Here is a 113,068-nt window from a genome sequence, read left to right as displayed (position 1 = left end):
GGGCAATTACCCCCAAACTCAATTCCAGCTTTCCCTTTGTGATATGGAACCTTGTAGTACAATTTAAGAAATATCCAGACACTTACACACAAGTAATTGTCATGAAACTAGAAAAATGCTTGTTTTTTGCCCCTTTTTTGGCCCCTAATTCCTAAAATTTTGAGGCAATTACCCCCAAAATCAATTACAGCCTTCCCTATGTGATATGGAACCTTGTGGTACAATGTCAGAGAGATCCATACACTTACACACAAGTTATTGTCTGGAAGTTACAAAAATGCTTATTTTTGGCCCCTTTTTGGCCCCTAATTCCTTAACTGTTGGTACCATAACCCCCAAAATCAATCCCAACCTTCCTTTCGTGGTATTGAACCTTATGGTAAAATTTCATGGAGATCCATTAACTTAAACTAAAGTTAGAGTGCGAAAACCAATGTGTCTTCGGACGACGCCGGACGACGCCGGACGACGACGACGACGACGACGACGACGACGACGACGCCAACGTCATACCAATATACGACCAAAAAATTTTTAATTTTTGCGGTCGTATAAAAACAACATACATAAAAACAAAAGACAAAAGCATCAAAATAAAAGTAATTGCAGTTATATTGAAAGATAGCTTAAAGGCAATTACAACAAATAAGTAAATTATGTTCTCCCACTCTGAAGTATCAATCTCTACACATCAAACATATTTAGTGTAAAGATGTACGAAACAGTATGAGAAACAGATGACCTTGTGCAATTCCAAAATATAAGTAAACAGTATCGACAGGATGTAGGATCATGAGTAATCATAACTGTACATAAAATAATACATATATAGCAATATGCATTTAGTTATCTTTTAGTTTTTGAAAAACAAAATCACTGTTAGTTCTGTTCAAATATTGTTTTATTCAGGAACTAATTAGTTTGATGTGTAATGTATTATTAACTTTTCGTTTCATGAATCATTTCATACATGACGGAAATAAGTAATTCCAGACATTTGCTGTATGAATTGGTTTCGCATTATGTAATTTGATTGACGTATTACATGTACAATATTAAAACCCCAGACACCAGGTATGCTACTGTTTGACTCTTTAACTGCTATATACGTGATTTTGTCGTCATTAGTTTTTATACACGTGCATAAATATCCCTTCAAGTAAAGTTTTGTATGATTGTATTTGAATTTAAGTCTCAAAAACATTAGAAAAACTAAAAAATAAATTAATAAAAATAAAATGCAGAGAAACAGAAAAAAAGTTGTCAAAACATGTGTCCAATCCCTTTTGCTACTTTTCCAAATAAAATTTGTTTAAACTAAAACAGAACAAATGTTGTAAACCTCCTAACTAGACCTCCAACATCTGGCGAAGGAGACTACGTATCAGCTACCAGGTTACATGGATGTTTCAATGGGTCCGGGAACACAGTTATCCTTCTTTGATTTTCGTTGTCCACGAATATAGTCACTAGTGTGGACAGTGTGTTACTTGCAATTTTTTTTATACCCTTTCCAAATTTATTTCTTCATGTTTTATGCCTCAAATAGCAAGTAGGGGGATGTAAATAGATATAAGAAGATGTGGTATGAGTGCCAATGTGTTAAAAATTAGTATTTCGGAAGCTGTCAAAAGAATTCAAGACCCCCTTAACATAAAATTGTCCATATTTTGAGTTAGAGCAGATAAAGTTTTCTATAATTTTGATATAATTTGTCCCAAAAGTAGTACACCACTGTAAAAATATTATTGAGAAAGCGCAGGTGGGATTATTTAATTTTCATTTATTGTCTAAAAGAAATGCACTAAGAAATAACTGTGTTCTCGGGCCAATGGGAGGGAACTATTTCTGATAGTTTGATATAACCAGAATAAAACATAGCAATCAAAATTTAATGTTAGTTTGTCAAGTATTTCAGGTAAATATTAAAACATATCCGTTAAAGCTTATAAAATAAATATTGAACTCTTGTAGCTTAGTCGCGAAATATTACGCGATAAAGTGAGATAAACTTGATAAAATATATTTCAAGTAAAGCAAAAACAAATATTCAGAAACATGACTGACGGACGAACATACAAGAAGGAATATAGAGTAACAAATCAAAGAAAATATACTGGAAATGACCTTAAACCGAAGAAATAGAGAATACTGGACCACACTTGGTGCTATCTATTTTTCCCCAATTTGCTTCAAAGATATCGCATGTACAGGTAATAAATGATTGAGTCTTCATGTGGCCATGATAATACGTGACAGTCTTATCTGTAGAAAGTTAATTGTTCATCGGTGTTCGTGTAGTCATTAATTAATCTCAGCAGACAAATGAAAGACGAGGTTATCATGATGTATACTAATTCAGTTATATTGGACAGAAGAAAATCTTTGATTGTGTTGCTCTTATATTACAAAGGGAATATAATAATTTCAATGTCTAATGGCATGTTAGTATGGTTACAATAATTATCCACTCCATTCCGTTGTAATTTAATACAAAACCTTAAGGAGAAATTCTTTTCAAATGTTTATACGACAGTACCCCAACGATGCATTTCAAGTCTTTATTTCATATATATAAAAAAGTTTTTGATACTGAACTTCAATCATGTCAGAGGCTATACTTTAATCTAAGCGTAGTTTGATTGTGTTACGAAACATTCAATATTTTTACGCTTTCAACTTTTAAATTCTTGCCTAAAAAAAAATTGTTCCCGGGAGAATCTTATGAAGGTTATTCCCAAAAACAAAATTCGGTTTCAGTCTTCAACAAATTAGACATGTTTTTATATAACATATTCAACTCTAAATCGTCAAGGTTTTTTTTTTTTAAAGTTATGAATACATATACCGGTCTTTCGAAGATCTGCCATCTACTTCAAGTTTTTAAGTTTTTCAAAATAATAATAAAAAACATCAAGATAAGACAAAAGACAACAACTCACAAGGACTTGGAATGGCGGTGGTTATGTTAGTCTTGTTAGCTTCAATCTCGATCATTGGATTAACACAGTGCAATAGGTTTCAAATGTGTATTAGTAGTTTCACTAAATGCGTGACATGCAAGGTGTAATATTTTGATTGCCTGGTGTAGATATGCTAACTGTAAATAATTACATTACATGTATGTTTCATAGAGTTCGTAATTTTGATTGGCTGTCAACAGTCGTGAGACACTCCAATATCATATTTTATTTACGTATAAAATACAACAGCTATGACTGCACGTGCTGTCTGTGACAATGTTAATATAATGTATTGAAAAAGACGAAACGCTTGATATAACTCTTAATTTCACGATTATACTATAAAAATGTATTTATAAGAATTGAATGCTTCTTTTTTATAATTTTTATAATTCGATACCATTCATAAAAGGAAGATCCGTTGTATATCGTAAATACGAACTACATTTAAGAATTGAATGCTTCTTTTACTGTCGTAAATTCATGGGAGGTGTCCGTTGTTATTCTGTTGTTTACGTAATAGTTATACACCGAGGGATAGGTGTGTCTGGATAAGAAACCCCGTCGGCCGGAGGCCGGAGGGGTTTCTTATCCAGACACGCCGTATCCCGAGGTGTATAACTAACTTACACCCCATTCTAAACCCATTATTTGTTAACATTGATTATTAAATGAAAAAAAAACCGATAGCATATTTATTGACAATATCAAACCATGATTTATAAGAACTTTTTTTTAATAACATGAAACCCCACTAGTAACCTTTCTTAGGGTATCTTTGTTCAAACTTTGACAAGTGAGTATATTTTACAAATGTCAAAGCTGTTTTGCATATTCCCGTTAACTCCATGTGCTAAAATGGATCAGCGGGTCAAGGTTGACAGTTTCGTGTATTCTTATTACAAACAAAAAATACATCATGCTCCTTGTATGCAGTTGTCAATATGGACGGGTATAAGACGGACGACATTTTGTGGCAAGCGTTGGATTTGGTAGAAGAGGCTTAAGGTTCATGTGGACCCTTCGTCTAAAATGGCTGCATTTTTACCTCAAAATTTACTCTGAGTACAGACAAACCTGTGCATCTAAAAAAGTTTTAAGGCATAGCATGCCCTAGATAAATAAAATTCAAATATATTTTATGTTTTAGAAAATTAAAAACTTAATGGGATTTTGCAGTGCACTTTTTTTCATTCCTCCAGAAGGTGCCAAAATAAACTAAGTTGGGAAAGAGGTTTGAGAACTTCCCCACAGGTAATAATTGAAGTGAACTGTATTGATTGACATGGACAATAGATGGACAATAGATACCTGACAATAATTGGTGATTTAAACTGTGTACCTGAGTGGACCATATCAAGTGAAACTCGACTGTTTGTTTATTTTATCATCTTCTGCAGGGACGAAAAAAAGTGCACTGCAAAATCCAGTCAAGTTTTAAATTTTCTAAAACATACAATGCATTAGAAGTTTATTTATCTAGGGCATGCTATGCCTTAAAATTTTTCCAGATGCGCAGGTTTGTCTGTACATAGAGTAAATTTTGAGGTGAAAATGCAGCAATTTTAGCCAATGGGTCCACATGAACCTTAAGATAAAGGCTATATTATAACCCAAAGTACTTACCTGTATCAGTGTAATAAAGGTAATCATAACTGTATTTTATATCTTACGGTTTTATAACAACCCCCCTCTTCTCAAAATAAACAAACATTCATATTCGGACATACTAAGGGATAGGTGTGACCCGACTATCAGACACGCTCAACATACAAAGATACAGATTTAATATTTAGGAACTCCCTTTTTGGGGGCAAACAGGGGCTGATCCAGCTTGGGGTTCCCAACTCAAGAGAAAAAGGGGGGGGGGGGGGTCCAACCATTCAAATGCATTGATCTTTTAAATAAAAGTCGGGTCCAAACCGCGGAACCCCCACCACCAGATCGGCCAATGGGTAACCGGGGGAGGGGGGGGTCCCGGGAGTTAGAATCCCCATTTTTTTTTAAAAGACCAATGCTTTAGAATAGAGACATATGACTGGGATAAAAAAGATTACCTTCAAGCAAAGAAGTATTTAAAGGATTATTTTTGTATTCAAAATAGATGCTTAATTTTTTTTCGCAATTGGAATTTCCTAAATTGTGTTTTTTGATATCTTGAAACAATTTGTAGTGAACACTATTAGTAGTTTCTTATGTTCATGCTATTTAAAAAAAATCAATTTCTATTGTTACGAATAACAATGGACTTTGTTTGCGGGATGTAGAAGCAGGGGTTTCCAGAAACCCCGCTCGTCACACCCTGTGGTCAAAATCCTTTGTTATTCGTAACAATAGATCTATTCAATTTAGACTTGTTTCAGAAATAGAAACTATGAAGTATAACAATAGAACTGGGGTGTAAATGTTGTAATGTACTATCATATTATTTATTTATGTATTTCTCTGTTCTGGGTGTTCTTTCGTTTATTTGTACTGTATTCCACTCACGTAATGTTGTCATTTTAGCGGTATTTTCAACATTGCCATATAAGCGGGTGGTTTGGCTAGCCATAAAATTAGGTTCAACCCACCATTTTTTCTTAAAATGTCCTGTACCAAGTAAGGAATATGGCAGTTGTTATCAAATAGTCCGTTTCTATGTATGTTGGCGTTTGTTTTTGTTGTAGTTCAGTGTTTCTGTTGGTCCGTTGTTTTCCTCTTATAGTTAATGTATTTCCCTCGGTTTTAGTTTGTAACCCTGACTTGTTTTCGCTTAATCGATTGATGACTATTGAACAGCGGTATACTACTGTTGCCTTTATTTATAATGTTATTGGGGTGTAAAGGCGTTGACCGAAGCACATTTTATTTTTCGATATTCATATTAATATTCGGAATATTTTGAATCCTAAGTCATTCTAATTGCAATTGAAATTTATGCACTAATACCGAAATATGTATCAAAATTGTAACACACTGATGTTCTTCAATTTCCATTCGTTTATAGCATTGTTAATTCGTTGTTGTCCGCTTTTTTACTACAAGACATTCAAAATGTGTTCTGTAATACTTATTCTAGAAGCGAACGTTTCATCATTCAAAGCAATATAACAAGTAAATGAGTGAATCTCAAATTAAAGAAGTTTCTTGTACACTTGATACGTTTATACGTTTTTTTTTAATTATCTTTAAAAGGTAAACAGTTTATACTTCGAAAAAAAATTTTAAGATGCTTTTTTTTCACATTATAATATTCTGAAATTCGTTTCTTGGAACATCGAGGAGTTCCTGCAACGATGAGTTCTTTAATAGACTCGGGTATAATTTAGTTAACCGATATAAAGGGAAAATCGACATTATCTATCAATTCCAAATAAAAGGGGGAAAAGACAGTTGTACGATTTTCTAAAATATCCTTATTATTGTGTGTAGATGCCATGGGTTTTTAAATAAGCCATTTCCTGTATTAAAGTGGTAGTTTACATAAATTTGTAATTTCAGATTCAAAATAATTGCAAACGTGCATATAGAAAACTAACACAGAATTGAGAACAAATGAGAACAGTTGAGCGCATTCAGGATAACTCTTGAATATCAAGGAAATAATCGATGAAGAAAGGACCAAAAGACTCTCAAAATTGCATTAGTGCAATATCACTTCAAAATGGTAACGTTAAAGATATTATACATTTGCAATTAAAATGATAAATCGATTTAATGTTTAATGTTTTGTGTTCGGTTTTTTGTAGTTAATGTTAAGGAGAGTATGTTATGTCAATAAATTTACAAAAAAAGTTTCATTATTTACGTTTATGTACAAAAAATACAGAAAACTTCAATGTCATTATTGACGTAATATAATCATTATTCTAATTTATAGCATTAAAATATATAAAGATACTGTATAATTGAGAAGCATTATCAATAGATGTTGACAGTCAACAATACTTATATTTTGCATCAGAATACAAGAGCTACATATATAAACTTTGGAAAGAAAAAAAAAAGTTTTTTATTTGAATTGGCTTGTTTGCTTATTCTTTTTAAAGTGTACCAAATTACTTTCAAGATTGAAATATGCATTTTATAACTTATTTATGATGCACAATATAAATAAGAACCTTAACCTCCGTAATATGATATAATCAAATTTGAGGTCCATTGTGAATTTTTTTTATTGCAATCACATGTTTACAACTTAGAAATGAAGCGATGAAAAGCAATCACCGAATCATTGTCTAAATAATAATATTTGTGATTTTTTTTTTAAGTCGAGTAAGAGAAGTTATGGGAATAATTAAGTAAAAAGAAAAAGAGAGACAACGTTATTATCATGATTTAAAAAGAAATATGTTATGCTGTGTTTGCATTGAGGTAAATGAGGTGGGAATAACTAAACCAAGTCAAGGCTTAAAACATTCTACCGTATTTCCGAGAATAGAACATTATATGCGAATTCTTTACAAGCTTCATGTCATTATAACGGAATAAGAACATCAAATCAAAAACCAACAAAACGCTCCATGCTTTACGTGTGTTTTGTATGTCGGATTTCTTTTTATACATCGATATAAATCATTTTTTCATGTTAAAAGAAAGTAATATTTATCATATATTCCATTTTCATTTATTAGCTTTTTCAAACCACTTTCGGGGGTATAATGGCATCAAATCTAAAACCGGTAAAACCGGGCCCGGTAAAACACACCGTTCATATGTTAACAAATTTTAATTCCGATAAACTTATAACTAGAAAATACAACCGGTCGCCTTATTGAGGGCATTGTAAAATTTTACATTTTCTGCGTAAAAAACACAGCTTGGACGTAGCGATCAATGTGCTAGTAAAAATATATGCAGATTCGACATTGTGTTTGTCATACACAAACAAAAGAAAGTATTTCGGCTGTTATTTCATTCCCATATTCACTTATCTAAGTATAAAGATGTTTATGTATATGCTCTTCGTTTGTGTCAACATTTTCTTAAGTTCCAAAGCACTCGTATCACCTATTACTTGTAGCACCAAGGTTATCCGTCTCAAATAATTTCAATACAGAAAACTTCTGATCAATATTTACATTTCATTATCTGAGCACCAATAAGTCTTTAATTGTCGAAAATTGATATACACGTCTTCTTTTTCTCTATTAATATACTGTTATTTTCTGATTAATACTGTGTTGAGACGTGCCCTTTCAAAATAAATGTTCAAATAAACATGTTTACGAATGACATTGAATAACGCTGATACGAAGGCCATGAGAAAAAAAAACACCTTTTCTTTTGATGGTGTTTGAGTGCATTTAGTGTACGAAACTGGATGGACAAGAAAAAAAAAGTGAAAGTGTGACGTTATCTTGACTTATATGTATGTTAAAGCGTGTCTTATCTAAACATTTTCTTTTTTTGAAATTTATAAAAGTCCTGTTTTCATTTTTTACAGCACTGGGTCGATACCACTACTGGTTGACTTGTCACTATCAGTCCCCGACGGTATCATCAGCTCGGTACCGATATGAATTATATCAAACCCTTTTCAATTGTCTGTTTAAAAATTAAGAAATTATTAAGAAACTAAGTTTTCAACTCACTCAGGCAAAGTTGTCCTTAGATGGACTTGGCTACATGTATTATTTTATAAGTCCTTTTTGATCATATAGCTCTTCAACTGTTTCGGTTCATATACATCCTTGGCTTTAAAATATTCGGCTTTGAGCGTTCCTGGTGAAGGTAAATCCAGAAAAACGCTTCAGATTTCATGAAATTTATAAAGTGTTGTTTTCATTTTCTCTAGAATTATCATCAGGGTCCACGAATTTAGCCTAATTCGTTGTGTTGATGCATTATTTGAATTTTCAAATGTTTAAACTGGTAATTAGGACAACTCCCCCAGTAAGAGAAACGAATATGGTATATTTTAGATTTTAGAAGTTGAATGTTTTTTTATTTGGTTTCACTTGTTTTTTATCGTATGCTGTAATAATGCTCAAAAACATCGCTTTTTAGAGAATAATTAATTGGTACCTTTAAAGATACCTTGATCAAAGTTCCACGTTAATTAGAGACTCTCATAAGACAGATGAACCCAAACCTATGACTTTTAAGAATGTCAACATTTAACTTACATGAAATATCAGATTCGTATATATATAAACAAGTCTAAATTGAAAACAACGTTCAAACCTATGATTGCGTTGGATAAAAACCGCAATTTCTATACGTGTGCAAACAAAACAAATTTCTTGATAGAGGGGTCTAAATACAGCACAAACAACATTTTCCAAAAGACCAAAAAAGTGAAAAAGTATATTTTAACAAAACGCATTTGACTAACAGGTCGAACAACAGATGTTCTTAAACCCTGCTGACTGCCATTGGCGATTGCCAAATAAACGGATCACAAGATGTTACAAAATAGATCTTTAAAAATTTATAAATATAATACCAAACAGAAAACAATAAACTTGCGGAAAAGATGGTATACCGCAAACAAAAGGTGCAAAAATTAGTACACCATATCCGGATTTCGACAATTAATGTCTCTTCAGTGATGTTAGGAATCGAAACGGTATTTGGAAGGCCATATAATTTACCTCATTTTAGAATAGACTCTTGAATATATATATATATATATATTAAAGACTACCAACACAGATTCATCACTGTATAATGCTGATGAAGTTGCTGTAGCAGTAAATTTATTTTAATTTTTTTTTTTAAATAAATTGTGGATTTAAAAAAACTCTGGATGCTCTGAATACATTACATGCTTTTTGATAGTCCGTTCAATTCGATTGACAGTTATTGCTGTTCGACTCTCTTCACTACACTTCCATGCAATATTATGAAACAGAAGTTTTCTTATTTAATCAAATGGTCCTTTAAAAAATCAGATTGCAGATTTATTTACTGCAACTCACATGAAACCTTCTTGTGTAATGAAAAAGGTAATAAGCTAGATACACTTACTGAGAATTGTGATGAGATGATTAAAGCTGTAAATTCTTCTTGAATCACATTTTATGGCCAAACTCAGTAAATATATGAACAAATTACATTTAATTGAAAATTTTAATAACACCTACCGTTACTTTGATGATATGTTTGATAAAGATAATAAAGAATTCTCTAAATATACCGCGGAAATGTATCCAAAAAAGTTACTTTAGATAAATCTAATATTAAAAGCAATATTTATCCTTTTGAAATTTAGATATTTCAGTTTCACACAAAAATTCAAAACAACAATATACGCCAAAAGAAACGATTTTTCGTTCCCTACTGTTAATTTCCTTTTTTGGACGGTTATTATCTTTTACATATCTTTTACACCCTACTTACGTAGTGTATATTTCCTAACTCGATTGATATGCCCGTGTCAATGTAAAACTGATAAGTTATTGATTTCGATACCACAAATTACTTAAAACCTTTTCTAATTTCTTTCGTTGATATAAAGATTTGGCTTGGAAGTTTGACTGTTCCTATAAAATTCTTTTCACAAACGGGATATCAAATGTACCCATGCTAAGGTCTAAATTTCTATTTATTTACAAACAAGATTATTATTTGGAATTTTATACATAGTTCCAAATATAATATAAATGTTTAATAAAAGGTTACAAAATTGTTGATGGGCAATAGTTAAAGAAATAAATCTGAACAAAAGTATATCGTCGTCATAGAACTAAAAGGTAGTATTTTCATTTTTGTTAAATTCCTTGTTTTCGAGATAATTAGAAAACCATTTTGTCATATCTGCCAGTTGCGATCTTTTTCATCTTCATTTTTTTAATGAATTCTCCATTTGTTAAGCAAATTACATGGTCGTAGTGGTCAATATGACATTCTGCGTCTATCCATTTGCTATGGAACTACTAGTGAGATTACAAGCATGAATGGCTGATTTTTAAGATGCAAAATATTTGTTTTTTGTCATATCGGATTCTAATGACGTTTTATAACTATGTCCACGATATGTAGGTATATAATGAAATAGCACCCTAAGCCACAAATAATCAACCAGTCTGGATTCCTCTGGATTCTTTTTTTTTTTTTTTATTTTTTGTAACTGATTACACCATAAAGTTGCACTAAAAATTGATTGCAGAATTGCCAAGTACATGCTGCTATAACAGTTTTCCATAGAATAGACAATTGTAGTCCTGAATGAAACGAAGACATTTGTTTTTTTAAGTCATACAAACTCGTCGCCAGAAAGATGTTCTTACCCACCCTGTCTCTGTTTGACAAAAGATAAGATTATCATCAGAGAAGTACATTTCCGTCTTGTTTTGTATACTTTACATACATTCATTACAAAGTTGTGTTACCCAAATCACTCAAAAGCTTATAATCACGCAATAAACAAAAGATAAAAAATCAATATGTAATGTATACTTTATTGTCAATATGTTTTACGTGCAAATAAGTATACATTCATTCCTGCTTAACAGTGTTTACCTATCAGTTAGTATAATACATTTAAAAGTACTTATAACTCGGTAATAAATATTTGTGACACTAGATCTGAAATATAACAACTTTACAAAACATGTAATTGTTACATCAGATACATCAAAATGTCGAGATTTGTTAACGAATCCTGCGGTTGCTAATGTATTTAAGGACACTCACCTTTGTGTCATATAAGTTTACCAAAGATCAGTGTCATACAAATGAAATGAAATCGTTATAATTTCACTGTTACTATTTATGATCACTGTTTGTGATTGATTGATTGATTGGTTATTATTTGCTTAACCTCCAGTGGCAATTATTTCACACATCTTAAGAACGATTGGTATAGGGTAAGTAGAAGAATAGTTTTTTCCCTAGAAAATAGGTCTGCTAAATCATTCGTTTGCAGCAAACTTTAAAAACTTATAAAACAAACTGTTGTGCATGCGATATATCGATTAATATGTGTACTGTCGATGTTTCCTATACATCTTATACTGATTCGTGCAAACATATGAGACTGTCGTTGCATATCAACTATGGAGCAATTGTACTCTATTACATTTTGGTTGATTGAATAAATGTGCATATTTAACAAGTTATTCTTCGAGAAGGAAGTCTTATCATTGAGTATATATTAGCAAAAGTGTCTGTTTTATACACTTAGTTCAAGAAAAATATCATTTAACGTTCGCAGTGACTACATACAGTGCTTTTACATTTAGGAGCAGATTGGAGCTTAACACAGACATCCCTATCACCGGTTAAATATCTCTGGCTTACAAAGATTTTGTTGAGTGAAATGAAGACATTTATTGGAATATTTTTGTTCGTACGGCAGTTTAAAAATAATTGTTCAAAACTCTTACCTGTATTCTTATTTTTTATAAGAAACTGAAAGCGATTTGAAGATCAATCAAACCACACGTGTTAGTGATTTCTATCATTTTCAGGAAACATTTGATCTAATGTATTTATTACATAAGCAATTGCAATCTGGCATAGAAATCTATAGAACAAGTTTGAAATCTCAATGTTTACTTAAACCAACTTGTTTTATAGGTTTGTTAATTTTTCTGACGAAGAGTTGTAAAAGATTTGATGAAATACTGTTGGCAACTCAAATCCGCATACTGTATTACTTTATTGTTATAACATGATAAAAGGAATACTTACCTTATTAAATTAGATTGTTGTCAGGATTCTATTTAGGTTTTCTATGAATAAAGAGAGATAATTCAGACAAAATTGTATTGCAACAGATTACTACAAATTAATCAAAAGAAAGGACAAGGTGTCAAAAGAAAAGATTGATGGATTGATTGTTGGTTTTTAACATCATTTTTAGCAAACTTGGCCAGTTTTTATAGCTGGCGGAAATCTAAGAGTACACGGAGAGATCCTCCGATCTTCAGCAGGAACACTGGCACTTTTAGTCAATTAATATATATATATAAATGTATATCCAATAAAGGAATAGTAAATAAGTTGATGTGATTCGGAAACATGGTTAACTTTTAACAAATAATGTCAACAGTATAGATATAATCTTTAATGTAGTATGCAGACATTTATTTCAATATGTAAAAATTTAGACATTGGAAAACTTAAAATCGTATTATACCGATTTTCGTACGACAGTGTCTCTGGAATAACCTGCACCAGTTATGCTAAAATCGTATTATACCGATTTTCGTACGACAGTGTCTCTGGAATAACCTGCACCAGTTATGCTAAAATCGTATTATACCGATTTTCGTATGACAGTGTCTCTGGAATAACCTGCACCAGTTATGCTAAAATCGTATTATACCGATTTTCGTACGACAGTGTCTCTGGAATAACCTGCACCAGTTATGCTAAAGGTCGAAACATTGGAAAGCAAACAATATAAATATTAATTTCGTGCTGCTCAGTCCTTAGTTTTCTATGTTTGTGTATTGTATACTGTTATTTACATGTTGGTCTTTTTCGTTTTTTGCCATAGCGTTGTCAGTTTATTTCGACTTATGCGTTTGAATGTCCCTTTGGTATATTTCGCCTCTCTTTTGGGAGTATTAACACCAAAAGGACATTAATAAAACATTACATAAATTATAAGCTGAAAAATTTTGTCACAATGCATCATTTTAATCTTGCCAGTACCAACCAAAAACACTGCATGGTGACGGCGTAGATAATAGTTCACAAGCAGCCACACCAAGTGTTTTAACCATATGACGTCGATTTGCGTTCGCCAAAAACAAAATAATAATAATAGGTAGTATAAACTTCATCGTAGAAAGAATCTCGATGATTGAGACATATCTTGAACACATGATTTATGCAAGTTATGTGTGGTATCAAGATTTGTATGAAGACTTGTAACAAACAGAGAGATTCTATGAACATTTGCCTATTCGGAAGCGGTTTTGTTCTAGATGAACTTTAGCTCGTTTTGAAACCAAGAAAAGCTAAGATCATAAGACATGCAGATACCTTGCAAGTTAAATTAATGAATGAAAAAGATAAACAATAGGATATAAACATTGTGACGTTGCGCACGATGTTGATACTAGTGAGCGTTATACACGACGTTCCTTATAATAGTACTAGGCGATTTTGACGACTTCAAAGAACGTTCAAGCGGTAAAGCTTATATTTGATGAGATCAATTAACTGTAATTAATTTGGTAACCAAACTTCGGTGTGTCGAAAAATTCATAGTTTTACAAATGAAACTCAAAATGGTCGTATATATATATTTTTTTAATGAATATTCATTTACAGGAGTTGTCAGTTTTTCAAGGCCATAATTTAAATTTTCCTTTTGCCAGCAGTTCGCATTAATGAATGCATACATTAATTTCCAAATTTACACAGATTTCTTTTTTAATATAAAGTAGATATTGAATTGTTATCTTACCTCCTATACATTTCTAGGAATATGATTGGTTAAAAGCAACCACGTGATGACCGTGTATATTCCATATTGGGTTAGTAGGCGGGGCTTATTTCAATACACAGTTAGTAGTGGTGTTACGTCTCTTTATAAAAACAACACGGTGTTGAGGAAAAATCTTAAAGGTTTAACAGACGAAAAAATTGATGATGAACGATTAAATAAATTCATAAAACACCTTTAAAGCTAACAAGTTGTTATTGTTGGCATTTATTTTTGTGTAGACCAATGGAAGTAGGTTCTTAATACTAACGGTATTGAAGACTTGATCACTTTGATAGGCCACTAGTCTAAATACCACATGTTAAGATAGTCGGTAAGATAAATTCATTACAAAGTGTGCTAGTGACCTAATACGATATATTGGGTCAGTAAATTCGAGTTTCGCTCTCACCCCATATGGAATTTACTGACCCCATACATATCGTTTTAGGTCACTAGCACACTATCTAACTAATAATATTCCCTACTTTTTTGCATATATATATTTATTGTTTTCTGTTTGGTATTAAATTAATAGTTAAGATCCATTTTGTTACATCTGGTGATCCGTTTATTTGGCAATCGCCAATGGCAGTCAGCAGGGTTCAAGAACATCCGTTGTTCGACCTGCTAGTCAAATGCGTTTTGTTAAAATATACTTTTTCACTTTTTTGGTCTTTTGGAAAATGTTGTTTGTGCTGTATTTAGACCCCTCTAACAAGAAATTTGTTTTGCATGCACACGTATAAAAATTGCGGTTTTTATCCAACGCAATCATAGGTTTGAACGTTGTTTTCAATTTAGACTTGTGTATATATATATATATATATATATATATATATATATACTCATTTCTTTCCGTTTCCTTTCCTTTCTATTTTTCCCGGTGCTTTCTTTGTAGCAAAAGATCTAGTCAATTAAACATTTGGGAGTCGTGTTTTTTTCTCATTTCCGTATTTTGTGGCATTATGCATGTCATTTGTTTGTTGTAATTGCCGGCAATGGTTTTTCTCTATTTTTATTTTTTTTTATTTATCTATTATTTTTTTTTATTAACGATAAGATTATACATATTTCTTTGGACGATTTGAAACCTGTAGATAGACAACGTTCCTAAAACAAATATGCTTAAAAACGATGATCCCGATATTTTTTTTATCAATCTCATTTGATCAACATTTGAACTTAAACTTAAACTTTTCCTTTCTCATACTTGGGTTATATTATAACTTATATTTCTTATTTTTATTCTAATTAAACTGGAAACAAATAATCATAATATAACATTGAAAACCCGAGCATGACATCAATTACGTTTTACGGACGTTGTGACAAAACGGCTATACTTTTTGAAACGATTTCAAAATCTTGTTGCCTAACGAAAAATGTAATACACTATTTTGTTTGAAAAACTTTTACCACCACTTTTTTAAGTCATTGCAATAGAAACTATACTCATGTCTCCGTCAAATAAATATCATGAACCAGGAGTAAAGTAAATAAACTTTTTAAATATCATTAAATATTTTTCCTCATCTTTTCCAATTTCATGATATAAATGGGTTATGCGCAAACCCGATATATACTTACCTTCATATGCTTGGACAATTTATCAGACCGTTTTTAAACATGACATTTTCCGGTTTACGGTTTCAGTGATATTGATTTTGATTTAACACGCAAATAACTATAACAATAGCAATACTCTTGTGAAGTTTTATGATGATCGGACAAAAAATACGATATGAAAGACACGGAACTCCGATCTTTTGCACACAAAATTTAAAGTTGGACATTACGTTTTTGCGTAAAATGAGATAATTAAGTGTTAAAAGTTTTGGTATTTTAAATTTCGGTTCCTATTTTTCTTTATTTTCAAGTCTATTGTAACCAATTCAACCAAACATCACTATATTTTTATCGAACTGACCAGTCTACGAATTTATTTTTATGATAATCTATGGCAAAATGGAATTCGTACCAACATCCTGCGCAACGTCTCAGTCATTGGGAAATGTTCGACAGGAACGCAAACATTAAGTCAAAGAGTTGATATCTTTGAGGTAGAAGAAGATACATAAAATGATAACTTAAATTATAATGAAAGCAGACGACACCAACCCAATCTGTTCTGTGCCTTTGTTGCTTTCGACGTAATATTTTCTTCCAAAAATACCTACTCGTGTCTCCACCAAAACAGATTATACTAAAAAATCTGCTCATATTCATGCTGATGATTCAAATTAAGTTATCTATAATTCCATGCATTGCATCTCAGCATGTTCAACTTGAGGGAGGCAAATATACCAGGAATTGATTGATTCACTAGAAAGTTTTCTATTGAAGGTGGTTATTAACTTTCGGTATTCCGGCTTCCTTCGTCAATAAAAAGTTCACTTTTACTTTGAGGTTTTTATTCACTATAAAACATATTTTGAAAGGTGCTAAATATATCCAATGTAGATTTTGAAAGTTGGCAGATATTACATGTAACACTTAAGTCTCCTTCGAAACTAAAATTTGAGCAACACTAACCCAACAATCAATCATCAACTGTTATAGATGTTATCATATTTTAAAGCGGTTCATTACTTGGAAAAACTTTAAATTTTCTGTCATTCCATCACAATACAGTCACGTCTCAGTCCTTTCAGCTGAAAGGACGTGCTGGATCAGCTTCTGATTATCCGTTAGCTACAACATGTTACGCTGCTCAGATGGTTCAACGACAAACTAGTTTATGAGGCTCCCGTACAGTAAACCCGCGTTAGCGACACTCTGAAACCCATTGTGGATGGGTGAGTGTCATATGCTGTCCAGACGTCCGAGGGCTAGCTGTATCGTAGTTTTAGTGCAATTTGCAGTCATCTACTACGGAGTAAATGATTCATCTACCAGCAACACATCGTCGTGGTTAGCGGGCTGCCCAGCTGATCAACCTGGCCCTGAAAGCAGCCGTAGTGGAGTCCATACTGCAAAGAAACATCAAAATAGTTAATAAACAGCTGCGCCATGAGTGCATGATACGCCCGTCGTCTTGTGTGAATTTTTATGCAATAATCATAAATAGTTTCTGACATACGGTGCGACATGCGAAAACCCCCCTTTTTTTTTACAAAAAACTCAATATCTCTAAAATAAAATTTTGAATCAAAACCAAAAAGTATAATATAACTAAGAAGTGTTTAAAGTTTTAAGCAATAATCATAAATTGTTTTTGAGATACGGCGCGACATGTGAAAAAAACACACCTGTTTTAGTTACTAAGTCCCGTAACTCAAAAAGTTTTAATCTTATTTTCACCAAAAAGTATACAGATCGTTTGACCATCATAAGAAACAACTATGTTAAGTTTCATGAAATTTGGATAAGTCGTTCTCAAGTTACGGTGCGACATGTTTACGCCGGACAGACAGACGGCAGACGACATTTGTATACCATAATATGTCCCGTCAAAATTTTGACGGGCGTATAAAAACCAAACCAAAACAACCCACGTAAACCAAGATGGCCGCCTACCAAAATGGCGCCTTCCACCTGTTCCTGACCAACTCAGCTACAGAAAATATTCAATGCTCAACAATCGCCTCCGGGCACCAGCCGACCGTGCGAGGGCTGTATAGCCAGTCAAGGTCGGTAAAAACTCCCATCATCATCAAATTTTCTGTATTTTCGGTTTTTAAAGCTCTTTAACTTCGTATTTGGTATGGCCTCATGAACTGATTTTTTTGTTTCTTATTTTGTCCCTTGTCAGTCATATTTTTTGTATCTATTATTTATAAACCAAAATTTAAAATACCATTTTATAAATGTGTTTTCTTTATTTACCTTCATCTGGAACGCTCATGCACAAAAAAAAATTAAAGCCAATGGAGAGTTCTTGAACAGAGTTTTGTCTTGTGGGATATCTGGATTGGCACTCAAATTTGTCAGTCTAAAATACATTTCCATCCCTCCAATCTTATAATTTTTTTTAATTCATTTTCTTGTGTCAGACAAAACAAACTGGCTTATAACTTTATTCACGACTAACTTCAAAATCCTATTTCAACTGCCAATTTCACTCAACCATTCTTTAAATCTTTTTCATATAACACATAATCCATTTCTTTACGCAAGATTGAACTTCGATAAGTAAGATGGAATATAAAATTTAACGCAAATAAAAAAGGAGATATTAAACATTAAAACATGATAATCTAGAACACTAGTGATATTAGTGATTATTTTTGTGGGTCTATCCGTAATCGGCCTATGAAAGTCCCCGCTCCCCTAAATTTCGCCACGAGAATTCAGGGGAAAACGTCTAACGAAACTCCGTTAATTTCAAATCGTTTGATCCTGTGCAGTATTTTCATTAAACACTCCGTTTTTCATCACCAAGTAGAAGTTGAAAATGCCTGTAAATGATTCTAGAACACACCACGAGTGTTAAAATAAGTCAAAATCACAACAACAACAAAAACAATTGGAAAAGTTGTGTTTGATATTAACAGGAAGTACAAACAGCACGTATTAATCGAAATAAATACGAAGCGAGTGTGCGGAAAATCATCACTAAAATACGACTTTGAAAATGAAAGAACCTTAGTGAGCGCGCTCACATACCCCACGTCCCCACATTGTCATTGGAGAAATAAAATAAGTGCAAGAAAAAAAAATTGTATCAGAAAAAAAATTGAATCATAATTTCCTGTCAATATGCACATCTACATAGTATGTCCTTATTATCTACACAGTTTCATGAAATTCTGTTGTGTGGTTTGAGAGGAGTTGCGATGACAAAAGGTTGCAGTAGTATATTGGGCAAATAAGTTCAAAGGGGCGTAACTCCTGGAAAAAATTGAATCGTAATTTCCTGTCGATATGCACATCTACGTAGTATGGCCTTATTATCTGAAAAGGTTTCATGAAATTCTGTTGTGTGGTTTGAGAGGAGTTGCGATGACAAAAGGTTGCAGTAGTATATTGGGCAAATAAGTTCAAAGGGGCGTAACTCCTGGAAAAAAAATTGAATCGTAATTTCCTGTCGATATGCACATCTACGTAGTATGTCCTTATTATCTGAAAAGGTTTCATGAAATTCTTTTGTGTGGTTTGAGAGGAGTTGCGATGACAAACTGTTGCAGTAGTACATTAAAGTAAATAAGTTCAAAGGGGCGTAACTCCTAGAAAAAGAATTGAATCGTAATTTCCTGTCGATATGCACGACTACATAGTATGTCCTTATTATCTAAAAAGGTTTCGTGAAATTCTGTTGTGTGGTTTGAGAGGAGTTGCGATGACAAGAAACAGGACTGACGGACTGACGGACGGACGGACAGACGGACGGACAGACGGGTCAAAAACATTATACCCTCCGCAACTCGTTGCGTGGGGTATAATAAAACAGTTCCGTCCTTTAGTAAAATACTGTTAAATATATCTATCACATGAATCTTTAGCTAAAACAACACATGCGTCAGTATTAAACACCAAAACGGAACGAATAACCGATTACGTTTTGTAGTTCCCGAAATGAGTTTCAGAAGGAATCAAATTTTGGGGTTCCCGAGATGAGTTACAGAAGGAATCAAATTTTGGGGTTCCTATTTTGGGGTTCCCGAGATGAGTTACAGAAGGAATCAAATTTTGGGGTTCCCGAGATGAGTTACAGAAGGAATCAAATTTTGGGGTTCCCCAGATGATTTACAGAAGTAATCAAATTTTGGGGTTTCCGAGATGAATTTCAGATGAAACAAATTGTTGGATTCCTTTTCCTTTTGATGGAAGAGAATATTCAATGAGCATAACGGTCCCTAGATCAATGATCAATAGTTATTCGTTATACATGTATATATCATATATACTCAGTTTTGAATAGGTGTTGGCAAAAACAGTGCTAAGACATCACGACAAATCTTATTGATAAAGTAGTATATCAATTATAGCGTTAAGTTAAAGTATGATATTTGACACAGAAAACTGACCTACCCATCGTCGGAAGTAACCCTTTTGTTGAGAGCATTAAGAAGTGATAAATAAATGTACAGCAGGAAATCTACTTTATAGTGTCATTTCCTTTCAAAATGTATTTTGACATATCACAGTATCCTTAGCTTTCATTAATAAATTTATTCACAATTTAAATATCCCATAAAAAATAAAGGAGATTAACTTGATATTTTAAGAACACCGTAAATTTCGGTGACAAATGGTAAAGTTAAACTGATAACAAATATATAGTATTGATTTTTTTGCAGTAATAACATGTTTATGTAATAGTATACAATATAACATCAGTTTGAATGGGACCAACATGGGTGAGGCTTCCTCTTTGTCTGAATTTTCAAGTTACCAGAATTTTTAGTTATCATCAAAGTGGAAGGGGATAATTGGACCTCGACGATCACGCTCTCAGAAACTAATAGACATGCAGCCAGAAAGTTCGGTGTGCAGATGAACTTTTGAGAGAATGAACATGTGCTAAAAAACGAAGTTCATGTTACTCATTTGACAGGGTTCAGCGGCTCTGATTAAGATTGAAAACTGTTAAACTCCATTGCCCTTATTAAGTTTTTATGTCCAAAGGAAGATTCAGATACTATGTGACATTCAATCAAATAATTTGGTGAGGTGAAACGGTAATACTGTAGTGTATAGAATACCATATCAACTATGCCACTCTAACGTACAGTATTGACATCTAAGTTCATATTTCAGATACTTACATACTAACAATAATACCATGGTCTAAGGATGAATATAGGGAGTAAAGTCGCCTCAAATACAACGTATGCCACTTTGACCTATATTTTACACTTCACTGATTCGAATCGCAACTTTCAAGCCTAAAATCATTCTCACAATCTTAGTGACCAAACTTGTTCTTTTACACCGGAGTTAAATATGTAGAATGTCAATTTGACAAATATCAAAATACCAAGCAAGCTTTATTACATCAATTGAGGCTATTAATGTAACTTGAACATTAATACCTATGTTTCTGAATGTAAATTCACTAAGATCGCATATATACAATTACAACAAATACAACTAATATCCCACACTTTTGACAGGATAGATGAAAAAAATAAAGAAATAGTTTTATTCTTTATAAAATATGCAAAAAATTAACAATTAGTAGAACATTTCTAAAAAACGTAATTTTTTAAAATTGGTTGAGAAACAAAATGGTTCAACAGCAAGCAAAATACCCTAATGTGACATAAACTGTATTTTTATTTTTTCAGTTGCAATATTCAAAAACACATTCTGCATTACTGCATGATAAATAATATAACTTCTTCATATTTTCTTGTTAAGATATCCATTATGTTATTCCTTATACAACTTGTCAAAGAGATAATTACGAGATATCATAAGACTTTGTGTCTACTAAATACCAAAAAGGTCATTAATGATTGATTCATTGTTGGTTGCTTAACGTCCAGTTGCAAATATTTCATGCATGTTCAGGACGATCAAGGATGATGATGTAGCTTTCAAAAAATGGTTCACAAACAATGGTTTATTGCATGAATATTTGTTATCTTCAAAACTTAAGTATAATATCAAAATTAAATAACATATTGCTGATTAAATTCCAATATATTTTCCTACTATGATCACGTTTTTTTTTTTCTTCTCTAGGAAACTATGATCAAACCAGGAAACTTTTATCACATGTAACTTACAATTTCAAGTAGTTTGTGCATTTAAAAAAAAAGAAAGATTTTTAATTATGGTGTGTAAATCAAACATTAGCTCGTGCAATTTAGCAGCAAAATTCATCAATATTAATGCAATAATCCATTATTATAAAATAAGTCCATTTCCGCGTTTACATTGTTTTTAAACCTCAAAAGTTTTAAAAAAATAATAGACTGGAAGTTGTGAAACTTCCTGTGTTATATTTAAAATATTTAATTATATTTTTGTAGTGTTCTGCTGCATTTTTACTTTCAACCATATTTTGTCATGTAACTTAAATATTCTGAGCACAATGTCAGTTAAACTTAATGCAAACTAAAACTGATTTCATTTATTAAAAAATATTCAAAACCTCTAAGAAAGATGCTGGTAATCTCTAATCTTAATATAATCCGTTATACAATTTTTTGTTTAGCAATAGATTTCATTTTGAATTTTTGTAACCATTTCAACTTTTTAAAAATCGTATTTTACAAGTAAAATATATATAAGGAAGAATGAAAAAGATAATCTGGCAAGTAAGGCCATATAAAACTATGACAAATACTAACTGATTGTTCTTTATCTGTCATCGGTCAACATACAACAGATTATACGTTTTGCTATCTGTGTGTCAAATACATTGCACAAGTTAACCCTACATTTCAGAATGTTGTAAAAAGATTAACACAACGTTCATCTTGATTGGGTAATAATAAATGCATTTGTTTTAAAACATTGCTGGTCTTTCGATTGTACTTTACCCATTCATATTTTGTTCACTGTAACTAAAGATAATTATATTCTTCTTATTTCATAACTTCAAAAAATGTTCATCAACATAAACATCATGATTTCTTATTCAGCTCATGAATCTACTTAAAATCATAAGAACTTGTGTCAGTCAAAGGAATACATGAAATATCTTATATCTGATAATACCAAATTTAGTAGTGAAAACATCAGCATTAAATGCTATTCAAATTGTTTATCATAAATGCAACAATTAAAAGATCTATAGAACCAGATCAAAATCAATTGTGAGGCTAACACTGAATTTCTGGGAAATATAGTTAAGATAACAACATTTAACCAATTCAGTGTTCTATAGCTGGAGGTACTTTACTACATAGATTTCTTCCAGTCTAGGTAAAGCATTGAAGTCAGTTTGCTACACGGATATCCTAAATTCTGAGCAAGAAATTGGCTGTGCGAAAGGATTGGGGTCAGTTTGCTACATGGTCACCTTAGATTCTGGGTAAGAATTGGGCTATGGCCTGTTGTAAGGCTCTATATCAAATCTTCTCGAAAAGCCCTCGTTTTCCTATGGCCGAGGAAAACTAGCCAACCCATTATCCAGATCATCCACTTTTCACATCCTACCATTTGATAGAGTTACAATGTTCTTGTGTTGAATAATATCGAAATATCAACAAATCAGCTGAAACTGAAATACTTTTACAATATACCCCAAGATAATAATATTCACATGAATAACGTGTAGAATCGTAAATATTGTTATACAACACTGTCAAAAGCACCGGTTTAATAAAAGATTTTATGTATTATGACAAATGTGTGTCAATATGATATCAGATCTAACTGTTACTTATCTGTCTTAGTTATATGCATAAAAGATCACATACCTAATTTCGTATGTTAAACCATCCTTCGCACAATTTGTCTTTCCTGTCAATGTTTTTTACGAAAAGCCATTAACAATGATTTGAATTTTTTTCACAAATCGAACCTTAAAATATAGGCATGCTCTTTAAAAAATCATATTCCAAATCTAAGTTTCTTTTGGTATCGATCATTTAGTAGTTCAAGTAGCAACAAAAGTAATACATATATGCAACGATGGCTAAATAATAGTTCTGACTAAATAAGTTAGAAATAAGTAAAAACTCTTTTGATTTCATCAAGAATGGAGATATAAGAAGGCACACACATGAAAGCTATAAAAATCAATAAAATTTCACATGATAGTATTTATAGGATGTATGTATGTTCAGTAACAAATATTATAAATATTTCTCTTGTAATATTTCTACTATTTATTACAACCCATTATGTTATCAGTTAATGTAATTTCATCCTTTTTCAAAAAAAAAAATCTGACTAAAGCTATTTCTGGTAAAAAGAAGTAAACATATCAGGTAGTGTCTAATGCAAAAACATGTGCAACCTCACATTTCCCCCAATCAACAAATGCTAGGTATTGTATTGCACAGACTAAATACATATAATAAAATGCTATGGCCTATAAACAAATACATTTAAATCATTTTCCAAGAACATATTTTCCAAGAACATTCACAGAATATAAATGTAAGTTTCACAACTGTAATGTAAATGTGAATTAAGTATATATATACCAAATTTAATCCGGAAAACGCACTTCGGACTTTTTACTTGAACTATAGCAGGCACTAATCTTCACTTAAACCCTGTGACACTTGAGTAAGGTGAATGAATTTAATTTGAAGTGATGAGTTAAATGAACTCAAGTTATAATATAACACATCTCACTTTTCTTCTTGCAGATTTCCTTTTTACTTTAGGGTCCAATACTGCTATAAGAGCCTCATCAAAAACGTCTTTTAGTCCTTGTCTTGTTAAAGATGAACATTCAACGTAACAGTCAGCGTTCACTCGTTTTGCTAATTTTTGTCCTTCTTCTAGGGTAACAGGTTTTTGCCTACGTTTTTGCAATTTTTGTTTAACTTTTTCGTCGTCTCTAAGGTCACACTGAGTCCCTACGATTAAATATGCTGAAGACGGTGACTGATGACGTACTTCCGGTATCCATTTAAGTTCCAAATTTTTCATTGATTCTGGCATTGTAATAGAAAATGCCATTAAGAAAACATGTGTACCGGGGTATGAAAGTAGCCTGAGACCTTGGTACTCTTCCTAAAATATAAGATAAAATAGTTTAACGAAACGAAAAAGGTAGGGCCAAATTCCGGATCCCCTCCATTTCTTTCACGCCAGTGCAATTTTCAAAAGGGGTCAAACTTTACTTAAATTCACAGTATCACAGATCCATGTGCGTACTTTCAGCTTCTATTATGGATCATATCTAAACACATGTAAATTTTATAAAAGCCTGAAGATAGCTCAAAACCTTAATTTTGACGGATTTTGGGATTTGTTTTTGTATTTATCCCCAAAAAGAATAGGATGGACATTTTTAACAAAACCAAAACTCTGTTGGAAGAAATAAATATTGTTTTTGGATACAAATCAATTCATTTTAGTTATAAACGTGGTTCGATGCAAAATTTTACAATTTAAACATGTAAAATTTGAAATTTTGTATCGGCCTCCAATAGCAACATGTAGCGTTGAATCAGTGCACATTTGAATTTTATGGAAATTTGAAAATTTGTTGAAAACTGTTTCAAGTAGATCACATAGACTCTTTTAATATTCAAATTCCTGAATAATTTGAAAACTTTCAAATTTCAACCCTTTGAATGAAACCAATACATAAATATATGGCTCTTTTCCTTCAATTAATTGGTATCGGTGATGTGTTCAGTAATTGTTTTTATAGCATGCGTTATTTTATACAGGAAATTTATTTTCTGGAAAGTGTATGATCACTTCATCTTTTAGATGAAAATCTTATATAAGTACGGAAACAATTTAAAATATATATAAAATAAATATAAAGTCATATGTTATAAGTATATCGTGGCATGTCCGTATAATTAACACAGACGAATCATCAGCAGTTCTGAAATGAATACAACCCCTAAACTATAACCATGTCGAAAAATTTAGGTCAAATTTGGTAATTGAATTGTAACTCTGGCATTTGAAACAGGAACATTAACACACATATATATAGTAGTGTTTATATTAATACTATGTTGAATTAATGTCACTTTGACGAAAATGTATGTCATCAAAAAGGGCATTTCAAAAGAGATTTTGAAACTTTCATTGGAACCCTCTATTTCCCCATAAAAACGCCGAAGTGGTTTTTAAAATACAAAAGCAGTCTGAACTAAAGCCAGCCCCCACTATCTACTTGCGTTTGCAGACTGATACAAAATAGTCTGGATACTATACTTTACAGATTTGTCAATCATTTAAAATATATTATAAAATCAAAATGTTATTCAGCGATACACATTGCACTCGAATTACGACAATGTTGACACAATATTTCAAAATTTTCACGTTTTGTCTCTCTCTAAAACTGTACATCCAAAGACATCTATAACGTTTATGAATTTATTTGTATATGAAAGTCTTTACTTCTTATAAAATTTAGGTTATGATCAAATGTTAGTCATATTCTTTTTGGCATAAAATACTAAAAATATACCAAAATATTTCAAAATTGTAGTCGTGATGTGAATAACAAAATTTCCTTTGAGTGTATCTGTATGCTTTTGAAAATTGGATACATGTTCAGAACCAAGAAATATGACATCGTGTTGTTGCAACTTCAATCCGCAATATTTCGATTTGATTTGATTTGATTTGAAAACAAAACCTAGGAGTAATTGGTCCTACCTCTTTGGCACTTTCATCTAGCTTTTTGGTTTCAAATATGAGGAAAATAGATGTGGGGTATACGATTATGAGACAGCAAACACATGCGACACAAAACCTTTTACCAAAACCTTTTCTTCCTATTTGAATTGCATCGCTGTTGAAAATTGGAACAGCCAGAGGTACTCTGACCGAAGATCACAAAATGATCCTCCCGTCCCTTGTATTCATCTTAATATACAAAGTATTGATCTTGACCATGAAGACCAACCTTGAGTAGTTCAGAGTTTGATACGACTTTGTATATGTGAATATGGGTGTGTAAAGCTGAACAGTGCACGTTTGTGGCATTGACTTTGCAGCAGTCATTCCAACCTTATTCGCCATCATATTTGTAGGGTTTTTTTTAGCAAAACAATCATAACAGTATAATACCAAGTATGATGAATAACCTCAAAGGCATCCTAAACTTGAATTGTAGAACAGACACATAACAGCCATTTACAACCTTGTATGTCATGTATCTAAACCAAAAATGTACGAGGATAGTCTTTGAATCTAGATACATTTATAAATCTTTATCCACAATCCCGAAAAATTTTCACGGTCTACTTTGAAAAATAACTTAAACTAAAAGGTCTTGAAGATTCAACAAGTTGTAAAGCAGGCATCAGAACAACTATAAAAAGACTACTATCCAAACAGGATTAAACAAAGGTGACCCAGTTCTCCAGCAAGCGCATGCTAAAAGGGCAACGTGACAACCAGTTATATACATATTGTAAATCTTTTAGGTTTTAAAGACGTACGTTTAAAACAGATGTGTTTTTGTTTATTCAAATTTCTGGAAGAATACTGGGGGTATGGCCTTTTGTGTATTTTAATTTTTGTATAAGGTTAAATACTTTACTCGTGCATACTTTCAAAATACTTCTTTTGTGAGTATCCAACATCCTTGAACATTTTTTATCAGGTGTCAAAAATACATTACATGATTCAAAATGATATTAAACCAGTCACGTAATATGCATGTTTACCTGGCCGGCTGTGTCAAACAATCCTAGTTGATATTGTTGTCCTTTAACAGTAACTGTCACTAGAAATAAAAATAATAATTGTCAATACAAACGGCTATTGGCTCTTTATTCTTAAATCGAAATTTAAGTATTTCAGTCATAAAAGTCGGGAACAACTACGATTTTATATCGGGTCGAATGAATGTTGTACTCGCACCATTATTCGTGTATTTTTCATGTTATATGCAATAGGAATCTTATTTCACTAATGAAGGTGCAAAGAAGACAAAATGCATATGCAGGTTACATTTTGTGTTAGGGAGCTACCATTTAATATTTATGGGGGAGGGGGGGGGCTAGGATGAAATTTGAAAAAAATAGGCAGGACAGGAGTTTTGAGTAAAAAAAAAGTCAGGATGAGATTATTTGTAAAAAAAAAAAAGGCAGGATGACAATTTATGTAAAAAAAAAAGTCAGGATAAACTTTTTAAAAAATGCAGGACCGAATAGAGTGAAAAATAAAAAGGCAGGACCGAATAGAGGGAAAAATAAATAGGCAGGACAAAATTTTTCATCCTAGCCCCCCATAAAAATCAAATGGTAGCTCCCTTATATACTAACTGTATTTTTCCTAGAGCCTCTTGAGAAATTGTCATGTCTTGCATTTTTACTTTCTTGTTTTAAATGAAGACATATGAAACTGTCTTGATGTCCAGCTATTCAGCAAAGACAATTCTATTCATGTACTGTCAAATTATTCTAGGATAATAAACACTAATTAATTTAAACTGACCAAAGTGTATGATATTTGTAGAGAAAACTATATAGTGTATAAAAGGCCTAAGTAAGGTAACATTAACATTTAAATGGATTTCATTATTGATAAATGTTATACATTAAAGCCTATAGCTAGTTTATGTAGGTCAAGTAAATAAATTGCTGGACTTACTGGTCAATTACTTATTTCTATTTAATTCATGATCACATTGTCAAAATATGTCGGTTTCAAAAAAAATATTGTACAACATTATTGTTTTGTGTCACTACTTCCTAGATTTAGTTTTTGCGTTTAAAGTTCACACATGAATGTAATCTGGTGACACTGGGATTTCCGCAGTATTAGTCATAGTTAGTCTGGGAAGAAAACATCTTTTGTATACACACATAATGTATTGACTTTAATAATGAAAAGTTTAAACAAGGTAGTCCATTATTAGACCGTTAATTATGACAGCAAACTCAGATGGGAACTGTGTTTATTGTTTGTGTGTGTGTTTTGTTCTTTTATATAATTTACAAATACAATTGCTTTCAACAGGAAGCCTTAAATGTATTTAATTCAGGTCGAATCTAAATGATGTCAAACGTCCAGTCACTACACTTTTTAAAGCTATCTACATTATATAATTTAGATTAAAGTGGATTTTCGATGTACAACAAATCAAAATTTAATATTTTCTGACAGTGTAACGAATATGAAATAAAACTTATGAATAATTCATTTAGTCAAATTAAATGACAACTAAAACAATAGAAGTGAATGATATGGATTAAAACACAATGTGATAAGTATGTGTATAGGTGAGTTGTTTACCTGCATAATTATCAAACACAGTTGGTACATAGTCCGTTGGGAACTTGTTCGTAGCATAACTCATTAACATACAAGTCTTTCCCACGGCTCCATCTCCAACCACTACACATTTAATAAACTTTGTATCGCTGTCTGCCATAATAAATTGTCAAAAACTATCAAGAAAATCCTATGAATAGCTAAATGTTGTTGACATTTTCTTCTTATTAACTTTTAAAATGAGAGAAGAATTCCGAGAATTCCGAAGGAAAGAAAACGTCATTAAGGTGCGACTACAGCCAATCAACACACAATATATAAATAAAGTTACAGAAATTATTTATATATAGTAGTATAGTATGTAATACGTTTGTTGTTGGGAAATATTTTGTAATAAACTTACACATATTTAACTCTTGCTTAAAAAACATAACAACTTTCAAAATTGTTTTAGGCAAAATAAAAAGTGGATAATATAACATAGAACTATAACATGTGTAATGTAACATTATTTACAGGCTATTATCAAGAAAGTAAACGCATTCGAATTTTTTACAAAAGTTTCCTGGTTGACTAAATAAATTGGCATGATAAAAAGTTTATCAGATAAGAGTTTCGTATCAATGTTTGTTTTAAGTTATTCTAAAACAAGAAAAATAGTACAACACTAAAGTATTGTTTATCTATAAGAAGATTTTTTACATATAGAACTTGGGGAGTGTCTGATTATTATTGTATGTTAAACGATGGAATTAAAGGGCATTCCCTTTTAATTAAACACAATTATAACAAACGCAACAAAATTGCAAAAAATCAGTTCAGTACGGAGCCCTGTTGTTCTCATACAGATAAAGAGTTGTGGTTTTTAACATGCAAATTCTAACGCTGTAGATTTTAAGACAAGCGCTGGAGATGCTGGAGATCTAAACTCAGCGCTGTCTAGGTCTAAAGACCAGCGCTATAGAAATAGATCTAGACTGTACGTCTACTGTGCTGGACTTTAGATCTAGAGTGCTGGACTTCAGAGTTACAGCGCTTGACTTTATATTTAAAGCGCTCGACTTAACATCTCCGGCGCTCCACTTTGAATCTACGGCGCCCGACATTATATCTACAGCGCTCGCCGTGACTTTACATCTCCAGCACTCTCATATATAACATTTCTACATCGTTAAACTTTACATCTTCAGCGCTGGACTTAATATCTACAGCGTTGGACGTTACGTCTCCAGCGCTTGACTTTAGTCTAGATCTACAGCGCTGGACTTAGCATCTCCAGAGATGAGATGTCCAGCGCTAAACTTGAGATGTCACGGCCAGCGCTTGACTTTAAATCTACAGCACTATACTTTACATTTTCAGCGCTTGACTTAATAACAACAACTCTTTATCTATATGAAACCAACAGAGCTCCGTAGTTCAGTTCTCGAGTATCTGAATCAGTTTATTACAAAAAATAGACTGTTGAGGTTTTAACATTACAATATAGAAGCTGATGTAATTATTTCTTATATAAAAAAACATAGTGACATGTAAAAGTACAATGATAGATATTCAAGTATTTGCTTCAGCTTAAGTGCTTTCTCGTATTGTTAGGCATTAATTAACAAATTTTGCAGTTTAATTTGATGCGTGCCTGATACGAAAAAATGACACCCCCCCCCCTAAAAAAAACCAACCTAAACCAAACAAAAAACACAAAAAACACAAAAAACCCATATTGATGCCAACGTAAATAATTCAATATAAATAGACATAAAAATATCAAATAGCATTGATTAAAAAATATATCCGCTAACCGAGTCCCTGTGTGACGAGTCGCATGTATAAAATTTCGGAGTGATGCAGAAGATCTTTCGTTATGTTTAATTAGGTTTTTTTTCTGCAGAAACATGTTTTCTATTTTGGATTCCCAAGATTTTGAGTCCTTCCAATAGACTATTTTCATATTACCGACTTTTGACTCCGGATTATATAATTTGTCGACTGGTTACTTTGGACATCAAGGTACTCGGTCAGGTAAGAGCAACCAAAATAAGTATAATCAAACATATAATCGGTGTAATTTGAGGAGAAAGTTTATTGTTTTCCGATGATTTTGTAGTGAAAAATAAATGTTAAGCAGGTAATTTTCCCCCAAAATTGTACCGATTGAACGCTTGGTTTTACTTCTTTAGCTTGCTCTTACCTGACTTGGTACCATGATGTCCAAGGTAACCAGTCGACAAATTATATAATCCGGAGTCAAAAGTCGGTAATATGAAAATAGTCTATTCCCCATTTTCATTTTCTTATCCACACGACCATGAGACTGGGACCCATCGTGTAATAGTCCCACCCGTGTGACAGGAAATGCTACTATCATTAATCACATGACACAGTCATTTTAAAGTAGTTACTTCAATTTCTTTGAATTTATATACCTCAGCACAAATCTTCCAATTATGAATTATTGGAGACATTTTGATGGGACAAAACAAATTTTACAACAGTTGTGCAAATGAAAAATAGCACGAAATGCACTTTATTTTTCAAATAATACTTTGAGTCATTTTTACAGTTGTGGTTATGTTTTTAAGAGTGGATTGTATCACACGTTGACTAATTTACAATAGTTTTGTTATAGTTATTAACATTCTCATTTCCAAAACCTTATATATATATATATATATACAAGTCTAAATTGAAAACAAAGTATATTTTAACAAAACGCATTTGACTAACAGGTCGAACAACAAATGTTCTTAAACCCTGCTGACTGCCATTGGCGATTGCCAAATAAACGGATCACCGATGTAATAAATGGATCTTAAATATAAATTTAATACTAAACAGAAAACAATAAACTTGCGGAAAAGATGTTATACATATATATTGAATTTGGTAGTTTCAAGTTAAATAAGTTTGGAACTATTAAGGCTACCTCAAGTTTAACTAAGTTTGTGGCCTCGTTTTTTGAATGAACAAAATTCTATATTCGTCCCAAATGTGAAAAAATTGACAGTTTTCGACAATTTTTCAAGGAATAAAGTTCCATAACTCCGCAATGTCATATCAGAAATTTGTTAAAAAAACAAAAAGGGGCCTATTTCAATAGATATAAACAAGCCACGAAAGTTTCATGAAAACTGCTCAAAGCGTTATTGAGTTATTGTTCAAAAACTGGAAAGCGTGCTCACGTCAAGTTTCATGAAAATTGGTGAAAGTGTTTTTGAGTTATTGTCCGAAATGTTGACGACGGACGGACGGAAAACGGTTTACCATAATACGTCCCTTAAAGGGGCGTATAAAAATAGGTAAAGTCCAATAACTTCTGTAAAAATAGTCAAATCAAAATAGCGCTACAATATGGTAAACTACAAATGATGACAAACAATCATACCAAGTATGATAGCTTTCAATAAAACGATACTAGAGAAATTACGTTCACTAGGTGTTTTTGTCACTATGGTCAAAGTCTCATAACTTCTTTTTTTTCCGAATTGTATCATACTTTTAATATTGATAATTTTGACATTTTGTTAGAAGGATACAAAAAATACCGATACCTTATCTCGGCCTCTATAAACATTAATAGTATTTAATGATTTGATTTGGTTAGTACTAATTTGTTATCTCAGTTCTAAAATATAACATAATGTACATTTCTAAACTATAATATATCCATATAGCTTCCATAGTATCTTTTAATAAAGAATGATCAATATATTTGAGAAAGACGAAGAAAAAAATTTAATAAATAAAAATAACAGAAAGTTGGATTTTTGGCAACATCAAAAATATGTTTTAATTACAGAATTCGTTAAAGCTCACAAGGATATTTTTTTTATATTGGTACCAGTAACTATGAAAACATGAATGTAGTTATAAACATAACCAAAACAACAAGCATAAAAAAAACATTACAATAGTAAATAGTATATAACATATATGGTGGGTGTCTTCAACCTATGCCAACATTTGATAAATTAATATTCAACCTATGCTTACATCCAAAATACAATAAGTGTTGTTATAACACTTATTAATTAATAACAGGTAAAATACAGTCAGTATATTTAATCTTTGAATATTAACTCTTTCAAAAATTAGAAACAAAAAGTATTTACAAGATTGTGTTGTAGTAAAAATGAATTTATTAAAAAAAAAAAAAACAAGTAACAAAATATACAAAAATACCATACTTAAACATCTTTTTTTAAATCAAATTAATTTTGCAATATGAAATTTAAAATAAATATCAAATAAAATGATGTTTTTTTCTTTATTTATTACACGGCGGCTTTCCAGTGGGACAGTGCGCCCTTTGATTATTTAGTTTTACTTTAGGAAAAAATACTCTGTGTGGCAAATACACAGTTAGATATTCAGTTTATCACCAATAGAGGATACCAATAGGGCATCGGTGGTCGGGTGGTCTAAGTAGTCAGAATTATTGTATAACTAGCCTGTCAACACTGAGGTTGTAAGACTCCATAACTTCCATGCTTTTGTCGATGGAGCCATCATATTGGTAAAACTACTGAAGAAACAGCAAGCAGCTACAGAGTTTAGAATAATCCAGAACTCAGCAGGTGGTAAACATCGTCAAAGAAAGTACGTTGAAAATGACAACAGGCTAGATGACCTAAACTGGAGACTCTAGAATGACAACATGACACCAGTTGAGTGTGCAGATGCATCATCATATCTTCTACATATACATTAGTGCCACCGAGGCCCTATTGGTATCCATTGTGGATTAGACTAATCTATTGGTGACAAACTGAATATCTAACTGTGCATTTGTCATACTGACTTGCGAATGATGGAAGTTGGCGACACAAAATGTAACCACAAATCTTACAGCTCAGTTTAATAAATAAAAACAAACACCGAGTACTTTTTCTAAAGTAAAAGAAAGTAAATAAAGGGCCCATTGTCCCACTGGAAAGCCGCCGTCTAACAAATGAAGAAACACAATCATTTTATTCAACATTCATTTTAAATTTCATATTGCAAAATTTCAAAGTTTTATATATATATATATATATATAAGTCTAGAGATTTGCACAACGATACTAATATAAGATGGTATTATATATATATATATAAGTCTATAAAAAGGACCAACCAGCAAATTTACTATGTACCGGATCGTCTAGAATAGACGATACTGTGCAGATAAGGAAAAAATTATATAAGTCTAGAGATTTGCACAACGATACTAATATAAGATAGAATTATATGAAGATGTTGTTATTAAATCGTGTTGACAAATATTTCGGCTTAACAAATAGCCTTCTTCAGTGTCAATAATTTTAACAATACTTTAATTTGCTGGTTGGTCCTTTTTATAGACTTCTATATATATATATATATATATATATATATATATATATATATATATGGTCCTTTTTATAGACTTCTATATATATATATATATATATATATATATAGAAGTCTATAAAAAGGACCAACCAGCAAATTTACTATGTACCGGATCGTCTAGAATAGACGATACTGTGCAGATAAGGAAACAATTATATAAGTCTAGAGATTTGCACAACGATACTAATATAAGATGGTATTATATGAAGATGTTGTTATTAAATCGTGTTGACAAATATTTCGGCTTAACAAATAGCCTTCTTCAGTGTCAATAATTTTAACACTACTGATTGTATGTATAAAAATAGCTCAGTAATACAGAATTTTAGAATTTTTGTCTATTTTTTTATTATAAATTTAGTATCTAATTCAACGCAATTTTGCTAGTATCAAGTGTTCTATTTGATACCTACATTACCTACATTTTCACTAGTATGTGTAAAAAATGGCATTGAGTACACTTTAACGCTAATTTTAAACTGGTTGTAAATTGATTAGACCTTAATCAATTTATGTTTTTATAACACTTAATCTGTAACAAATTATTCAACCTATGCCAACATTTTTTCATACAATTTTATACCTAAATTTCAAAATGTTGGCATAGGTTGAATGACAATATGTGGATAAGATTTAAAAATGCAAAGAGAGACTAAATTAGATAATACCTAGTTTTTCTTATAAAAAAATATTCTAGTATTGAAAGACAGGGATCCTAGCAGATAATGGCCATGTGAAGAGGGTTACTTTTAAAAATATATTCTTTTCTAGCATTAGAAATTCTCTGAAGTAGTTTTTTAGTACTGTAAAATTAACTTGATTTTCACAACGTTTTATTCTATTAATGTAGAATTTTAGCAAAAGTATTATTAATATATCCATATTTAATGGAAATATTATTTGTGTGTGGTTATAAATCCAATCACTGAGTTTATTCCATAAATCTAATATTTTATGGCATGTCCAAAATATGTGCTCAACATCTTCGATATTTTTATTGCAGAAAGTACTCTTATCTGTTTGTGTTATCTTAATTTTGAATAAAAATCGTTTGTGCCTAAGATTCTCTATATTATTTTATATTGCAACCAATGAAGTTTTGATCTTCACTTTCTTCCAATCAAAATTATTATTCAATCTTAGGACCATTTATATTCACAGTTAAGTCTAGTACTATTTTTATCTCACAACACATTTTTACATATCTTTCCAGCCTTTGTTTGATAAAAAAATATTCTTATATTATTTGAAAGGATTGGTCCTTGAATTTTACAAAGACTGTCTAAAGAAATATTCTTGGGATATTTTTTATATGACTTTATCGCTAATATTACTAGTATCCCATAACTCCTGTAAAAATATTCAACTCAAAATGGCTCTACAATATGGTCAACTACACATGATGGAAAACAATCATACCAAGTTTGATAGCTTTCTATAATTCGATCTAAGAGGACTTGCGTTTAAAAGGATAATGTATATCTATTTACTTTATTTCACAATTAATTCTAACGAACTGTAGAAGTTTTAAAAACTTTGACGAGAAGAATCTGTTTTAATGCTCTGCAAGGTATAAACTGGGATATTGATAAGTGTGTTGATGTTAAAACTGTAAATAGCGTTGTTCAGGTAGTAAACAAACACGCACCTATCAAAAAGGGGAAATTTTGCCAAGACAAATATCATACATGAATAAAGAACTAAAATCAGCAGTATATATAAAAAGAGAATGTTATATAATAGGTTACAAAAAGTCAGCACTAAAAAAAATTAGAAGCTTATAGAGCTCAAAGGAATTTTAATCCGAATTAAAAAAAAAATAATCTGTAAACATATATTTTATTGATATAAGTACCGGCGACCCGAAATCAAAGGTTTTCTGGCCTACAGTTAAACCATTTTTAACAAATAAAGGGTGCACCAATAACAACGACATCATCTTGCAAGAAAACATGGCTATAGAGATAAAACAGGAAAAAATAAGACCTTTAACATCTTCTTTGCAGATGTAGCCAAGAACACCGATATAACAACATTGTTATCTACGAAAAGCATCCAAGTGTTGATGCAATTATAAAAAAAATATCAAGAATTGTCATCATCAGAAAAACTGAATTTTCAACCAGCGAATGAAAATTGTGTCTTTAAAAGAATCAATAAGATAAATGTTAAAAAAGCTACAGGATGTAATTTCCGACCCCATAAAATGTTACACTATGCTTAAACCAATAACTGATCTTGTAATTTTGTCATTGTCTACTTCAGTTTTCCCAGACTCACTTAAAATTGCCCAGGTGGCAACGGTTCATAGAACAATGTTTTTGAAAAGAATAAATACAGACCCGAGAGTGTGCTCCCTTCGATTTCATTTTTTCTTGAGACAGCCAATGAGACTTTTGGATCATTTCAATTTTTTTTTAATCCATTTATCTCTGCATTTAGATCAGGTGCTGGCTGTCAGTCGACTTTATAACACATAATCGAAGACTGGGAGAAAGCCCTAGACAATAATAAATATCTGGCAGCAATCTTAATGGACTTGAGTAAAGCATTTAATTCAATAATTGCTTGCCTCATGACTTAATACTCATGAATCTGAAACACAATGGTTTTAGTGAAGCTGCTCTAAATGTATTCAATAGTTTCCTGACTCATAGAAAACAATGTGTCAAAATTGGGGAAACTTTTAAGTATTAGTAAAATGTTTGATATATACAAAGGTATTGTGAAAAACCATGGATGGTACCAGCGGGATACGAATCCTCAATCTCGAGATCTAAAGGCAGCGCTCTAACCAATTGAGCCAAAGAAGATCTTCCCCAACTCAACCAGCTAGACTACCTTTATATCTCCAGGTATACAACAAAGGTGTACCACATGGTTCTATGTTATGCCCGGTCTTATTAAATATGTTTATCTACGATAACTTTTCTTCGAAAAGCAAAGTGACTTGTATAATCAATGTGCTGATGATACTCTTTCAAAATCTCGCTCTTTTTTGGCCTCAGTAATACACCTTATCGCTATCTAGTCCATTCCGGAAAAAACAGTCATTAAGACAATTTCCTGTTTGGGTCAAATATCGCAAAAACAAAGGTCATCAGCATTGAGCATTGAGCTGAGTGAGGAAAAAGTTAAAAAAATTTATAGTTTATAAATCAATTTTGAAATGACAAATCAAAGTCATTAAAATGCTTTGTTTGATGTGTTTACGATGGTTTGAACATGTCTTTATGAAAAGTTTTATGCACAATATATTGTTTGAACATGGTCCCAGATAGCTTCAACTGGTTAGAAAAAGTTGGTGTAATTTTAGAACTTATCCGGATTGGCATAAATAGCGATAAGGTGTATTACATCCTTGAATTAATACAGGGGCTCTATAATTGCATGGTTTTCGTCAAGTAAAATGCAAACTAATCACTAAAAATTTCAAGCCATAGCAATTGGTAATAAAACACATAAAAACAACATTGTCTTCAACTTAAATTATCCCGTGACTGAGGATTAGAAATATGATCACTTAGTCTTCTTCCGACCGGCAGTAAAACCCTTGCCAAAGTGGGACGTCCGCATGGCTGTTCTGGATGTACAAGTCCACAGTATGTCACGTCCGGTCAGAATGGGGACGTTTAAACCCGATGCCTCGTCTAAAGAGGGTGTCACGCTGTCTGCACTACAATAACCCTTGCAACAACTCTTTGATGGGTCCGTAGGTGGCCTGTAACAAGGCTAAATTTCTGTCCCTATCCAATATACCTCATTTCCCAGTGGTTGTCCAAATTCCCCCGCCCTTCATTCCGGATGGCCTCTATTACAGGACCTACATGTTGCATCTATTGTTTATTTGTTCTCGTCCTGAACATGCATGCAATATTTGCCACTAGACGTTGAGCAATCAACAATCAAGCAATCAACTTAAATAAATAAACTATCACATGTGATGATGAAGTTAAGCTACTAGTTAGTACGTGGAGCGACCATTGATTTTAAGCTGGAATTTAACCAACATGTATCGAACATCTGTAAAAAAAAATAACACAGTCAGACAATTGAATGCTTTAAAAGGGATTGGACCAAACCTGAAATATCTGGCAAAATGACCATTTATCACTCATTTATTATGTCAAATCTAAGTTACTGTGCACTAACATGGCAGTTTTGTAGTGGGAACAACACCAACAAAATTAAAAAAAAACCTCAAGAACGAGCGCATGGATTCATTAACAATGGGTTTAACAACACATAAGAACAATTATTTGAACAATCTAAACTTCCAACACTCAAAATCAGACGGATGAGAACCATAGCGTTAGAAACTTGCAAATTTGTGACAAAATCCAGTCCAGAGTTCTTACATAATATTATTGATTTTTACTGATCATTTTTATAATTTATATATAGACTCACAGTTGATATACTACGAACAAAAACTACAAGACATGGCAAAAAGAGCTTTAGCTTTGAGGCAGCAAAGATGATGAACTCCCTGCCTAATCATGCACCGAGTCTCTCAACTTTATGACAGTTCAACCATTTTATTTCCACATGGTGTTTTCATATAACTGTTTCTGTAACTCATGTAGACAATAACTTTGCAGCCGTCAGTGATTTGATAATGGTTTGTTCCTATTTAGATTTCAAGCCAGAGTTTTGTCAAAGGGCGTCTAAAACAATTCTTTGGAAAGTACCGTACCAAGACCTAATAGATAAATATTCAGTGTCTACTCCACACAAATAATACACGATGGTCTCGAGTTATAGATTATATGTGTTAAAGTTATGTTTCTTTTTATTTACTCTACAGTTATCCTTTTATTTGTCTTTGTGCTATTATGTTTCTTTTTATTTACTCTACAGTTATCCTTTTATTTGTCTTTGTGCTATTATGTTCCTTTTGATAGTATAACTCTCGGCGTGACTCGGTATTTATGCATCCAGCTAACGGGTTTTTGGCTTTGGACGTTACTGCTGCAGGCGGGTCCAGAGAAGAGATTCGGACGCAAGAGGTTTTTAAAGTGTTGTTTCCATTTTGTTTACCCTTGTTCTTATATTTTACTTAATTTGTACATTAAAGATAAAGTGTTTATTATATACTGTCTGTACTATCGACTGCAAAAACTTTTTTGTAGGGGTCTTTTTTCAAATTTACTATGAACTACAAAAACATTTTTGTTGGCGTCTTTATTCGATTTATATGTATGCTTGTTTGAATATTTTAGTCAGTTGTGTTGTATGTATGTGATGTGTGTTTACACAGTTTTGGGCTACTTGGTCCCTATTATTGTAATATTAACCTATTATGTCTTTTTGTTTTGTTCACCCAATTTTGTCAAACGGAACTTTAAACAACTGTCATACAAGTGGGAGGTTTAGCTAGCGTTTGTTTGATCGAGTCAGGTTTTATGGACTTCACCCTTTTTGAATTTACCTTGGAATTTGGTATTTTTGTTATACTTTGTTGTCTCTTTGTCAGCTATTTCGTAAAATGTGATTTAAGTTTTCTCGCTTTGATATGTGTATGTGCTTGTCTATTATGTTATGCAGATGTTTTATCTATATGTGTGCTGTACTTTGTCTTGTGTGTTTATGATTGTTATTTGTATTTAAACATCAAGTAGATTTAAGAGCTCTACAGAGCTCATGTTACTCTGTTGAATTGTACATATCTTGTCCGACTCTAAATGAAATTTACTTACTTACTAACGAACGCGTCTTTTTGAAAGAAAAAATGCCGTTTTCAGCATTTAAATCAGAATTTATGTCTCTACTTTTCTTCCTCCTTTTCTATCACTTTTGAAATTATAATCGGTCATTTTGTTTAACATTGGGATTTTACCGCATTACACGGTCACAAGACACATAAGACGTCACATGTTATTCAAGAGATATACAGAGACAGGTAAACGGATATTTGTGACAGTAAAACTACCGATGGATGTCCGCAAAGCTTCAAATACAATACAGTTATCTCTATTCTAATGCAAAATAAACAAATAATTGAATTTTAGTCATTATTTCAGTGTAAAATTTTCATTAAACAAAAATTCCGCAAAAGGATGTTATCAAAGTCTGTACAATGATGAAACAGATATATCATGTGAAATTAATCGGGCGAAGTTTATTTATAACAGGGTGTACGATGGCTACCACTATGCCCCGGCCTGTTAGATGAATAAAATACTAAATAGTTTACTTAAGAATTCATTGGAGTATAAAGGACAATAATAGACAACCATGCAAGAAACATATAAAGCAGAACAGCAGACTACAAACAAGGCTATTGTCAAGGTTATTGTAAATTGTGTATAATAATGTGGTCAGGAATGTGGTCCGGTTTAACTTTTTTGTGATCTCTCGACCCTTTCCTAACCTGGGACAGTGGTGTAAAACAAACTACATTGTATACAAATCAGTTGGAAAACAAACATTTGAACTTCTTCATTTTATCTACGTATATACGAAGAAATTAATTTACACAGGATTCACTTGCATTCTAATTTCAGGTAAATTAATTAATCATTATTACATATAAATCACGTTTCTCCAACTAGAAATTATCAACCCGTATACAAAAATATCAAATGTTGGATAAAACGTGAACACACCAGAAATATCACACTCCTTGCTGTGGTAGAATTTATTTACTTCAAACATCACTGCACTTCAAACGGCTTGTCGACGTAACAATACCCGCTTTAATGTTTTTCTAAATGTAGTTATTTTTCTGGAAATAAAAAAACTGTGTGTTATGAAGCCGTGAACTTTGGGCAATATATTGGTTATATTTCTTGTTTTGAATATTAAAAATTTCAAAATACATCTATAATATTTCAAATTTTAAAATATATTTGTAACATCTATAACATTTAAAACTGGACAATCTAGTAATAACAAATTTGACATACTTTTGAAAAAAGATTTGATAATTATACAGTCGTGAACTATACTTGGGATTAGAAAAAGAGTGTAAGCAATTAGAAAAAGAGTGAAGCAATTAGACCTATTGTCAAAATTAAATCTATTAAAGAATACAATAGTCTATGACTCGTGTCAGAAGTGTTAGCTTGGTTGACAAGACAATATGGAAAGACTTCCCTTTGAACCCCTCTTTTTGACGGAACTTGAAAAGCATAGATACATATGAAAATGGGTTCAAAAGAAGTATTTCCAATCAAAACATTATAATATCATACTGGGAATAATATCCAACGATATTATTGCTATAAACGTTAGAACTTTAGATGTGTATTTGGTAGAATTTTGGTTTTTCTTTGGCAAAATGTTTGAAATGTGTTCCTTTACCTTTTTGTAACGACGAAATTCGCGAAGGCAAGACAAAGCGATCCTAACTTCTGTCGTCGGCGTCACCAACAGTTTGGTACTTTGTAAATTTCATTAATAATTGAACGTAATTGAATGATGTTCTGTCCAACTGAAAGTAGAAACCTGTTATTTAATGTAATCCAGTACGTTCAGCCTTATATTCAAGCGTATTTTTTTGTATAAATTAACTTTAATTTTTTCAAACTCTCATGGATTCTTACAAAACTTTTTACATAAGCTTCCCCGTGACCAAGAGATAGCACTTGGTGCAAAATTTTGATTTCTTTACTATATATATTTTACTGATAAATGCATTTTTTTTCGCAGTTAACGTAACATTTTTACAAAGACACAGCCGCAGGCGAGACACAGGGCTGCGCAGAACCCTGCATGACTTTTTTTTTTTAAATAATACTTAAAATAGGTTAAGGGACAAATTGGCAAATACCCTCTTTTTAATGTGTGTAGCGTTACCTTTAAAAAAAAGCGTTAAATGTATGACTGGAACCCCCGATTAAAGGCCTCATTTGTAACCAAATAGATACGCTACTCCATGCTGATATACATGTTATGGTAGACTTAATTACAAACTAATTATGCAATATGCTTAAAAATAGAATAAGCTTAGCTAGAAACAGGTATAAACCGTTTTGTACGGAAGCCGGTTAGGGCCACATTGGAAACATAATTTATGTCGTAATTACATAATAACGACAAGGCTACATCTAGGTAATTCTTATAAAGAGTTATTGCCCTTAGAGGAAGAACTACAAAAAAGAGAGAAACTGTAAACAGCAGTATTCAGCAATATATGATTTACAAAAATGTGAAGATACATGTAGATGATTGTGGATAAATATTTGTAGGACTAAATGTTCTGAATAACAATTGTTGACCAATATCAGACTACTAGTATTTTGCAATCATCTCAATAACTATCTGGTTTATGTTTTATCGGCTCTTCATCTTTTTGAATAGTTTAGAATTTTCAAATATTTTGGCCTCGATCATCACTGAAGAGACATTTATTGACGAAATGCGCATCTGGTGCAAAAAAAAATGATACCGTTAATATCATTACTTCCACTGGGTCGGGTCGACACCTCTGATGGTGGACTTTTAGTAACCGATGGTATCACCTGCCCAGTAGTCAGTACTTCGGTATTGGCATGAACATACGGATATTGTGTTCTTAAAATTTGGTGTTACGAAATTTTGGAAATTATTTTGAATTTAGGAATATATCTCCCTCATGCAAAGCTCTGATTCCGTGCCCGGCTTTGGCTATACTGTTTTTCTTTTTTGGATTGTAAGCTCTTCATCTTTTTAATAAGTTTTGGATTTTCAAATGTTTTGGCCTCGAGCATCACTGAAGAGACATTTATTGTCGAAATGCGGTGCAAAAAAAAATAATGATACCTTTAATATTATTACTACTACTGAGTCGATTCTTCTGCTGGTGGACTGTTTGTCCTTGAAGGTATCAGGCATGAACTTACGGATATAGTGTTATTCAAATTTGCTGTTACAAAATTTTATAAATTATTAATTAATCTTAATCAAACCGGGTCCTTTTCTTACGTATTGTGTAAAAGATGAATGCCACTTTTGCCTTTGATTTTAATGTTACATATATTGTGAGGGCCTCTAGTTTTGCGCAAAATGAAGTTATTTAACTTTCATCCTTTGTATACAACACTGTCTTTTAAGCTGAAAACGTTCATCAATCCACCTATCTGTTTAAATTTCGTAACAATCGTTATTGATTTTTTTAGGAAGATGACAAATCTAGGATTCTGAATTATCCACATGACATTTTTATATCAGAATAATGATTCCCAGCTTTGAAGCTGAATTATTAAGCTTATGTGTCGGAAGTAATTTTAATTTTGGCCATCGCTTAGCTTGGTGTCTGACATTGTCTACTAATATTACAGGTGTCATTTATTTTCTCTGTACAGAACTATATCAAAGCTTAGTAGATACGGTCGCTTATTATACCCTCACACAAACAAAGTTTTGAGGTATATAGGCATCAACCTGTCTGTCCGTTCGTTTGTCTGTCCGAATATATTTTTTTTATCCTTTGTTTGAATACTAAATACTTTGTAGAATAATTGATCCTGATATGCAAACATATCCCTGTTTACTATATCAAGAAATATGCCCATTTCACTTAGGAATTTTGACCCTTCTCAGAACCAACCTTGTCATCGCAACTCCTACTACATAATTTATAGTATATACATGAACTTTTAACATTCTTAGATTCTTATGGTAGGATGTTCCGGTCCATTGAGTTTTTCTTAAGTTATGTCCCTTTAGGAATGTTCGCAGAAATTACTGTCCACGCAACATCTCCTACGTGGTTTATCGTATATACATGAAACTTTGTACATTGTTAGATCTAAACAGTTGTTGTGCATGTGGGATGGATGTTCTGGTCTATTGAGTGTTTCCATAGTTATGCCCTTTTCATCTTAGAGATTATGGCAGAACTTACCTTGTCATCGGAACTCCTCCTAATGGTATATTGTATATACATGTACATTGTTAGATCCATATATGTAGACGTGCATGTGGGTAGAATGTTCTGTTTCATTGGATTTTCCCATAGTTATGATCATTTCAGCTTAGAGATTTGGAAGAACTGACTTTATCTTACCTTCAACCTACATGGTATATTGTATGTACATGTAGCTTTATACATTGTTAGATCCTTATATGTAAATTAACATATGGGTAGAATGTTCAGGCCAATTTAATTTTTTAGTTATGTCTCCTTTAACTTAGAGATTTGGAAGAACTGACCATGTCATTATAACTCTTCCTTCATGGTGTTGAAGTCATTCACAGACAATAACTCAAAATTAGGTCATTTTGACTTTTTGCATTACTTGATTTCCTTTTTTTTTTACCAGCCTACGATATGAGAGGGGCTTTATGATTTCTGGTCTGTATGTCCGTGTCCGTCTGTTCATCCGTTCGTCTGTTCGTTCGTCCTTGTAAGGTTGAAGTATTTGTTCAAGGTTGTACAAAAGTATTAACAACACAGTGGCGGATCCAGGGGGGAGGGGGGGGGGGGGGGTTCCGGGGGTTGGACCCCCCTTTTTTTTGACGATCAATGCATTTGAATGGGGACATATAGTTGGAACCCTCCCCCCCTTTTATCCTGGGTTGGGAACCCCCCCCCCCCCCCCCCCCTTTTGAAAATGGCTGGATCCGCCCCTGCAACATATTGCTCCCTTTTTATTATGCATATTATGCTGATTTTTTTTTAAAGATATTCAACATTTATAAACTGTAAAACACTAGAATATTCACGAAACAATTACATGTATTAACTACATATCATCATATATCATCAATACACAATAAAGGTAATTAAATTTTGAATGCAATAACACCTTCAGTCTCTGGAACAAGTATATTATTTTTTAAAACTAGTTTTTCAAAAACATTTCTCATACATCTTACACCGCACAAATATTTATAAAAAGTAAAATAACAAAAACACCGAACTCCAAGGGAAATTCAAAACGGAAAGTCCTTTATAAAATGGCAAAATCAAAAGCTCATACACATCAAACGAATGGAAAACAAATGTTATATTCCTGACTTGGTACATGCATTTCCTTATGTAGAAAATGGTGGATTAAACCTGGTTTTATAGCTAGCTAAACCTCTCACTTGTATGACGTTCGCATAGAATTCCATTATATTGACAACAATGTGTAAGCAAAACAAACACATAAAAGTAAGTTACATAATGTTTTATTTCTTCATACACTACTGTGTTCATTTTATCAGATTCGCCATTATCAAATAAGACCATGACCTTTTCTTGTAAAAAGTATGAAATTCATAATATAATAAAAATAAATGTGTGATGTTTTCTACTTCGTTTTCACATATTGTAATTAATATGTTTCATAGCCATAAGTTTACAAATTGTAAAACTACAATGCTATTTTGAAATCCAGATCCATTAATATAAATGGTTTCCAGAAAAAAATGACATTGTTCCACACTTTACAATCTAAAAAAAAACTTCCACCCACTTTTTATAGCAAACAAGATTCTGACAAAGTTTACTAGTAACTTTAACTGTTAACAGTTTCTGTCTTTTGAATTTAGATATTGATATGATTGCACAGTAGGCTGATATTGGTCAACAATTGGCATTTAGAATTTAATCCTACAAATATTTATTCACAAATTCATCTATCTTCGCCTTTTTGTAAATCATATATTAATTGATTTTTTTTTTTTTACAGTTCTCCCTTTTTTTTGTTCTTTTAATATAAAAGCGGAAAACGCAAAAATTCGTATTAATAGTCTTTTAAGGGCAACAACTCTTACAATAATTTACCTAGATGTGGCCTTGTCGTTATTAAGACAAAGTTGTGTAGTAATTACGACATTATACAATTATTGACTTTTGATGAGGTTGATACAATGATTTATCAACCCCAGAGATATGATATTTACTGAGGCCAACGGCCGAAGGTGAATGTCATATCTCTGGGGTTGATAAATCATTTCCCCTGTTTAAGCATATTGATAGTTTAATCAATATTTGATTGGTTGAGACTATCCCACGTGTCATTGAACAAATCTTCATATTCCATTCTGAGGATCATATTCCCCTCTGAAATGTCGGGATTACTTCGTGCGACGTTACGCGCGGTTAATGAACATAACGTTTTGAACTTTTTATTCTTCTTAAAATAGCGATAGCAAAAATCATTATCATGTTCAAATTTATTTCAGACGATAAAAAAAAGACTTATAATTAGATTTTGATCCTTACTGTTTATCAATGGGTATGTCGTGTTTAGTTTGACTTACAAAAACAAGCGGATAAGAAAAAAAATGTATGCAAAATAATATTTAATGTATTGATAGTAAACAAAGCATTCCCTTTGCCTCGGGAGATATGAAGATTTGCTCACCCTCGAAAAATCATATTTCCCTCGGGCAGAGCCCGTGTGAAATATGAATATTCTTGGGTGAACAAATCTTCATATTTCCCTCCGGCACGGGAAATAAATGTATAGTATCAATTGAAAACAAAAGTTTAAACATATTAACCTCTAGTGATTTTTTCCGCGGTGCATATAATGTTTTATCAAAGAGGATTCCCTATGCTTTCAGCCAATGAGAAAACAGAAAATTTATAGTCATATAATAAAAGATGCTGTTATTACGACTTAGGGTGTCGTTATTACGATATAGGATGTTGTTATTACGACAAAGTTATGTCGTTTTTGACATACTCTTTTTCTCAATGTGGCCCTAAACGGCTTCCGTATTACGGTTTTAGATTATACATAGTAATTTGATTTATAAGATCAGAGAATAATTAAATACCTTTTCATAATACAATGGCTGGTGTGAAAATTACGTTGGCATGAAAATCGATCATTGTAGGCATATATACAAACAGTTTTCCTGAAACAAAAAGATGTACAAGAACTTTCTTGAAACACAGAAAACTGCTCTGATTGTGTATGCTCATCCCGAGCCTAAATCGTTTAATGGAGCACTTCGTGACACAGCTGTTAAAACTCTTACAGCCCAGGGGTATAATGTGTTAGTGTCTGACCTTTACGCACAACATTTTCAACCAGTGCTTTCAAAAACAGATATTATTGGTGAGTACAGAGTAATTTCTCATTTCGCTTTTTAACAATATTAATCTCATTTTTGTATTCTTAGAAAACTGAGATGAAACAAGCCATTGTTTCCCTGATTAAATCTTTCTATTATTCAAAAATAAATTAACACGACAAACGTACATAAACTCATCATAGATACCAGGATTAACATTGTGTACGCCAGACGCGCTTTTCGTCTACATCAGACTCATCAGTGACGCTGTTATCAAAAAAGTTTGAAAGGCAAAATAAAGTACGAAGTTGAAGAGCATTGAGGACCCAAAATTCCTAAAGGTTTTGCCAAATTCAACTATGGTAATCTATCCAGGAGTAGAAAATCCTAAGTATTTCGAAAATTTCAAATTTTTGTTAACAGTTACTTTATAATAATGACCATATTAATGATAATTCATGTCAACACAAAAGTGGTGACTACTGAGCTGGTGATACATGGCTGATTCAGGGTTTGATCGACACAAGGGTACACTCCCTGATTGAGAGCCCGCCATTTCATGACAGTTTCATTTGTTTTGAATGATAGTATCACCAGTTCAGTGTTTTGGGCGTTTTATTCATCTTTGAACAATGAACGGTACTGAACAAAGGTATACGACAGAACGTATGTAATAAAAATCAGTACTGAATCAAAGAATTTTCATTTTTGAATTTGTTTTGATACAAAATATAAATTAGCGAATCAGTTTTCGTCCCAAAAAATATCAGATGTAATGATTGATCATCAAAAGTATCATTAAAACCCAGATTATGACCTTTATTAATAAGTGTTCGTTAGTTTTGGTCCTTTTCACATAAATTTCATTTCATATAATGTTAATGATTACAATAGTAAAACGTTGGAACTATTTCATTTAAGATGTTTCCAGGGATCAACGTTTAATCTTGATTTCTTTCGCAATAAAAAACATTTTAATCTGAAGTGTGTTTTTGGATCTATAAATGACTGTTACTAATGACAAAGACCATTTTTACAGTTTCATTTATCACATATGTATTGATTGAAGCACTCCAAACACTCTTTAATATCAGCTCTTCTCAATTAGCTGAAATATCGATGTTGCTTTACACATGTATTTTTCACACTTGTTACATACTAGTACAATGTATATATTTATATCATTTTACATATATTTATAGTGTTTCGTGTTTAAACATTTAATACAGTTTAATAATTGATAGTAATTATTTTATAAAGAACACTTAGAATATAGCAAAGTGCACTCGACCAATGAAATTGTAGGATTTGATGTTTCTGAATTGTGAAAAATGAATCATTTTCTTAGTAAGGGATTATCCGATTATTTAGGTCTACTTACTGTTCAAAACAAAGAGTTTCTATAAATGAGTTATAACTGCCCCTAAGCATATTTATCAGCTTGAAATAATTTGTGATTGAAACTGACTAAAAGTTGAATTTTGAAACAAACAGACAAATCAAAATAAGTTGAAGTTTACAGTTAATTGGTTCCGTTGAGGTTTTTATGAAAATATTAAAAACTTGAAATTACTAAAATATTAAACAGTATCAAAGCAATGCAAAAAAAAGAAAAAAAAGTTTTATAATAAAATATAACCGAAATCTTTCGCTAATACACTTACCAAAACTCAGATTACTGGATTCGCGGTTGGGAAGAATAGCAATTTCCAATATTCCGATAAAAAAAACAGGAATTTGATTTAACTTTTGAATATATTTAAAACTTTTAAAGGCACTGTATTTGAACATTTCCCTGACATAATGAAGTAGTATTTGATGTAAAGAGCCGGACGAAAATATTGGCTGTGAAATGAAATTTAGTTGTAACTCAAATTTTTAATTCATTGATTTTAAATGTAAATAAAAAAATATATTATTTGTTACATAGTGTGCTAGTGACCTAATACGATTAGGTCACTAGCACACTAGGTAACGAATTTATCTTACCGACTATCTTAACATGTTGTATTTAGACTAGTGGCCTATCAAAGTGATGAAGTCTTCAATACCGTTAGTATTAGGAACCTACTTCCATTGGTCTATACAAAAACAAATGCCAACAATAACAACTTGTTAGCTTTAAATGTGTTTTATGAATTTATTTCAATCGTTCGTCATCAATTTCTTCGTCTGTTGAAACCTTTAAGATTTTTCCTCAACACCGTGTTGTTTTTATAAAGGGACGTAACACCACTACTAACCGTATATTGAAATAAGCCCCGCCTACTAACCCAATATGGAACCCTACTAACCTAATATGAAACATACACGGTCTCAACGCGGTTGCTTTTAACCAATCATATTCCTAGAAATGTATAGGAGGTAAGATAAAGCCTAATTCTTCACTAGAATATCACATAATTTACATTCATACTCACAATCAGGAAACATATACAATTCCTACCATTTCATTCTACTGTGGTGTCATCTAATGTCTTAAACACAATTAATTATCATTTCCAAAATTATAAGAAAGTCATTACATCACTAAAACCAATTCATAAATGGAATGCCTAAAAAGGAAGTCATGCATTAATAATAAAAATTGCACAGACAATGAAACGAATTCTTGAATACAACCAATCAAGAGATCATTTGAGCATTGCGCACTTTACAATATTCTAAGTATATGTAAGAGAATGATTATCCCTTTCTTCATGATTAAGTACGAGCGTTAGCGAGTTGATAAATTCAAAATCAGAGTTACAACTAAATTGTATTCCACAGTCAATTTTATTCCAGCTCTTTACATCAAATACTATTCAACTAACTAAAATTTAAACCTTCAAAGAAAATGCTCTTTATAAAAAAATCAAAAGTTAATTCAATTTCCTGTTTGTACAGGTATATTGGAAAGGACATTTTTTTTTGAAGTTCTAAATATTCACATAAAAACAGAAATGGTATCAATTGTACTGCACCAGTAAACTTCAAACTTATTTTTTTAATTTTTTGTTTGATTCAAAACTCAACTTTCAATAAATAATCCTGTCAATCCGATAAATGTGCTTCGAGCAGTTGTAAGTCATTTATAGAAATTCTTTGTTTTGAACAGTAAATATGCATAAACAATAGGAAAATTCCTTACTAAGAACATGATTTACATTCATTCTTCATTCTAAGGAACACCAAATTCTGCACTTTTATTGGTCAAGAGCACTTTGCTATATTCTAAGTTTGTAAGAGAATGATAATCCCTTTTTTTCGTGATAAGTACTCGATTACGCTCGTACTTAATCACGAATAAAGGAATTATCATTTTCTCACATATACTTAGCTATTCATTTTGAATGAATTAATAATTGATTTTGTAAACCGTTGCTTGGGCAGTCTTACCCTGTATTTCAAACTGTAAACATGTACTATATATTGAAAACGGTCTTGCGTTTAAGCAGCCATAGTGTGAATTATAAACCAAACAGACTTTAATGTAGCTCACGAATTTACGGGGTTACATGTATAATATTAAGACCGTTATCAATATTAATACAGATTTATCTATTTGTCCCGTAAATATTACACTTCACATGGAAATTTGCCTTTCAATTTCTCTATACCACCTCTACCATGAACACAGACAGCTTCAATAATGAATATAAGAATAAAAGGCACCCAGGAAGTAAATTATGAAGATATGAAAGATGAAATAAATGCATCCAGATTATATAGCAAACTGAGTGCTGAAATTTAAATTGCGGTTTGTCTGTGCAATTTGCCATAGACATCCGGTTTGCAGAAACTTGGAATTGCAATAAGATTAGGACTTTGTATATTAAACACGAAGAAAAAATTATGTACAATCTCAAATTATTGATAAATACTAGTAGTCACGCCTTTAAAGATAAATTCAAATGGTAGCTGTATACACTTTTCTATTTACCACTAAAATCCAACAGTCCTTTTAATTGATTTGTGCAAGAATCTACACACAATAACATATTTGCAATTAAGGTGCTTTAACATCATCATTACCTTATTCTATTCACAATTAATTAATTCAAATCTGAAGTTAAAAAAATCTTAACAGCAACAAATTTTTAGTGACCAGTCAGCGGTCACGGGTTCACGTATTGCTTTTCTTTCTTTTTTCTAAAGATAGATTTCCCTAGAAATCATCTTTCAAATGTTCTGGTTTGGCTTTAAGTTTTTTCAATCCACTTGTCGAGGAGAATGTTAAAGATGGCTATTTTGGCCAAATAAGGTCATTTAGCCTTTACTTACTTACTTACTGCCCGATATGCCATTGGCATGTAGGGCAGCAACGTACGTTCCAGAATCCTATTGTGGTTTTTGCTTTAGCGCTCAGCACTTCATTCCTGCCAGCAGCTTCCTTGTGGCTTTCACCACTGGCGATCATACTTTTTCCTTGAATGCCTATTCGCACAGCGGTTGTGTTTGATTCCTTTGTTGCTGTTTCCGTAACTTTAATCTTTTCACAGGATAGAGTTGTTGGCCCTATGCCGAACCCCCTACTTGGAGGGCCAGGGATTTTCTGTCAAGGTTTCCTTCCTTTAGATAAGTTGCAAATCAAGGCTGACGAGCCATTATCTGCCGTTTTTATTTCAGAGTTTTCTTTCTCCTAGACAAATTACCGTCCAAGGTTAACGATCTTCATCTAACCGGCTATTTGCCCATAGTTGGGGCAAGGTTGATGCGAGTAATGGCGTGTCCACACACCGGTGGGCCTACACTCTGCATCTTTAGGGCCCTTGCTGCTCCAAGGACCCCTACAGTGAAGCCTGAGATACAAGTCTTGACAGTGTAGAGGCTATGTACTGGCAGGAGAGGCTTACTCACTCGGCTCTCTTCGCTTACATATGTAAGCTAGCCAGCGGTAGCTGCTTTCATAAAAACAACCACACTAGACGCATACCACTGCCCTGTGGAACAACCACCAGCGCACCATTTAGCCTTTGACATTTCATCAATCGAAAATGCAAAAGCGTAAAATAGTCGCATCCGGCCACCATAATGGCATCGGTGACAAACGTGAACGTACGCGGTTGATATCATGATCACTATATATCACCTCGTACTTACATACATGTTTGGTGTATATTTTTTGTTTTATTTCTATAATGGTACACTTTTGTATTCCTTATGTACCAATCCGCTTAAATAGCTATACGGTATGCTTTATACAAACAATTTGCAAAAAGGAGAAATTCCAATAAACAACACAGGGGAGTATTTTCCGACATTTTATTCTCTACTTCGAGGCAATTTCAAAGTACTGGAGCTATGATAGAAAGCTATGATAATATTACCGACGATTTGTTATTCCTCCATGTTCTACTGCTATGAGTCATTCGAAAAATTACCGGAAAAAATCTTAATACTGATAATGTATGTACTGTACTTTTTGTTTGATGCACAACTAATCAAATATGTCCTCTATCATCATCTTAGACATTATCAAACTTCTCAATATTAGACAGATTGAATGTATGCTTATTATCATTTATATATTGTTTATAAAAAAGTACCGTTTTATTTTGACTATTTAGTGATATTAATCAAAGGATACGAAAAACAAGATTTCAGGTTAAAATTCAATCATCATTTAAAGCTTCGATAAATGCCACATAAAATCAAATGCTGGTACCATTTTATCAGGTTATGCATCGCTTATCCATTTCAGGTGAACTCGAGAATCCAAAACATTTCATTTATCCAAATGAAATCGGAGCAGCCTATAAAAAAGACAGTTTGTGTTTTGATATCAAACAAGAAATAGACAAGTTACAAAGGGCTGACTTAGTTATTTTCCAATTTCCAATACAATGGGCATCAGTCCCAGCTATTCTTAAGGGTTGGTTTGAACGTGTTCTCATCAAAGATTTTGCATTCAGCTTTCCACAAATGTTAGATGAAGGACTTCTGAAGGTAATTGGTAAATATATCAGTGGGTATTTCTATTTCAGTATGATCATAATAGTTGGATAAAGAGAGACATTTGCCTATTTGAATATTTAAGTGAAAAAAACACTGCTCACCCTTCCGTGACAACTGATTTAAAAATAAAAAGATGGTATGATTGGCAATGAGACAACTATCCTACAGAGATAAAATTACGTAGATGTAAGTAACTATAAATCACCGTACAGCTATCAGCAATGAGCAAAATTTATATCGTATAGTATGAATATAAGCTCCCGGAATGAAAAAAAATGTAAAACAATTCAAACAAATTATGTACAAAACAATAAACGAAAAAGAAATATGATAGATAGCGACCAATTACCACTGAATTACAAGCTCCTGAATTGGAACAGGATGTGGAGGGGTTAAACATGCTAGTGAGCGCTCAATCATCCCCTAACCTGGGACAGTGGCGTATCAGCACAACATATGAACAAAGAAAAAGTCCGTGGAAAAGTTTTCACTCATCAGATCGACACCAACCACAGAAAACAACTAACAAAACACTAAAGACACAAGGTACCGATCTAAGAGTACCCGAAGTTACTAAAAGCTAGTTCAAAGCCAATTGCAACCAATAGATGGATCATGTTTCCCAGACTAAAACCAATCAGTACACAATCAATATTTTATGTGAAAAGACGCCATAAAAATTTTAAGAAAAAAACTCGATCTTGTGTAGTGCCAAAATACAAGTATCAACAGGATGTAGGCCCTATGTTTTCATAACTGTATAGGAATAAATGTTTAGTTATGTTTTCATTTTTTAACAACAAAATCAATGTTAGTACCGATAAAACAATATTCAAAGGCCTTATTACAGTATTAAATTGATAATCTTTTTAGAATATTTTTTTGGTCAAAGGATCTGTAAGATTAAATGTATCATATCTTAATTTATAAACATCACCGTAGAAGATGCGATTTCCCTTTTGAAATAAATGTTCTACGGGTGCAGACAAACTACAAAACCATATCTTTGTATTTATGAACAAAATAGTTAAGGTTTTAAGTAATTTGTGGTAACAAAATCCCTGACTTCATAATTTACCAGTTATTCATAGGTTATGTTCAATAAAAAATCTATAACGTAAATTTCTGTATGGAGTTTCTAGTGTGAAACTGAAATATCTTAAAATAGGAAAATACAGCTATACCTGTTTTTATTAAATTTTATAAAATTTCGGTAGTTTGATTAGAGAATTCTTGATTATTTAATGCAAAAATATCATCAAAGTGTTTTTGAATTTAACATTTAAATGGAATTTACACGGATCTTCACTGAGTTTGGCCATAAACTGTTATTCATAGCAATCCCAGAACACGTCTGCTATTAAAGAATCGACACAATTGATGCCCATAGGAATACATACAGCCTGTCTATAAACGTTCATAGATGTTGTCCTTGGCTTTTAAAGGGGTTCGCTAAATTTTCAGCTTTCTATGTAATATTTTGTTGAATTTTGTTTGTTTTTTCGTCTTTTTTTTTGTATCTAGATGTTGTTTATTCTTTTTCGTCTAATGATATTTATTTCCCTTCGAATTTGTGTTTACCAGTTTTCACCAAATCAGTCTTTTACCATCAAAAATATGTTTTATTCTTAAAAATTGAAAACTAATGAAAGTGGGTTTTTTTCAAAAAGCAAACACAAAAAAGATTTGTTTTCCCTTTTTTTCAAAGTAGTTAAAGTGTCCGCTTGGTATAGTGCTTTTTCGCGTGAATCGGTCCGTTTTTTCGACCAGGTTGTTTCGAGAAAATGTTAAATGTGATCAAATCTATTTATTCTTATTTTTAAGAGCTTATCCGTTATTTTCATGATCGTCCAAATTATTTTTCATGCATGTTTTGAGCACAATCGACGCACAATGTAACTGTTTTCACTGTAATAACATGACGGATAGTTGTATCAAAATATTTTTCATGATTTTCGTTCTGCAAATCAGCCTTAACGGTTCTGGTTACTTTTTGCCAAAAATACCTGTAAATCATATTAACTACATACTGGTTCCTATTTATGAATAGTGAACCAAACATTGTTGTATATGTATCCTATAACCCTTTTCAGGGGAAGAAAGCTGTTTTGTCATTTACAACAGGAAGTCCAGGTGGGATGTATACACCTAATGGTTTGCTTGGAGACTTAAATGTTATTCTATGGCCTATTCAGGTAATTATCTTCTACAATTAATTATAATAGATATACATGTATATTAAAATGTGGACTCAAACTCATCACTCAAGAGTAGCGCTCTGTAAGATTACTGAAAGGTATAAATTCTACTGAGAATTGGGAATAAAATGTAAAAACCAGAGAAGCAAAATGGGCATGCGTTTGTTCTAGGACAGAGAACGCTATGTAAACGTACTCTTGCAGATATTAGGAACTTTTCAAATTCCATTTCTGAATAACAAAATCCGTGGAATAGGAAAAAGTAAAACAACAAAAATACCGAACTCCAAGGAAAATCCAAAATAGGAATGGGAAGTTTCAGAGACACTCGAAAATGCAGATTTGGTTGATAGCTTCAATAAATGTACATAATACGAAATATATTTTATGAATCATCTAATCATTTGACAGATCCAATAATACAATTCTAAGCTATCAAAGGATATGCTTTTAACTTTAATATATGTGATTTGGATATCCAGTAGATAAGCAAATGTAGTTTTTCATCCTTCGTCGAATTTCTTAATGAAAATAAAGGGACTATCAATGATATTATAAGAGTTGTATCTGCAGAAGTATGAAGATTTTGGTATTTACGCGAAGGAAAGAGTAACTAGTGAAATATATAGTGATTTTTTAATATCATTTGAGAAAGAAGCGGAACTTTAAAGAAAAAGTTTCCATTATATGTAATTATATAATTAACTCGACCGATAGTTTAAAAATGTCTCATTGGATTGCAAATCAAATTATTTGTGATTGTTTCACAACTCCTTCAACAGTATTACAGATCGAAAACAGATATTTGGTGTACGACAAATTCTATAAAAATTATCTATGTCTAAGGTTTTGGGATTTTAATATTGAACTGATTTAGGTGTGAAAATGAATTTGATGTTGTCTTGTTTACAGTGAAATGTGGGAAGTATTTGAATAGGAATATGGAATTTATCATATCTGGATACATTAACTTGACAAAAAGGAATACCAAATTTAATCTGATCCTGGAGGACTAGATCCTAGAGTTGGGGGAGTTTTTAAAACTCTCATTTAATTGATTCGGAGCACCTTTAAAATTATTAATGCTCGAAATTTGATTAAGAAAATTTTCATTGCAGCAGGTTTTTGAATTTTGTAATTTTGTAATTTGATCGTGGAGGAAATTAGTGGTGGTGGTGGGGGTGGGTGGGGAGGGGAGATATATGTTTGGGTAGGTACTGAAATCTTGGTAATTTTTGGTGTAAAAATTAAAGTTAGAACTTAAAAATTGCTGTCCCTAATTAGATTGTTCGTGCTATATATAGCTTTGTTCTTGCAAATCGGCTTTTGAATTAATTGGGCTCGAAATAAATTTTTTTCTCTGTGTCTTCCTCATACATATTGAGATGAATTTGGTTTGTAATTGTATAATAAGCTCTTACAAATTGAATAGATATATAACAATGATTGTCCATCAGTTTTATTTTTATCATACTATAGATGTTTTGCTGAGTACAGAAAACCCCTGCTGAATTAGATTTTAATTGCACTTATTATTTTGGTGCAGAAAGGATGCAAAGAAATTTTAAATTGTTGATATCTAGATGTGGTTCCTATTGTGTATTCGAAAAGTAAAAACAAAACACCATTCAGTTTACATTCAGGCAAACATGCCAGGTGAAGAATACATGCAAGGCTCTTACTTTACTGATATACGTTAAAATTGTCATTTTATCTAATCCAATCTAATGCAGATCAGTCGTGACTCGCTCACTCGTCGACTTACTGTTATAAACATAGCGAAATAACAGAAGTTACCGATCGTATTTTGATTAGTTTGTATCAGAACCAGCCATTTCTATTTTATATTTTTCAGTACTGTACACTTCGATTTTGCGGATTTGATGTTCTGAAGCCACAGTGTTCATTTTCACCTACATATGCCGATGACAAACAGAGAGAACAAATGTTAAATGCCTGGGGAACACGTCTTAAGAATATTCTAACAGAAGAACCACTTATATTCCCATCGCTTTCTAACTTTGATGCACACAAATGGTTTGTGATGTCGGACAATTATCAGGAAGAGCAAAAGAATAAAGAAAACGGACCGTCTGTTGGACATCATATGGGTAAAAAAATGCCACTGTGAATACAGGTGTAGCGAAAGGTTCAAATATAATATTATCGCTACATATCTGTTGTGTCCATAAATGTTTTTGAAATAAAAGTTTTAAAATATATATGTATACTTGGTTTAAGTATGAATATAACCATACCTTGCATGACTACACTATCATATATGCATGTTTTCAATTACAAGGCCGAAAAGGTAACAGTTCATTTATCATTAGCCGATAGAGCAAATTTCACAAACATTGAAATTCAAAAACGTTGTAACATGACAAACAATTTCTACCCTTCCCTACAGGACATTAACATCACTGAAAATGATATAGAAAAATTACTATCAAATCTGAATCCATACAAAGCTGCTGATACAGACACCATTACACCAAGGGTGTTGAAAGAGCTTTCGATAGATATTGCTCCAATCTGAACAACTATCTTCAGGTGGTTCTATAAACGAGATGACTTACCAGACATATGAAAGAGGACACATGTAAATTCAATATTTAAGAAGGGAACACTCTAAACTACCACCCAGTTTCACTGATTTGCATTTTCTGCAAAATCATGCAACAAGCCTATAATAAAACGTGCTGAAAAACGCAATACACTTTATCCCCTACAACATGCATTCAGGAGAGGCCTATTCTGCGAAACACAACTGATTGAATTTATCAATGACATCACCATGCACATGGATGCAAAGAAACAAACTGTCTAATTATGGTTTTCCATAAAGTAATCACAGCCTACTGACTCTCAAACTGGATTTTTACATCTGAATCAGATGAAAAAATTCGTAAGGGTTCCGCGGAACCCAGTGTCTCGCCTACTTTTTCTGTTAACCGCAGGCTCAACAAAAATGAGGAAGTAAATCAATAAAAATATTCCTCTTGATACTATCTTTTGATTGTAGGAAGCTTCTGTCCAAGTTTGGTAAAAATCCAGGATAGTTTATGAATCTAATAAATGTTTAAAAACTTTAACTGCAGACTGAATGTAATGTTAACTAGAAGAAAACAAAATTTCCTTCTAGATACTAGAATGTGATCATAAACAAGCTTCTGTCCAAGTTTGGTACAAATCCAAAATAGTATAAGAAAGTTATTAAAATTTTAAAAACTTTAACCACAGAGTGAATGTGTTGTTTCCTGGCAGAAAATCTAAGTCCATTTAAAAGTAAAATATGGAAAAAATGGATTTATCTTTTACAAAATTTCCTTCTAGATACTAGCTTTTGATCATAAACAAGCTTCTGTCCAAGTTTGGTACAAATCCAAAATATTGTAAGAAAGTTATTAAAATTTTAAAAACTTTAACCACAGAGTGAATGTGTTGTTTCCTGGCAGAAAATCTAAGTCCATTTAAAAGTAAAATAAGGAAAAAATGGATTTTTTTTTTACAAAATTTACTTCTGGATACTATCTTATTATCATAAACAAGCTTCTGTCCAAGTTTGGTAGAAACCCAGGATAGTTTAAGAAAGTTATCAAAATTTTAAAAACTTTAACCACAGAGTGAATGTAATATTTTCCAGCAGAAAAACTAAGTCCATTTATAAGTAAAATACGGAAAAAAATGGAATTTTATTTTTACAAAATTTACTTCTGGATACTATCTTATGATCATAAACAAGCTTCTGTCAAAGTTTGGTAGAAATCCAGGATAGTTTAAGAAAGTTATTAAAATTTCAAAAACTTTAACCACAGAGTGAATATTTGTGGACGCCGCCGACGACGACGACGACGACGACGCCGACGCCGACGGAATGTAGGATCGCTATGTCTCGCTTTTTCGACTAAAGTCGAAGGCTCGTCAAAAACCAACAAATGGATCCATTTCCTTTCTGAAAGGAAACTAGCGGGAGAAGGGGAAACATCTGATACAATCAAATGTACTAACAATATCAAGAAACCGCAAACCTAGATTGAGAGAGTACACATTGCATGGCCGACCCTTCAGTTGGCATAGTACCTAGGCCGTACCATCAGTTCATATCTGAGAGTTGAACATATCGAAAACGTGTAATAAGGGAAACACGACCATAGGACTCCTTAAACGAAACCTGAATATAAACAATAAACAAAACTGCATACAAATCGCTGGTAAGACCAACGTTGGAGTTCGCATGGACAGTCTGGGACCCTTCTGACTGAAAACAAATATATTTTCATGAAATTTCAACAATTTAAAGACCTTACTGTGATTTAATGATAAATAACAGCAATAAAAACACTGTTCCTTTGCTTAAGGTGTTATATTAGTTTGGGATTTTGTGTCGGGAAGTTATATACCATATACCGTCTTGATAATGTACTAAGCTTAATTTTTACGGAATATCCCCCACGTCTTAGGGCTGTAATCAGCTAAAAAGTTGGTCAACTGGAATGAAACTTGTATAGTATGCATACATATTACACCGCATATATCTACTAAAATTGAGTTGAATATTTAGTGTCCTTAAATTAATTCACATTTGGTTTTGATTGGCCCTTGATATCAACCTTATTTTCTTACAGGAACTGACGTAAAAATTACTGTCATGGCTATTTTAGATATTTGTTTTGCTCTTGATAATGATGATCATATCATTGCTTTTCTAAGGCAAGTGGGGCCATTAATTCTTAAAGGAGATAAATTGTTTTCTCATACCTTGATACAATTTGGTTTACTTGCAGTATTTTTAAAAGTCTTTGTAAATGCTTAAAACAAAATATACTAGTACTCAGTTTGTGTTTGTTATCTTGATTTGTCTCTTCCTAATCGATTAACGAAATTTGAATATCGGTAAACAAGTGTTGCTTTAAATTCTAAAATAAATGGGGAATGTGTCCATGGGACACTGAGATGAGGCCCCCGCTTGCATATAACGTTATACAGGGCCATAACTCCAGAACTGTAAAAGGGACACTACCATAATTTGAACTTTATCTGAGTTTTGTGGTAATAAGCATTGTTTATAAGTTTCATAACATTTAGTTGACGTAAACTTAAATTAGAGAACAGAAACGAAAAATTCAGCAAGTTTTCCATTTTTAAAGGGGCATAACTCTAGAAAAGTAGAAGTGACGCCACCAAAATTCAATCTTAATCTTTGTTTTGTGGTAATTAGCATTGTGCATAAGTTTCATAACATTTGGTTGAGGCAAACTAAAGTTAGAGAACAGAAACAAATATTTCAGCAATTTTTCCATTTGTAAAAGGGCATAACTTTAGAACGGTGAAAGTGACACCACCAAAATTCGCACTTGATCTGTGTTTGTGGTAATAAACATTGTGGATAAGTTTCATAACATTTGGTTGAGGCAATCTCAAGTTAGAGTATGGAAACAAAAAAATAAGCATTTTTTTCATTTGTAAAGGGGCATAACTCTAGAACGGTAAAAGTGACGCCACCAAAATTCAAACTTGATTTGGGTTTTGTGGTAATAAACATTGTGGATAAGTTTCATAACATTTGGTTGAAGCAACCTAAAGTAAGAGAACAGAAACAAAAAAATCAGCAATTTTTCCATGTGTAAAGGGGCATAACTCTAGAACGGTAAAAGTGATGCCACCAAAATTCGCACTTGATCTGTGTTTGTGGTAATAAACATTGTGGATAAGTTTCATAACATTTGGTTGAGGCAATCTCAAGTTAGAGTAAGGAAACAAAAAAATCAGCAATTTTTTCATTTGTACAGGGGCATAACTCTAGAACGGTAAAAGTGACGCCACCAAAATTCAAATTTGATTTGTGTTTTGTGGTAATAAGCATTGTGGATAAGTTTCATAACATTTGGTTGAGGCAAACTAAAGTTAGAGAACGGAAACCAATTTTTGGACGTACAGACGGACGGACAGACGTATAGACGGACAAGGGTAAAACTTGATGTCCCCTCGGCTACCACGGGGGCATAAAAAAAGATTATACCCTCAAGAATGATGAGGACTAAATTATGTCTTGATATCCTTCCTTTTCCTTACAATGAAGGACAATTTTTCAAAAATTTGCATCAGAGAACAGTCGCCAGACCATTTTAACCAATTGAGAGAATTTCTTGCAAGATGAGTTAATAACGTCTATGTGATTTGGTCTTTGGTGGAGAGTTGTCTCATTGGCAATTATGCCACATCTTCTTATTCTTAAAATATTCAAATGAAACAACTAAGTAAAAGATAAAAATATGTTTGATTTTCCCCATCTTTAATCTCTTCTGGTAAATAATGATCAACCGCTTTTGAAAAAATAACATGATTTTACAACACATGAAAATGAGGGCATAAAACCTCAAATCGAAAAAAAGGCAGCATCAAATACTGAATCATCAGACTAATTGGTAATCTTCTTATCAATATGCAGGTATATATGTAAACAAATTCAACTTGAATTTACTAACATAATTAAAATATAAATTTCTTCTACTGATATGCACCACTGAACAGACATGTTAACACAGACCTCAATATATAAGAAATAGATCATTGATAAAAATCAGACAAAACAGAAAAAAATGTCAGTAGAGTTGTGACCCGAGTATTTGATACTTATTGCTTGTTTTGAAAACAGTTATCTCCTGGAATGTTTGCATATATAATATAAATGTAATACAAATGTAATACAAAAGTAAAACAAAAGAATGACAAATTGACAATGTCTTCTTTCCCCAAGAGACTTTATTCATGAATTTAAGTTTCAATAACACTTTACTCAAATAGAAAATGTCATAAATTTCAATCTATTTATTTTTTCCTGGATATCTAACCTGATGACCACAAAACCAGTCACATTAGTTATTTCCCTACCAGATTTGGTAAAGATCAAAATTGTTATTCAAAAGATATTTTCAGTAAAAATTAAGAAATAAGTTTATTTATATCTTGATCAATATCCCTTACTGATCTTAAAAGATAGAGAAAATTAAAGAAAGGTCTTTCTCTCCCCCAATTAGTATATCCAATTTATACGAAAATTGAATAATTATCCATCAAATTTTAGTATAAAAGTAAAAATTAATGATTCAAAAGATATTGTCCAGAAACAAACCTGTTTTCCTAAATTTCAGTATGATATTAAGAGTAGCTTGACCATTCACCTTGTGATATCAAAATCAATAGACAACTTCCTCTTCAAACAGAATAGTATTTATCAAAGATTGGTAATGAAAAGATTTAATTTAAAACATATCATAACAAAACTATTTTTTTCAAATTTCAGTCTTGTCTTAAGCTGCAGTGATATTGCCTTTGAGCTCATTATCAATAACAATTTTCTACTCCAAAACGATTATTGTCAATCATCACTCAAATAAAAAATGTTCCCAAACTAAAATGCTGATGCAAAGTTATCCCAATGCCTTTGTCATAATATAAGCTAAGGTAGCAAAAGTCATAGCTTACTTTAAATCGGCATAAAAACAAGATTCTAATACTTTTGATAGGGTTTTAAATCCTAGTTCTTTTTCCAAAGAACAGTTGTTCATCATTTAAACTTCATCAATGCAGCTACAAAAAATAACAGTATTTTGTTACTAAAATATAACAGTAATTTGCTAGAAAAAATTCGTAAGGGTTCCACGGAACCCAGTGTCTCGCCTACTTTTTCTGTTAATCGCAGGCTCAACAAAAATGAGGAAGTAAATCAATAAAAATATTCCTCTTGATACTATCTTTTGATTGTAAGAAGCTTCTGTCCAAGTTTGGTAAAATTCCAGGATAGTTTATGAATCTAATAAATGTTTAAAAACTTTAACTGCAGACTGAATGTAATGTTAACTGGAAGAAAACAAAATTTCCTTCAAGATACTGGCATTTGATCATAAACAAGCTTCTGTCCAAGTTTGGTACAAATCCAAAATAGTATAAGAAAGTTATTAAAATTTTAAAAACTTTAACCACCGAGTGAATATGTTGTTTCCTGGCAGAAAATCTAAGTCCATTTAAAAGTAAAATACGGAAAAAATGGATTTATTTTTTTACAAAATTTCCTTCTAGATACTAGCTTTTGATCATAAACAAGCTTCTGTCCAAGTTTGGAATAAAATCAAAATAGTATAAGAAAGTTATTAAAATTTTAAAAACTTTAACCACAGAGTGAATGTGTTGTTTCCTGGCAGAAAATCTAAGTCCATTTAAAAGTAAAATAAGGAAAAAATGGATTTATTTTTTTACAAAATTTACTTCTTGATACTATCTTATGATCATAAACAAGCTTCTGTCCAAGTTTGGTACAAAATCAGGATAGTTTAAGAAAGTTATTAAAATTTTAAAAACTTTAACCACAGAGTGAATGTAATATTTACCGGCAGAAAAACTAAGTCCATTTATAAGTAAAATACGGAAAAAATGGAATTTTATTTTTACAAAATTTACTTCTGGATACTATCTTATGATCATAAACAAGCTTCTGTCCAAGTTTGGTAGAAATCCAGGATAGTTTAAGAAAGTTATTAAAATTTCAAAAACTTTAACCACAGAGTGAATATTTGTGGACGCCGCCGCCGACTAAAGTCGAAGGCTCGACAAAAACATGAAGTTATATATGATTAAGAAAAACAAAACATATTCATATATTGGTAGATATTAATAAATAAAAAGTGATTTTGGAATGCTTTTAACAAACAATCAGCTTCTGCTATACTAACAACAGAATGTAGGCTTCAAGTATGTACAAAGTCTAGATTTATGATATACATTTGTATATGAAGTGTTCACACATACATGTAGTCTTCTTTAACATTGTGATTGGTTTATCTTTCTATAACTTTCAAAAGTAGATTTCAATACTAAATAGGTTATAAAAAATTCTGCAAAGCTAAAAAATATTCTCTTAAAACAAGAGGCTCCTATGAGTCTGAATTGTTCCCCTGGCTAAATGTATCCTTTAACTTCTCAAGAGAAGATAGCTTATGTCATGTCTAGATCCTGGTGGCTTTGTTTTAACTCCTTTAAAGTTTTAAAACATTTGCCTTGTAGTTTTAGATGGTGAGATTTTAAAGAAACACATCTTGCCTCTTGCTGCCACGTTTTACATCTGAACTGAAACAATTGAGGAATGATTTTTACTAGGGATGTCAATGAGTACTCAAGTATTCGAGTATCGCTCGGTAGTACAGAGTATCGAATACCAAAACGATACTCGACTAATCGGTTTCCTGTCAGAATATTGCTGTTTTCTTTATATAAAAGTGATCTTTTTTGAGAACCTCTTTCGGAAAATTAAATAGGCATCACTGATTAATCATACTAGTGAATAAAATACATTTTGTTTCGAATGCTTGTGCTAAATTGTCATTGAAAATGCCTCGGAAAATACGTGGGCTATGCCTACCTAGGCTAATACTTTAAACTTAACATGTCTTCGCCATTCTGTCACATCGGTACCGTCAGAGCAAATATTTTCGTCTGCCAGACTGTAATTTACGAAGTTGCAAAACCGACTATCCCCAATAATAGTTGACAAGAAAATATTTGCAAATAAAATAAATTCGTTGCATCCTCTGGTGACCCTCAGTGAATAATTAAACTTCTAATCCTTATGCCTTTGTAAACATTAAATGTGTTTTCTTAACGATTACCAAAAACTATTGTTTGAAATGATTTTTCCTTGTTATAATTTTTAAATATGTGTTCATTAAACTATATCAGGAACATATATATACTGTTCCCAGACTATATTGATTAGATTATTGTTTTTTTACTTAATTAGTACCTGTATAGGTAATGATCTATTAATTATAGTGTGTAATTCCTTGTCCCAGAAACTTATGTAGCTGGGTTTTCGTCAGTTGAACAACAAACCACAGAATGTAAAGTACGTTTTTTTGTTTTCTGTGTTGTAGATATATTCCCGAGCGAGGACTCGAGTATCGCTTGATAAAACCAACGAGTACGCAAATAGTAATTGTTCACTGAGTTGACATCCCTAATTTTTACAGAAGATTTTCCATATAATATTCCTGCAGTTTGGGATAAAATGCTCCGCAGGGCGCAGCTTGATACGACCGCAGAGGTCGAACCCTGAACAGTTGGGGCAAGTATGGACACAACATTCAAGCTTGATACAGCTTTGCATTTGGATTGTGATTAAATATTTGACACAGCATAGGTTTCTGACACAGAATGAATGTGATCTAAGAACTTAAAAATTTTAAATTGGACATTCACCTATTATGGTCCAATATCCAAAATCTAAATACATGGTTAGATTCAGCATATCAAAGAACCCCAAGAATTCAATTTTTGATGAAATCAAACAAAGTTTAATTTTGGACCCTTTTGACCTCAATGTGGACAAAGTTGATAACGGGGCCCAAAAATCAAAAATCTAAATACATGGTTAAACTCAGCATATCAAAGAACCCCATATATTCAATTTTTGTTGAAATCAAACAAAGTTTAATTTTGGACCCCGATTTGGACCAACTTGAAAACTGGGCCCATAATCAAAAATCTAAATACATGTTTAGATTCAGCATATCAAAGAACCCTAAGAATTCAATTTTTGTTAAAATCAAACTAAGTTTAATTTTAGACCCTTTGGACCTTAATGTAGACCAATTTGAAAACGGAACCAAAAATTAAGAATCTAAATACACGGTTAGATTCGGCATATCAAAGAACCCCAATAACTCAATTTTTGATGAAATCAAACAAAGTTTAATGTTGGACCCTTTGGACCTCAATGTGGAACAATTTAAAAATGGGGCCCAAAATCCAAAAACTAAATACACGGTTAGATTCAGCATATTAAAGAACCCCAAGAATTCAAGAATAAAACCCCATTGAAATTGATCAAGAAATAAGCAATTTATACGAAGTATCTTCTTTTGCACAATACTGTGCAATTAAATATTTCTTGCTATTGCGCAATACTGTACAATTGACAATTTCTTGCTATTGCGCAATATTGTGCTATTGGATATTTCTTGCTATTGCGCAATACTGTGCAATTGAAAATTTCTTGCGATTGCACAATACTTATTATATAATAATTTACACATCCTGTTTGTTGTGTATCTCCTACCATATCATTATTATTTGCTTTTAAATATAAATCAGAAATAACCAACTTAAAATGGAAAATTTTAAAAGAAAAAAAAAGGAAAAAAAAAAAATCCCCCCCCAAATTTTTTGAACCCCCTTATGATTCATCACCCCCAAACTCAATCCCAGCCTTTCCTTTGTGGTATGGTACCTTGCAGTACAATTTCAGAGAGATCCATACACTTGAACACAAGTTATTGTCTGGAAACTAGAAAAATGTGTTTTTTGGCCCCTTTTTGGCCCCAAATTCCTAAACATTTAGGGCAATTACCCCCAAACTCAAACCCAGCTTTCCCTTTGTGTTATGGAACCTTGTAGTACAATTTCAGAAAGATCCATACACTTACACACAAGTTATTGTCCTGAAACCAGAAAAATGCTTTTTTCCCCCCCTTTTTGGCCCCTAATTACTAAAATATTGAGGCAATTACCCCCATCATCAATCCCAGCCTTCCCTTTGCGGTATGGTACCTTGCAGTACAATTTCAGAGAGATCCATACACTTGAACACAAGTTATTGTCTGGAAACTAGAAAAATGTGTTTTTTGGCCCCTTTTTGGCCCCCAATTCCTAAACGTTTCGGCAATTACCCCCAAACTCAATTCCAGCTTTCCCTTTGTGATATGGAACCTTGTAGTACAATTTCAGAAAGATCCATACACTTACACACAAGTTATTGTCATGAAACTAGAAAAATGCTTGTTTTTTGCCCCTTTTTTGGCCCCTAATTCCTAAAATTTTGAGGCAATTACCCCCAAAATCAATCCCAGCATTCCTTTTGTGATATGGAACCTTGTGGTACAATGTCAGAGAGATCCATACACTTATACACAAATTATGTCTGGAAGTTACAAAAATGCTTATTTTTGGCCCCTTTTTGGCCCCTAATTCCTTTACTGTTGGTACCATAACCCCCAAAATCAATCCCAACCTTCCTTTTGTGGTATTGAACCTTGTGGTAAAATTTCATAGAGATCCATTCACTTAAACTAAAGTTAGAGTGCGAAAACCAATGTGTCTTCGGACGACGCCGGACGAAATTTTTTTGCGGTCGTATAAAAAATTGGTCCAGTAGTTTCAGAGAAGAAAAAGAAAATGTGAAAATTTGTTTAAATGTCCGGTGGCACATTAAATGCATATTCAGGATGAGAACATGTTCATGTGATATCAATAAGAACTCTGCTTTCTACTAGACTGACACACAGAGCCAGTTTATTAATGTGCTAGTTCACAAGGTAACACTCCAAAGTAAGACATATCACCCTACCTGGACAATTTATTCTGACTTCAGGCCAACCAGTCATTGTTCTTACTCCTTATTGCCTAGTGTTAAGTGGAGAGGCGACAAATCCCAAGTTTCAACCCTTTGGTTTAACAAAATTACTCAAAACAATGACAAAAAACCAGGTGCAACCATTTTGTGAAAATTCAAGGATCTAGATTAAAAACTGTAAGATAAGTAGATTACACAACTGACTCCAACTGCAGTACAATAACAAAACTATCAGCCAGTTTTGTACTTATCTTCCAAACAAGACAAAGATGAACATATGTAAATCTTTAGTCTTCTTTATCATGCACTTCTGTATATTTAAAAAAAAAATGTGAATTTTTATGTGTGTGAAGCAAATTAAATTGCTGCAAATTAGCAGAATAACACAGTGTAAAGATACAATAAGTACATATGACCCATATACCACTAATATACCGGTTACTCTGGATTCATTTATTCATATGGGTACCAATTTTGGGGGGGTTCAGATTTCAGAAATAATTGTATTCATGTTTTTGAAAAATTCTGCTAACAAGGACATTTTTGGAACAATTAATCTGGTGATTTACCTAAACCCATGAAATCCATGAAAATTAGTATCCCATGAATAACATTTAACCCATAGTAAACACTTATTCTAACCTAGGGAAAAAACACAAATTTTATCCACCAACATCATAAATATATATACATGTACCACTATAGGTTTTTTTCACACATATACAATAAAGATATCAAATGACAAAATCATATAAAAGAAACTGAAGAGGTAGTTAACATAAAGTCAAATTTTACTGAATCTGATTAAAATATAGATCCTGTGTCCAAGCTTCACTAACAAAAATCTGACAATGCTCCGTTCTACTTTCTGTTTTAGAGATCTTTCGGAATCCTTTGGTTTTGTCGTAATGATACAAAAATTTGAAGGCTGAATTTCATTGACTGATGTAATAATTACCACAACAGAAAGTAAAACGGAGTGCTTTCAGATCCTTGTAAGCAATGCTTCGACAAAGGATCTGTAATTTAATCAGATAGGAGTTTACTGAATGTTCATTATAACATATTAACTTGCTCTATCTATGTATATGAATAATAAAATGCTTCGCTGAGTGCAGCAGGATACGACCGCAGAGGTCCAACCCTGAACAGTTGGGGCAAAAATGGACACAATATTCACGCTTGATACAGGTCTGAATTTGGATTGTAAATAAATATTTGACACATAATAGGTTTCTGACACCGAATAACTGTAGTCAAAGAACTTAGAATTGGTTATATGATTTGAATCTATATTCAATTTTTTGCTTTTGTGCAATACACTATGCTGTTGTGAAATTGAACCCCCCCCCAAATAAAATTTACCCCCCCTTTTTTTGCTTTTGTGAAAAACACTATGCTGTTGCGTATTGACCCCCCCCCCCCCCCCCACCCCCCCCCCCCCCCCCCCCCCCCCCTCTTTTTTTTTGCAAAAAGAAATAATATTTTAAGAAATTTTCTTTTTAATTTCTGTAATCTGAAATGAAAAAAAAAATTGCCCCCACAATTTCTTTTTTAACCCACCCCCCCTAAATTTTTTTTTTGGTACCTTGCAGTACAAGATCCATACACTTGAACACAAGTTATTGTCTGGAAACTAGAAAAATGCTTGTTTTTTTAACCCCTTTTTGGCCCCTAATTCCTAAAATTTGAGGCAATTACCCCCAAAATCAATCCCAGCATTCCCTTTGTGATATGGAACCTTGAGGTACAATGTCAGAGAAATCCATACACTTGAACACAAGTTATTGTCTGGAAGTTACAAAAATGCTTATTTTTGGCCCATTTTGGGCCCCTGATTCCTTACTTGTTGGTACCATAACTTCCAAAATCAATCCCAACCTTCCTTTTGTGGTATTGAACCTTATGGTAAAATTTCATAAAGATCCATTCACTTAAACTAAAGTTAGAGTGCGAAAACCAATGTGTCTTCGGACGATGACGCCAACGTCATACCAATATACTTAGTATCGCAAAAAATATAAAAACAGATGTAAGGCAAATGACCTTGACCGTACCATGAAATATAAATTATGAAACTGACAAATCTGACAAACTCCAACATACTTTTTCACTAATATATTTACGAATGAACACAATCTTGCAAGTTTTATGTCATATTACTGATGTAGCACATTTTGCCTTAAATCGCTTAGATTTACATTTTTGTATCAATAGTGTCAATCATGTGCTTCAAAATAATAATAAATTATCATACAATCAAAAAATTGTAAATACACCACAATGCTTATGCCTTGGTCAATTGAAAAACACAAAGTATATCAAATGCCAGTATAATTAATGTTATATAATACAATAACAGATTGAATATTCAAATTTATCTCAATAATATATCAAAATGACATCCCAAAAGACAGAAAGGACAACTGCAAATATCATGAATATCTATTATATTTGTCTAGCTATAAATTATCATCAGAATAACAAAGATATAAGCATTCAATTTGAGTATTCTTAATTAAATGTTTAGCACTTTATTTGAGGTTTTTTATATACATTTATATATATATATATATATTTATATGTATTTTCAATGTAACACACATCATTCTTTCATACATGTTGGCAATACTGGTGACATGAGAACAATGAAAAAAGTAACTCGTCAAGTGATTAAGGCAATAAAATCAATACTTTGTATATACCAAACTGATTTAAAATTATTTCTAAACTAAAATCTTACATTTTTTAAAATTATGTTTTGGCCTCAAACATCACTGAAGAGACATTGATTGTCAAAATGTGCATCTGATGCAGCAAAATCTGTACTGTTTATGTTATTAAACTGTGTTATATATAATTTACATGCAAATTGATATTGTTTTATTTTTCACTGTTCATCAAGAAAATTGTATCAGAAAGTTATTACACTTAAAAATGTTAATCTTTGCCAAAAAAAAATTCAAAATTATGAACATTCAAAATCTAAATTTCTTTTCATTCATATATCTTAGTCTAATATAAGTGTTCAACATAGTCTTATCATGATACAATTTCCTAAACCTACTCATAATAACAGAGAAGGTTCCAAACATTGAAGAGTTCTATTTTTTGGTGTAAGCAAGGGCAATATTTTTTTGTCAATAGGTATCCCACTGTATGGACATGTATTCCTCATTTCCAAAATAAAAGTTATCAAAACAAATGTAAATAAAATAATGCTATCAAAATGAAAAAAAGACAAGATTATAGAAACTCAACAACTGATAATTCTAAAATATCACAGTACTGTGTATAAGCATAATTCATGTATCAATCGTAATATAACCATTTGTAGAGTCATGAGATTTCTTTGATCCTTCAATACTTAATGAACAATTTGATACTAACGACTTGAACTTTGTAGAAAGAAAACTTGGCCAAATGTATGCAAAACTGTGCTTTGGTTCTGTTCTGGTACAAGCCAAAATCATGAAGAAAATCTGTAGATATGCCATTATAAATATGATGAAGAAGACAAAAGCAGGTATATCAATTATGTGATGCCACAATCCATGGTCAAATTCTGTTCCCGAGTTTGTATGGAATTTTTCAACATGGTCAATGGCAAATTTATTGAAATGTTCATTTATCTCAAAAATATAGTACACAAGAGCACATGTTGCTGCTAGAAAAAACACTATCACTAACCAAGCCAGTCTTTGTCTAAATCTCATCATCCACACCTCATTTGTTCTTAAATCTGTAAAATAAAAAGAAAGCAAACTTTAACAAAGCAGTTATTGTGGTTAAAAAATACCAGGTACAGCGGAAGTGTGTTTGGCCTACCGAAAATTGGTGGCAAATACGCTTGGGCAATCTTAAGCCAGTACAACTGACAAAATGGTAAGTGTCAATGTTTTATAGCTAAATTGTTTAGTCGGTAAGAACACCTATAAGATTTTTGCTGTATTTTTGTTTTTTATTTTTCTTAATGGATGCTAATTGATTACTCAGTGCAATTTGGGTACCATGACATTAAACAGCTCAAAAAGTCTGCTTTATTTATTCTATAGACACATAAAAATGTGTACTTCATATGTTCATTACTGGATAGAAATCGATTGATTTTTAATTCATGCTTCCTTTTGTTTTCATGACTGGTGCTATAAAAAAGAGTCAGATATTTATTATGTAGTGTTCATTATTATTATTAATAAATGTATATGCATGAACACTACAAAGAATCTTTGCTTAACTGGTAACAAATTTTAAACTACAAATACTCATTTGTATCCTGTATTTTGTATTGTATTTTCTGTATGAACCAGATTGTACATCTAAAATTAAGATTGTTACATATTGTTATTGACTCTTTGTGAATTTGTGGGTCCATGATAATTGGTATAAAAAAAGGCAGTGGCTAGAAAATATGCTATTTTGCCGGCTCTGATTAAAATATCTTAATTCAAGCTGTCAAAATAGCATATTTTTATAGAAATGGATATTTTACCGGCACCGCCAATATACATGATATAGTGAATTTGTTGCCAGCGCTGGAAAAATAGAAAATATGCTATTTTGCCGGCTCTAAGTAAGTGGAAGCCAATTTAAAAAACTATTTTGTTTACATATGCAATTCAAAGAACTGACTATTATTTCAAAAGCAAATGTAATTTAAACATTTTTGATTTTTGAAGCTATGTGATTGGTTTTGTTATACTGTATAATGTTTAATCAAATTTATGATGCAATGAGATTTTTAACTTTTATTTTTGTTACAGTTAAAAAATCTGAGATTTTATTCTTATGCATACAATGTACATGTAGCATTAGACTGTGACTGATTTTAGAAGTAATTTCAACTACATGTTTTGATATGATTTCATTGCAACAACTGGATGCTCAATATTTTTATTTTTATTTATTGTTATAAATTCTTTTTTTCACTTTGACTGATAAATAATTTTAAACGATTGTACAGTCAGGGGCATTACTTAAACAAGTTATTTTTATTTAGGTAATTTTTGTTTTTAAAATTTTTTAAATTACTAAATATATTTATTTTAAAATTCAATAAAGCATGGACTAAATGTAGTTTTTATGAATTTGTACATCATTTTATTACATAAAATTAAGAATTTATCAAATTTGAGAGGGATATAGAGATAAATGAATACTTTAAAAATAGTGACAAAAATATTACTTGTATAAGTTATTTTATACATCTTTGAAAAAAATAGTAATAACAATTATTTGAGAAACATATGTAATTGTTATGGGTTACAAATTATAAATAACTTCAAGTCTTAATTAAATCACACGTGTCTATCTATCATGTCTATTGATATCTCTCTATCTTTAAGATTTTCAAGGAAAATGATATTCTAATGGTCCAAGAGACCAATCTTTGACCCAGAAGCGTTGATATGAAATGTAAGTGCGATATGAAATGTAAGTGCATCAGAAAGGCAATTAGTGTTTCAGGAGGATTAGTTTTTATATTTCATGGGAAAAATAACCAGTTGTCTGAAAAATTGTTAAAGCTAGTAAAATCTGTATGGATGGACACCTGTAAAAGTAATATTTACAAAAATTACTTATATCAGTAATATTAAAAATTGCCTCGTTTTCAACACAACTTGTATTGGTAATTTTAAAAGTTACGTGTTTAAGTAATGCCCCCGACTGTTGTATGTATCTGAAATATTGTTATCTGTTTTCTTATTTAACTACCGGTATATTAGTAATTATTTTTTATTCTTTAATGTTGACAGTGCACATTTTCGTAGAACTTTTAAATAGTAAATATTAAATTTCACTCTTTACAAAGAACCGGCAAAATAACAAATTCATTATATTGCCTGGTGACGGTATAATAGCCATTTCTATAGAAATATGCTATTTTGCCAGCTTGAATTAAGATATTTTAATCAGAGCCGGCAAAATAGCATATTTTCTATGTTGCCGGTGCCGGCAAAATAGCCAGTCTAAAAAAAAATCACAGGCACTTGTTTCTGTCAATGGTGGGTTTACTACATGTACTATCCATACTTGCACGGTGGATAGTAAACCACACGAAAAATTTTCGTACAAGTGTGGATAGTAAACTCCCCATTGACAGAAACAAGTGCCTGTGAAAAAATAGTTGATTTGATTTGGAAATCTATGACGGTGTCCACAGTGGAAATTATAGGCTATCAATGCTATATTTGAATATAAATATTGCCTTATTTAAGGCTAAATAATTATAGAAGCTGTGTCTTGCCTCATATCAGATAACTATATTATCATGTCAATTCAGCATCTCTTATGACTTATTTTCTTTTTTGTGATGATCATGTGCCACGCAAAGTACCAACGGATGGGAAAAGCTAGAAACACTCCGCAGGACTAATACTGGTTCCCTTTATGTACCAGTTCAGTCTAATCTAAATACCACACAAACAAAATATATAAAAGGTACATAATTACTTTTTAATATTTCCAAAGGGCTGCATAGCCAGTCAAGGTCGTTAAAAACTTCCATTTGTTGTTAATATTTCCCGAAGATTTTTTTCAAATGAAAAACATAGTCAAGTAGGACACATTTACAACAGTCACTGTTTTGTAGCACTGGTTTCTTTTAATTACATATATTAGTATCGTGTTTTCACTCTTTGATTATTGTAAATACTCTTTAATACATGGCAAACAAAAGTGGACAAAAATGCTATTTCTTTAATATTAAATATTAAAAAAATATTTTTTAATATTAAGAATTCATTTTTAATTCGAAAGTATTTTCTTATATTCGAAATTCATTTTCTAATATTAATAAATGATTTTTTAATATTAGAAATTCATTTTTTAATATTAAGAAATCATTTTCTAAATATATAAAAAATCATTTTTTAATATTAAAAAATCAACTTTCAGAGTTACAAATTAAAATCTTCATCACTAAAGAGTTTTGACTTGTTTATTTTCTTTTCCGTATATAACTCCTTCCTGTTTCAAAGGGGAAAAAATGACGAAAAGAAAGAATGAACTCAATCAGATTTTGCTAAGGGAGGCAGCTTTATCAAATAATTTCGAAGAAGTTTAAATCCTGGTTAGAGAGGCCTCAACTAAACTGGATAATGAGAGAGGAGAATTAGATGAGGAAACTGTACGCAGCTTAAATCGACACTGGCATCCATATCAAGACTTACCAGAAACATGAGGAATGTTTCTGTAAATTCTGGCTACAAAGCCGATAGACCTAAGCAATTAGGAATAGGCACAGTCTTATGAAAGATATCTCGAATTTGCCTTCCTTAAATAATTTTGCTTTCATACAACGTCAAATTTCTTTCAAAATCAAATCTACTTCCACTGTCTGATTCGAGAATTCAAGTTAACAATATCATTGGCATACACATGCAAAATATTAAAGAGTGAGGGCAATAGGGAGAATAGGGGTTCATTACTGACAGGTTAACAACAAACTTAATTTACATAAAACAGTAAACAGAAACCAGAAATTTAGGTTAACAGCTGAATTCACTTAGTAAAAAACAGTTAACAGTAAAAATCAGATGACAACAACCAAAATATGCCCAAAACAGGTTATCAGAAATTGGTATTGCATCACAGTGGGGGCGTAAATCCTAAGTTGTACCCCGAGCATAACGAGATGAAATATATTTGAAATTTAATTACTGATTTTTTAAAAGTCTCGAATCAGATAAAGTGGAAGTAGTCTAATCCAGATACTGCATGCGTAGAATGAACTATTCAGTAAAACTTAAAGAAAGGGATACATATTATGATGAAGGCATGTTTGGGTAATCGAGACAACTTCAGGCATAAAAAAGCAAACTATGGATGGGACTCCAGATGAATACCCCCTCAGGTCGCAAGGTGAATTTTTAAAACTACTATAGGTCATAAGTCCCTATTAAGATTTCTAAATTCGGTGAACGGACGAAATCAGGACTTTTTTGCTTAGGACATCTCGGCCAATGGAGGTTAATTTCTTTCTCGGACATTTCGACCAGCTGAATAAAAAAAAATAATAAGAATGCAAACGAAAGAGTTAGAAGTACACGCGAGAGCGCTTACAAAGCAATTTTTCATATAACTAATATTTCCAATGGGCATAAAAATAATTGTTCGGCACTGATTTTTAAACTTGTCAGCCACAATGATGATATGAACCTAATATATAAATATTGCTCTTTGGTCGGGTTGTTGTCTCTTTGACGCATTCCCCGTTTCCATTCTCAATTTAATTATAAACATCTGGATTGTACACGAGAGAGAGCTTACAATTAAGACCGGACGGACAAACGGACGGACTGAAGGACGGACGCTCGGTATTTCTATGTCCCCCACAAGGCGTCGCACGGGAGACAAAAAAACATAATTCCGGCACTTTGGTCTTCGGGGATGGGTATGTTTTTGGTGTTTTTGAGTTGGACATGATGTACAGATGCAGCTGATAAAAAAAAACACCTTTTCACAATGTGGGGAGACAAAACGACTCACAGATGATTCAGAGCAAAGTTGCCTTTTTGAGGTATGGCCATATTGCTTACATAGGCTTCGGGATAAGCCCGATAGTATTCGCAGTCTTATAAGGAGTTTTTACAACAAGTATACAAGTGTGTATGTAAATTAAAAGGGTTGTTATTTCTTTGTGTGCATAAATGGAGATGTTGGATATACCATAGGTACTTAGGGACAGGACAAATTTTTTGCTATTTACTATCAATTCCAAGTTTACTATCCACAGCGGTCACTGCTATACTCCGATCTTAATTGACTAAGATTGTTACTTTTCATACCGAAGGTCAGTGGTTCTCTCCGGGCATTGCGGTTTAATTCCTCCACCAATAAAAACTGACTGCCACAAAATAGAACAATAGTGCTGAAAGTGGCGTTAAACACTAATCAACCAATCAAAACTATTATTTTACCTTTTTTTAACAACCAGTTTACAAACAAAAAAGTTATATAAATATAAAACTGAGGAAAGGTAACACCCGGCCACCGAAAGCTTGATTTTTGTCGAGCCTAGGTGGTCGAGTGGTCTAGCGCGTCGGGCGATTTGGTGCCACGATATCAGTCTGTAGCATGAGTTCGAATCCCGGCCAGGGAAGGACAAAAAATTTGCTTCCGCAAATTAACAGATCTAAAATTGTTGGGCTGTTATTTAGACGAATTATATATATATATATAATTTTTTTAAATATACTTTTTCACTTTTTTGGTCTTTTGGAAATTGTTGTTTGTGCTGTATTTAGACCCCTCTAACAAGAAATTTGTTTTGCATGCACACGTATAAAAATTGCGGTTTTTATCCAACGCAATCATAGGTTTGAACGTTGTTTTCAATTTAGACTTGTTTATATTTTTGTTTGGGCTTGTATTATATTTGCCTTCGGGTTTATATGATCCGTTCATCCTAGTTTGACTCCTCACAATTCAAGAGTCTATCCTAAATTGAGGTAAATTGTATGGCTTTCCAAATACCGTTTCGATTCCTAACATCACTGAAGAGACATTAATTGTCGAAATCCGGATATGGTGTACAAAAACCTTTGCAGTTTGCGGTATATCATCTTTTCCGCAAGTTTATTGTTTTCTGTTTAGTATTAAATTTATAATTTAGATCCATTTATTACATCGGTGATCCGTTTATTTGGCAATCGCCAATGGCAGTCAGCAGGGTTTAAGAACATTTGTTGGTCGACCTGTTAGTCAAATGCGTTTTGTTAAAATATACTTTTTCACTTTTTTGGTCTTTTGGAAATTGTTGTTTGTGCTGTATTTAGACCACTCTAACAAGAAATTTGTTTTGCATGCACACGTATAAAAATTGCGGTTTTTATCCAACGCAATCATAGGTTTGAACGTTGTTTTCAATTTAGACTTGTTTATATTTTTCGTTTGGGCTTGTATTATATTTGCCTTCGGGTTTATATGATACGTTCATCCTATTTTGACTCCTCAAAATTCAAGAGTCTATCCTAAATTGAGGTAAATTGTATGGCTTTCCAAATACCGTTTCGATTCCTAACATCACTGAAGAGACATTAATTGTCGAAATCCGGATATGGTGTACAAAAACCTTTGCACCTTTTGTTTGCGGTATATCATCTTTTCCGCAAGTTTATTGTTTTCTGTTTAGTATTAAATTTATAATTTAGATCCATTTATTACATCGGTGATCCGTTAATTTGGCAATCGCCAATGGCAGTCAGCAGGGTTTAAGAACATTTGTTGTTCGACCTGTTAGTCAAATGCGTTTTGTTAAAATATACTTTTTCACTTTTTTTCTCTTTTGGAAATTGTTGTTTGTGCTGTATTTAGACCCCTCTAACAAGAAATTTGTTTTGCATGCACACGTATAAAAATTGCGGTTTTTATCCAACGCAATCATAGGTTTGAACGTTGTTTTCAATTTAGACTTGTTTATATTTTTCGTTTGGGCTTGTATTATATTTGCCTTCGGGTTTATATGATCCGTTCATCCTATTTTGACTCCTCAAAATTCAAGAGTCTATCCTAAATTGAGGTAAATTGTATGGCTTTCCAAATACCGTTTCGATTCCTAACATCACTGAAGAGACATTAATTGTCGAAATCCGGATATGGTGTACAAAAACCTTTGCACCTTTTGTTTGCGGTATATCATCTTTTCCGCAAGTTTATTGTTTTCTGATTAGGATTAAATTTATAATTTATATCCATTTATTACATCGGTGATCCGTTTATTTGGCAATCGCCAATGGCAGTCAGCAGGGTTTAAGAACATTTGTTGTTCGACCTGTTAGTCAAATGCGTTTTGTTAAAATATACTTTTTCACTTTTTTGGTCTTTTGGAAATTGTTGTTTGTGCTGTATTTAGACCCCTCTAACAAGAAATTTGTTTTGCATGCACACGTATAAAAATTGCGGTTTTTATCCAACGCAATCATAGGTTTGAACGTTGTTTTCAATTTAGACTTGTATATAATATATATATATATACTAGTATATACCAGAATTACAAAACTGACAGATCAAAAGTAAAATAACAATATAAATACTGAACTCCAAGGATAATTAAAAATGGAAAGCCCCCTTATCAAACGGCAATTTCAAAAGCTCAAACACATCAAACGAATGGAAAACAACTGTCATACTCCTGACTTGGTATAGGCATTTCCTTATAATGAAAATGGTGGATTAAACCTGGTTGTATAGCTCGCTAAACCTCTCACTTGTATGACAGTCAAATATAATTCAAACATTCCCCCTTATATTGATTCATGATGCATTTAATGTTAATTTTTTAAACAGGTCTCGTGGAGCTTTTGAAAGAGCCAGCAATATAACGATGTTTGTAACAATAGTGGTAGACATACAATAAAATGTAGGAAGATATTTTTCAACATAAGAAATGGTCACATTGCTATGAATTTCACTATTTCAATAAGTTCGTTGGAGAATATGTAATATTTCCAAGAGAAGTATTAATACATTATGCCCTTATTAAGAAGCTTATTTATAATGTGAGTTACAAGCAAAACCGACAATGCATGGGGCTTTTGTTTGCAGGGAAAACAAGGATGTAAATCTGGTATTTTTTCAACATTTTTGAATTTTTGGTAGGTATTTGAATATACGAGTAGCTTGAGCGTTAATAGACCAATTCAGTTTTTTTAATTCAGATTTTTAACATTAACCTTACAGTGTTAACCCAGAAACAGTATCTATGTTTCTTATTTTCGGTTTTCCCTCCATCTTCTAGCATAATCATAGTCTAAATCAATTAGTATTTCATAGTTGCATCGCCAGTTTATTGATGTAGGCTGAATAACGACATACAGGTTATATGTCAATGAGTCATCACTGTTTGGTACCGTACTGACATATTCACCTTATCTCAACTTTATATTATTTTGTCTAAAGTTACCAAATAATTCCTAGACTTATTAGTTGTGGATGTTTTGCATTCCTTATTATTTTCATGAAACTTTAACAACCTGTCGTGTATATTATCAGCTCTGTACTCTTAAAATTCATATAACATGTATAATCAATTACTATCTTAATTCAAGATTTTTAAACAACAATATGTCTCATTCCTAAATGTTTTTGATACTACTATATCCTGCAACAGTTTGGACAACCATTTTAATATCAATTTTGAAGGCCTCGGGGAAGATAAATGTTTTTGTTAAATGAGTCATCGTCATTAAATAAAGAAGTGTCATTATGTTAATTGAGGCACATTTTTTACTCATAGTCCGAGATTTATCTTCTGCATTTTGTTATACACTTGTTTATTCCAGATATTGTAGTTTTGATGGCGAGACTTTAGATGACCTATGAAAGTTTTGTTAAATATGTAATCAAGAAGTTGCTAAGAGCCTGAATTGCTCACCCATCTGATTGAAATCTATTACAACTGGCTTGCTCGTATATACAAGGATAATGAAATCAGAGATCTATATTTTAATTAGATTGAATCGCTCACCTGTCAAAATTATATCTTATATTGCTGAAAGTTTTTTGCTGTTTTATTACATTTTTTACCAACATCGTAATTTAGGGGCAATAACTCCTACAAGGAGTCATCCAATGGCTTCAGACATTTGACATTTTTGTTGATCGTGTATTGCTTATCCAATATACTACTTACAATTTCTACCAATCTATTGTAGTTTTCAAGGTAATAGACAAAAACTCTAAAATAAGTAAAACAATTTAATTTAAGGGCATTAACTCTTACAAGTTCTCCAATGATTTTGTCACATTGAATTTTTTGTAGGGCTTGAATTGCTGTTAAATTTTGTTACTGAACAGTTTCTACCTTTCTAGTATAGTTTTCAAGATAAAAGACAATAAAATGCTTCGCTGGGCGCAGCTTGATACGACCGCAGAGGTCGAACCCTGAACAGTTGGGGCAAGTATGGACACAACATTCAAGCTTGATACAGCTCTGAATTTGGATTATGATTAAATATTTGACACAGCATAGGTTTCTGACACAGAAAGAATGTGGTCTAAGAACTTGAATTTTTTTAATTTACCTATTATGGTCCAATGTCCAAAATCAAAATACATGGTTAGATTCAGCATATCAAAGAACCCCATATATTCAATTTTTGTTGAAATCAAACAAAGTTTAATTTTGGACCCCAACTTGGACAAACTTGAAAACTGGGCCCATAATCAAAAATCTAAACACAGGTTTAGATTCAGCATATCAAAGAACCCCAAGAATTCAATTTTTGTTAAAATCAAACTAAGTTTAATTTTGGACCCTTTGGACCTTAATGTAGACCAATTTGAAAACTGGACCCAAAATTAAAAATCTAAATACACGGTTAGATTCAGCATAACAAATACATAAATGTGGTCAAAGATTTTACAAATCTAATGCGCCATACTGTGCAATTAAAGATTACTTCTTGAAATTTATTCAATATTTGAAATTTGAAAAAAAAATATTTGAAGAATAATTCTGTTAATTTCTGAAATCTGAAATGAGAAAAAATTGACCCCCCACAATTTCTTTTTACCCCCCCCCCCCCCCCCCTTTTTTCCCCAAAAAAATTCTTTCCCTCAAGATGTGGTCATAATCTCAATTCAAATTTCCCATGGAGTTTGCAACCATAATTACCCATTTAAATTTACCATAGTGCTAACTTAATCTATTTTATAATAGAATTTAAAATATAGTGTCAAATCTTTCATATGGATTTTTTTGTAAAAAAAAAAGATGCAAAATATGCAGATATTTTTACTTGTCTTCCTTTATAAATATGCATTTCTTTAAACATAATTTAAAAGCAGTGTAAGGGAAGTAACCAAAACGTTGTATTTGGATTACCTCCCTTACACTGTTTTAAATTATCTTAATTGTTCATTAACCATTACTTAATACATAATTTAAAAGCAGTGTAAGGGAGGTAATTTCAATGATGTATTTGATTTATCTCCCTTACACTGCTTTAAATTATGTTTTGTACTAAAGTATTTGTCCATTAACCAGGACAACCTTGTTTTTCCCCTTTTTTGCCCTTAATTACAAAATTTATGGTTTGAGCCATAACCCCCCAAAGCAAATCCTAACCATCCCTTTGTGGTATGGAAACTTGTAGTATAATTTTAGAGAGATCCATACACCGTTCCACAGTTATTGTCTGGAAACTAGAAAATGCTTATTTTTGGCCCCTTTTTGCTTAACTGTTGGTACCATAACCCCCAAAATCAATCCCAACCTTCCTTTTGTGGTATTTAACCTTATGGTAAAATTTCAAAGAGATCCATTCACCTAAACTAAAGTTAGAGTGCGAAAACCAATGTGTCTTCGGATGACGACAACGACGCCAACATCATACCAATATACGACCGCAAAATTTTTTTGAGGTCGTATAAAAACTTGAAAATAAGTAAAAAAAAGTCATTTAAGGGCAATCGCTCCTTAAAGAGTCATTTGATAATATTGATGGTAAGGAAAATTGTAGACCTTTACAATTCGAGCATTATTGCTGATCAGATTATCTCTATCTATTATGGTTTTCAAGATATAAGTCAATAACAGCACTTTAGACATGGTGGCCATGATGGTTGATTGGCAGGAACAAACTTTATACAAAGGACCATTCAAGGATCACTTTTAAGTTTGGTTGAAATTGGTCCAGAGGTTTCTTCTGAGAAGATATTTTTTGAGTCTACAACATGGACAACACTGCACTCTTAATAGGTGAGCTGAAATGGAGGAAATTGATCCTTGTGATTGAAGGAAATTACTGGAATGTCATTAAAAGCTACAACATCTTTGTGTTTTAAAGCATTTCAGTACACCTTATACATGTAGTTAGATATCTATAGTTGTCCAACTTTCTTGTAGCTTTTAACAGACCCTGAATAACTTTCTGAAAGTCTTGTACTGTTTTAAACTATTGTTATAAAAATTGCTTCGCCGAGCGCAGCTGGATACGACCGCAGAGGTCCAACCCTGAACAGTTGGGGCAAAAATGGACACAATATTCGCACTTGATACAGGTCTGAATTTGGATTTTCATTAAATATTTGACACATAATAGGTTTCTGACACAGAATAACTGTAGTCAAAGAACTTAGAATTGGTTATATGATTTGAATTTATATTCAATTATTTGCTTTTGTGCAATACACTTTGCTGTTGTGAATTGACCCCCCCCCCCCCCTCCCCCCACAAAAAAAAAATTAAAAATTTACCCCCCCTTTTTTTTGGCTTTTGTGCAATACACTATGCTGTTGCGTATTACCTCCCTTTAACTGCTTTTAAATTGTCTTAGTAATTGTCCATTAACCAGGAAACCCTTGTTTTTCCCCCCTAATTCCTAAACAGTTTGAGCCATAACCCCCCAAAGCAAATCCTAACCATCCCTTTGTGGTATGGAAACTTGTGGTATAATTTCAGAGAGATCCATACACTGTTCCACAAGTTATTGTCTGGAAACTAGAAAAATGCTTATTTGGGCCCCTTTTTGGCCCCTAATTCCTAAACTGTTAGGACCATAACCCCCAAAATCAATCCCAACCTTCCTTTTGTGGTTATAAACATTGTTTTAAATTTCATAGATTTCTATTTAATTATACTATTAAAGTTATTGTCTGGAAACCAACTGTCTTCGGACGACGCTGACGACGACGACGTGATACTAATATACGACCGCAAAATTTTTTGCGGTCGTATAAAAATGGTCGGCTGCATAACTATACATAGTGTGAAGCCATCATATCATGATTGGTACCATTCCCATGTAAAACTGTAGGAACTTAGCTTTGAAAATCTTCTTCATATGCAGTAAGGTAAAAGTGAATTTTTTGCTATGGAAAACCTAAAGATCAGTGGATAAAAAAATGAGGAATCGAGTGCACACTGCACATGGTGTGAAATATTTGGTTCAAAATGAAAATTGAAGGAGATTTTACATTAACAAACCTTTATGACAGATGAGCAAAAAGACAGGTCATCAAACATATGAGGATCATAAAATATCTGATATAAATAATTTGAAAGTGTTATATCATTAAAGGATTATATAAAAAAAATATCTAAAAACAACCAAATGTAATAAATATTTTTATTAATATAAAATCAACAGTCACCATAAAATCCTTACACACAGCTACTCCCACAGCAATCATGCTTACATACACCTCTCAACCACCCACTTTTATCAAAATTCTTATGAACACACATATGTAACAAAATACATCACAACTATCTTATTCTTCGTAATAAAATAATTAATCCTATTGACAATGCAAAAAAAGTTATCAAATACATATCCCAGTCAGGACCAAATAAATATCTTGGATCTAGTTTTTGGAAAAAATTATTCATTTCTTCTATCTGAAATAGAAAAAAATACAATATATTAACATATATGAAAAATGAGTTCTTTGGAATATTCTTATGTATGTATCTGAACACATCATTCATTTGTATCAAAAGTCATGTTTGCTCTGTTATTTCTACTGTATATCATTAGACAACCTAGCCATTTTCTACTGTGGAGAATATATTCATACCACATGCACTGAAATTTGACATACACCAAAATCAAGCTGAGGTATCTGTTATTTAAGTTAGAATAAATGGGGAATGTGTCCATGGGACACAGATGATGCCCCCTCTTGCATATAAAGTTATAAAAGGACACAACTCAAGAACTGTAAAATTGACGCTACCCAAATTTGTACTTGATCTGAGTTTTGTGGTAATAAGCATTGTGTATACGTTTCATAACATTTAGTTGAGGCACTCTTAAGTTAGAGAACAGAAACAAAAAATTCAGCAATATTTTCCATTTGTAAAGGGGCATAACTCTAGAACAGTAAAAGTGACGCCACCAAAATTTGAACTTGATCTGTGTTTTCTGGTAATTAGCATTGTGCATAATTTCATAATATTTAGTTGAGGCAAACTAAAGTTAGAGAATAGAAACAAATATTTCAGCAATTTTATGCGACCGCAAAAATTTTTTTGGGATCGTATAATGGTATGATGTCGTCGTCAGAAATTTTTTAAGAAGGTTCAATACCACAAAAGGAAGGTTGGGATTGATTTTGGGGATGATGGTCCCAACCGTTTAGGAATTAGGGGCCCAAAAGGGGCCCAAAACAAGCATTTTTCTAGTTTCAGGATAACTTGGGTATAAGTATTTCGATTGCTCTGAAATTGTACCACAATGTTTAATACCACAAGTAGAAGGTTGGGATTCATTTTAGGGGTTATGGGGCCAACAGTTTAGGAATTAAGGGCCAAAAAGGGGCCAAAAACAAGCATTTTTCTAGTTTCTAGACAATAACTTGTGTGTAAGTGTATTGATCTCTCTGACATTGTACCACAAGGTTCCATATAACAATGGGAATGCTGTGATTGAGTTTGGGGTTAATTGCCCCAAACATGTAGGAATTAGGGGCTAAAAAAGGGCCAAAAACAAGCATTTTTTTAGTTTCCAGACAATAACTTGTGTTTAAGTGTATGGATCTCTCTGAAATTGTACTACAATGTTCCATACTACAAAGGAAAGGCTGGGATTGAGTTTTGGGGTTATTGCTCCAAGGGGGGTTTCAAAAAGTTGGAGGAGGGGGGGGATTTTTTTTTCCAATTTTTTTTTCAAAATTTTTCAAATTTCGAAATTTTTGAAAAGTTTCAAGAAGAAATCTTCAATTGCACAGTATTGCGCAATAGATTTGTAAGATCTTTGACCACATTTATTTTGTGTCAGAAACCTATATTATGTCAAAAATTTGATCACAATCCAAATTCAGACAGTATCAAGCTTGAATATTGTGTCCAAATTTGCCCAAACTGTTCAGGGTTCGACCTCTGCAGTTGTATCAGGCTGCGCTCAGAGAAGCATTTTATTCCATTTGTAAAGGGGCATAACTCTAGAACGGTAAAAGTGACGCCACCAAAATTAAAACTGGATCAGTGTTTTGTGGTAATGAGCATTGTGTATAAGTTTCATAACATTTGGTTGAGGCAAACTAAAGTTAGAGAACGGAAACCAATTTTGGGACGTACGTACGTACATTCAGACGTAAAAGGGTAAAACTTAATGCCCCCTCCGCTACGGCGGGGGCATAATAAAAACAGTGCATTACATTAACCAGCTTTTTCAGATTTATGCACTTGATATTTTAGTAAGATATGAAATAATATAAGGAGATCTTATATTGGTTTTTTTTTCAATTAGAACAAGAATGATAGACATATCATATCGCTTCCTATAATATTTGTTTTTTGTGAATTGTTTTTACATAAAATCAGGTGATTAGTTTTTTTTTGTATGAATTGTTTTACATTTTGTAATGTCAGACCCTTTTATTGCTTACTATACAGTATGATTTTTGCACATTGTTAAAGGCCGAAAGGTGATCTATAGTTGCTTATATCTATGTCATTTGGTCTCCAGTGGATGATAAATGGTCTCATTGGCTATCATACCACATCTACTTATGTCTATATAGAGTACAAAATGTCGCATTAATATGTGAGAAAGTTGGTTATCAAATATAAAAAATTTAGCATATGTTATTTAATACATCTCAGGAGTTTGCTAATTGTAAGGGCTAACTTAAACCCATTGACTTACTTCTTTATTAAATACATCAGCACCATAAAATACTCCTAATTTAAATAAAGCTAACATAACTGGAACTTTAGCATCTATACTAGTTTCTGCAGCCATGTCATAAAATCTTTTGGCTAGATGCAGATCCTAAAATGAAAACAGCTTTATACAATCATGGCTTCCAAAAGTAATAATATATGTTACAAACATTTTTTTTAATTTCCTATTTGTTACACATAAATAAAATAATATAGTCTTCAATGTAATATTATTGTATGAAAACTATCTCATGACAAGACTATATGGCTAATGGACACCCAGGCCAAGCAAGTTGTTGGTTTCAGGGAAAAAAACAACTTAAATATTCATTTTGGCTATGCTTTTGCATAGCTAATATATTGTTGTATTGTTAATGACATGTCATTTTGAAATCACAGGATCTCACATCAAAACTGTCTTAAGCATTTATCTCAGCCATCATCTTGCAACGTTTTAATAAACAAAGAAATTAGACTTAAACCACCCTTTTGACTTTTACTCATAGTAGTTTAGTTTTGATGTATTTTTTATTTAGTTTAAAGTTCATATAACATCAACATCACATCTCAGCATCTCAAAACACATTAGAATTAATAATTCACAGTACAAAGGATAAGTACATGTCATTGTGTACAAAGAATCCATAAATTGAAAAAATAAGTCATGCCATTGCTAAAGCAAGCAATATATATATAAACCCCATTAGTTAACAAACCTGTTCATAACATCACATAAGAACCATATAAAACGTACAATTTCTATATTTTAGCTGCATCAACCATATTTATTTTCTATTTCACTTTTTTCCCAAAAATGTTTTTTCTCAAGGCATACAAGTCGGCTATGTACAATAAATATTTACATAAAAAAGTATTAGTCATTATGCGCGATATAGTTAATAATCTGTATTAAATTTAGAATATGATTAAATTAAAAAATACAAATTCCTGGCCTTTATTCAGGGCTTGAAAATGTTGAAAATGATTTTTAAAATGATACTGGCTATATATCATAAAGATAAACTGAGCAAAACAGTGTGAATAGTAAAGTACATTTGCCTACCTGTTTAAGACCAAGACCCTGTTCATGCATATATCCCAGATTAAACATGGCCTGAGCATTATGTTGCTGTTCCGATGCTAGTCTGTACTGACTAGCTGCTGATTCATAGTCTACTTTAGTACCATATCCATAGTAATGATAATCTCCCATCTTGAGCCTAGCTATAGTAGATCCTTGGGAAGCAGCTCTACCCCAGTGAAGTAAAGCTCGCTGATAAATTTCATCTTCCACAAATAATCCAACTTCACCTGTAATGAAATTTTACCTCAAAATGTTACTATAAAGTTTGAAAAAAATGTAATTGGTAATTATACAAGAAGAATGTTTATTACTTCTGTGTGAAATAATTTTATTTGTGGTGTGTTCAAAATAGACATACAGGATTTTCTTGATCATACATAGGATCAGAAGACAACATGTACCTATACATGTGTCCTGTTTTATTAGACCAGACTTATAATTAATACTAAGACAATACCATAACCAAATTAACTGTCAGGTAAATTTACAAAGAATTTATAAGTTAACATAAAAATAAATTGCAAATTGTAACATAGCAATACATTACCATTATCCAAAATATATGCCACATTTGATTGAGCCACTTCATATCCTAAATCTGCAAGGAATGTGTATTTCATTAAAGCCTGATGAACATTTCCTTCTTTATACAGTGTGTGAGCTTCTTGTAACATAGCAGCCCAGCGTCCCCTTTCTGCCACATTTTTGAAAAACTGAAATAAAATTAAAATTAAAATTAATTTAAAATGCAAAATACAGATTCAGATGTATACATTATGAGCCTTTAAGTTCAAGAAGTGTAGTATGTGTGTCATTTGATATCTTCTAAAGGGTGGTTACCATAGAACAGATTTTAGTGTCGTGGCCATGATATCCTAAGCAAGTTGGTCAAAACATTTACATAAAACTTTATTACACAAAGTTTAAAAAGGTAAGGAAAAAAGAGTCTCAACGGAATCTGATATTCAATTGAAAAGTGCTTTGCAAAAGTTATGCCACATTCTTTTAATCTTTGGTTTTTGGTGGTTAAGGCTGTGTAATTAAGGGTAAAGCAAAAGATTATAGTATTATTACACCATACCTCTACAGCTGTATGACAATTCCTTAGTACCCCTGTCCCTGTAGCATGCATCTGTGCTAGGTTAAAATAAGCTAACACATGTCCTCCTTGAGCAGCCAAGTTAAAGTATTTAACAGCCATTTTATAATCCCTTCTTACTCCTTTACCACCTACAACAAAATTAACATGCATGCAATATATTGTATATATACCTTGAAAAGCAAGAACGCTGCAATTAAATGTGCTTCTATTTTTTTTATCTTCCTTTACAAATGGGGTTTATTAGTATATCCTTTCGATAATAATCACAAAGCCTTTGTATAAAAAATTTGTGCACTGTTTTCTTTTCATCTTTCACACTGAAAAGACAGATCAATGACAATTGGCACATCCACAAACATCATGGAGTTCAGTGACAATTGGCACATCCACAAACATCATGGTGGTTTTATTTCATTTTTTTGGATTTATTGAAGGTCAATCAGTTAACATGACTCTTTAACAAATTTAATTGCCATAAAAATTCCTAAAACATTTCAAATTTTTCATAAAGCTAACAATTAACAAGACATCAGTGACATAGTTGACATAAGAAAAAATATGTTTTAATATTCAGATTTAATTTCACTGAATTTATCACTTGTATCCAGACACATAAGTCAATATTTCTTTAAAGCTATTCCAAGAAGAAATATTTACAGGTGGAATATAACAAAATATCTTTTTAAAAAATAAACCAGCTCGATTCCTTTACAACTAATCATTATTTTAATATATATGAATAGAAAAATCATTATACATGTAACAACAATAATGACATTGAACAATTTCAAACATGCAATATTATAAATATTCTATCTATAGGTAGTATACATTGTGTGATGACTTACTGAAGTACATAATACCAAGCTGTAACTGTCCATCTACCCATCCTTGATCTGCTGCTAATTGGAAGTATTTATAAGCCTTATTAAAATCCTGAAAATTTCAAAACTACAAGTAAAAAATATGGAAATACAAATTTTATTTAGTCATTTACTTAAATTTTTTAACTTATGAAGATTTTCATACTGATTTATTGCAAACCCAATGATACTTTTCCACAGATTCACCTGCAAGTTACCTGTCGATTTAAACTTTTGTTATTTCTTTTGTCCCATCTAATAAATACAATAGCTATTGTTCTCTGTGTAGTTTATTTGATGGGACCTTTAAATTTCTTCCAAGAGAAATCTACCACTCACTGATTAATTTACCTAAACAAAAAATTAAACTGTCAAAAATGAAAATACATGTACAAATACTAAAAAAAACTGCATGTGGTGTTGTATTTATTCAATATCAATAATTCATTTTTAATAGTTTCAATATAAACACTGATTCAAAAATTAAAAGTTGATTTCTGAACAAATTTTTTATATTTTCCTTATTAAAATTTGCTTTTTTTTGTGTGTTTGTCAAATAAAAATTTGAAAATTACTGTGTTTAAATTAAGGTCTTGAAAAGTGTATTCTATAACTTAACAACAACAAAAACATGCAAATTCATTGGAACAATACTAAAAAATTTGTCAGAAATAAACTTTTTATAATTAAATCAGTGTTTATATTGAAAAGATTGAAAATATTATTGATATTGATTAAATACAATATTGCATGCAGTTTCTGCAAGTTTATACAACTATTTCCCCCAAAAAAGAAGATAATTTTTTGGTCAGGTAAATTAATCAATGAGTGATAGATTTCTCCTAGAAGAAATTTAAAGGTCCCAGTGAAAAAACTACACAGAGAACAATAGCTATTGTATTTATTCAATAGGACAAGAGAATAGACAAAAGTTTAAATACCCTGGTCAAGAGCAGACGACTCTGTGGAAGACTTTCATTTGGTTCGCAATAAAAAGGATATGAAAAAAGGACTGACGTTTCATAAAAACAAAAATTCATTATGAATCGCTTGTTTGCTTAGGACTGTTCAAAATTGACCGTGGTCCGGGATGGGAGGCACTGAAATCCATTATGGTTGCATTTTCCTTAGAATGTTGTAAGAACAAAAATATTATTAATATTACTGATGGTTGTGGACTTAAATTGTTTTAAATATACTCAAAACTACTATAATATATTATTTCCAGATTAAAAATCAACCTTGGTTTGCAGAGTTATATTGAAAGTGAAAAGATGTTAGTTGTCCTGAAATACAACCTAATCAAATATTATACAAAAAGATTACAGTGACCTCCAAGTTTTCATTGTAATAAAGCCAAACTTTTCCAAGAATGAGATAAAAGTTGCTTAAAATCATGATTTTAGAGTTGAATGACTTTGCATAATTCAAGAAATCACTTAGTCTTTAATAAGTAATGTCTGTTTGCATGTATAGTTTTGAAATTATCTTTTAAGTATTAGTTCTTCATTTTTTGTCACATTAATGTAGAAATTAATTTTGTCATGATAGAAATTCAAACAAGTGTATTGTTTTCTTAACTGAGATATTTCACTCAATATGTAATCCCTTTATACACAATTTACCTTTGCCACACCTTTTCCATACATGTACATCATTCCAAGACCAGTCTGACCTACTGCATTTCCCTGTAAGATGAACACAAATTCCCATTAGATAATGCTTGCATCAATAACACTCCAGACATAGTTTACAATTTTGCAATTTTAAAATGTAACAACAAATAAGTCTGCTCAACTTCTGAACAAGTGTCATTGTAGGGCGACATGTCTTCCTGCTCATGATACCCTGAGAGGTAGCAGATTTTGAAATCTGAATTAAAATATCAGTCAAGTAAGAAGCAAAGTAACATGAGAGAATTGGCACAAATAAACAGTCATTTATTGTTGTTGAACATTTAGCTTCCACAAATCAATCAGTATATGATTACATCATTGTTATCCCTTGTGTGTAGAATGTTTCATGGACATTTAGAGTATTTTTGTAAATTTTTTAAAATCTATATACAAATAATCATTTTCTGCAGGTAAAGCATATATTTATATCCTTGACAATTGATAAGCTATATTGCGGGAACCCTGGTTTACAAAAAAGTTGCTGTTTTAAGGTTGCCTCATTTCATAGTTTAACCATTTGCTACAATCAAAATCACAACAATTAGAAAATCAACAAAAGTAGATTGTTGCAGGATAATTACGAAATTAAAGTACACACGACCTTGTATAATTACCTTATCTGCTGCATTTTTGAAGTACATCATGGCTGTCTGGTTATTCTGTTCCACTGCTGCACTACCTTCTGTGTACATCTAAAGGTAAAAACATATTAAAATCAGAACAAATGTTCTTTGTTTTCCAAAATTAGTCCCTTTTTAATTGTCCTTACTACATTATACTCATTTGACCATAATTTTTCCTATATTTTCTTTTTAATTCAACAAGTATTAAATAGAGTTTTCAAGATAAAACAGCAATTTAATTTGAAATGTTCTTTAAATACTGAACAATAAATAATTAAGTCATGTTCAGACCTTCAGTCATTTCCACTATGGTAAAAATGCATATTATAAGACATTTTCCAATAGGTCAGTTAAGTTTTGTTCAGTCTATTTTATTAATTAGTAGGTGATTTTTACCCGACCTTAACAATAGATATTGAAATTGCCTGAAAGGAACTTAACAGGTCTGAATCTTCAGATGGATTTACTAAGAAAATCTGAAAGTGTAATATCTTAAAAAAAACTTGGCTTTTAAGTTTACTTAGCAAATTAAGATCATGTTAAGATAACCTTTTTATAATCTTAAGTACCTAGCAATAGAAACAAAACATACCTCCTTATTTTTAAATTACTATAAAATCCAGATCGGTCATCTTTATTTTCATGTTTGTTTTAACATTTTCCATTAGATATTATTTTTCACAAATATTGAAATGTAAATTAATTACAACATAAGAAACCACCTATTCTATTTTTACAAACCTTCCCCAGATAAGCCAGTGCATTGGCATTCCCTGACTCTGCTGCCATCATAAAATAATGTAGAGCTCTCTGAAAATATACAGGAATAAAACTTTTTAATACATACATACTGTATATTGCAAACCTTAACTTTTTGATATATCTTCTGTATATTGCAAACTTCATTTTTTTTATATATAAATATGTACTTCTGTATATTGTAAACCTGAAATTCTTTTGCATATGTACTTCTTCAAATTGTAAACCTGATATTTTTTTATATATTATGTACTTCTGTATATTGTAAGCCTGATCTTTTTTTATATATGTTCTTCTGTATATTGTAAACCTAATCTTTTTTTATATATGTACTTCTGTAAATTGTAAACCTGATCTTTTTTATATATGCATTTCTGTATATTGTAAACCTGATCTTTTTTTATATATGTACTTCTGTATATTGTAAACTCATCTTTTTTTTATATATGTACTTCTGTAAATTGTAAACCTGATCTTTTTTATATATGTATATTGTAAACCTGATCTTTTTTTTATATATAAACTTCTGTATATTGTAAACCTGATCTTTTTTATATATGTACTTCTGTATATTGTAAACCTGATGTTTTTTATATATGTACTTCTGTATATTCTAAACCTGATCTTTTTTTATATATGTACTTCTGTAAATTGTAAACCTGATCTTTTTTATATATGTACTTCTGTATATTGTAAACCTGATCTTTTTTTATATATGTACTTCTGTATATTGTAAACCTGATCTTTTTTATATATGTACTTCTGTATATTGTTAACCTGATCTTTTTATATATATGTACTTCTGTATATTGTAAACCTGATCTTTTTTATATATGTACTTCTGTATATTGTTAACCTGATCTTTTTATATATATGTACTTCTGTATATTGTAAACCTGATCTTTTTTATATATGTACTTCTGTATATTGTATATTGTAAACCTGATCTTTTTTATATATGTACTTCTGTAAATTGTAAACCTGATCTTTTTTTATATATGTACTTCTGTATATTGTAAACCTGATCTTTTTTTTATATATGTACTTCTGTAAATTGAAACCTGAAACTTTTTTTATATTTTTACTTCTGTGAATTGTAAACTTGAAAATTCTGAAATATGTATTTCTGTGTTTTATAAACCTGATTTTTTATTAATATGTACTTCTGTATATTGTCAACCTGATCTTTTTTTTTATATATGTCCTATTCTATATGGCAAATATGAACGTTTTGAAATATGTACTTCTGTGTATTGTAAACCTAAACCTTTTTATATATGTACTTCTGTATATTGTTAACCTTGATTTTTTTTTCTAGTTCTTCTGTAAATTAAGGAATAAGTCATTTACTCATATTCCAAATGTAAACTAATATGACTTGTTTTTACAGTTATTTTATTTGTTGTAGATGTAATTGTTAACTATCCAATAAAATATTGAATTGAATTGTATATTGTAAATATGAACTTTTGTATAATGTAATCCTGAACTTGCTGCTTTGCATTATTTCTGAAATTTCCCTTTTTCCACGAAAATAGCATATGGGTCTATCCAACAAGTTTTGAGTTTACTTTTGAAATTTAATGTGAAAATAACAAAGTTTTAAGGCTTCAATGTTAATGTGTTTTTACTTTACTATCATTTCTAAAGATAGTTGATCATTACCTTATGTTTCAACTAGAGGCTCTCAAGAGCCTGTGTCGCTCACCTGTATTTACTGATGCTTTGGAAATCATGTAAAATAAGGTTAAAATCATAATTAATAGTATTAGATATGATATCTAAGATAATAACAAAAAACTGCAAAATTTTTGTAAAATTACTAACTCAGGGGCAGCAACCCAACAACGGGTTGTCGGATTTGCTGAAAATTTCAGGGCAGATAAATCTAAATCTGATGAACATTTTTGCCACCTGTCAGATTTGCTCTAAATGCTTTAGTTTCAGAGATATAAACCAAAAACTGCATTTTACCCCTATGTTCTATTTTTAACCAAGTCGGCCATGATGGTTGGAAGGCGGGGTCATCGGACAAATTTTTTAAACTAGATACCCTAATAATGATTATAGCCAAGTATGGTTAAATTTGTCTCAGTAGTTTCAGAGACGAAGATTTTTGTAAAAGATTACAAAAATTTACAAAAAAATTTTCAAAATTGACTATTAAGAGCAATAACTCCTAAAGGGGTCGACTGACAATTTTGGTCATGACAACTTATTTGTAGATCTTACTTTGCTGAACATTATTGCTGTTTACAGTTTATCTCTATCTATAATAATATTCAAGATAATAACCAAAAACTGCAAAATTTCCTTAAAATTACCAATTCAGGGGCAGCAACCCAACAACAGGTTGTCAGATTTGTCTGAAAATTTCAGGGCAGATAGATCTTCACCTGATAATCAGTTTTACCCTATGTCAGATTTACTCTAAATGCTTTGGTTTCAGAGATATAAGCCAAAATCTACATTTTACCCCTATGTTCTATTTTTAGCCATGGCGGCCATCTTGGTTGGTTGACGGGGTCATCGGACACATTTTCTAAACTAGATACCATAATGATGATTGTGGCCAAGTTTGGTAAAATTTGGCCCAGTGGTTTCAGAGGAGAAGATTTGTGTAAAAGATTACAGAAATTTACAAAAAATTGTTATAAATTGACTATTAAGGGCAATAACTCCTAAAGGGGTCGACTGACAATTTTGGTCTTGACAACTTATTAGTAGATCTTACTTTGCTGAACATTATTGCTGTTTACAGTTTATCTCTATCTATAATAATATTCAAGATAATAACCAAAAACTGCAAAATTTCCTTAAAATTACCAATTCAGGGGCAGCAACCCAACAACAGGTTATCAAATTTGTCTGAAAATTTCAGGGCAGATAGATCTTGACCTGATAATCAGTTTTACCCTATGTCAGATTTTCTCTAAATGCTTTAGTTTCAGAGATATAAACCAAAAACTGCATTTTACCCCTATGTTCTATTTTTAACCAAGTCGGCCATGATGGTTGGAAGGCGGGGTCATCGGACAAATTTTTTAAACTAGATACCCTAATAATGATTATAGCCAAGTATGGTTAAATTTGTCTCAGTAGTTTCAGAGACGAAGATTTTTGTAAAAGATTACAAAAATTTACAAAAAAATTTTCAAAATTGACTATTAAGAGCAATAACTCCTAAAGGGGTCGACTGACAATTTTGGTCATGACAACTTATTTGTAGATCTTACTTTGCTGAACATTATTGCTGTTTACAGTTTATCTCTATCTATAATAATATTCAAGATAATAACCAAAAACTGCAAAATTTCCTTAAAATTACCAATTCAGGGGCAGCAACCCAACAACAGGTTGTCAAATTTGTCTGAAAATTTCAGGGCAGATAGATCTTGACCTGATAATCAGTTTTACCCTATGTCAGATTTTCTCTAAATGCTTTGGTTTCAGAGATATAAGCCAAAATCTACATTTTACCCCTATGTTCTATTTTTAGCCATGGCGGCCATCTTGGTTGGTTGACGGGGTCATCGGACACACTTTTTAAACTAAATACCCTAATGATGATTGTGGCCAAGTTTGGTTAAATTTGGCCCAGTGGTTTCAGAGGAGAAGATTTTTGTAAAAAGCTAACGACGCCGGATGACGACGACGACGGACGCCAAGTGATGAGAAAGCTCACTTGGCCCTTTGGGCCAGGTGAGCTAAAAATGATAGTTTTTTTGTTTTATTTTTCAAATTGGTATAAAAATCATTATTAAACATCACTTGAAGTTTCCATTTGAAGAAGCCTTGGCACTGTTACAAAGAATTAGTATTAAAGCACCAGATGAAGCCATTTCTATTTCTCAAAAAGTCATAGTCTTTACCAAATAGTACAAGGTATACAGCTAACAGAAGTCAATGTATGTATTCTCAAATAAAGCTAACCATCTCTATGTTTGTTGTCTGTTTGCAGGCACTGGCCTATATGAATGTGAGTTTTTTCTTATGTAGATTTGGTGCTGGTTTGTTTATCTGTTAATTGTTCCACTTCATAGCATGGACTTGGAAGGTCAGTGACTTTCATTGCTATTTTCTTTTCTTAATAAGAAAATAAAGTTAATTACCTCATGATCTACTGGTACTCCTCTTCCACCTTGGTAATACAGCTGTCCTAGAACAACCTATCAAAATAGTATAACTCTTAAGACAATATTTTTAAATTCAAATAATACTGATATTTTTAATAAACAAAATATATACCTTCAAAATACTTATAGGTAGGGTAGCTAATGTAAAATTGTAGCTAATAACTTATAATTAAACTTATATGCAGTGAAAATAGAAATAATTTGCAACACAATGACCAGTCACAAATTCAAAGTCAACAGGTGTATAACATCCCCTTACAAAACTATTGTCAACCAACAAATTTCCAAGAGGTTTATTTAGTGGAATTTTGCAAGTACAAGAATGCAAAAATAAAGTGATGTGGACATGTTAAACTTGGATCATCACTTATATGAATACATCAACCAAATCAGAAATTGCTATCAAGATTACAAAATCGACTGAAAGGCTTAAATGTGAAAATAGGTTGGTTTCAAGATTATACTAAAGCGCTGTTTTCACCAATTTTTTTTTTCTTAACAAAATTAAAGATATTGTAACACTTGTAATATAAAGCAAACTTTTTATTTCATTCCAAACACATTGTTCCTTCAAAATGACTGAAGTTCAGGATTTGTATTTATTTATTGATTCTTTAAGGATGTTCGCTCCTCTTGTTTTTGAATTTTTGCCAGATATTCGGAATCCTCTGGTTTCATCCATGTAGTGCCATTAAAACATTTTGCCTGCAAACCCCTACTTTTCTTTTCATATTTTTATTACATATAGTTTAAAAAGACATATTTTAAAATCTTATAAAATCCTTGTTATTTTTTCATAGTTTTGAAAGAAAAAAGGTGCCAATGTTAAATGTATGAAAAATCTAGAGAGAATCACTTCCCGCCAAATTTCAATGGCTTATATCTTGAAAACAAGCACACGGACCCTTCATTTTTTTCTGCTTTTTTAGTTCCTTTATTCATATACTATCAATTTATAACAGTCTTTTAAGAAGCTTGTTATTTTGAAACAGAGTAGCGAACATCCTTAAATATTCATGAAACCTGAAGTACCTTGTCTACTTTTGGCTGAAAAATGATAAATTACTAGTGTATTTACATGTGTTTTATCTGCTTAGCTAAACATACCTGAGCCTGAACATCACCTTTGTCTGCTAGAAAGTGATAATACTGTAGTAAATCATCATCCATCAATGCACTTTGACCTGAGTTTTGATTTTCTGCTTCTTCATGTAATCGGATTCTCTGTATGGCAGGACCACTTGAAAATGTAACAGCATCTGCCACTGTAACAAACAAATATATAATTTTTTATAAAATACCACTAACAATTAAATTAAATACTGCATACTGTTTTAAGCTACTGTGTTTCCAATGATCCCTGAAAAGTGTTTCTTTTAAACAAATTACTAAATGAGCATCTTGGTTTTGTTTTATGCTGTTTGTCCTGTTTAATATTTGTTCTCAGCGGAGAGTTTTGTGGTCTGTTGTTTGTCTGTTGTCTTTTTTGTATTAATATCATTGGCAGTCTTAACTTCATTTTGTGGTTTTTGATTACCACTTGGCATCTTCTCCTTCTTTTAAAGAACAAGCAATGAATTGTTCTGTGCCTTTAATTTTTGACACACCTTAAACATCAATCAACTTTGAAAGCATTAAACTGTGATAGTTTTCAAACACAAGTGTTCATTCTCAACAGAAAATTTTAGACCAGGTTTAAATCCACAAAGCATAAAGATATAAATATATATGTATAATAAATTAATAACAAATACATTATCATTCATATCTTTTAAAATCAAATTTTGATATTTCAAGGTGAATGTAGAACATTTTAACAAGAATTTAGTAATCTCTCTATTCATTTAATTAAATTCTTTCTTCTCTGTGATTGTCTTTAAACATTTATGTGTTCATTTCATGATTGTCAGGGGTCAAGAACTAAGTAACAAAGTAACCTTTCAGACAAAATTTCTACATATAGGGTCTTACCAGTTGATGCTGCTTTCTTGTAATAAGTTAATGCAGATTCACACTTGGTCTCTACTCCTATCCCAGACCAATATCTGTAACCCTGAATATCAAATAGAGTTCAATTTATTCCATAACATTCATTTAACAAACATTTTTTTAAAAATTGCTGACAAAAATGTATAATGGTGTCATGGAGAGACATTTTTTGTGTTGAAAAATATTGTATAACTGTGGTAACATCACAGGTGAAAATGTTTATATATAATATTGGTTTTTAGGTGACAAAAATTTTCAAAACAAAAAATTGATCCAGATTGTGATAAAATCATTCATTGCTTCTGTTTCATCTGAGTAAGAGTTAGTATTTCTGAAGTGATATTGTATATTTCATTCAATTTCTTAAAATCTGATGCTTTCTCCAATTTTAGCAGTGATAATAGCTTATAAAGTTCATATTACAAGAATTTTTGGTTAATTTGAATAAATCTATGTTTAGTTGAAATAATATCAGTACATACTAATGTCATCTGTGCCAATGGATCACCTCCAAGTGAAGCAAATGTGTAGAATATCAAACCCTGAAAAATTTAAAGATACTATCATACTCTATAAATAGTTTGAAATATTTAATTTACTGTTATATCAGTGTAAGTTAATACAGAACACAACTAAATGTATCTTTTTAAGAAGATGAGCATATGTAGGTTAGTTACCGGTATGTATAAAAGATGTTTCGGATTTTCAAATATTTGGACCTCAAGCATCACTGAAGAGACATTTATTGTCGAAATGCACATCTGGTGCAGAAAAATTGGCACCGTTAATGTTATGTCATATCCATTAACTGTTGAGTTATATTATACTCAAAAATATGTTACATTTAAAGTCTGTTACCTGATTTCTGAACTAAAATAAAATACATGTAGACTTTCTTCTAGTTAATGAAGCCTTTAAAATATGCCTTAACTGTTTAAAGGTTTTCAATAACATATATACCTTTGCCTGACTGGAGTTGACTGCAATTCCTGCACTACTGAGAAATCCCATACCCTGTAAATCAGATATTCAATTAATTATCTGGTTTTGAAATGTGTGTTTCTTTACACTACCTGGTACATACATTTATTGGTTATTTTGCACTGTCAGACTTCCATATTTCTACTCAGTCATATAGTTTTGCAGGAGGAATAACTTATTTGTGAATGGATTTCATAAAAGTTTCAAAATCTTTAAATTCTTATTACAATTATTAACTGAAAATTAAAATAAAGAACTTATTTTTCTGTCCAATATGGTCCTTCCTGTGTCAATTCCTATATACTAAGTATATTTTTCTAAATGTTGAGTGTTTTATAAAGATGGTATTTTACCATATTGTGGATTCATTATTATTCATCAGGTACTAATTCTCATAAATTTCAAGGGTAAAGGTAACCAATGTATTTCAACAAAAATTCCTATTCACTTGTTTACAGAAATTGTCAAAACTATGAAACAAGGCATCCATGAACATAAGAATCATCCCCCTCTTGACGAAAATCGGTAACAATAAAAATAAATAAATCCACAGTATAAAAAAAATGAATTAAAATAAAGAGGTTTCCATATTCATTCTAGATTTGGTTTCTATTAAAAATCTTTTTTCATTCGTTTATAAAGGAAAAGGTAAATTTTGTACTCTTACCAATTGTCCCCTTGGTGACCCTCTGTTTGACAAATCCACAAATAATTCTTTAGCTTTTTCAATATTCTGTGGCATATAATCTCCAAACAGGTAGGCAAAAGCAATATGTTCTAAAGCTTTTGTATGATTTAGATCAGCAGCCATCTTGAAAAACTGGTGTGCTCTACAATTAGAAATCAGTTTAATAAATTCCATAAAAAAAACTCTACAGCTTAAAAGGACAGATATTTTTACAGCACAAGAAAATGTGACAGAACTAAAAATATGGGTACTGGTATATCAATTATCAGATTACAACATTTGATGAGAAAAAAATTTGTAAAGCAAAAACAAATTCAAACTGAAGTCATACAATATAGCAATAAATGGTATTATTGGATTTCAGGACAGATTGTGGATAATGGTACAACTTTACATATCCAGGCCATTGAAAATTGCATAAAAAAGGAATTGCAAAATTTGATGCCTTTATTCTAATATATAAATGAAAATGAAACACAAAAAGATGCTATAATACCTTTTTATATTATTATAATGTAACAAAAATCCAACACAAATGCAATAATAAAATGTACTTCTGAATAACTCACTGATGGTAGTCTTTCTGGAATGTTTCATTTATAAGAGCCTCTCCTTGCTTGTAGTATTCTTCAGCTGATTATAATTCAAAATCTTTATTTGATATCAACATTATTATTATCATAACATTATGACAAACACTTATAAAGATGTGTATGAATTCAGATGTCATTGTGTCCCAATGCTTAATTAGTTAAATTAACTCATTATTGGTAGTAGCTTGAAAGCTTTCTTTTAGTTGCATCTTTTAAAAAAAAAAACTTTTTTGTTTCCAGGCATTTATATGTCATTTTTCATTTTCATTCAATAACAATCATATTGTAATAAAACATATAAATGACAGTACAAATGATACTTAGTTGTTACGATGACCCTATTGCTTTGTATATATATTACAAGTTAAGCTGGAAGAAATTTAAAAACAATTGCTTTTCACTTGACTATACATGTAGATTAGTTTTGTTTGAAAAAGAGACACCACACACCTAATCACACTCCTCAAAGCCCCCACCAACAACAAAAAAAACATTTGAATGCATTTAGTTTCAATATTTGGCAAAGACATTATAGAGCCTCAATTTCAGTTAAGAACATAACGTACACCAGTGCTTGCATATGCAAAAAGTTTCTACACTTAGTATTCACTTAACTAAACAATACCTTTAAGTTCTTCTGGTGACAAGGGCTTTTCTTCTACTTCTTCTTTTGCTTGCTTTTCTATAAAATGTAATGTCAAATATTAATATAAATTCAGTAGGTTAAAAAGCTAACAATATTGTATACTTGTAATTATCTAAATAATTATGTTACATCATAAAATTAAGAATATTTATAAATAGAGTACATGTAATTTGCAATCACTTTTTAAATATTTAACTGAATGAATGAATGAATATGAATGAATGAATACTTTATTGCAGAACTTTAAGCTGATGATGAAATTTTATATATTTTTTTTTAATAAACAAATTCACATTCTTAATATCTAATCCTTTAACTGGTTTATTTTTGTTTTGTAAATAAGAAGATCAATTGAATTGTATAGAGAAATCAATTAAATAACAACAAAAAAGATATAAATCAACAAATACAAAAAAAACCATAAAGTATACATGGACAAGACACACAACAATAAAGAAAAAAAATTATACAAAACACACAACAATAATAAATAAATATAGAAAAATAACAAAAGCATAGCAAATATACGTCTATTCACCAATATGTTTTGATTTTAGCAGGTACGATTTATATATTAACCAAAACTAACAACCAAAAATATAAGAAGGAACAAGGAATATGTTCAAGTGTATAATAATGATAATGAAAAATAATTCAATATTTTGGAAAGTCTGGATTTTCTTACTATTTCTTCTCATTGTTTCGAGAACTAAGAAATGAATATAAGATCTACAGAGAGAAAGGAGGAGACAACTCTTTTAAACAAGTATTTTGACTCTCTTAACCTTTTTGCTAATTTTTAGGTATTTATACCTACAAGTTGTCAGTCTTAGTCTGATTGATACGAAGTAAACAAAGTCCTTCCTCCCTAAATTCAAAGTTATCCTATGCATATATTTCTGGAAAAAGCTTGGAAGTTAAAATAAAGTTTTCTTAAGGTGTACATGTTAGTTTTACATTCTTATATTATTAACAACACCTTCACAAAACAAAAAAGGAAGAAAAATAGAACCACAAAAGGTAACTTGTTTGAAGAGTATTTTACATGTATATTAAGAAACTTAATAAAATAAAAAAAGTGGCATGTCATTTACATATTATCATAAAAACCATAAATGTGTTTTCCAAAATTCTTTTTTAAAATTTCTGATTTCTTTAAAATCATTTTAGTTACACGTTTTTCTTTTTAAAAAGAACCCTGACCTAAATTTCTATATGTACTATTTGATCACACTAAAGACTTGATTAAGAGATATTTTGTATGTTAAACTTCTTCAAATAAAATGGCTGCAAATTCATTTATCAGTGTTCCTGTAATCACATTTATGGTTTTGTCTTGGTATCTATAACAAAGCTTATCAAATTAATGCTGATTTCTATATAAAATTCCCTTAATGATTATGGGGAAGAAAAATTCCCTTAATGATTATGGGGAAGAAATTAAAATATTTCATTTTAAAATTGTCACCATCTGCATGTATAATTACTTGATCGTGATGGTTATCATCCATTTAACTAAAATGTACATGTAACCGTAAGGCGTATTAAATTTATCCTCTGAATGCATGCATATCCAAAAAAAATAGACATCACAGAAACAAAATACACTTTGTATATTACCCATCATGCATCAAAAGCAAAATGGTAAAATTCAAAACAAAAATCCTCCACTGTAAGTGGTCTTTCCATTTTCCATGAGCAGAATATATTTGGTGTACATTGTACATAGGATTTAAAGACAGCCTCACCTTGCACATATATATCTTCTAACTTCTGATTCTGGGACACTAACTGGGGAGGGGAACCAGGCTGAATGTATTGTTTTACCTCTGTAGTGATCTCCCCTGATGGTTCTATTGTCATCTGATAGACTTGTCCTCTGACTGTTCCTTCTTTATTTGGTCTATAGATAATAGCCTCTCTTTTCTTGTTTCCATTTATACTCCTACTGATCTGATCTACCAAATCCATGTTAAGTCTTTTCTCATTAATAATCTTGGGAAAGTCATCCATTGTATATTTTCTTGGTTGTGTATAAGATTCTGGGTATTTATTTTGGTAAAAAGTCTTTATATACTCTTGCCTCCCTTCCATCAAGTCAAAAACAGGCATATCATAATAAGCAGTCCGCCAATCTACAGGATTCGCTTCAATTTGCTTATCTTTTATACTTTCTTTAGTAGCTTTCCACGTCTTCAACGTCTCTTGTATTTGGGCATATGTTTCTGTAGCCTTCTGTTTGTACGCCTCTTTAACTTTTTTATCAAAATGTTTCAGCTTTTCCTGGTCTACAACAACATTCATATTATCTCTGTGATATTTTTCATCCTTAGTTTTTCCTGTCTCATCTACCTGATCAGTATTTGGTTGTTTTCTCTGATTCAAGGTCTTTAATGCTTCTTTAAACTGTTTTTCAAATATAGGCTTCAGTTGTTCAAAAGCTTGTGGATTTATTTTCTTCAACAGCTGTTCATTGAGGTTTTGCAATTTTTCTTCTTCAGACTCCATAGTCTGACTGCTTTCCTGACTTGTCATTACATTTTCCAAATCTATTTCTTTGCCACTCCACTGTTTTTCATTTTCTATTGTGGACCCATCATCTTTCTGCATCTCCACTTCAACAGATTCTTCTATCTTTAAACGGGAAGACCACTTACCATTCCTGTTTTGTTTTTCCCATCCAGAGGCATCATAACCTTCAGCACTGCCACCATTGTTCTGACCATGGGGTAAGTTACTCTTTCCATCTTTTCCTTTAAATCTTGAAGTCTGATCTCGCCTCACTGAATTGTGTGGTAAGTCATCAGATTTAGTTTGGACATGCTTATTAGAAGTGCTACTAGGATTATAGTTAGAAGTGCTAGATAGATCACCCACAATGTTAGTAGAACTAAAACTACCATGTGCAACAACTTTACCTTCAGTATCTGTACTGTCTTTTGGTTCCCTTTCTGCTTCAGAAGACTCTGTCATGGATTCAATACTATGATCCTTTAACCACTGATCATAATCTTCCTCAGACTCTGTATCTTCCACATTTTTCTTCAGTTCAACACGTTCAACATGAACTTCGACCTCCTCTTCTAAAATTTTTATCTGATCATCTGTGACTTTGTTTGCATCGTTATCTTGCTGTGCCAACTTCTCGTTATTAGCCTGATTCAAGTTTTCTACTGGTTTTGAACCATCTCCTGATCCTGATCCTTTAATTTTGCTATCTGTATGATCATTTGTTCCAACTGCACTAGCAGGAAAGCCTTCTCCCTTTTCAGAAGAAGGCCCAGGTTTAGAATTTGGACCAGTGTCTTCTTTATCATTTTTATGAGATTCACCTAGTTGATCCTTATTAACATTAACATTAACAGTGTCCTTATTTAATTCATTTTGATTTGTTTCTTTAACAAGATCATTGTTAACATAATTATCAATCTTTTCAGACTTAGATTCTATGTTTTCTACATCTTTAATACCTTGGCTTTCTTTACTATTATCTTTAACATTAAGTTTCTTATCATTCTCAGTCTTTTGATTTACCTTTCCATCTGAGAACTCATTCTGAAATAATTGTTCATTAGATTTAACAGCTTGTGAATTATCATCAGGTTGTTTACCTTGTGTATTTACAGTATTATCAGTATTGGTGTTAACCACTTGTGAATTATCATCAGGTTTTTTACCTTGTGTATTTACAGTATTATCAATATTGGTGTTAATCACTTGTTCTGATTTTAAGTCTTCCTCTTGTGCCTGCGGAATTTCTGTGGTTACTTTTTCTGATTTAACATCTTCTTTTGAAGTCTGTTGATTTTCACCATAAGTTAATGAAACACATAAACAAACCAATAAAAATATTTCCAATGGGAAGATGATGCTGGTGTTGGTTTTACAACCAGCTTTCTTCATTTTTGTTTTATCAAGATATTGGTAAGAACCTTAAAACCTAAAAAAGAAAAAGAAAAACAAGATTTAGTTATACAATGTATCATACATGAACAAGTAGCTTAAGTGCATTTAAGATCTTTTTAGAATCTTACCTTCTTCTAAATATCTGGTAGCATTTAACATGTTTAAGAACGGCAATGAATGAATGAATAGAATCAACTATCATGACTATCCATACACTTTTTTGGATAATGATAAACATGATGGTCAACAAGTTTTGACAGCAGTAGTATTTTGTCATCAGTTGAAACAAGAAATGCTAGCTGAACCAGCCTGATTCACGAGGATCTTGCCACCCTAATTCAGATTAAATGACAATCAGAAAGACAGAAACTATAAGTGTCCAAATTAAACAGCAAGTTTTGCATTCAAATGCTCCAAATCAAGAACTTGTCATTGAAAGTCTTATGTCTTATACATGTATTGTATATTGATGGTTATTATTATGTGTTGCTGGCTAATCTTTCTGTTCTGTTTTGTTTATTTATTACAGTTTATAAACTTAAAGAGCTTGAAATATTGAAACATTGAAAATACATGTTTATTGCTGAAGACTGTATGTTGCCCCTCTACCTATTTCATGTCTTTGTTATTTTTGTCATTGGATTTATATCTTCTGACTCTACATCATTTTTATTCATTGTGTTTTGTGTTTTTAAATTTTTCAATGTCTATGTTGTTTCTATCAATAACAGACTAACAGCAGTGTTCCAGCTTGAATCTCAGGTGCTTGTTGACCCAAAGGGCACTTTAGCACAATCATGCAGATTTGTAGGCCACTGTTGCCTGAAGGGCGATGGAAAGGGCACCAAAGGCGGGATGCCATTCTATTTTGGACAGACAGGAACACTGAACAGTCTTCATCTGCAGAGATGAATTTGGTGTTGATGACATTTGGCCTAAGTAAACAATTTTAAGCATTTTGCCGTTCTAAGAACTCATTTCAAGACCACTTAATTTTATTGTTTAACATAACTGTTTTAACTCCATGCTTATAATACAAACCTCTTCAAGAGTGTGAGTCCTGATGACTTAAAACATAACGTTTTGGGAAAATGCACGAATGTATATGTATATGTATATGATCCAATCTAAATAAATGAAGAATTGTCCATGGAACACAGATGATGCTCCCGCTTCCAAAAAATATTATAACAGGACATACCTCAAGAATGGTAAAAGTGACACCACCCAAATTTGACCTTGATCAGGGTTTTGTGGTAATAAGCATTGTGTATAAGTTCCATACCATTTTGTTGAGGCAAACTTATGTTAGAGAATGGAAACAAAAAATTCAGCAATTTTTCAATACGTAAAGGGGCATAACTCTAGAACGGTAAAATTGACACCAACCAAATTCAAATAAACTTGAACTGTGTTTTGTGGTATAAGCATTATGTACAAGTTTCATAAAATTTAATTGAGACAAACAAGTTAGAGAATGGAATCCAATTTCGTGACTTACGTACAGACGGACACGTGTAACACTTAATGCCCCCTCCGCTGTGGTGGTGGCATAAAAAACTGGACTGGGCAATGCTGTCAATACGGATCTCACTAATTAGCGACAAGAAGCGTCAAGAAGAATAATTTAGCAACAAGAAAATAAATTTATCCTCAAGATATCTTAATAATGATTATTTGAAATTTATAGATATAGAAACATGAATTATAATGTGTGTGGTTATGTTTTAAATATACAAGAATTTTCATTATTTCATGATACTGAGCAAAGAAAATAAACATTTGTTCATTTGTTCTAGAAAGAGTTTTTTTTGTAATCAAGGATAATGTGTTTTTTAGTTTACAGTTTAGTGTATAAATGAATAAATCGATAATATGTAGTACTGTAGAGTCAGCATAGTTGATATAACAAAGGTTCAAACCAAATTATAATCTAATCTAATCTTTATCTTAATATTTCACTAAAAAGGTCCATATATATATATATATAGGATGGAACATGGGATCCTTACAAAATATTCAGATTAATATATACTTTAAAATAATACTCAAAATTGGCAACAACACTTCAAATGGTCTGCAATTTTATTTGCTATGGTCTACATGTTTCGCCTGCAGGGCAGGCGTCATCAGGACAATTTTCATACAGAAATTAATTACTGAAGTACTCAAAGTGGTACATTGAATTTGACGTTGTCAAGGTGAGAGAAACAATGAAAAGTGAAAGTAGTAATAAAGAGTTATAAATAGATAAGATAAATACAGAAAAATAAAGTTTGTTTACAATGTAAATTGAGTTCGTTTTACTTTTATATGATGCAAGACATTGTTCTAAAGGCTTGGTATCTAAATGGACGATCTTCCATGGTTCCTACCACTTCGCAAGGCTTCTCTTCCAACCTGGCCATTGTTGGATGATACTACTTCCTGGCGCGTCGGCAACAATGGGAAGATTTTGGTCGCCACTAATGGAAAATAAAATTGTCAAAAATTGTTCCCTTGTTAATTATTTGGTATATATATAATTTTTTGATCGTCTGCTGTGGTTGGTCTGTTTATCAGCATGGTTGTAAATTTACAGTTCATTTATGTTTAGCACCCGCGTGGTGTGTGGTACGTTTCTTCTGCTATCATTTATAGATGTACATGTATGTAAAGTGGTATCCGAAATCTTGGTAAACTTGGTTCAGTTGTTGTTTTGTCGCATGTATGGAATATTCCTTGGTCCATGTATACGCTGGTGGCCTGTAGATCGGCGCTTGTAGCAAGGCGGTTCCTTTCGGATGCAGGGGGTTTAAAATAATGTAATAAAATATTTTTTACTAAAAATTCATTACAAGACTATATATATATACTGTACATAGTGCTACATTTTCGTACTAAATTGAACAAAATTTGAAACTTTATAAAACACCAAATAATCCACTGTAATTAATTGACATTTTCTATAAATTTATTGTTTTAAAAGTATATAAACTTTCTTGTCGCTAAATTTGTCTTCTAGTGAGCCAATTTTTTCTTCTTGTCGCTAATTAGTGAGACCGGTCAATACTCATAAAATCCTGGGTCCCCATCCTTAGGGAGTACTTTTCATTCCAGTTTTTAATGAGGTTCAAGGTAGTCCGAGATTGCTCTGACGTCCAACAGTCAGAGCAATCTCGGACTAGGTTCAAGGATGCTCAATTTTTAGTTTTCTGAGCAACGATTTGTTGTTTGATTCCTTTTCCATTTTTTTTTCTAGCTATGGTGTTCTCAGGTTTTCTTTGATTTTTGGTTTTTATTGCACCTCAGTATCTTCTGTGGCCTGATCCTGATCCTAAGGTCAATATATATGTTGACACAACTAGTCTCTTTATGTTTGCTTGTTTCATCTTAGTACTATAGTTTCTCCGAGTAATGTCACACTGTACATGTACTTAGGTTAATTTGTTTAGGCGTAGGATCGGGATTCTTCAGGGCTACATGTGAGTGTATCTTAAAATCGCCTTGAACTCTTTAAATATTCTCTCATTATATCCGCTGTTCTCTCGTATTTCTCTTTCCTTGCTGGTGCCAGTAGGGTCTGAAGATCTATTGGGATGTATTGTATCTCCAGCTGTCTTTTCATTTCTTCTCTTTCCTGATGGTATCTCATACAATTAAGTAGGAAGTGTTCTGTGCTTTCTTCTTCACCACAATGACATTCGCAGTATGGTGTGAGGGATTGGCCTATCTGATGGTGGTATTTATTTAGTCTATTGTAGCCTGTTCTAAATTCTGACATGATTCTCCCTATAATTGGATTTGGATAATCAAGTAGATTGGCCTTAATTACCAACAATAGTAACAAATTCGTGTAGTTGTCTTCCAGTGTCACTTCTAGTCCATCTATTTTGCCATTTTAGTTTTTTTGACATCTTAACTGCACTTCACTTCTCACATCTGACATTGTTATAACGTTGTACTGGTCATTTAGACTTGAGGCCTCCTGCGCTGCATCTTTTGCTAACTAAACTAGTCCACTATCTCATTCCTGGCTATATTAGCATGGCCTGGGATCCAAGATAGGGTAGTTTGTATGCCGCCTCTCAGGAGGGTCCCAATTCTTTCTTTAATGTCTGTGATAGTGTCAATGTAGTGTACTAGTTAGTTGACTTCCAGTTGAGAGTGAAGATGCCAAAAGCTGTCTGACTATCTGATAGAATCTTTACTTCAGTGAACTGTTCTCTAAGTGTGTAAATGCAGTGTTCCAAAACCATAAGAATAGCTACTAGTTCAGCAAAGAGTATTGAGCCTCTGCTAGCTACTGGCCCTTTTAAAAAGGCTTTTACGGCGGTCCTAGCTCATATTATGTAAAACATGAGTTATTTCAATGTTGCAGATTTTATAGCGTGCTTACCTAATTATCTATATTACGAAAAATGCGCTATGTCAAATTGCATGTCGCTATAAATCGCCGCGAATCCAGTTAATTTTGCCACGTCTGTTTCACTCGTTCCTTTTTCCATCCATGTTTATTGTTTTGGTTGTGTGGGGAAATTTGATTGGTTATACCACCGGAAACAGGAGTACCTCCTATTTTCGTCCCATTTGGATATTCGCCCTGCCCGTGGAACATTTTACAAAATTGTACAGGTGTTAAACAATCTACCTCTTAGTACGGATATATTTGTAATGGGGAATTAAGAAGAAATTGAAATATCTGAAAAAAAAGTAGATTGATAGGTATGTGGGAAAGGCTCATTGTAATAAACTAGACCAGCTATGTTGTACAAGTTGTTGGTTAATATTAATTGTGGGTCTAATTAGGGTCTAAGCGTGACCCAGGATTGCCGATTTTTTTGTAAGCGTGACACGTGAAAGTCAAATTATTGTGCCGTGAAAACGGGAAATGATGTCTAGCGGGACACGGGAAATTACAAAAAAATGAGAATTGCTTACGTACAGAGTGTAAGCGGGATACGGGAATCTGACAAAACAGTAAGCGGGATCCGGGATCAGAACCCCCAATGAGACCCCCTTAATTGATCGTGGTTAATTTGAATACTGGGTTGCATATAGCAATTTTAGATCAAATCTGGGAACAGTATATATATGTCAATATATATGTTCTTGATCAAATGTAACTTAATGCATTAATTTGTTTTTTAAAAAATGTTAAAAAAAACAGACCTGGTGCAAAAGTGAGCTGAGTACAGTACAATTTTTTCAACTCACTAAAATGACTTAACTATAGACCTTTTAAATGAAATTGTGATTTAGAAAACTATCTATTTATCTTACCAGATTATTTAAAGGAAGCTCTATGTAATTTTAGATGTCTTAATCATAATTATGTTTGGAACTACGAGTACTCCTTTGTGCTTTGTCATGATCGATCTGATAAGTGGGGGGTGGGTGACACACTTTTGGGATGTGAGACATAGGGGGTAAAAAAAAGTGGGAACTGGGAAAAAGAAGGGGGAAAAAAAGAAGGAAGTGGGATATGACTATAATGTGGGATGTGGGAAAAACCCACAAAAAAAGGGGGAAAAAGAATGGTGAAAATGCATGAATGTCTAAAGCATCACAAAATGTTAAAAGGCATCATATACGCTTACAACAGTTGTTCAGGGACCACAAGGCTGTGTCTCGAAAGTGTTTCAGGATAACATTAAAATGCTTCTTGGTTTCCTGCAGTCCTTAATTGAAGACTATCCCGTTATTGTTCCTGAAATTAAGCATGAAGTTATATCAACAAAGATGGTTGAAAACTTTTTTTCCTTGATGCGAGACAGGAGCTCTTTTCACAAAAAATCTTAAGAGTAAAAATACACGTAAGTCATGAACATTTCAGTATAACTTACGACCAATTTTAATCGTAAGATTTTTCGTGAAAAGAGTCGCGGAGTCGTTACTCCAGATACACTTGAATTTGCTGTTTCGTTCTCTTCGGTATGTACAGAACTTATGAAAAAAAACACATCTTTGCCATATCTTTACTTCACGAATCCAGATTCTTACTACGAACGCCCTGAAGGTTTGGTGCCTTTTAAGGCAGTTGTGAAAATGCCAAAAATCAAAGAAATCAAAATCACTCAAGCTGATAGAACACTCTTGGATGATTATAGGAAGAAATATCTGCAAAGCGTAAAAACAACTCTCTATTAGACAACATAACACCAAATTCAAAGCAGGAACACTTACATTGTATGCATATCAGAAAGAGACTCAAAGTTTTGATACAATTGACTTTGAAAAATTTTTGATTGATGAAAAAGAAACTGGTGAACAAGCATCACTCATAATGTTTCCAACTGGAACATTGTTACTTCTGTCTGTTGAAGTGTGGAATCTTTGCGCAAGCAAACACGTTTAAAACCGTCACATATTCTGTATGTGCTTCAGTCCCAAGTCAGGAGCCTGTACATAAATCAGTTCAGTGTTGTCATTTGTTGCTGTATATTATGATTTTTTTTTTTTTTTTTTATTTTTTTTATTATTTTGTACTAAAATCAGGCCGTTAGTTTTCTCGTTTGAATAGTTTACATTTGTCATTTCGGGGCCTATTATAGCTTACTATGCTGTATGGGGTTTGCTCATTGTTGAAGGCCGTACGTTGACATATAGTTGTTAACTTCTAAACGTCATTTAGTCTCTGGTGGAGAGTTGTCTGATTGTCAATCATACCACACCTTCTTAATTTTATATAAACTATTATGTATAAACGTAAAAGAAGCTTTGGCTGTATGGAATAGTTGACGTTTGCTTAACACCAAGCATTAAACATGACATCAATGTCCAAATACAATCTAATTAATATATATATATATGACGACATCAACGTTTTTTCATGATTTATTCCTTAAAATGGTATTTAGAATTTAATTATAAGGAATGACTGTAATATTTTTTCAGTCTATTCGAAATAACCTAAAAAAATGTGGTGCACACTTTTAAATAACCCCTACTTCGGGTTATTCAGTGAACACCACATTTTTGACGTTATTTCTTCATAGACAGGAAAAATATTACAGTCATTCCTTATATAAATACCCAATTATTTTTTAATATAATTTAATAGGAACGAAACGAGAGGCTATTTATATATAATCTTACGTGCATTATTCCTGCCAGTATGAAATAAGAAGATGTGGTATGATTGCATGATCATGAAACATCTATCCACCGGAGACCAAATGACGGAGATGTTATCAACTATTGGTGACCGTACGGCCTTCAACGATGAGCAAAACCAAGCAAGCTATAAAAGGCTCCGATATAAAAAAATATATAAAACAATTCAAATCCGAAAACTAACGACCTGATTTATGCATTAAACAACAAACGAAAAACAAATATGATATACAGCAACAAATGACAACCAATGAATTAAATGCTCCTGATTTGGGACAGTCACACGTACAGAATGTGGCTGACGTCCAACCATCCCCTAACCCGAGACAGTGGTGCAACAGCACAACACAAGAACAAACTA

General features: G+C 31.9%; 3 protein-coding genes and 1 long non-coding RNA gene across 7 annotated transcripts; 1 reads left to right on the top strand and 3 right to left on the bottom strand.

Annotated features, from left to right (window-relative positions):
* Positions 1-21,404: 21,404 nt before the first annotated feature.
* On the bottom strand, positions 21,405-29,376 carry LOC127738304 (cdc42 homolog). The gene is made up of 3 exons (XM_052249505.1): positions 29,125-29,376; positions 27,552-27,610; positions 21,405-24,918 (listed from the first exon to the last, which is right to left on the bottom strand). The coding sequence occupies exons 1-3, from the start codon at positions 29,261-29,263 to the stop codon at positions 24,514-24,516; spliced, it is 603 nt and encodes a 200-aa protein (XP_052105465.1). The 5' UTR covers positions 29,264-29,376; the 3' UTR covers positions 21,405-24,513.
* A 17,757-nt stretch (positions 29,377-47,133) lies between these two features.
* Positions 47,134-57,769, top strand: LOC127738303 (ribosyldihydronicotinamide dehydrogenase [quinone]-like). Its single transcript, XM_052249504.1, has 4 exons — positions 47,134-47,456; positions 53,096-53,340; positions 55,443-55,544; positions 57,403-57,769. The coding sequence occupies exons 1-4, from the start codon at positions 47,267-47,269 to the stop codon at positions 57,676-57,678; spliced, it is 813 nt and encodes a 270-aa protein (XP_052105464.1). The 5' UTR covers positions 47,134-47,266; the 3' UTR covers positions 57,679-57,769.
* Positions 57,770-67,070: 9,301 nt separating this feature from the next.
* LOC127738301 (uncharacterized) lies at positions 67,071-83,114 on the bottom strand. The gene is made up of 2 exons (XR_007999984.1): positions 82,194-83,114; positions 67,071-67,632 (listed from the first exon to the last, which is right to left on the bottom strand). It is a non-coding gene; the product is annotated as an uncharacterized LOC127738301 (long non-coding RNA).
* Positions 83,115-84,012: 898 nt separating this feature from the next.
* On the bottom strand, positions 84,013-110,119 carry LOC127738295 (protein sel-1 homolog 1-like). Of its 4 annotated transcripts, none has more exons than XM_052249494.1 (19): positions 109,991-110,119; positions 104,625-105,646; positions 101,686-101,742; positions 101,037-101,100; positions 100,447-100,609; positions 99,759-99,812; positions 99,281-99,340; positions 98,781-98,862; positions 97,917-98,074; positions 96,786-96,842; positions 92,656-92,724; positions 91,906-91,983; positions 91,241-91,303; positions 89,601-89,688; positions 88,732-88,880; positions 88,198-88,363; positions 87,630-87,877; positions 86,550-86,675; positions 84,013-84,298 (listed from the first exon to the last, which is right to left on the bottom strand). In XM_052249494.1, the coding sequence occupies exons 2-19, from the start codon at positions 105,607-105,609 to the stop codon at positions 84,167-84,169; spliced, it is 2,799 nt and encodes a 932-aa protein (XP_052105454.1). In that variant the 5' UTR covers positions 105,610-105,646; positions 109,991-110,119; the 3' UTR covers positions 84,013-84,166. The 4 variants fall into 4 exon arrangements, with proteins under 4 accessions (XP_052105454.1, XP_052105456.1, XP_052105458.1 ...); XM_052249496.1 differs by having other exon boundaries at positions 105,318-105,646; XM_052249498.1 differs by having other exon boundaries at positions 105,384-105,646.
* Positions 110,120-113,068: the final 2,949 nt, after the last annotated feature.

This window comes from Mytilus californianus, unplaced genomic scaffold (assembly GCF_021869535.1).
Source record: "Mytilus californianus isolate M0D057914Y unplaced genomic scaffold, xbMytCali1.0.p SCAF_4, whole genome shotgun sequence".
Classification (NCBI taxonomy): domain Eukaryota; kingdom Metazoa; phylum Mollusca; class Bivalvia; order Mytilida; family Mytilidae; genus Mytilus; species Mytilus californianus.
The sequence above is the reverse complement of the archived record's forward strand: the minus strand, read 5'-3'. Positions and strand labels throughout refer to the sequence as shown.

Bases quoted from the DNA above. Each gene is read 5' to 3' on its own strand.
- LOC127738304 (XM_052249505.1), bottom strand. From the start codon at position 29,263: ATGGCAGACAGCGATACAAAGTTTATTAAATGTGTAGTGGTTGGAGAT. The intron at 27,611-29,124 runs GTAAACAACTCA...TTTTATTTCTAG, and splicing joins TGTGTTTGATAATTATGCAG to TGACAGTTACTGTTAAAGGA. The intron at 24,919-27,551 runs GTAAACATGCAT...CTTATATTTTAG, and splicing joins TGTTTGACACAGCCGGCCAG to GAAGAGTACCAAGGTCTCAG.
- LOC127738303 (XM_052249504.1), top strand. From the start codon at position 47,267: ATGTACAAGAACTTTCTTGAAACACAGAAAACTGCTCTGATTGTGTAT. The intron at 47,457-53,095 runs GTGAGTACAGAG...TATCCATTTCAG, and splicing joins TTCAAAAACAGATATTATTG to GTGAACTCGAGAATCCAAAA. The intron at 53,341-55,442 runs GTAATTGGTAAA...AACCCTTTTCAG, and splicing joins TAGATGAAGGACTTCTGAAG to GGGAAGAAAGCTGTTTTGTC.
- LOC127738295 (XM_052249494.1), bottom strand. From the start codon at position 105,609: ATGAAGAAAGCTGGTTGTAAAACCAACACCAGCATCATCTTCCCATTG. The intron at 101,101-101,685 runs GTATTGTTTAGT...AATTATAATCAG, and splicing joins GTCACCAGAAGAACTTAAAG to CTGAAGAATACTACAAGCAA. The intron at 96,843-97,916 runs GTATGTTTAGCT...CTATTTTGATAG, and splicing joins AAGGTGATGTTCAGGCTCAG to GTTGTTCTAGGACAGCTGTA.